Source organism: Doryrhamphus excisus, linkage group LG18 (genome assembly GCF_037039965.1).
Source record: "Doryrhamphus excisus strain RoL-2023G ecotype Guam linkage group LG18, RoL_Dexc_Guam_v1.1, whole genome shotgun sequence".
Classification (NCBI taxonomy): domain Eukaryota; kingdom Metazoa; phylum Chordata; class Actinopteri; order Syngnathiformes; family Syngnathidae; genus Doryrhamphus; species Doryrhamphus excisus.
The window spans coordinates 13,602,924-13,718,953 of NC_136374.1; the positions used below are offsets into that span (position 1 = coordinate 13,602,924).

The 116,030-nt window shown below is 41.9% G+C and overlaps 11 protein-coding genes and 1 long non-coding RNA gene across 30 annotated transcripts; 6 read left to right on the forward strand and 6 right to left on the reverse strand.

Annotated features, from left to right (window-relative positions):
* The first annotated feature begins 9,695 nt into the window (after positions 1 to 9,695).
* Positions 9,696 to 10,753, forward strand: LOC131105947 (olfactory receptor class A-like protein 1). Its single transcript, XM_058054514.2, has one exon. The coding sequence runs from the start codon at positions 9,717 to 9,719 to the stop codon at positions 10,659 to 10,661; it is 945 nt and encodes a 314-aa protein (XP_057910497.2). The 5' UTR covers positions 9,696 to 9,716; the 3' UTR covers positions 10,662 to 10,753.
* A 3,881-nt stretch (positions 10,754 to 14,634) lies between these two features.
* LOC131106082 (olfactory receptor class A-like protein 1) lies at positions 14,635 to 15,579 on the forward strand. The gene has a single exon (XM_058054821.2). It carries the CDS (start codon positions 14,635 to 14,637, stop codon positions 15,577 to 15,579), a length of 945 nt encoding a protein of 314 aa, XP_057910804.2.
* Positions 15,580 to 16,174: 595 nt separating this feature from the next.
* phtf1 (putative homeodomain transcription factor 1) lies at positions 16,175 to 22,686 on the forward strand. Of its 3 annotated transcripts, none has more exons than XM_058054978.2 (17): positions 16,175 to 16,480; positions 16,679 to 16,770; positions 16,919 to 16,975; positions 17,040 to 17,109; positions 17,179 to 17,337; positions 17,649 to 17,838; positions 17,916 to 18,036; positions 18,114 to 18,248; positions 18,896 to 19,138; positions 19,216 to 19,344; positions 19,993 to 20,262; positions 20,437 to 20,568; positions 20,647 to 20,733; positions 20,823 to 20,978; positions 21,573 to 21,668; positions 21,897 to 22,022; positions 22,272 to 22,686. In XM_058054978.2, exons 2-17 carry the CDS (start codon positions 16,741 to 16,743, stop codon positions 22,290 to 22,292), a joined length of 2,022 nt encoding a protein of 673 aa, XP_057910961.2. In that variant the 5' UTR covers positions 16,175 to 16,480; positions 16,679 to 16,740; the 3' UTR covers positions 22,293 to 22,686. The 3 variants fall into 3 exon arrangements, with proteins under 3 accessions (XP_057910961.2, XP_057910962.2, XP_057910963.2); XM_058054979.2 differs by having other exon boundaries at positions 18,899 to 19,138; XM_058054980.2 differs by lacking the exons at positions 16,175 to 16,480; positions 16,679 to 16,770 and having other exon boundaries at positions 17,286 to 17,337.
* Positions 22,687 to 23,089: 403 nt separating this feature from the next.
* LOC131106170 (6-phosphofructo-2-kinase/fructose-2,6-bisphosphatase 2-like) lies at positions 23,090 to 30,554 on the forward strand. Of its 5 annotated transcripts, XM_078798726.1 has the most exons (17): positions 23,090 to 23,339; positions 23,513 to 23,722; positions 23,958 to 24,061; positions 24,426 to 24,551; positions 25,357 to 25,453; positions 26,047 to 26,113; positions 26,234 to 26,308; positions 26,390 to 26,446; positions 26,585 to 26,709; positions 27,426 to 27,633; positions 27,693 to 27,839; positions 28,073 to 28,177; positions 28,616 to 28,745; positions 28,832 to 28,894; positions 28,970 to 29,034; positions 29,608 to 29,775; positions 30,387 to 30,554. In XM_078798726.1, exons 3-17 carry the CDS (start codon positions 23,980 to 23,982, stop codon positions 30,450 to 30,452), a joined length of 1,581 nt encoding a protein of 526 aa, XP_078654852.1. In that variant the 5' UTR covers positions 23,090 to 23,339; positions 23,513 to 23,722; positions 23,958 to 23,979; the 3' UTR covers positions 30,453 to 30,554. The 5 variants fall into 5 exon arrangements, with proteins under 5 accessions (XP_078654852.1, XP_057910965.2, XP_078654854.1 ...); XM_058054982.2 differs by having other exon boundaries at positions 23,090 to 23,722; XM_078798728.1 differs by having other exon boundaries at positions 23,090 to 23,722; positions 25,382 to 25,453.
* On the reverse strand, positions 23,400 to 32,592 carry LOC131106172 (uncharacterized). Its single transcript, XR_009120055.2, has 3 exons — positions 32,433 to 32,592; positions 28,622 to 28,729; positions 23,400 to 23,905 (listed from the first exon to the last, which is right to left on the reverse strand). It is a non-coding gene; the product is annotated as an uncharacterized LOC131106172 (long non-coding RNA).
* yod1 (YOD1 deubiquitinase) lies at positions 32,040 to 35,444 on the forward strand. 2 transcript variants are annotated; one of them, XM_058054984.2, is made up of 3 exons: positions 32,040 to 32,141; positions 33,342 to 33,554; positions 33,729 to 35,444. In XM_058054984.2, exons 1-3 carry the CDS (start codon positions 32,060 to 32,062, stop codon positions 34,424 to 34,426), a joined length of 993 nt encoding a protein of 330 aa, XP_057910967.2. In that variant the 5' UTR covers positions 32,040 to 32,059; the 3' UTR covers positions 34,427 to 35,444. The 2 variants fall into 2 exon arrangements, with proteins under 2 accessions (XP_057910967.2, XP_057910968.2); XM_058054985.2 differs by lacking the exon at positions 32,040 to 32,141 and adding an exon at positions 32,153 to 32,281.
* Positions 35,445 to 36,601: 1,157 nt separating this feature from the next.
* On the forward strand, positions 36,602 to 41,225 carry LOC131106414 (specifically androgen-regulated gene protein). 4 transcript variants are annotated; one of them, XM_058055460.2, is made up of 4 exons: positions 36,602 to 36,745; positions 38,501 to 38,635; positions 38,820 to 39,009; positions 39,344 to 41,225. In XM_058055460.2, exons 2-4 carry the CDS (start codon positions 38,540 to 38,542, stop codon positions 40,417 to 40,419), a joined length of 1,362 nt encoding a protein of 453 aa, XP_057911443.2. In that variant the 5' UTR covers positions 36,602 to 36,745; positions 38,501 to 38,539; the 3' UTR covers positions 40,420 to 41,225. The 4 variants fall into 4 exon arrangements, with proteins under 4 accessions (XP_057911443.2, XP_057911444.2, XP_057911446.2 ...); XM_058055461.2 differs by having other exon boundaries at positions 38,820 to 38,997; XM_058055463.2 differs by having other exon boundaries at positions 38,501 to 38,614.
* A 53-nt stretch (positions 41,226 to 41,278) lies between these two features.
* On the reverse strand, positions 41,279 to 45,502 carry kif17 (kinesin family member 17). Its single transcript, XM_078798720.1, has 14 exons — positions 45,263 to 45,502; positions 45,049 to 45,195; positions 44,594 to 44,695; positions 44,156 to 44,345; positions 43,614 to 44,066; positions 43,410 to 43,480; positions 43,162 to 43,327; positions 42,960 to 43,048; positions 42,729 to 42,847; positions 42,270 to 42,498; positions 41,907 to 42,165; positions 41,773 to 41,831; positions 41,585 to 41,705; positions 41,279 to 41,509 (listed from the first exon to the last, which is right to left on the reverse strand). The coding sequence occupies exons 1-14, from the start codon at positions 45,491 to 45,493 to the stop codon at positions 41,355 to 41,357; spliced, it is 2,391 nt and encodes a 796-aa protein (XP_078654846.1). The 5' UTR covers positions 45,494 to 45,502; the 3' UTR covers positions 41,279 to 41,354.
* Positions 45,503 to 46,607: 1,105 nt separating this feature from the next.
* On the reverse strand, positions 46,608 to 52,122 carry sh2d5 (SH2 domain containing 5). Of its 2 annotated transcripts, none has more exons than XM_058055465.2 (10): positions 51,923 to 52,122; positions 51,201 to 51,266; positions 51,057 to 51,137; positions 49,899 to 49,973; positions 49,674 to 49,820; positions 49,288 to 49,488; positions 49,007 to 49,190; positions 47,945 to 48,050; positions 47,259 to 47,418; positions 46,608 to 47,171 (listed from the first exon to the last, which is right to left on the reverse strand). In XM_058055465.2, the coding sequence occupies exons 2-10, from the start codon at positions 51,249 to 51,251 to the stop codon at positions 46,953 to 46,955; spliced, it is 1,224 nt and encodes a 407-aa protein (XP_057911448.2). In that variant the 5' UTR covers positions 51,252 to 51,266; positions 51,923 to 52,122; the 3' UTR covers positions 46,608 to 46,952. The 2 variants fall into 2 exon arrangements, with proteins under 2 accessions (XP_057911448.2, XP_057911449.2); XM_058055466.2 differs by lacking the exon at positions 51,923 to 52,122 and adding an exon at positions 51,710 to 51,798.
* A 296-nt stretch (positions 52,123 to 52,418) lies between these two features.
* Positions 52,419 to 61,362, reverse strand: hp1bp3 (heterochromatin protein 1, binding protein 3). 2 transcript variants are annotated; one of them, XM_058054611.2, is made up of 13 exons: positions 61,213 to 61,362; positions 60,699 to 60,779; positions 58,487 to 58,646; positions 58,018 to 58,113; positions 57,730 to 57,886; positions 56,542 to 56,685; positions 56,413 to 56,472; positions 56,198 to 56,337; positions 55,168 to 55,258; positions 54,824 to 54,983; positions 54,626 to 54,737; positions 54,247 to 54,402; positions 52,419 to 54,181 (listed from the first exon to the last, which is right to left on the reverse strand). In XM_058054611.2, the coding sequence occupies exons 2-13, from the start codon at positions 60,763 to 60,765 to the stop codon at positions 53,611 to 53,613; spliced, it is 1,914 nt and encodes a 637-aa protein (XP_057910594.2). In that variant the 5' UTR covers positions 60,766 to 60,779; positions 61,213 to 61,362; the 3' UTR covers positions 52,419 to 53,610. The 2 variants fall into 2 exon arrangements, with proteins under 2 accessions (XP_057910594.2, XP_057910597.2); XM_058054614.2 differs by lacking the exon at positions 58,018 to 58,113.
* Positions 61,363 to 62,592: 1,230 nt separating this feature from the next.
* Positions 62,593 to 97,849, reverse strand: LOC131105990 (eukaryotic translation initiation factor 4 gamma 3-like). Of its 7 annotated transcripts, none has more exons than XM_058054607.2 (35): positions 97,211 to 97,849; positions 86,965 to 87,037; positions 85,035 to 85,142; positions 83,879 to 83,971; positions 83,325 to 83,357; positions 81,530 to 81,550; positions 79,005 to 79,184; positions 78,030 to 78,141; positions 77,768 to 77,928; positions 77,448 to 77,582; positions 77,020 to 77,185; positions 76,071 to 76,823; positions 75,156 to 75,244; positions 74,447 to 74,720; positions 74,236 to 74,360; positions 72,275 to 72,394; positions 71,164 to 71,319; positions 70,666 to 70,863; positions 70,419 to 70,565; positions 70,104 to 70,340; positions 69,874 to 69,978; positions 69,504 to 69,639; positions 69,028 to 69,140; positions 67,951 to 68,038; positions 67,361 to 67,484; positions 66,972 to 67,207; positions 66,777 to 66,889; positions 66,509 to 66,681; positions 65,411 to 65,536; positions 65,202 to 65,283; positions 64,976 to 65,074; positions 64,751 to 64,897; positions 63,576 to 63,657; positions 63,344 to 63,490; positions 62,593 to 63,133 (listed from the first exon to the last, which is right to left on the reverse strand). In XM_058054607.2, the coding sequence occupies exons 1-35, from the start codon at positions 97,372 to 97,374 to the stop codon at positions 62,952 to 62,954; spliced, it is 5,298 nt and encodes a 1,765-aa protein (XP_057910590.2). In that variant the 5' UTR covers positions 97,375 to 97,849; the 3' UTR covers positions 62,593 to 62,951. The 7 variants fall into 7 exon arrangements, with proteins under 7 accessions (XP_057910590.2, XP_057910585.2, XP_078654801.1 ...); XM_058054602.2 differs by having other exon boundaries at positions 77,020 to 77,182; positions 84,975 to 85,142; XM_078798675.1 differs by having other exon boundaries at positions 70,666 to 70,860; positions 71,161 to 71,319; positions 97,211 to 97,848.
* Positions 97,850 to 98,285: 436 nt separating this feature from the next.
* Positions 98,286 to 111,820, reverse strand: ece1 (endothelin converting enzyme 1). Its single transcript, XM_058055160.2, has 18 exons — positions 111,490 to 111,820; positions 109,752 to 109,890; positions 107,484 to 107,696; positions 107,288 to 107,412; positions 105,646 to 105,792; positions 105,459 to 105,524; positions 104,507 to 104,695; positions 104,290 to 104,432; positions 104,070 to 104,184; positions 102,535 to 102,645; positions 102,352 to 102,450; positions 102,210 to 102,287; positions 102,025 to 102,128; positions 100,491 to 100,601; positions 100,091 to 100,158; positions 99,825 to 100,015; positions 99,481 to 99,576; positions 98,286 to 99,344 (listed from the first exon to the last, which is right to left on the reverse strand). The coding sequence occupies exons 1-18, from the start codon at positions 111,616 to 111,618 to the stop codon at positions 99,168 to 99,170; spliced, it is 2,301 nt and encodes a 766-aa protein (XP_057911143.2). The 5' UTR covers positions 111,619 to 111,820; the 3' UTR covers positions 98,286 to 99,167.
* Positions 111,821 to 116,030: the final 4,210 nt, after the last annotated feature.

Sequence of the window (116,030 nt, forward strand, 5' to 3'; positions counted from 1 at the left end):
GAACATGATGCAGCCTTTCTTTTATTATTCATATGAAAATGAATGGAATTACATTACAAGCTTAATCTTAGCGAAGAAAAAAAAACAACCTTTGTTTATACTTTCAGCATCTTGTTGCTGTATTATTCATGTACCGTGTGATATGAATTCATATGCTGTACATGCAGGAATGTTCTTGACATTCAGACTCCATTCCGGCTTCCTGCTCACACTTTTGATGCACTTGGCTCACCTGCGTGAAAAATGAAATATGCGAGGACGTTATGTCGGCACATGCCCGAGTTGTATAACATTTACAAGGTGTGTAGCTCTAAGGCATAGATGGCAATCTGCGGCCTTTTAATGGAGCTCTTGTAAATGACCCCCCCCCCCCTGCAGATCTGATATAAACGCTCATTCTTGTTTTTTGGGTTTTTTTTTTAGATGAACTCTTAGGTGGACAAACATGCTGAGTGAGGCTTTGTACACAAACCACCGGGCAACGAAGGGCACCGTAACTACACAAAAAAATACACTTTTGTGGCCTTTTGAGGGAGGGGTTGAAGGGCCGGCCGTGATGTATACACACTCAGCACCTCAGCTTAGTCTTCCTGCCACTCTCTGCAGACTTGCACTGTCTTGTCTGCATTCCACAGCAAACACAGGGAAGTGGCTAATGGAAAATTCCACTGGGAGATCATTGGAGAGCTACAGTATAAAGCAGAATTCCCAATGCATTTTTGCATTACTATCCGTTCCAATAAATCTGTCTTTAAATTGACTTGTAACAAAAATCATATTTGGGTATTTCCAAATTATTTACCTTATAAATTTTTAACATGGAAACTGTAGCCAGTAACATAACTTGCAGTTTCATTGTGGTACTCCTGAGAATCTGGCTACTGCATACAAACACACAATACTCATAACAAAAAAACACACATATATTCCCAAGTTCATATTGCTGTTGCAGCTGGTCTACCCGGCATGCCTTGCGGGCATTTGCAAATAACAGTTTTAAGTTATGTGTTGCGGTGTCCGAGTGGTTAGCGCACAGACCTCACAGCTAAGAGACCAGGGTTCGATTCCAACCTCTGTCATCTCTGTGTGGAGTTTGCATGTTCTCCCGTGGGTTTTTTCCGGGTATTCTGGTTTCCTCCCACATTCCAAAAACACGCTAGGTTAATTAGCGACTCCAAATTGTCCATAGGTATGAATGTGAGTGTGAATGGTTGTTTGTCTATATGTGCTGGGATAGGCTCCAGCACCCCTGCGACCCTCGGCAAGTCTTGTCATCAGCGCCTGACTCTGTTCAATGACGAATGAAAGGGATACATGAACAGTGAGGTTACTTTTACCTTCATGAAGACACCACCTTCTTGTTTTGCCATGAGTTATTTCTCAATTTCAATCATGTTTCTCATTCTTTCAACTTTCTTTGGGTTATTTTGATTTTATTTTTGATGATCAGAAGAAAAGCAGAGACTTGGGGTAATAAACACGAGTGAATTCAAGAAATAACTCATGGCAAAACACAAATGTGGTGTCCATGTTGATATCACTGTACTATTGTGTCTTTGTAAAGAATCATGTTTTCAATGACAGTCAAAGTCACCTTAAATGTTCATTTATCGCTTTCGTTCATCATTTGTATGCATCATATGCACTTTGAATTGTTTTCTACGTGTAAAACTAAAATTGTAAAACTATACAAACGTGTTTTGCATGAACATTTTTGGCTAATTGAATGGTTGTTTGTTTATATGTGCCCTGTGATTGGCTGGCGACCAGTCCAGGGTGTACCCCGCCTCTCGCCTGAAGACAGCTGGGATAGGCTCCAGCACCCCTCGCGACCCTCGTGAAGATAAGCGGTAGAAAATGAATGAATTAATGAATTTTATGGTGGCCCAATCGCAGAATTTTTTTTTTAGTCGGTCTGTCTATTCATGCCAGGTCTCCCAGTCCTTGCTGTGCAATGCGGGGCGGCGGTGTGATGTGACCTTAAAAGGAATATAAATCCATGTTCTATAATGCATCACTTTGTTTTTAGCTGTCTGAGTGCTTCAGTAAATTTATGTTGAAAAAGAAACGTGAATTCGAAAAAAGCCATTAGACGGTAATGTAGTTTTCCCTGGTATGTTAGCCTCCTGACGTGTTTGCTGCCCTACCATTTGTCAAGAGTTGTCAATCATGCATGGAGAGCAGCGGAGCAGCAGCTTCACTCGTAACCCTGAAGATAAAACAAACATCAACAACATCAACCACAAACGTTTAGAGTTGATTTTATGCATTTCAGTCAGAAGACAGCAGGAAATTGAACCTAGGGGGAACATTTTGGATTGAAAGGAAGGGAAGCTGTAGAACCTCCAGAGAACCTCCAGAGGTGCATCAAGTTCACCTCATGATGACGCTCCCACCTCAGTGCTGAAACATGATTCATAATCGCTTCTTTGACAGAACTCTCATGCCCGTTCATGCACTTTTTGTCTCCTTCCTTCCCCCCGCTACTGCTAGCTAGCCAGCTGTGGCCTCGGGGTCTTAAGCACCCCACTCCCACTTCTCCAGTGTGGTCTTCTGCATGATACGTGCCGCTGTTAAAAAAAAATCACACAGATAAAAGTGCAAAGTGTTGCATTTTAACGGCTTGTTTATTATCGGTTTGGTAGTTTTATCATGCAAATATCTCCAAATCATCTACATTCTCACTGGCGTTCAAATGTAAGTGAGGACCTTAAACTTCTCATTCAAATTTTGCACACAGGTGAGCTGTTTTGCTTCACAGAGCGATATTTAATTAGCTTTAATTGACGTAAACCTACATAAACGTCCACTTTGATGGAGTCTTCCTTCCACGTTAGCCACAGAACTCCGTGTTTTCATGTGGCACAGCATTCCGGGCGAGTCGCAACATGACTGCCTTGTCAACAGTCAAAGATGGAGAAAACAAGGAAATGGGTTAAAAAAAAAAGCATTCCTCGGTGAAGACTGCAAACATCGACTTTAGACGTGCGTCACCTTTTAAGATGTGTTTAATTTAAAAGCCAAAGCACTTCTGCAGTCTTTGGTTTCCTTTTAAACAATTAGTCGTGCACTTTAAGTGAGCTGATTTGCATAAACGTGCGGTCGCTTTTGTCGAGTAGCATCCATCGGTATTAAAAACAGAGATTTTATCAGGCGAGCTCACGGGAGAAGTTTATTATAATTAATTAATAAAGGTTCTGCAAGCATGGCTACTCACTTGTTACTCAGTATTGATACTACAACAGAGTATTAAACACCACTGAAGAGAAGTCTTCATTTATTTTTAAGTTTTAAGAATAAAGTTGTGATTTTATGCGGAAAAAAATGAAATATTACAAGAAAAACATCACAATTTTATGATAATAAAGGCATATTATGATGGGTACATTTTATTAGTTTATTAATACAATAAATTACCTTGTTAAAATCCATTTATTGTCATAAAAAACAACTTATTTACTATTAAACTGCATTTTTAGTCATGTGTTTGTTTGCTACGATGTGAAGGTATGGGAGTGGTGGTGGAGTAAAAAAAAAAGGGGGGGGGGTGTGTCAGTGTTGCATCCTGTGTAACACTTTGGGTGTGGACTGGCTTCCAGGCACGAGAGGGGTGGGGGGTGGGGCCAAGGGGGGGCAGGTTTGGGCCCTGTTGCTGCGACGCCATTGGTGGGAACGGGGGACAAAAAAGCTCGCACCTGGCACAGGTAAACAGACGGCTTCTGGGATTTACTGCAGCGTGGAGGCGTCCTTGAAGTGGCCACGGTGGGGCTGTTGTAACTGAAGACAAGAGTAATGTGTTACTTTTGGTAATTGGTACTTTTAGTAGTAGTAGTGTTGCATTTGTCAGGCAGGTGAGTTGAAGCCATCGTCTTTGTTTTTTTTTTTTTTTTTGCAGAATTATCTTATCGAAGAATTTTGGAGATAGAAGAGTCCGGAATGATGGAAAAGTAAAGTAGGTTTCACTTTTTTGCACAGAGGCACGCCCTTATCAAACCGCCGCTGGTGTTTTTTATTTTTTTTGATGGTTTCAACTGAACTGAGGCTTCCTCCCTGACAGGAAAACCAACCAATGAGGATCATTAGATGGAATGAGTGTTTTCATGCTGAAACCGTCCATGTATTCTATCCTTCATTCCACCGGAGTCTGTCAGTCTGTACTAATCAGATTTCAGTGGCTTGAAGAGTAAGATACATGGAACTTATCATCTGGATCGTGTTTATTTTTGGAAGGTTCTTGTACTGATTGTTTGAATATGTAATGTGTACAATAAAATATTGCATGTTGCAACCGTTCTGCACAAGCACAAACACCAAAATGTAATACACACATTTATCATATGTATGGATTTTTACCATTAGGATCCATGCATTACTGACTAATTCAAGAAAACTGAGGGGAAATGTCTTAATTTGTAATGTTTCCAGGCTGCACAGTGGTCAAGTGGTTAGTGCGCAGACCTCACAGCTTGGAGACCCAAGTTAAATCCCACCTTCAGCCATCTCTGTGTGGAGTTTGCATGTTCTCCCCGTGCATGCGTGGGTTTTCTCCGGGTACTCCGGTTTCCTCCCACATTCCAAAAACATGCTAGGTTAATTAGCGACTCCAAATTGTCCATAGGTATGAATGTGAGTGTGAATGGTTGTTTGTCTATATGTGCCCTGTGATTGGCCGGCGACCCGAAGACAGCTGGGATAGGCTCCAGCACCCCCCCCCCCCCTGTGAGGATATGCAGTAGAAAATGAATGAATGCAATGTTCCTTGTACCAAACATGCCCCCCCCCCCATATATAAATTGGTAGAACTCATTCTTGGAATTTTTACCAACTGTAATAATGTCCCTTTGCCACAAACACCATTTCTATTATTGCCGCATATTTTTTAGCAATGAATCCTAAATTGACATATGTATTACCCCAGATAGACTTCACCGCGTAAGTTCAGTTCAATTCTCTGACATTTTTGCATCTATTTTCCCACTAAACAACTATTGTCCCCCATCTTGTTTTCAACGTATCCTCTGCGGGACATTTAAATCGCTTCATTAGCACAGGATATTTCCCTGCAGCGCTTTAATTAGAGCCGAATCACTGCTAAAATATCACTACATCGTTATGGTGGCTGAGAAACATCAGTAAAATACTGCAGACATTCATTCAGTCTGTAAGCAAAACTGGTTTATTTCAGCTTATTTCATGCACAAAGGAATGAAATGCTGACAAAATACACATTAAAAGAAAGCACAGAGGACACAAATCCATATTGAACACATTTTCTTTATTAAATATGAGGGGAATAAAATATATCTTATTGATAGAACAGTCCTGGAAGCCATTAAAAACATAACCACACCCTCAAACTTACCCTGGCTAGTTTAAGCAAAACCAAAATCAAAACAGTTTTAAATGTGCAAACATTTAAAATGTATGTGCTGTTTTGCTTAGTGTAACCTTGTGCGTGGCAGCCAATCAGAAATTGTCATTCTAAATCAAATCAACTTTATTTGTAGAGCACTTTTCCTGCAAAGACATGCAACACAAAGTGCTTAACAGAATTAAAAATCAAGGAATCAAGGAAACGCCACCTTTGGGGGCATCCACACTGGGAGGAGCCGCAGGCCGTGCCAGCACCAGCACCCGGGCCCCCCCACCCCCCCCCCCACCCGACTCCGACAGACGGGCGGACCCCCACATTAAAGGGAGGAACCCCCCAGCTGGCCGGGTCGAAGGGACCCAAGGATGGCACCCCCTCAGCAGACCCAACACAGCCCCCAGTGTGGAGGACCCCCCCTGAGGAAACACTGGAGTTAAAAGCTAAAGACTAAGAGCATAAAATAGGACTAAAAACATAAAAACATAAGAAAAGTTAAAAAAAATATGAGTTAAAAGCCTGATTCTAGGTCCACTGGAGTGGAACACTTCCACAAAACTCATTTCCTGTGTTGTGGTACTGACGCCACAGTGCTCTCTAGTGGCAGTAAATAAAATATAATACAGTATACACAAAAGGTATCCTGTATTGTAGTCCTTTATTGTTGTATTCTTTAGTAGTTGACATGGAATATGTTCTAGATATTTATATGGATATTTTATATTTGATTATAATGACTTTGTAGTTGCAATATTATATTTTATGCCTGTATGTACCACTTGTTTTAATCATTAATTGAAGGATACATTTTTCATTTATCACAGCAGGTCTTCCAGGTCCTGAAGCAGCAACACAGCCCCAGACCATCACACTACCTCCACCTTATTTTACTGTTGGTGTAATGGGACACACACCTTCCAAAAAGTGCAACTTTTGTCTCGTCAGACCAAAGAGAATTTTTACAAAGGTCTTGGGGATCATCAAGAGGTTTTTTTTTTTTTAGCAAAATTGAGATGAGCTTGAATGTTTTTGTTTTGTTCAGCAGTGGTTTTGGTCTTGGAACTCGGCTATGCAGGTCATTTTTGCCCAGTGTCTTTCTTATGGTGGAGTCATGAACACAGACCTGAACTGAGCAAAGTGAGGCCTGCAGTTCTTTGCAGATGTTTGTTGTGGGGACTTTTGTGACCTCTTGGATGTGGATAATGGCTCTCACTGTGGTTTGCTGGAGTCCCACAGCTTTAGAAATGGCTTTATAACCTTTTTCAGACTGATAGATCTCGATTACTTTTGATTACTTGATTACTTTTGTAAAGTTGTGTTGTTATTGATTAATATTTAATATTAATATTTAATAATATTTAATTCTGTTTGATGTTTCATGATCTGAAACATGTGTGAACATGCAAAAAAAATCAAAAACGGGCATTTGAATAAAAAACTAAAATTATTTGTTTAAATTCCCATCAACTTAAGGTTCTTTGAAGTCTACCTGTATTCATTGCAAAAGATAAAGATAAAAAAAAAATTAGGATAATAAAATGGTATAATATGCCAATATACTAGATGATGCAATAATAAGACAAGCTTGTTTATTTATTTAGCAAGACTCATATTGCTTGATGTTACTAGCATCAGTTCATGTTTAAAACATTAATGATTGATTTGGAAAATATAATGTTTATATCAGTCAGAAAGTTTGGATTCTAAAAGTTAACATAGAGTACATGATGCAGTCCGCTGAGAAGGACATGCTTGAACTCGCCATTTTAATGAGCTCTTCGAACATGTAAACATGTAAAGCACATACACACATATGATAATAACACAAACCGACAAACATGCACTAACCTCATAATAAATAATTATTATTGGTGTGAAAAAAACAACTTGTTGTTGGTTTAATGTGATTGTGTGGCCAACCCTGAGATTTAAATGAACGCTAACAGCTTGTCCCGATCTCCCCAATTAGTTGAAACATGTGTAGCTATTGCACTAATTGTCTTGCTGCTCTGCGTTACTAAACATGCTCCCGGGACTTGGAAGGGGAAAAGTGTGCACGTGAAAAACACAGTAACCATACACTCGGAAGCCTCCTGATGGCTCATTCAACAACAAGCGTGTATGTTGCAGTAACTCTTCTGGGAAATGTCATTAGAATACAATTAGATCATTGACACACTCACATACACTCATGTTTTCTTGGGAATGGCACACAAGTTTAAGATACTCGTTCCGAGGGTTGCCACCAACATCCCAACAAAGTTTGAAGTTGAATTCCAAAAAGTCCGACTCTAACAACAAAATTTTTACCATAAGAAATACGTGTAAATCTTATTAACCCCTTCCAGAAAGCCAAAAATGTTCATGCAAAACATGTTTGTATAGTTTTACAATTTTAGTTTTACACGTAGAAAACAATTCAAAGTGCATATGATGTATAGAAATGATAAATGAAAGGGATACATGAACATTGACGGTGACTTTGACTTTCACTGAAAACACAATAGTACAGTGATATTAACACGGACACAACATTTGTGTTTTGCCATGAGTTATTTTTTTAATTCACTCGTGTTTCTGTCTCTGCTTTTTTTCTGTTCATCAAAAATATAATCAAAATAAACCAAAGAAAGTTAAGAGAGGGAGAAACATGATTGAAATTGAGAAATAACTCATGGCAAAACAAGAAGGTGGTGTCTTCATGAAGGTAAAAGTGACCTCACTGTTCATGTATCCCTTTCATTGGTCATTTAACAGAGTCAGGTGCTGATGACAAGACTTGCCGAGGGTCGCCGGGGTGCTGGAGCCTATCCCAGCACATATAGACAAACAACCATTCACACTCACATTCATACCTATGGACAATTTGGAGTCGCTAATTAACCTAGCATGTTTTTGGAATGTGGGAGGAAACCAGAGTACCCGGAAAAAAACACGAATGCACGTGGAGAACATACAAACTCCACACAGAGATGCCCGAGGGTGGAATCGAACTCGGGTCTCTTAGCTGTGAGGCCTGCACGCTAACCACTTGTTCACCGTGCAGCGGTCAGCCGTCATTGGTTTTAATATTTACAAATTGAAATATCACTCAGTGGTTTCCATATTTTTGGTTGTTTCTGTGTCCTATATAACAAGCTACTTCCTGGTTTATGGACATAACATAACTACTTATATTCCGGAAGTGCATTCACACTTATTTTTGGTCATTTTTGGTCGTTGAACCAGTGTTGGACAGATGGAGATATCACAGTCAGGGCATTGTTGACACTGTTACTAATCGATCGACTGGTATCACAGCATCAGAAGCAACTCAGGGTTCGGTATCTTACCCAAGGATACTTCCTAAAGGTCATGGGGGTACTGAGGATTGAACCAACAACCACCTGTTTATCAGTGATGCTTTTGTGGTTGACTTTTTTTGTGTTACATCCAACAATAACAAACAAAAAAACAGACTCATTAATTCATTCATTTTCTACCGCTTTTTCCTCACGAGGGTCGCGGGGAGTGCTGGAGCCTATCCCAGCTGTCTTCGGGCGAGAGGCGGGGTACACCCTGGACTGGTGGCCAGCCAATCACAGGGCACATATAGACAAACAACCATTCACACTCACATTCATACCTATGGACAATTTGGAGTCGCTAATTAACCTAGCATGTTTTTGGAATGTGGGAGGAAACCGGAGTACCCGGAGAAAACCCACGCATGCACGGGGAGAACATGCAAACTCCACACAGAGATGGCCGAGAGTGGAATTGAACCGTGGTCTCCTAGCTGTGAGGTCTGCGCGCTAACCACTATATTTAACAATATTTTGTATTTTCATTTTTAAATAAATGCACCTAAAATAGTCTGCACCAACGTCACCAAAACAAATTCCTAGTATGTGTTTGATCATAACCGGCAATAAACAATTTCTGATTCTGATTCTGAAAAAAATGGCTGCAGGTCGTCAGAAGTAAACACAATTATCCATCCATGAAAGACCGGAACTGTAACATCTGGATAATCCTCCGTCGATGCTTCATCTATTCCTGTTTGGTCTCATTCTGAAATGAGAAATGAGGAATAATTGGATGAAAAATGTGATGAAAAACAAGAGATCATCGATATTCCCTGAGCCACCTGCATCAACCTGCACTTTTCCCCCTGAGATGATTCCATTCCTTATGGGTTTTTTTGTATTTTGTTATTGTTTTGAATTTGAACAAACTCCAAGGAGACTGGAGACTATAAATTGAGTCTTGAGTCTTGGTGCCACTCGCTTAGGTGACTTAGGTGAGGTTCTTGTATCAGGTTTCTAACAGGTGTTCTTCTGTGTCTGCTGGTCTAGGCATCGGTGGTATGGACCTGTGTGTAACCATCAAAGGCGTCTCCTTCCTCTTGCAAACAGGTATGGGCATCTTGGGGAACGCCGTGGTTCTGCTGGCTTACGCCCACATCATCTTCACCGAGCCCAAGCTGCTTCCTGTGGACATGATCCTGTGCCACCTGGCCTTCGCTCACCTCATGCTGATGCTGACCCGCGGCGTTCCACAGACCTTGACGGTTTTCGGCTACACCGATTTGTTCAACGACGCGGGCTGCAAGGTGATCATTTTCAGCTATCGTATCAGTCGGGCGTTGTCAGTGTGCATCACATGCATGCTGAGTGTGTTCCAGGCGGTCACCGTCGCCCCCGCCGGGCCCCGCTTGTCCAAACTGAAGTCAGCACTTCCTTCTTTGGTTCTCCCCACCTTTGCTGGACTCTGGTTGCTCAACTCTGCCATATACTTTCAAACCTTTTTTCACGCTAAAGCTCCACGTAATGGCACCATCCCCGCTTTTACCATCAACGTCGGTTTTTGTCATGTGGACTTCAAAAACAGCCTGACTTACATCATAAAAGGGGTATTATCCTCCGGAAGGGATTTTTGCTTTGTGGCTCTAATGGTGGCCTCCAGCGTTTATATCCTACTTCTTCTCCATCACCACAGTCACCAGATGAAAGCGATCCGTCGCTCCCAAGGTGGCGGAGCGGAGACCAGAGCAGCCAAGTCTGTGGTGACTTTAGTGGTCCTGTATGTCTTATTCTTTGGTATCGATAACATAATCTGGATCTACATGCTGACTGAAACCAAGGTGTCCCCTGTGGTGGCTGACATGAGAGTGTTCTTCTCCTCCTGCTATGCTTCCCTCAGCCCGTACTTCATCATCTCCTCCAACAAGAAAATCAAGACCAAAATCCTGTGTGCGGTCGAGCAAGACCAACCAGCATCAATGGACACTCAGGAGTCACATGATAAATGATAGCTTTATTATATCATAGATAACAAATATCACGAGTATCTTTATTATGTGACTTTTGGTGGTACAAAGCTAGCAACTGTATTTTGCTGTCTGATGGTTTAATATGCAATAAAACATTTAAATGTAAGTTTTTTTTCAAGCAAGAAATGACTGACAATCGAGCAATGAAAGGAACTCCAGAAAATAAATATTGGTAATGGTAATGGTTTAATTTCATTTGAACATGCATCAGATTACAATTGAATGCATCACATAATCAGTTCACAGTTCCACATGTCCAAAAGGAGTAGGAAGAAGCAAAGCTTATTAAATCCTACCCCTCCATCTGGTACTTTTACAATCAGTAACTGTTACATTTGTTCACTTCCTGCTTTCTTTTTTTTTTTGGTTGTTTTAATTTTATTTTTGTCACATACCAAAGTACGAGGTGATATGACCATAATAATAAAATGGTTTAATTTTATTTGATCATGCATCAGATTACAATTGAATGCTTCACATAAACAATTCATATTCATATCCAAAAGGAGTAGTAAGAAGCAAAGCTTAGTATGGAGCTAGCGCATTTGTTGATGAAATGGATTTTATTGATGTGGAATGTCACAGAGAAATGATGTGTTGATTTGAATCTTATGGGATGTTCTAATTCCCATGCTTTATTTGAATAAATAATATTACAACTTGAAAAAAATATTGGAGGTGGTATTATTGCTTATCTGTAGGCAGTGCTTCTCAAATAATTGGGGGGTGGGGGTTAGTATCAGTGTTGTTCTGCTCCCGCTGACATTTGGTCTCTACCTGCTTGCTCAGCAAACAGATAACAGGTTCTCAATAAAGACCTTAGCTCAATTCCATTTCAGAACCTTTAGTGCAATAAAACTCAACATACATACTGTAAATAAATGTGACTTTATTTACAATGCACTCTTTAATCTTGTTATTTTATGGATAATAATGGACCTTAATAAAACCAAATTTCCTGTCCCTGTTCCAAAGAGCACCTAGTCCTCGGTTTTGGAGGTGCTGGTAGTGTTCTTCATTATTTTTCTTGATGATATTTTGTATTTTTCATTCTTTTTTAATAGATGTGTCTGCACCTACTATACCAAAACAAATTCCTAGTATGTGTTTGATCATACATGGCAATAAACCTTTTCTGATTCTGATTCTGATCTGATTCTGATTCTAATACATAAATAAAGCATGGGAATTACAACTTCCATAAGATTAAATCAACACATCATTTCTCTGTGACATTCCACATCAATTATATCCATTTATAGCTCCATAGTAATTTACAGTGGAACAGTGCGTACACGCTACTGTTAGCATTTAGGATTTACATGATGAGCTTGAACACCTCAGAATGTGACGGCTAATTAGACATTTACTGTAAATGTAAATAAAAGCTTATGTGGGGTTTCAGTTGGTTCTCTGTTTTCGTTTGTGAAATAACATTTGTGAGTGGTTAGCGTGCAGGCCTCACAGCTAGGAGACCTGAGTTCGATTCCACCTCGGCCATCTCTGTGTGGAGTTTGCATGTTCTGTGCTGGGAAAATAGGATCTTTGGTCATCCTAGTTTAATACATTTTTTTTGCATTTAAGGATTTTTCTTTTGCATGTGTTTTTAAGGTGTTTGCGTGTTTGGAGTGTTCGAACCTTACTGCGTGTTTATCATCAGCCACTGTCATTTTGATGCTATGCGGATACAAGTAGTACATGTCAATAAAAAGGACTACGCTAACTAAAAGATGGTAACACATTTCACTGTCCTCACAAAAGCCCATTGTAGTGTTAAAAGCGCTAAATGATTTTTGATAAATAAATCATATGAAGGATTTGTTATTTAAATAGATAAGTGATGCAAACATGTTATCTATGTATGGCGAGTCAACTTTGATAATGAAAGTCCACCGAGAGGGACATGCTTGAACTCGCCATTTTAATGAGCTCTCTTAACATGTAAACATGTGAAACACACACATACCATAATAACACAAATAATCCACTCCCTAGAGAAAAGATGCTTTATAAAAAAATAACTATTTCATCACTAAAGATCATTAAAGAAAGATTGGAAATAACTTCATAATTACTTCTAGAATAGCTTAAATAAATCACAATTTTAATTACTGGTTTAATGTGATTGTTTTGTTACAAGAAAGTCCGATTCAAATGAATAATTACAGCTTGTCCCTATCTCCCCAATTAGTTGAAACATGTGGTTATTGCGCTAATTGTCTCGCTGCTCTGCGTTACTAAATGTGCTCTTGGGACCTGAGGGGGAAGAGTATGGAAGCTAAAGCACAACAACTGCGGACCTTGAAGCCTCCTGATGCCTCATTCAACAACAAGCACACATGTTCCAGTTTAACACTTCCAGGAAATGATTTAAGTTTTGGCGTATTACATAATCACCTCCTAAATAAACAAGATTTAATAACAAAACTTAATAACTCAAAAACAAAAGCAGGACATTTATTTTTAACTACACAAAGCAGCACTAACCTACAACTAAAATAATCTAATCTAACTGCAATAATCATGATCTTTTCTATTGTGGAGTTGCATCATCACCTCTTTTTGATTCTCGTGCAAAAAAAAAAAAAAAAAAACAAAGTGTAACAATGTATAAATATGTCTTTGGAATTGGGCCTTTGGGTTAAAAAAATCATCTACATATATGTATCTTGGTAGCAAATGAGTTCATAAGAATGATAGTTGTGGGATAATTCAAACATTACATTATTGACACCCACTGGTGTAGAAAATGACATATTTATCTTTGAATTGATCTTCTGAAGGGATCATATATGTATTTTATTTCATTTTGCCATTTTTATGCTTAAAAATACTTCATTTAGACAAGAAATATGTAAAAAATATTCAACCACAAAACAGCACAATTTATGGTGAGGGAAGACTGTATTATTCATTCATTCATTCATTTTCTACCGCTTATCCTCCTGGACTGGTCGCCAGCCAATCACAGGGCACATATAGACAAACAACCATTCACACTCACATTCATACCTATGGACAATTTGGAGTCGCCAATTAACCTAGCATGTTTTTGGAATGTGGGAGGAAACCGGAGTACCCGGGAAAAAACCCCACGCATGCACGGGGAGAACATGCAAACTCCACACACAGAGATGGCAGAGGGTGGAATTGAACTCGGGTCCCCTAGCTGTGTGGCCTGCGTGCTAACCACTCGACCAATGTGCAGCCTGACTGTATTATTAGACAAGAAATCTTGAAATAAAGTTGAAATGTTAATTCAAACAGCACTAATTATACATGAAGGCTGTTTTTTCCTTTGAATATATACATATATATATATATATATAACTTGTCAGCATACTGTACCTACATGTTAGGTTTGAGCTTGTTTACAAAATAAAATAAAAATGGCCTCCGCATTTGTTGATCTTTCAAAGTATAAGTCAGGAATGTCAAATTAGCTCAATATTGGTTAATAAACATGAAAAAGGAAAAACATTTTTGCAGAGGCAAGTCAACAACCATTTGTCTCATGATTATAAAAATATATTTAATATATTTTTTTCTGGATTAATGTTGTCTGCAAAAGAAAATATTAAAAACAGGCAGCACTTTAACCATAATTGGGATTAACAAACAATATCATGATTATTCCCTGAGCCACCTTTGTCATACCCCATGAGACAACTGAAATAATTAGTTTTAATTAGCTTTAATTTGCTGAATTAATTTCAATAAAGGCACAGCATAAAGGTCTCCAAGGAGATGGGAGACTATAAGTGGCATCAAGTGGACTACTAAAGAGTTTAGCAGCAACACAACCAGCGGACCATCCGCTTCCTCGGGTGAGGTGATATTAACTTTGGTGCTTTTGTTTTATTTGAATATGATTAATAATTGAATGTGTTTTTTAGTGGAGTGTGTTTCTAACAGGTGTTCTTCTGTGTCTACTGGTCTAGGCATCGGTGGTATGGACCTGTGTGTAACCATCAAAGGCGTCTCCTTCCTCTTGCAAACAGGTATGGGCATCTTGGGGAACGCCGTGGTTCTGCTGGCTTACGCCCACATCATCTTCACCGAGCCCAAGCTGCTTCCTGTGGACATGATCCTGTGCCACCTGGCCTTCGCCAACCTCATGCTCTTGCTGACCCGCTGCGTGCCCCAGACCATGACCGTGTTTGGCCTCACAAACCTGCTCAACGACGCGGGCTGCAAGGTGGTCATTTACGGCTATCGCATCGGTCGGGCGTTGTCAGTGTGCATCACATGCATGCTTAGTGTGTTCCAGGCGGTGACCATCGCCCCCGCCGGGCCACGCTTGTCCAGACTGAAGCCAGCGCTTCCTTCTTTGGTTCTCCCCACCTTTGCGGGACTCTGGTTGCTCAACATGGCCATATGCATCGCAGCACCTTTCTTCTCCATGGCTCCAAGGAATGGCACCATCCCCGCCTTCACGCTTAACTTGGGCTTTTGTCATGTGGACTTCAGGGACAACTTGTCCTATGTCATCAATGGGGTCGCTGTCTCCGGAAGGGATTTTGCATTTGTGGCTCTAATGGTAGCCTCAAGTGGTTACATACTACTTCTTCTCCATCACCACAGTCACCAAGTGAGAGCAATCCGTCGCTCCCAAGGTGGCGGAGTGGAGACCAGAGCAGCCAAGACTGTGGTTACTTTAGTGGTCCTGTATGTCTTATTCTTTGGCATCGATAACATAATCTGGATCTACATGCTGACTGAAGCCAAGGTGTCCCCTGTGGTGGCTGACATGAGAGTGTTCTTCTCCTCCTGCTATGCTTCCCTCAGCCCGTACTTCATCATCTCCTCCAACAAGAAGGTCAAGGCCAAAATCCTGTGTGCGGTCGAGCAAGACCAACCAGCATCAATGGACACGCAGGAGTCACATGATAAATGACTTTTTTTCTCTTAATAGATATTATTACCTATCATCTCTTCTTTTGGTCCATTTGTCTTTTTGAACTTCACTAGACATGGAACCTGGCAAGTGCTTCAGACAATATATGTAGTAACAGGGTCCACTTTGTTACTGGAGGTGAAAACGTGGTTTTGTGGTACAAAACAAGCATCACTGATGCATCATAGTATAAAATAAACAGGAATGCACAAAAAGGAACAATAGTTGTAATATCGCGACATCATTCTGAGAATTGACAACGAAAAGGTCTGATTGAAATTAAAATATTGAAAAAAATTTAAAATAAACAGCAGACTACTGATGGGTTACTCGTGTTTGTCTTATCCATACCTCTGATTGGCTAAAAAAAAGTATCCAATGTAACCCCTTATTATGGAGCTCTTTTTTGTCTGACAGGCGATCAATCTCTCCCTTTTTGTCCTATATATTAATTAAAACACATTTACGACACTTAAATTTATTATCACTTTGTTAAATGTATTCATAATTGTTATTTATTATCGTGCAACAACCGTAACTTTTAATCGGGCGAGCGAAAAACTCGCCTGAAAAGCATAAACCAGGGAAAACTAATTTAACCATTTTCCACAACAAACCCGGAAAAGGAGTGCGGAAGATTAGTGTATTGCAAAAACTCCACTTCGATATGAATCCCTTTAAATAAACACAATTATGCTTACTTCGTTACATGTATGGGACTTTTAACTCTTTCGGTCAACTTTCACGTCGAGGAAGTGAAGGGTGAAGCCTGAAAAGACAACACCGGAACACTGGAACGATAACAAATGTATGCGGTATTTAAACATGAACGAACGGCAGTGCCTTCTCTTATGAATGCCTTGCACCTCCCAAAATGTGGCAGCTTTGCGATTTATATCAGGTAAGTTTGGATATTTGCATGTTACTGTAGTTAATAAGTAAATGGCTACGGGTTACTTGTTGCACAGCTATTCTGTATATAACTTTACAACTAAATATCCTCTTAAATCGCTTAGGAACATGCTGTTCTTTCTATTAAGTTCAACGAGTTTTTTCCCATCAATTGTATTGTTTGGTGATGTTTTTATTCTGTCCTCAGCTCTTCTGTGTTCTATGTGAATTGAGCTGACTCTGGATCAGTGGTTCGAGCACCAAAACACAATGGCCAGAATATCCTGGTATCAAGAGAAGGTATGATCACGTGGGCAGGTGCATGTTTTGTATAAAGTGGCCGTTAAAGGCCCAGGGGAGCACAAATTCAATGATAGCTACTTGAATGGAATAAAAATGCATCAGTGATTTGTCATTTGCATAAAGTACAATGTTTTTACTGCCGCAGATAGGAGCCTACGATCAACAAGTTTGGGAGAAATCGCTGGAGCAGACAGACTTAAATGTAAGACAACAAGAAATGTTGCTTTTGTGTTTGTGTATCTGAGTAACCTTTACCTTTCAATTAGGGTTTGGACAGCAAACCGAGGAAAACCGGTCACATCAAGTCAGACCTCATCGATGTCGACTTAGTAAGAGGTGAGAGTCCACTATGCATCACATAACAAACAAGGAGCCATCACTGGTGTTCAAACTCTCACCTTGTAGGGTCCACATTCAGCAAAGCCAAGCCAGCACGTCCATGGACAGCTTTGACTCGCAAGGGTCTGGTCAGAGTGTTACTGTTTCCTTTCTTTTTCCCGTGGTGGATCCAGGTCACGTCCAAATCCATCTCCGTTTGTATTCTGGTGCTGTACTTCATGCAAGGTTAGTTGCCTCCAAGGAAGAGCTGAAATGTATGAGGTTATAAACACAAAAACAATAATGTGATATTATTTTTTATTTAAATTTCAGTACAGTGCAGAGTTTATCTTTGTTTACTTCTTGTTTACTTATTTTTGCAATTTCAAACAATTCTAAAAGCTTCAGATATTTCAATTATCTTGTTAAAAAAACATGTATTATTATTATTGTCAACATAATTTCAATGAAATTTTAACATAATTATTTTTATAAAAGCTGACGACCTGATAGTGTATTTACTCAGAGACCGCCTATCATTGTTGTTCGCCCCCTAGTGGCCGCAGTGCTCCTCTACATGGAAGTCCCCAGTGCCAGTGCCAGTGAGGTGTTTGGTCCTATGTGTCTGATGCTGTTGCTGGGTACCGTGCACTGCCAGATTGTGTCCACCGAGTGTAGCCGGTGGCCCTTGAGCGGTCTATCTGCCGGCAATAGCAATAGTGGCACCAGCCCGGCCCGTAGGAGGAGGTGAGTTACTCAGCATTTTCTTTCTAATTATCCATTTGTTTGCATATTCCCACCTCCTCTCTTGCTGTCTCCGTCAGGCCTAGGAAAGGCAGAGGCCAGAAGAAATCTGACGAGAAGAATGAGAGCGAGGACATGGAGCAGCGAGGCTCGTCACAGTTAGACGAAATCCAGCAATTGAACAGAAAAGATGAGAGAAGAGTAAGCACGTAGAAATTGGTTTGGTGTGATTTTTTTTTTTCTCTGTAAATTATTTTGAACTTTTTTTGATGTTCCAGAGCAAAAGAAAATCAGGTTTCGGAGCGTCTGACGAGCTCTCTAGTGAGGAAGAGGATGGAGTGCAATCAGTGGAAGTGCCACCCGCAGTGCCGAGGTTGAGGAAGCCCAACCCAAAAGCTGCAACAAGGCCTCAGGTTAACCTTAATAGCAATACTCTCCCCATTCAGTCCTGCAGGTGGCAGTCAAACATACTGTATTACTTAGTGGGTCTTGAATATCACATACACTCCTAATTCAAATATTAAGCACTAATTTACATTTTGCACTGTTGGATCTCAAGTAGGTTCTAAATAGAGCTTCAAAATGCAAAAACAACAAGAAATAGACATCAGTTCCAGACAGTCGACACCCTCCAGGAAGCCATCTTCACCATCTGGTGCAACATTAGCATGAGCATCCTGGTAACACTGGCATCAAGCATGTCCAAACCAATTTTTGGAGTGATTAACAAGAATGGGTCAGCTACTCATTACTGAGTCCTTTTTTGGAACATTTTATTTTTATTTTAGAGGGGGTTTTATGGGGGGGGGGGTTAAGCTATGTTTTTTTGCAGTTAATTGCTTCCTCAAATTTTTTTGAAGATCTACTTAGAACCTCCTTAAGATCCAACTGTTCAAAATGGAAATTCTTGCAAATTAAAAATTCTGAATGACAAGCTCTATTAATCCTTGCACTTTTATCCATATCTGCAGCACATACATTTGCTTACTTATGTTTGTTATTGTGGTTTGCATTGGCGTAGAGCGACATGGCATCATATTGAATGCTGTATGTATCACAGCAGGAGGGTGGCGGGGCCTTGAGGATGAAGCCACGTGAGGTGGAGCGCCTCAGACCGAGCGTGGGCAGCCGTTTGGCCTCGGACACTGACGACACCATGTGGGAGGAGCTTCTCCAGGGCTCAGACTCTGTCTCGACGGGAAGCAGTGACAGCGATGATAACGGGAAGTTCGCTGCCAGTTTGGCGCTCCAGCAGACCACCACGTTGAGTAGCGATGACGAGAGCCTGCAAGGCATCACTGGAGTACGATTCCCCTCAAACTTTGAAGGATGTTTGCGAGTTTATGATTATGTTCATTAATCATGTGTATCGTGTGGCAGCACCAACTGTCCTGGTTCCAGGCGTGCCATCCTTCCAAGGACCGCGTCAGTGCCATCATATGGGAGCAGGGCGAGTGTAAGAAAGCAGACATGTCCGTGTTGGAGATCAGCGGGATCATCCTCACTCGGGTACAGTAGTCGGCACCTTTTCAACCTGTCACATGACAATGTTATGCACTACAAAAACATGCTGATGTTGTTAATGGAAGAAATAAACATCCATACATCCATTTTCTATACCGCTTATCATCACTGTGGGTATGCTGGAGCCTACCCCAGCTGTTTTCGGGCGAGGGGTGGGGTACACCCTGGACTGGTGGCCAGCCAATCACAGGGCACATATAGACAAACAACCATTCACACTCACATTCATACCTATGGACAATTTGGAGTCGCCAATTAACCTAGCATGTTTTTGGAATGTGGGAGGAAACCGGAGTACCCGGAGAAAACCCACACATGCACGGGGAGAACATGCGAACTCCACACAGAGATGAACGAGGGTGGAATTGAACCCTGGTCTCCTAGCTGTGAGGTCTGCGCGCTAACCACTCGTCCACCGTGCCGCCTAGTCTAATGTTGATGTACTTATGTTTATTCATTAATGGTATTAAATAAACAAGGTATTATTATGCATTATTACATGGCTTGTGAATATCTTTTTTTTTTAAGGAAGAGAAATATAATTGTGGAGATCAGACAGATTACATAAAAGCTGATTCTCACTACAAATATTTTGACACATGCTAACAAAATGTCTCGTTCTATCGCTAACAGGTGAAACTAGCAGAGCAAGGCGTGGGCTACCTGGTGTTTGGTGGACTGGTGACCGCCACGCTGGCGCTGCTGCCCTTTGCCTTCCGCTTGGCCCAGCGTCTAGACGTGTCCAGCCTCTGCTCGCTGTCGGCGTACGATCTGGTGGAGATAGTGTTCAGTCCGGCCAGTTTTCACGCTTACGCCTTTTTCTTCATCACAACGGTGCTGAGAGTGTGTCTCACAGGGTTGTTCTTCTTCATGATGTGTGTGGCTGAGAGGACATACAAGCAGGCCAGTATATCTTACCTCCACCAAGGAAATTTTTATATCACAAAATGGTTTTTGTTATAGATTTTGTTCACTCATTTTTAAAAAAACAGACACATGCAGGAAAAATTATGATATTTTAGTCTTAGTGAAGTGCATTTTTTTAACATCCACAACTGTACATTGTCTCCTCAACAGAGGCTTTTATTCGCCAAACACTTCAGCCACCTCACGTCAGCCCGCAAAGCCAAAAAGTCCGAGATCCCTCACTTCCGTCTGAAGAAGGTGCAGAACATCAAGATGTGGCTGTCGCTGCGCTCCTTCCTCAGGGTGTGTATCTTTCCAAGATCACCAGGCTGGCTTTGCCGCATGTTTTCCCACAGCCCTTTGCTTGCTCACTAATTGCAGAGGCGTGGCCCGCAGCGCTCCGTCGACGTCATTGTGTCCACCATCTTCCTGCTGGCCCTCTCCACCTCATTCATCATCTGTGCACAGGTAATACATTGGCATGCAGTTCATGATGACTAATGCATCGTGCAGCCATGACGATTGAACGAGTTCACCCATATTTTTTTTCTTCTAAGCTTTTACAAAGCCACAAAACCTTCCTGGAGTCACTGACCAACTGGGAGCTGATGTTGTGGACCTCGTCGCTTGTTCTTTTCTTGCTACGACTCGCCACACTGGGATCAGAGACTAACTGCAAATATAGCAACTCCTCGGTGCTGCTCACTGAGCAGGTCAAAACCAGTTGCAGAACTTGACTCCACTTGTTTGACTTGCATAACGCATTCTTAAACATTACATACTATACAATGAGATCATCATCATCTGGAAGATGATTGAAAAATATTTGCATTACATAGAGTAATTATGCGGGCTGCACGGCAGTTAGCGCGCAGACCTCACAGCTAGGAGACCCGAGTTCAATCCCACCCTCGGCCAATACTGTGTGGAATTTGCATGTTCTCCCCGTGCATGTGTGGGTTTTCTCCGGGTACTCCGGTTTCCTCCCACATTCCAAAAACATGCTAGGTTAATTAGTGACTCCAAATTGTCCATAGGTATGAATGTGAGTGTGAATGGTTGTTTGTCTATATGTGCCCTGTGATTGGCTGGCCACCAGTCCGGGGTGTACCCCGCCTCTCGGCTGAAGACAGCTGGGATAGGCTCCAGCAACCCCGCGATCCTCGTGAGGATAAGCGGTAGAAAATGATTGAATGAATGAATAAGTAATTACGCCTTAAACAAACAAAACCAGCACTATTCTAATTGTACCTAATATTGTGGACAGTGAGTGCCACTGTCTCATTTACGCCGCCTATGTCTTTCAGATCAACTTGTATCTCAAGATGGAGAAAAAGCCCAACAAGAAAGAAGAGCTCAGTATAGTGAACAATGTCTTAAAGCTCGCTACTAAACTGATGAAGGTGAGAGGTGGTGGTGGCTTGTTAACGCATCATATCATATCATTGCAATAAACAGAGACTTTGTAGGACCTCGGTAGTGCCAACCTCTAGTCCAACCTCGTGGCTGGTCTCTAAACAAAGTCCTCATACTGTAGGCTATAGCCACTATCTCCCAAAATGCAGTAGATGGCTGTTTTATCACTGAAGTACCAGTTTTGGTTCCCTTTTGACCTGTGACCTATTCATCAGGAGCTGGACACTCCTTTCCGCCTTCTCGGTCTGACCGTCAACCCACTCATCTACAACATCACCAGAGTGGTCATCTTGTCCGCCGTTTCTGCCGTGGTCAGTGACCTGCTGGGCTTCAACATTAGAGTGAGTCTCCACTTGGTGCAATTTAAATGTACATTTGTTTCCATTCACACAAATCTCTGTGTTCCCATTTGTTGGGATTACTGACAAAACCTTAACCGAGACAGTGTATGGAAAAAATACATCTTTTTGGTAAAAAACAGTTCACATGAAAACCGATGTTCTCTCGATGGATGAATGATTGTAAATCAATGGTTGCATTATTATGTGTAATGTGACTTAACAGTTAAACATGTTCTGCTTCTTTTGCAGTTGTGGAAAATCAAACCTTAATGTGAACACGTCAAAAAGCACTTAACATACCCAGAAGGTCAGACAGACGCCGGCGGCCACCTCTTGCCTTCACTACTCGTGCAAACCTACTGACCACATGTCATCACACACTTAACACCTTTGACCCTTGAATGTGGCTAAAAATAACCATGACAGAGTGAAACTTGAGAGTAAACCAGACAATGTAATGAAGTATTAACCATATTATGCTACGCCATGCTAGCAAATAAGCACGGGTGGTCAGCTTAAGGAAACGGTGGGATTTACATGTATTTATTTTTAGCACTTTTGTGTTCTCTTACCACTATCTGCCTTCCCTATTGAGGACCACTGGTGAATAGAACTATGCAATGAATTCATGAAATGTTTGATAGAATAAAACGTTTTTACTCCATTTACTAAGGAGCATTCACATATTATTGTGTACCAAAAGTCTTTATTATGGCTGCACGGTGGACGAGTGGTTAGTGTGCAGACCTCACAGCTAGGAGACCCGAGCTCAATCCTGGCCATCTCTGTGTGGAGTTTCCATGTTCTCCCTGTGCATGCGTGGGTTTTCTCCGGGTACTCCGGTTTCCTCCCACATTCCAAAAACATGCTAGGTTAATTGGCGACTCCAAATTGTCCATAGGTATGAATGTGAGTGTGAATGGTTGTTTGTCTATATGTGCCCTGTGATTGGCTGGCGACCAGTCCAGGGTGTACCCCACCTGAAGACAGCTGGTATAGGCTCCAGCACCCCCCGCGACCCTTGTGAGGATAAGCGGTAGAAAATGAATGATTAACAGTTTTTTTGTCTCTCAATTCCCACTTTTGTCCACAGCAATCACTTCTTTATTCCAAGAATTCCAGTTAGAATTCCCCCGAAATTACACATTTTCCAAACACGAAATTCCAACTGAAATGAATGGAGTCCTTTTACTTCTTCCATCTTTCCCAACCGAATCACAGCATTCTAATGTTAACATTCAGGGCATACAGTATGTGCTTGTCACTTTCTTATTCCACAGCAAACCATTCCATTGTCAAAACATTCAGGACATTAAGGTGAGCAATTTCTCACATTCTGGAAATTCATACATTTTCCATAATTCCGTATTTTCTGTGACAAAATGTGTAGAATTGTTAATGAAGTACTTCCCTATGTCCTAATGGATTCAAACAATTCAAATTGTTCAGCTCATTTCAGATGAAGGCCCACTTTTTTTACACAATTTCAGCACAGTGTCAACTGTAAATATGCTTGCGCGTCTATTACCAACATTACGGTAAGACACTGTGACGTAGCGGCACGCCTCCGCTTTGGAATGACGCCAGCCAGCCGGACCGAGAGAAACTAAGGACGGCTTGACAGAACCGGCATCTGCCCTACAGAGAGCCATTCACCTTAACGGCGGCCATTCCGGTCCTGCAGCCATTAACTTACCAAGGTAAGAAACAATGGTCGTCATGTAAAGTGAAAATGTAAATATGAATACGAATATATGACGTTACCTGGTTCGTGTTGCCGTATCTCCATAGACGGTGGACCGATGATGTGGCAGAACCGGTTGTCATGTTCTGACCCGTTCTCTGGGGTCCACGTTGCCAGGGAAACAGCGCCCACATCTGTCCTGTACATAGAAATTAATTTTTATTTTTACATTTTTATTGGTTTCTGTTCAGACCCCGATCCGGTGTCTTCCTGATGTCGAACCACCAACGAGATAACGGTTACGTGGGCTCACTCGATTCCAAGAAAGACGTGAGGGTGAATGAGAAGAAATGCTGTAAGTAGACGTCATAAAAACAGCTCACCGGTCACTTCATTAGGTACACCTACCTGCACCAATCCATTAGGATCAAATCTCATCTACCTTGAGGGCAAAATTGAGGGCAAAAAATTCCCACTACTTTAATAGTGTATACCTCAGAGATAAGAAAATAGCTTTTTCCCTCCCAGGATATTCCGACTTGTCATGTCTGTGATCCCACTCCAGGCCAAAAATGACCCAGAAATCATTCTTTCATGCTTTCTTATGCATGCTGTTAGACATTGGAATTGCATTTCCATGGTATTACTATGTATTGATATATTCTATACTCATATATCTATATTATATTCACATTATATTCTTGTATTGTATTGTGCAGCATGGGCGTCTTACATGACAAATTCCCCCACCGTGATCGTCATGATTGGCCTGCCTGCCAGAGGGAAGACATACATGTCCAAAAAGCTCACGCGGTACCTCAACTGGATCGGCGTTCCCACCAAAGGTAGAAGACAATCCTTCTAGTCAGTGGAATATTCAGAAACATCCAGATGTTATTTTACATTTTATACAATAAAGATATTTTGTAGTGCAATTGTATGCACAATGACTAGTCAAGTGAGTATTTAGATGATTTTTGTACATATTTTATGACCAATTTTTAATTTTAAACTAATTTTATGACTAATAATCTCTACAAAGCGAAGGACATATTTTCTTCAGGTGATAAAGAATACATACCTGACTCTAAGAAATAAAATATGTAGAGCACTCTTGAAATTGATACAATATTGGCAACTGATCACAGAACCATCCAATAGGGTGGCAAGAATTTGTAACATCTCGAAAGCCTTAAAACAAATGACTTCCTTATTTTACTATTGAGAACTTCTTACAGAGTTTCTTTATGATGAAGGAACATTGATGGTCCTCTTTTCGTCCCAAATGAGGACAAAAGTGACGGACTCCATGAATGAATGATTTATGTTTATGCTTGAAAAAGGCAAGTGAGATGATGAGCTGCATAATAAAACATTAATATTGATAGTTGTCCAATAATTGGGCTCTGTTTACAAATTCTCCTAAGAAAGCTAAAAGCTTACTTTTATTTTCTATTCTAGAGCATTACACTTGTTGAATGACGTTGAAAGTGTTAGCCCACAGCACCCTAGCTGCTCCATGTTACCATGCAATATCCCTTTAAAAATAGCAGTTTAATTGTGAGGCTAGTAAATTTAGCATCAGCAGGCACCAGGACAGCTTGTCAATGTCATTATTATTATTATTATTATTGTGTCTTCTGGTCACAGTGTTTAACCTGGGCGTGTACCGCAGGGAGGCCGTCAGAGCCTATAAGTCCTACGACTTCTTCCGCCACGACAACGAGGAGGCCATGAAGATCAGGAAGTACGTTTTGGGGGTTTGAAAAGGAGCTCTTGAGTTGTGTGCTGCCTTGCTGTTATGAAATCATGTCATGTCCCTTCGACAGCTTTCCCCGTGCTGAATTGTGACCCAAATGTTAAACATGCTGCAGCTGTCACTCTACATGGCCGCCATAGTGGGTCACATATAAATATTGAAATGCAGTCATAGAGGTCATATAGTCATTATTATGGTCGGCTGCATCATACTTGATCTTAAAATTGATTAAGTGAAAAACTCAAACAATGCACAACGATGAGCCAATTCAAGAAACAATACAAGCAGTTGATGTATATTAGGAAAGCAGGAAGTGAACAAATGTAACAGTTACTGATTGTAAAAGTACCAGATGGAGGGGTAGGATTTAATAAGCTTTGCTTCTTCCTACTCCTTTTGGACATGTGGAACTGTGAACTGATTATGTGATGCATTCAATTGTAATCTGATGCATGTTCAAATGAAATTAAACCATTACCATAAAAAAATATGGGGAGTTGCTGCTACTAAGTAGTAAGGATAGCATCTAACAATGTTGAATGTTAATTTTTAAAACTTGTGCCCTGCTCTGTGTCTTGCAGGCAGTGCGCTCTTGTGGCCCTGCAGGATGTTAAGGTGTACCTTACAGACGAGGGAGGCCAGATTGCTGTGAGTCCTCTATCCTACCCCCCAACCCACATCAGAAGCACATCTGGCTTAGTGCTAATCCTCATTTGACCCATAAAGAGTTTCATCGCAGGGGAACTCAACTTTTTTTCATGTCGGCAGGTTTTTGACGCGACCAACACAACAAGAGATCGCCGAGACCTCATTCAAGCTTTTGTAAAGGAGAATGCATTTAAGGTGGGGAGATATCCCTTTAACACAACCATGCTGGCCATGGTCTGGCCGTCGCCAACAGAGACGCGCTTCTCTTCCTGACAGGTGTTCTTTGTGGAGTCCGTGTGTGACGACCCTGAGGTCATTGCTGCTAATATCATGGTAGGATCTTATTTAAGCGTCTGCCTTCGTTGTCTGGCTCTGTTCAAAGCGTGTTAATCCAATAATATTCACACACTCAAAGCAGAGTTATATAAGAGCCACTTTGTGTGCTCTCGTGTGTTCGATATCTCCATACAGGAAGTCAAGGTGTCCAGTCCGGACTACCCCGAGAGGCACCGGGAGAGGGTCATGGATGACTTCCTGAAACGCATAGAGTGCTACAAGGTGACTTACCAGCCACTGGACCCTGATGATTATGACAAGTAAGACTCTGATGTATTTCCTGACAGAACCTCAGTTTGAAATTGGTTTAGTATCAATAATAATACCATTATGTAATCAATTTTAAATATGGATTTAATTTTAAAATTTAATTTTATTTTTTTATTATTACTTTGACCTTTCTTGGAAAATGTATTTACATTGTCTTAATTTTAAAAGAACATAATTAGTAGTAGTGGTGTATTCCATGTTCTTTTCACTGAAGTACCAGTAAATACTTTTAAGCTCATATTAAGATACTATCATTTTAATTTTTATAATAATTATAATTTAAATTTTATTTCAAAAGAAAAAGTAGTAGTGTATTCCATGTTCTTTTAATTCAAGTACCGGTAAATACTTTTAAGCTCATATTTAGATACTATCATTTTAATTTTTATAATTATAATTTGAATTAATTTAATTTTAAAAGAAGCTTTTAAGTTCATATTTAGATACTATATTTAAATAATTGTATATTTTTAACCCATAAAATAATTGTGGTGTATTTTAATGTTTTAAATATTTTTGAAATATTTATATTGTTTCATTATAATGTTTCATTTTTGTTATTATTAATAGCGTCCTTCTGTCATTGGCTGAGAGAAATCACATGGTTCTGCTACTTTATAGTGATGGACCCTTGTAGTGCAGAAATTCGATTTTGCAATTCAGCTTAAAGACACTAGAGGGTGACAGTGAGCCTTCTCCACTGCAGGGACCTGTCTTTCATCAAGGTGATGAACGTCGGCCGGCGGTTCTTGGTAAACCGGGTGCAAGACTACATCCAGAGTAAGATCGTCTACTACCTCATGAACATCCACGTGCACTCGCACTCCATCTATCTGTGTCGTCACGGCGAGAGCAACCACAACATCGAGGGGCGCATCGGGGGAGATGCCGAACTTTCTCCTCGTGGCAAACAGGTAAGAACCACAATGGAAAACATTTTCGCTCTCATCGCATTAAACCTTTTCTATGCTAGTTTGCCTGTGCCCTTCGTGACTTCATCGAGGACCACGAGCTGTCAGACCTGAAGGTGTGGACGAGCCAGCTGAGACGCACCATACAGACGGCAGAGGAGCTAGCTGTCCCGTACGAGCAGTGGAAAATTCTCAATGAGATTGACGCGGTCAGTCGTAGTGGACGTCCCTATCACATCTGTACAATTTAATCAGCTCCAATACAATCAGCTTAGTAAGATCATTTTAAAGCGCATACCGAGATAGATAATCAAGCTGAGGACCTGGCGATCATTTCCCTTTACAGCCCAGCAAATAAGTGAAAGTGTTAATTGGAGCATTTGTGGTGTATTTGTATGTGAAACACTACACAAACAAATGTTTGTTTGTGTTCTTTGTGCAGGGTGTGTGCGAGGAAATGACTTATGAGATGATTCAGAGGTCGTTTCCGGAGGAGTTTGCTTTGAGGGACCAAGACAAATATCACTATCGCTATCCTGGGGGGGAGGTGACTGCACACAGGGACTACTTTTTTTTTTTTACACTTGTATGGCAGTTAATGGTAAAATATTAGCTCATAAATGTTGAATGATGGCCACAGTTTTACCCTGGAACAGATTAATTCACTTTATATTATACATATCACTATATTGACAGTTACTATGGTACCCATTATGTCATTGTATGGTCATATCACCTCGTACTTTGGTACGTGACAAAAAAAAACAAAAAAAAAAAACTTAAACCATATTAGAAAGCAGGAAGTGAACAAATGTAACAGTTACTGGTTGTAAAAGTACCAGATGGAGGGGTAGGATTTAATAAGCTGATTATGTGATGCATTCAATTGTAATCTGATGCATGTTCAAATGAAATGAAACCATTACCATTACATTGGACCCTTTACCATTTTTAGCCATTAACACAAAGTTGTATGTTTGTGTAGTCGTACCAGGATCTGGTCCAACGTCTGGAGCCGGCCATCATGGAACTGGAGAGGCAAGGCAATGTTCTGGTCGTCTGCCACCAGGCGGTCATGCGCTGTCTTCTGGCCTACTTCCTGGATAAAAGTGCAGGTGGGTACACAATCACATGCTGTTCTTGTGGCTTGTCCCCCCCCCCCCCCAGCAGGATCAATGTACTCTTGTGCTTCATCCAACAGAGGATCTGCCCTACATGAAATGTCCGCTTCACACCGTCCTCAAACTCACCCCTGTGGCGTATGGTAGATGACTTTCAAATTAAGAGACTTGAATGGACAGTTCTTTTGATCAGCTAAAATATATTTTTGCTTCTTTAGGCTGTAAAGTGGAAATGTTTTATCTCAACGTGGAGGCGGTCAACACGCATCGGGATCGACCTCTTGTAAGTCAATTTAAAACAATAAATAGGAATTATTAAGAATGGGCAAAATATCCAAAAAGTTCCAACTATCTTTTTTTTATTTTTTTTAATTATTGTTTTTTTAAGCTCCAACTCTCTAATAAAAACAGATGCATTTTATGATTTTTTTATTTTATCCCTTAAAAGCCTTTTTTTTTAAAGTCAGCCCAGCTAGAATCAGAGCAGTTTCAAATGCATCAGTTATGATTACATGAGCCCGAATCACCAGTACCCCCTGCTGGTAGCTAACAGTACTGCAAATCATTTTAAGTTGTAGCAGATTACTTTTTGATAAATGTTTAGATGTATTTATGTATACTTTGTACTTCATTTCAAGAACATTATTTGACATTATTGTCTCGTATTACTATTATATTATGACTTATTTGTCATGGAGCTTTTTTCGAGAGCTGCTGGTGCCGATCATGCTTGGCTAAATCAATCCTTGATTCTTCCTCCTGAGCTATTTGCAATGTTTACGAAGACTGGTCGTATCCAAACCCACACTTGTCGTATCACTGCCCCGTCCTCCTCCTCCTCCTCATCTCCTACCAGGCTAAAATGACAAAGGAATCTGCACTTTTACTGCGGAGGAATAGTTACACACCCTTGTCCAGTCACGACCAGGTCAAGCGTCCCAGGCTGTACAGCGCTGGCAACCAGCCATGGCTACCACTTGCCCCGACCCCGTCGGCTCTGATGCCCGATGGACGGCCGAGCCAAGTCAGTGCCGCCACCTGAGTGGGCTATGTTGTTAATAAGTCATCACACATCACGTCTAGATGTTTTTCCCCGTGTGTCACTGGCCATTTTTTGTGTCGTGTGCTGTCAAAATATTTGTCTTGCATGACTTTGGACAACCAAGCATGTTTGACGCTTCAGTGAATCCACGCGGGACGGTACGACAGTGCTAGCACGAGATAACTCAAATAGCAACTAGTTAAACGCTGGTGGACTGTTCACAAAAGTTAGCAATTCCGTGGAATGATACATGACTAAAATAGGGAACCGGAAACAAGATGCTAACGTAAATAGCATGTAGCTGGCTAATGATCTTAGCCAGCTACATGCTATTTACGTTAGCATCTGCATAATAAATGACATTTGTGTACATACAGTTGATGTGTACTGAGCAGACCGTTTTCCCATGTCGCAGTTAGTTGCATTTCTGGTTCTATGGTTATCAGCACACTTGTGTTGGTTTTGCTGTGTGGTTTGAGACCTTCACCTCCTCAAGTCTTCCCATTTTGCCACTCAGCATGTCACTTATGTTTGAGTGCCTTTTGTGTATTAACTATTGGACTAATAGATTGTTTGCTCAATGTGTCTTGCAGGACTCCCTGTGTGAAGGGATCCACTTTGACAGCCCTGATGAAACGAGCGGCTGCATCCGTTTTTGAGTGAAGATGAATTATGAATATCTCAATAGAAGAGCAAATGCAGCCACTGGCCACAACATTAGCTACACCTGCACACATCTCAAATGAGTTAAGTGCACAGATTTATTTGTGGGTTTGTTTTCGGAAAACAATCTATTCCAGTCAAACTCCAAATTGGTTATATATATTATATATTAATATACTAATAATAATATTTCCTATGATAGAAAATGAACATTTGGAAACTACCAAGTTTTAAGTAACTATCATTCAAGTGTAAAAGGAGAACGTGTACACTTCAGGGGGCGTTAGATTTTTAATCAATCTGCTACGACTGTTGAAACTGTAATAAACTAAATTAATCAATAGGAGGCACAACCGGACTTTTGACTGTACTGTCATCAATGTACATGATAAACCGGCATTATTTTTTGCTATGCATCTCACAGAAAATGCAGGTGGGGCTGGGTTTATAATGTTTTGTGGTTATGAAATTTTGGAAGAATATGCACTGTGCATGGCTGCAGAATGCAACATGTGATTCAGACGCGGTGGAAGGGTAGCGTGTGTACCTACGCTTGCGCTTCATTGTGTTCCTAAATGGCAGCGCACCAAAGAAAAGGAAAAAAAACTACAACCATCCTTAAGAATAAAGATTACTGATTACTAGAGGGGTCATGGATTCCATGCACTGTTACAAACTATAGAAGAAGAGGTTATCCTTCCTAACTAGCCTGAATGTTACCATAAAAATATCCGTGCTACCATTTTCCATGTATATTAATAGTCTAGGAATGGAAGTGGTTCCTAAACTGAGAACCACCTGCTTGTGTGCCTATTGAATGAAATGGTCAGTGAATGTATCATGGTCATGTGAAATGAAGGAACCAGTCAAGGAACAGAGGCTGAAATGTTCATATATTTGACTCTGAATGCTTATTCTTACAAAAGTATGACTTATCAGTATTATAAACCTGCCATTCAAGAAACAAATGGAGAGTGTACAGCATTTAAGAGCTTCAGTCACATGGAGACTTAAAGAAAATATTTTTCTTCATTTTAAGGGAATTGGGAAGGGTTGGAAAAATACTCTAAAATACTCTTGTAGATCCTGTGGTTGTGTGTATATTCAGTATAATTGGTACATGTATTTTGTTGGGACTTCTCTACAAAAAGCATGACGAATGTGTGAATTCTTTATGTACATTTTAGACAGTTTTATCCTCTTATAATTGAAATGGAAGATTAATCATGGAAGCCAGAAATCATTCATTAGGATGGGTAAGGTAAATTGATACCTGGTTTGTTCAGATTGCCACTGCGAGGGAAGCCTACTTGTGCCTTTCTAGCTAATAAAAGGGAATTTTTACTGGATTTTGTACAATAAAATGAACAGTTGACTTATTTTGCAACATCCATAATGTTTGTGGTTTCATGGCCGTGTTTCAAAAATACTATTAAAGACTATAATTTCACACTCTGACTGCTTGTGTTTGAATACTTAAATAATAAATATTTGAGGACACTTGACGAATACCTGACGAAATCTGTGAGCGTTTTACTTTAAAATGCGCGTGTGCTAAAATTGTGGAAAGCTGTATTAGAGGACTTACGGTAGTCTCGGCGTCATGATGTCACGTGCGTGTTTACGTTTCCAACCCCTCGTAGTGGCTGTTTATTGTTTGAGGCGAGGTAGCAAGTCATCGACAGGTAAGAGTAAATTGGTAGTGACGTCACGGATGTGTCCTTAACATCTTTAATGGAGTGACGATCTTGTCTTTTTGTGGCTAACAAGGCGAAGCTGAGTCGCTTGGCGGCAACTGTCCGCTCAACGCTCAGTTTATGACCAGGTTAGCATGCTAGCCCAGGTTAGCTTCAGCTCAGCACACATTTAGCTCGGCTAATAAGTTAATTTCACACACATTAACGCTTAAGCGACGTTAAAGAGTTAACAAGATGGTTGATAGATGGATTGTAAACTTGTAAGAGTTGTTTACGTACCGTGTTAAAGCTGCGGCGTTAGGAGCCTTGGAACAAAAGAGTGAAAGAAAACAATGTTGCTGTCAGGTGTTATTTTGTTAGTATGCATTGTCCTCACTAGATGGTTGTGATGCACGGACATTAGAACTGCGTCGATGCAAAAATACACCGGAAATATTAGGTCATCACGTGACAGTGGAGATGCTGAAAAAAGTAAATAATTTTAAGTGTAACAAACAGATTCACTAATAAAAGGTTAGTAATAAATAACCAACTTTTGCCGCTAAATGATCGCTTTAACTCCTTAACAATCAATCCAAAGTATAATAACATGTCAGCTTTATGTCGCTTCTTTATATGATAACATTTTGTGACATCTCATATGGATTAACCATACATTTAACACTTTGTCATATTCTTCTTCTGTGGGCTGATAAAATCAGCTGCTGGCCGCCAATGGCCCCCACGCCAGACTTTGGACACCACTGGTTACACATCAAAGTAGTAAACACACAATGAGTGAGTGGATATCCGTGTAAAGGGACTCGACCCTGTTTGCAGGCCGCATTCTCAGATACCTTGTATCATCCTTTTGACCAGAGGTGTCCAAAGTGCGGCCCCCTTGCCATTTATGGACCATGTTTTTTTTTTTACATGACATTAAAAATAAAAAAAAACCACACAAAATATAGGAAAAATAGAACTCTTTCAGTATGCAGCCCTTGGTGGAAAGGGTTTGGACTTTGGACCCCCCCATACTTTAGACATTACTAGCTGGCGTTGGGAAGGAACGGGGGAGTAATTACAGTATGATTTTAATAATCATTAAATATGATGATTTATGGGCTGAAACGCTAACATTTAGTGTAACACATGTTTGTGTTACACTAAACATTGGCTCTATTGAAGTGGATTTTTGTGGTTCCTCAGGCAGGATGTTGCGTCTTCGCTGTAAGACCAAAAACGGGAGCCATGTCATGCAGGGTTTGACTCACCAGTCGTGTGTCCAAGAGCTCAAGAAGAAAGTGGAAGAGCTGACGGGAATCCCCTGCGATGTGCAGAAGATCATGGTGGGCTACCCGCCCTCCAGCCTGGACCTCCAGAACGGGGACGCTCACCTCAAGGACTACCCCATCAAGTCTGGTAGGTTATGTCAATGTTCGTTTCGTTTGCCTGTATTTTAGTGTGGCGTAGTTTTACTTGTATTTAGTAGTATAAATCGTGTAACATTAGTATTAGTCTTTAGGTATTTGTTGCTACCCATCCACCAGTATTGTAAAACTATAAGACGTCGCTGTGTATTGTCGCCCCCTTCAGGTGACACGCTCATTGTGGAGGAGGACAAAAACAAGCCAAAGCCAATCGATCTTCCTTCTGTGACTAAAACCCCCCGCCTGGAGACCTCGCCGGTCCTGGCGCGGCGCGTGGTCCCAGCGGACAACTCGTGCCTCTTCACTAGCGTTAACTATGTGGTAGAAGGTGGTGTTTACGACCCGGCGTGCGCCCCCGAGATGCGGGGCCTCATCGCCCAGATAGTGTCCAGCAACCCGGCAGCGTACTCCGAAGCGGTGCTGGGCAAAACCAACGAGGACTACTGCGCTTGGATTCGCCGCGACGACACGTGGGGTGGAGCCATCGAGGTGTCCATCCTGTCCAAGTTCTACCAGTGTGAGATCTGCGTGGTGGACACTCAAACGGTGCGAGTGGACCGATTCGGCGAGGACGCCGGCTATCGTAAGCGCGTGCTGCTCATCTACGACGGCATCCACTACGACCCATTGGAGAAAGAGGTACCGGGCTCCGGAGCCCCGCCTCAAACCATCTTCTCCACCTTTGACGACGTCATTCTGGCTCAGGCTCTAGAGCTGGCGGACGAGGCTCGCCGCAAGCGCCAGTTCACGGACGTAAACCGCTTTGCGTTGCGCTGCATGGTGTGTCAGACGGGCCTGGTGGGACAGAAGGAGGCGCGGGAGCACGCCAAGGAGACGGGCCACACCAACTTTGGTGAAGTGTGAAACCCCCCCCCCCTCCCCGCCGCCACCCCCATCTCGCAAATACAGCCAACAGTTGTCCACCTTTCACGTGATCGTCTACCTCACGTCGTCCACTTGACATTCATGTCGACGCACCTCTTCAGTGTTCCGCTTTCTACTAATGACTAACACCATTTCAGTCCATTGTTGGACCTGCCTGGACCGGTCTAGGTTTATCATGACATCACATAAAAGAATCACCACATTGTCAGCACTTTTTATGTGATGATACACTTCACCACTGGGGGCAGCACTGTTGGACTGTTACTCATTATTATCATCACCTCCCCCAAACATGGATGTCCCCCAGTCAAACTTGGCAAGAATCCACACCCGATGACACACGGTTAGATAGCGAGAGATGTGATGAAAGAACGCTATATCGAAGCATTGATTTAGCAATCTCTCCAGGTGGTATTACATGATTTGGTTTTAGCTATTAAGATCCGAAATTGTAGCCGCTGACTCAGCGATAATGGTTTGCGAGTGAGACTTTTCTGCAGGTTTTTTTTTGAGATTTTGAACAATAGACTGAAACTGTTTTTAGTGTTGAGGATGATTTTAAAGCGAAGGCAAGCAATGGTGCTGTAAACTTGGGCAAAACTGGCTTGTTGAAAGTTGCTGATGGTGACTTCAAGCACAAAGTGTCAAAACGCTGCTTTTGAGGTCGATCATTTTAAACCTCAAACACTGAATGCATCTAAATCATTGTGGCCTGTCCAACATCAGTACCAAGTTGTTGCCAAAAACAATAATGGGGCTTTTTTTTTTCCTCGTGGCTGCATATTATTATTATTATGAGTCTTGTCACTTTTGGTTTTCATGTGAAATACTTGACTTGTCATTTTATCCTTTAGATGTGCAGACACTACCGTATTTGAATTTCATTTACAAGTTCTCATGACTCTTCAATGAATGTCACACACAAAACTACACAATAACTGGATTTACTTGAGTTTTTTTTTCCTTTGGTGTCGACTCACAATTAAAAACTATGGCAAGAAAGCATTGTGCAGGACTATTTTCTTCGCACTAAGTCAAAATTAATTTCAAAATTATACTACTTTCCTTGCACTCCGTGCAGCAGGATTACACTAGCGGTAGTCCCCATGTTATTTTAATCAATATTTACGCTTTAATAGGACCAGAAATTTGTTTACTTGCTTTTGTAATGACCACTTTGACGGACACGGTAATAATCATAACTATATACAACCATTATTAGCCATTTTAAACATCTAAGTGCCAGTTGATTTTGGCAATTATTTATTTTGGTCACAACTCCTGAAAAACATCTATGTAATAATTATTCATTCATTCATTCATTTTCTACCGCTTATCCTCACGAGGGTCGCGGAGGGTGCTGGAGCCTATCCCAGCTGTCTTCGCCAGGTACACCCTGGACTGGTGGCCAGCCAATCACAGGGCACATATAGACAAACAACCATTCACACTCACATTCATACCTATGGACAATTTGGAGGCGCCAATTAACATAGCATGTTTTAGGAATGTGGGAGGAAACCGGAGTACCCGGAGAAAACCCACGCATGCACGGGGAGAACATGCAAACTCCACACAGAGATGGCCGAGGGTGGAATTGAACCCTTGTCTCCTAGCTGTGAGGTCTGCGCGCTAACCACTCGATCGCCGTGCCGCATGTAATAATTAATGATTTTTAAAATGTAGGTGAACATATCAGCCTTTACTGTTTTTTTTCCCCGTTTTTTTTCACTTTTCAGAACTACTTTTACAAAATTTTACCGAACACAAACAAAATCCTGGTATCCACAACTCATATTTCGTATTTCATAATGTATTTCTTTCTAGTGTTCTCACATTATTAACTGAAAACGTGAATGAAAAGGGGCGCCGCCTGTGGTTACTTCAATGTAATACATTACAGTGTACAAAATATTCTATTTTGTAAGTATATATATATGTGTGTGTGTGTGTGTGTGTGTGTGTGTGTGTGTGTGTGTGTGTGTGTGTGTAGTCAGATTACAATCCCCCAAAATAGTAAAGACGTGCATTTAAAAATCAATCTAGACTTTGTTCTACTAAAACAAACCAGAAAATGAAATGTCGAAAAAACAAAACAAAACAAAAACATAGTTTTTGTGTAGCGTCATATGGGCGGAGACAAGAAGCAGCGGTCGATGATTAGCAGCTTATCGCCATGGCAACGCGTCTTAAAACGACCGTTGCGATCTGATTGGCTGTCGGCTTTAGAGACTCACGTAGGTAACAATGACTTCCCACGATAAGATCCACACAACAGGGACCACAAACCATATAAAGGTAAGCACTTTTCTCTTAAAAAAAACAGTACTAAGTAGTGAGAAATTAGCTTATATTAGTATCGATTAGATGGTTTGCTGCCTTATTTCCTCGTTAGTGTTTAATCCGTTTTGTGGACAGACAACACTAGCTACACACTACACACAAAAGGGCTACTGTCTTTACAAAGACAATGCTGACTTTTCAAGGATATTAGCTCAACAATACTGAATATTGTACTGCATGAAGATGATCTATATATTATATGTTGACACCTGTCAACATATGAAAACCAGGATTTAAAAAAATATGTTCATTTCCACAGTGTGGGTTAAAAGTTTACATTATATTTGTAACTGCATCCATTAAGTTTGCAGATTGGTTGCCAGCAGAGAATTGTTGGTCTTTCCTACTAGTTTACTAGATGTGCTACGTTAACGCTGCCAAATACTGTCATATTCATCTATCTTGAGGAGGCCACTCGGATCATTTGCATGCTCTCCGAGTAGACTGTGACGGTAACCGTTATCTGGCATTGACATCCTGACTGCTAAGGTCACTCGCTGTGAACAAAGAACTCCAATGTGCTTGAAAAAAAAAACAATTGTTCCCTTGTCCTAAATGTCCAGCTCGAAGACCTGTTCAATCCTGTTCACCAGAAATATAATATACAGCCCGTCAGGGTGCCTCCCACCCCATCTGAAAGTGATCCTGGAAGATTAGGCGCGCCATTCGTGCTGTAATTGGACTCACATGAAGTTAGTTAGCTTGCCATGCATCTCCTTTCAAACAACGCCATGTTGTTATGAGGTCAAGTAGGTAGGCAACATGCTACAATATGGCATACTATAAACGTGCAGAACAATACAGGTAGGGTTCGTTAGTGTTAGGTTTAGGGGCAAGGTTTGGGCTAGAGTTACGGGCTGGGGTGGGTTTTGGGTTAAGGGTAGGATTTCAGTTTGTGCTGCCATTGCACTCGGTTTCGATTAGGAATGAGGTGAGGGTATGGTAAGTCATTTTAAACTTCTTCAAAGATCCTGTGGTAGACCATAGACCCATAAAAAATGATCCAATTGGCTGTCCAACAAAACCTAGTCCAGTCCTCGGCCCAAATGAAGGTTGGTACTGGTGCCTAGTGAGATCTTCTACGAAAGAAGGTTTTTAAGAACAAATATCATCTTCAAGGTCACAAAATTTCCCATTTGGAATTTCCGTGGGAGCGTCAAAAATGGGACAAAAAGTGGAAGAAAGTTTTATTCCGTGATGAGGAACAAATGTCTGATGGCTTCCAATGTTACTAGCATGACTAGCAAGGAGATCCCACCTGAGATGTTTTCCACACGGCACAGTGGAGAGGGTACCAAGGTACTAACATGATCTGGACTGTTTTCTTCCTTCAGTTTGTGCAGGGGTGTCAAACGGCTGTTGACTTCTTCTTTTTGAAACTCAACTTAGCATCTCCTTGAGATCCAACAGTGCAAAATGTAAATTTTCTTTAAAAAATGTAACCAGTAAATATGAAATTAAATGAAACTGAGGACCCCTGGTTTAGGTTTTTGGTTCAGATTGGGGTTTGTGTACTAAACCTAATTGTAGTCCCAGCGGGAGCTCATAATCTCATAATCATAAACCCAAGTGATCAACCTTTGCTTTAGAACAATCCTGAAATAAAAATCAGTTCAAATGATTTGAACCATGACTGAACAAGCAAAAACATGGCATGTAAAATATTTACATATTGTCTTTTTGTGATGCAAATATCCCCCACTATCACAGAGTGACACAGACATTTTGGGCCACTGACTTTTGATAAAAATGCCCAAAAGCGACACCTGGCCGGGTGGGACCGGACTGGAGACAATGGACAGTGCCAGCAGTTGGGACAGCGTTGTGAGTGGCCATTCTGCTTTTGTAAGTCATGGTGTCAAAACTTTTTAAGCTGTAATGATGATTCGTTCGGTAAAACATCCCAGAAAAATAACTCTGACCGACTCTACAAGGTCCAATGGTATATTTCGGGTTGTTGGTTAAATCATTCCTGGTACGTGAATGGAATATGTCACTCTAGTGATGATGTCATATGGTGTCGTTGCAGAGTGATGACAGTCTACAGCACTTGTCTGCCGAGGAGAAAGCCTGTCTTATGTTTTTGGAGGAAACCATCGAGTCTTTGGACACGGAGGACGACAGTGGATTGTCCAATGACGAAGTGGACCTCCTACCAGACAACCTTGCTTCCAGACTGGCGGACATGTCAGCCTCCATGAGCAAAGGCAAGTTCAATGGTGAGCTAATCTTCCCAGTGACAGGCGTAGGCTTAGCTGTGAAGCTGTCAATCTATCGGTCCAAAGTTAACAAGCTGACATTCTGGGTTTTATGACAACATTGGTCATGTATGGTTGCGATGCGTTTTTTTTGTTGTGATTTTAGCAAAATCACAAGTCTTCTCATCACAGTTGAATGTGATGCTTGTTGACAAGGACACTCTTAAGCTGCTTGAGGCAAAAGGCCTTAAAAGCCTCTCACCTGTTGACCTATTAGTTTATTCCCATTTTCACCTTGGTAGGCTGTCCTGAAATTTTTTTTTACATCTTTTTAAAAATCGTCTTTGTCTTGTAGGTTTGCAAAAGCACAACTCTCTGGAAACCATCAAGGAAAAGGTTGAGTCCAAACCCATTCAGAGCTACCTGGTTCCAACACCTTTTGTTTTGGCAAGCAATTCCAATTGCTGTGACCTCAACGCCAAAGCTGGTGTCCAAATGAAAAAGAAGAAGAAGACGCTTTCATTCAGCGAAAACTGTTTTGAGAAGCCTACTGGATCTCAAGTACCCTTGGAGATGAATGTCGTGATTCCTCCTGCAACCAAACCCAAGGACTCAGTAAGGACAGCTGAAGGTCCTTTGCCGAGAGGACCTTTATCCTATGATGCTCTTGTTTATCTGCGGAGGAGCGCTTCCACAAAGAAAACACCTTTATGTCCCACGGTTGATCACACTATAGACTTAGTCAAGCGTCCTACGGTCACCTCAGAATGTCCAAACCATCGAAACAAGGTAAAGTCAGACAGATCTGTCTCAGAGACAGGCAAGTTTAAGATGGATCCTCCACCTGTTGCACCCAAACCAAAAATAATTCCTTCCAATGTCTCACTGAAGACACAAAATGAAGTAACCGCAGGATCAAACCCGTCGTATAGTATCAAGAATGCAACAGATCCCAAAGTGGTGAGACTGGAAGCTTTGCAGAAGCTAGGCCTCCTCAAAGACCACCAGCCAGAAAATGTGTCAACGGCCCGACTGGAGCTGCCAAAATGTCAATCCTCTGTTGATCCAATGGGCAACAGATTTTCAAAAAGTTCTGTGAACATTAGTCCATCAAGATGTCCTTCTTTTTGTCACTCTCAAGTGGTCCCAGGGCCCAGGAACAAGGGGCTGCAAAGTAGTGCTAGCTTCCACCATTACTCATATTCTCATCCCAGCCAACAGTGTCCCACTACAAAAGTCAACCTCCAAAATGATCCTGAACCACAACACAAAACAGCACCTCAGACAGAAAAATCATCTTTCGGGGTTCGTCAAACTTCCCAAAAAGCCTCAAATGCTGTCGCGTACACGGTGATGATGGTGCCTGGAATGGGAGCGGACAGAAAAGAGGCCCTCAGGAAGCTGGGACTGCTCAAGTACGAACAAATGTAATGTCTTCCCGAGTGGAATAGCACCATCAGCTCAAGGGAGTTAGGGCATTAAGACGTTACTTGGCACTCATCAAGCAAAGGAGCGGATGAAGAACTTAAAGGGGCAGCTCTTTCCTTTCTAGATACAACAACATGTAACCCAACACCTCAAACTGTATCCCCAAATTGGTTTACATTAGTCTTATTTGATATTTTAACGTATTATAGTTGATTGATGCTGGAAACAAGTGTACCGCATTTAGCGCTTCTTCAATGTACAAATGACTTCAACATTGCTTGAGAAATTCAGGTTTCACAACTGTGCCTAAAATCAATACAGGAAGTAAAGATTGCAACTGGTGATCTTTGTCATTTTATAAATGCAGTAGATATGTTAAGGACTCCAAAATATTTGGTTTGGTTTGGTTACAGAGCAACATCAGGGCCTCTTCTGCGGTCGTCGTTATCGCTTGTTGATTGAAAGGGCTCCACTAATGGGGTCCTATCTGTCTTATATTTCTACACGCAGCAAAACAGGGTGTCAAATTCTGAAACTGACACTCTGCGGGCCAACTAATTTTCAACAATGGAGGACAAACTCGGAAGACGAAAACCCATACGCTTGGCAAAAATACAGCTGCACAACATCAATGTAGCCCAGGGGTCCCAGACCACCTTAATTTGACTCAGTTTCTCAACACAGAGATAACATCACCAATATTTAATGCAGGTATCAACACTTACATATTATATTGTTAAAATACACTTCCTGCTAAATGATAATGTTGGAGTATGAATGGTTAAACACTAGTTTTTAGTTTCAAACAAATGAGGTTGGTTACAGTTTTAAGTAAAGGTATGATACATAACAGCAGAAATCATATTATTTTACACACTGGTGAGGTCCAAAGGTCAAATACAAACAAGAGGCCTATTATGTTCTTTCACTGACTTCTGTTATTGATGAGATTTGTTTTTTTTACGCTTGGCCTTACCAGTGTATGTTGGGACATTCAAAGACTCCAGACGAAAGGGGCGGGGCGTGACAGACTCCATGTTGGGTGTCACGCTGAGGTGAGGCGGTCCATTCAGGAAGGAGGGTGTTTGTGTGACTGTGGGGAAGAGGGGTCCTGATTGATTACTTCTGGTGTGATTCAGATTTATTAAAATTTAGAAGACAATCTGACCGTGTCCCTTGGTGGTTTCGCCGCTGAGTAGCTGGCTCGCTCTCTTTGATTTAAAGTAAGTGTTGGCGATGTTCTCGCTGTCACTGCAGTCTAGCATCTGCTTGTACTTGTCATCATCCACCTGTTCAGGACAGACGTGAGACTCGGGAAAGCATGCAGGATGGAGACCTAGAGGACCTGTAACTCACCACCGATGGTTCTGAGTCAGCAGCCAGGCTTCTAGGAGGTGAGAGCTTGGGAGCCACTGCTGCGGAGGGATGAGGGAGACACCAGGGATATGTTTCGTTTGTTGGGATTTCTTTGTTGTCTTCATGCATCCCACCTGTGGGCAGTGTCGTTTTCTGGACCATCACATCTGGAAGTCTCCAGGCGGCGCTGTCCTCGTCCCAGACCGCCTCCTTCTTCAGACGGTCAAGGCTGCTGTAATTGCAGTCGCGGCGAACCAGAGGAGTCATCCTCTCCAGCAGCCCGTGCAGGAGCTGCCCCTCACGTTCCAGGCGGCGAATGGTTGCCAGGTAGTCATTCCTCTCCTCCTCAAACTCGGCCTGCAGGTCACGGATCTCCAGTTTGGCCCCTTTGAGCTAACACACAAGGTATGGAAAAAAAGGTCATGTTCATTGGATTGTGTAGGTGTCTCTACTGAAGTGGTCGCTAAGTAAATCTTCTGGTGTAGCAAGAGGCCGACCTTTCCCTGGACCTTGAGCAGCATCTGCCCTTTGGCGTGGACCTCCTCCTGGATGGAGTCGTAGACACTAAAGAGCACGTTGTCGCTATCCTCGCTGTTGTCTGACAAAGCTTTGATGAGCTGAGCTTTCCTCTGATCAGCCACCTTCCTCCTCTGTCGCTGTCTTTGCTGGAATTCTTTGTTCTGGGCCTGTTCCCCGCCGACCATCTCTTGCTCCAACCTCTGTAGCCTGAATGAAGGACGGCAGAGTCGATACATGAACATTTACCTCCACCAAAAAGATTATTTTGTTTGTTAGTTTGCAGGAGTGGAGCTTAATGTCAGCCAACTGATGTCATATAAATCTACACAGTGACGTTCATGACGTGGGTGACACATGTGTTTGACGTAATGGGCACCCCTGCTCTTACGTGTGTTTTGGTCAGCATTCAGGTAATGTTGCTAAGACAGGCCACAAACCTCTCCAGGGCTTCTTTCTGCTCTACATCCCCTGCTCTGGTGACACCAAGTGACTCTGTGACTCCATTTGGACTTTGGATCTCAGCAGCAGCATCGCAGGTCACCGTAGACTGGCTGAGCTGCACGGCAACAGGAAACCCAAGTACGAGTTAATGGAAGAATTGCATTATATACTCATGTCATTTAAGACATATTTATTGAATGAAATAATTCCCACAATGTGCTTTGTACCCCATTCGAGGTGTCTTCCTTTGTGCTGCTGGGTAATGTCTTGGTGTTGAGTGGGGAACGCTCCTCTTCTGTCACACTCCTGGAGCTCACTTAGGAGACAAAACAAAGTGGCAGCAGCATGCACGGGGCTGCAGGCCAATACAGCATTCCTGAAGCTCATTTTAAACTCAATGTTGTCAGGGGAAAGAACATTCCATCTTACCGTTGTCAGGGGCAGGGCCCCCCCTGCTGGATCTCACCTTCTCCAGGTGAGATAGTTTGGTCTCGTAGGAGGAACGCAGCACTGCAATGTCCTTCTGCAGCTTGGCCTTGGACTCCTGCTCTGCGGTGAAGTCGGCCTGCAGCCTGGCCAGCCTCTCCTCGTAGTTCTGAGCAGTAAATTACTTGAGTGGACAACGTTGGTGGTAAAGTGGTAAGTGATATGTAGCTATGGGAATGTTCACCCGCTACCTTTTTTATCTCCTTCTCGCCTTCAGTGTTGCTGGGGTGATGTGTATCTGCTTGATGCTCAGGCGCCACAGCTAAAACATAAAGAAAAGAGAGAAAGAACTACCTAACCTTTAGGTTACCTGTGATAATCTAACCTGCAATCTCTAGTAGTCCACGTTCCCCAGGTAGAACATTCCTGTGATCTAATTCTGCAAGATGACTTACCCGGAATGTTAGTAGAGCCCATCTGGCCGGAGATGAGGGCCCGCAATTTCTTGATCTCCTCCTGATACTCTCGCAACAAAGCATCCTTCGGGTCCTCGTTAATACGCGGCCGGTTCTGGATGCTTTTGGCACGGTTGGCGTAACGCAACGTGCTCAGGCTCTCCTCGTAGTTGTTGTCTGCCGGGGAGAGACAGGCGATCATCAAAGTCCGGGTGTTCCCGCCCAGGGAGTCCTGTAGCAGCCTAGTCAACTTAGAGTCCCGGTAGGGGATGTATTTGGAGCGCCCGTCCACCAGGGCTGAGATGACATTTCCCAGAGCTGAGAGCGACAAGTTGATCTTGGTGGCCTCACGGAGGCGATCGCCAGTTGCCCCCGTTTTGGACTGACGCTCGCTTCCTGCCAGATCCACCAGGTTAAGTTTCCCGGCTCTGAGATGATCCTGGCCTGCTGCATCTGCATGAGTGGACAGTTGATATAGCTGATATCTTCTTTTTTTCAGACCCCAATATCGGTATTGCCTCTAATTACAAGTGTGCGCTCACCAGTGTGGCACATTTCCAGATGGATGCAAAAGATGGAGTGCGAACGGGATGAGTCTTTGTTCATCAGTGTGTACCCCACAGCTCGATTCCTCCAGCCCTGCTGCATGATAGTCTCGCACTGGGCCACACTGTGCACCGTGTGCATGGAAAGGTCTCGTGCATACACACCACGCTCTGGGTGCTCTTTTAACTGGACACACAAACACACAGGGTCAAAATATGTCACCTTGTTAAGACACTTTGACCTTGATTGGCCTTTCTAGTCACCACAGCAACATGTGCATGAAAGATACAAGTCATAGTAGTAGGAAAACAACTCGTGTATTGGATCTCATTCAATTCTGCAGGTGTCCCGAATATTGTGCTCACAGAGTACACATAATCACTGCATGTTACACAATACGCTGTAATGTTGTTGAAAGCAGACACAAACAAAACCTCTAATCTCTGCTTGGTCTCATTCCCAAGTAGGTCTCGGATTTCCTCGTTGTAGATCTCTAGGTAGGAGGCCCTCACCAGGAATTTGGTATTTTCTGCACACTGGCACAAACACATTGAATATATAAAATGAAAAACAAAATTAGTCATACATTTTGGGTAACAGGCTCAACTGTATTCACACAAAAACACAATGGAACCCCCAAAAGTGGTATAATTTGGAGTTCAAAGTAAGTCTTGTTCAAACTGGGTTATTTCTTACACTTGTTTGACACTTAAAGATGGTTAAAAAATTACTTAAAACATTTCTTGTACAGATAATAAATATTTGACCATGGCAACAGTTTAAGCCTGGACCAGATCAAATAATTTTACATAATTTCCTATTAGAAATTAGTATTCAGGGGTTCCACTGTGTACATACAGAATGTTTAAATGAATGCTGCCAAAGTTACCTGAATGCTCTCAAAAATGTGCTCAAAGGCTCGTGGGATGACACCCTTCTGGGCTGCGGGCTCGGACACCCCTTGCATGGTAAAGGACTTGCCGCTTCCTGTTTGACCATAAGCAAATATGGTGCCATTGTAGCCCTCGGTGACTCCCTGTTGGATAAGACCTGATGAGAAGGCCAGTCATCTTTCATTTCGCCATTTACAGTCCAGACCTCACCTCCACCAAAGGATAGGCACTCTCGTTGTACATCTCCTCGGTGGTTTGATCAGTGAAGTAAGTCCCATCAAAGGTGAACTGTTTGGGGGGGTCATCTGTAGACATAGACTTCTTTATGAAACACTGGCATCGCTGCAGGTCCATAGTCACAACCATCTTTGAACCCAGAGCCTTCTCTCTGTCGTTTAGAGGCCTGCACCTGACCACCACCTTCACGGACTCAGACCCCATCTCACCAACCTGGAATGATACAAAAACACAAATTGATTACATGTACCAGCCAGCCACTACTCTGAACTTTAGCATTATAGCTGCGTCGTACAGGTTGCATCCGCTGCAGTCGGACAGTAAAACAACTTAAGCCCAAGTATCGATCTTTCTACATTGGTATCGATCAATATTGATACCAACGTTATTGATATTTGGATCGATCCACCTCCCACTAACATGTATAGTATAAAAACGGACGGCACGTGCACGCCGTCAAGATTTTTTTTCATCGCTAACAATGCAGTTTCATTCGTAATTGTGAAAAATATACATTTTGAACACGTTATTCTGTTAAACTATTGTTGGTAACAGTGTTTTATATATTTTTTTGTTTAAAATGTTTTAATTTGAAACAGCTGCATACATTCCCGTCAGTAAACACTCACCTGAAAGCACTCGGTTAGCAACTTCGTCAGCTCCTGTCACTGACGACCAGCAGTTATCGTACAAGTCTCAAGTTGAGAGAAAACAACAAAATTCTAAGAAAATAATCGTGGAAAAGCAAATGCTGAAAAGGTTCAGTGATTTTCATGTTGACGCTTCTCATCCGCCTCTTTCTGGTGCCATTGCTGTCCTCGCGCTGTTTGACGTTGCCTAGCAACGTCCAACCACCAGGCTCGAACCGGGTGGCGGTCTTGCTGAGGAAGAAGTGAGGTCAGCTTTAGTTAAGGTAACTCATTAGTAGGAATTATTGGTTGTATTGTGGGGTTGTTTGGGTTTAAAATGGTTTCTGACAACCATTACCAACCACAACTTGTGTTTTAAGCGGTCCATTTCCAGTCAAAACCAGACTTATGGTACACTAAGTTTTTTTTTTTTGGTAGGTGCAATAATGGCAGGACACCCATTATAACACAGTGAATTCAGTCCACAGAAACACACTGTTGGAGGTGATAATCCACATCCACAGCCACCCAGAGGTTGACTGACTGACCACCACCAAACATTCATTCACATTTATACAACAGTGGGGGCAGCAGTGGCTGGGATGGACGACCTGTTCAACCTCCCACTGCCACCCCATATCATTATCTTCATCATCACAAAAAATAATGCACAATATCACAAAAAACTATTCAATTTAAACAAATATATTTGCTACATCCTGACATTGCAGGGAAAAACAGCTTTGCCATGGGTGTAACGACATTTAGCGAACACTATGAAGGCTCATGCCTTAAAAACACTGGAGTAAAAATACACATATATAAAAACATAAAAGCAGCAAGTACAGAACATAAGAGCTTTGACAAAGTGACCTGCATGGTATAGTACGTATTTGAAGTGCCAACACAGTAAAAAGGTGCATTGTGTTAGAAACTCTTAGAAACTTCCCACCACACCAAAAAGTAAATATTAATATACGTGCAAAGGGGGGAAAAACAGTGTAGTCCCATTAACTGTTGGCAGTTGATAAGTTCTAGTATCTGGTCTTTTGCCCTGCTCCTTTCATTGTCCTCCGCAATCTGCTTTTGTTCAGGTTCTTGTGCGGCTCCGCAGCCTGCTGACCAACAGCGTCTTCCTCCCACTCGTAACAGTGGTTGACCCGTGCGCAGCTCAGCTGGCATGGCAGCTCATCCTGCTTCTCGGTGTAATGTTCAATCAGTTCTGCAACGGAACTGTGTTCGGCTTTGCACTTCTAGCACATGCAGAAGACAAAAGGGGAATAGGTGACCGCTAGCATAATGTGTAGCTGGGTAACTGCGTCCTCATTGCCGACATTTACCTCCAGCAGGAATTTCCCTTTACGGTTGTTTTCGATGAGGTGGGTGATGAGGCCAGATGGGAAGCGGATGATGAGGGAGCCGGCTTTGGGTTTCTTGGGATGTGGACACAGCAGGTATGATCCGAGGACATCATCGGCCAGGAGGGAGTAGCTGTTGTCACTACAACACAAAAGATGGCCCGTAAAGCCTAGCGTCTGCTCCACTTCAGTTCAATAGCAGTAAATAGTCAGTGCTCATTTCTGTTGACAAAAGCTGATCCACTATTACTAGTGTGTATTGACTGTATTGAATGAATGTGACATTTAAAAAATAATAACGATAATAATGATAATGATGTGCTGAGGGGCTGCACGGCGGTCGAGTGGTTAGTGCGCAGACCTCACAGCTAGGAGACATGGTTCAATTCCACCCTCAGCCAACTCTGTGTGGAGTTTGCATGTTCTCCCCGTGCATGCGTGGGTTTTCTCCGGGTACTCCGGTTTCCTCCCACATTCCAAAAACATGCTAGGTTAATTGGCGACTCTAAACAAGTCTATATGTGCCCTGTGATTGGCTGGCCACCAGACCAGGGTGTACACCGCCTCTCGCCCGAAGATAAACATGAATGAATGAATGAATGAATGAATGATGTGCTGAACCAAACTGGGGTGAAACATGGTTGAAGTGATGAGCTGGAGCCACTTACGTTGCGATACCAGCCCAGCACCACACAGCCTGAGCCAGTGCTTCCTCCGTTTCGGCTAAGCTTGGCGCTCGGGATCTTCTTGCTGGTGTATTGTCTTGATCCTTTTCTGCTCCAAGGACGAGAGAAGACATTGTTAGGAACATTACCAGATTGGCACACATTGTTTGTGTATATTCCCAAGAAGTAAAGACAATACGAAAAAAACATGGTAGCTTGCTAAAAGGTCCCCAAAAGTGACTTTTTGTTCTTAGAGCCTGTTTAAGGGCACCAAACAAAAAACAATATGATGATCTGCCTCACTTATTTGCTCCATACCATATTTATTTCATTCATTCATTTTCTACCGCTAATGCACACGAGGGTCGCAGGGAGTGCTGGAGCCTATCCCAGCTGTCTTCGGGCGAGAGGCGGGGTACACCCTGGACTGGTGGCCAGCCAATCACAGGGCACATATAGACAAACAACCATTCACACTCACATTCATACCTATGGACAATTTGGAGTCGCCAATTAACCTACCATGTTTTTGGAATGTGGGAGGAAACCGGAGTACCCGGAGAAAACCCACGCATGCAAACTCCACACAGAGATGGCCGAGGGTGGGATTGAACTCGAGTCTCCTAGCTGTGTGGCCTGCGCAGTAACCACACTAACCACACTAACCACGCTAACCACACTCGGTGAGTGTGAAATTTAATTTCAGAGGCACTAAACGCTGGCTTTTGAAGCTTTTTGCAACTTCAGGAAAAACCTCCTTCCTCATGGACAGGAGCCTCTGACCCGCCCCTCCCCAAGAAAGATGACCCCACCCTGTCTATATGCCAAGACACTTCCAATACACTATTGTGAGATGTCTAATACTTACTTAAAGTTGCTGTATAATAATATTATATAGGACCTTTGAATAAGAGTATTAACCAAGAAAAGGATGAACACCCGTGGGAGCTTCGCTAACCTTCTGAAGACACCATAATGTGAGAGCCCATCTATCAATCAAGGAGCAAGGGCGTTACCTAATCAGGTCTCTGACTCTCGAGAGCGCTCTGTGAACACTGGGCCCACCTTGTGACGCGCTCAGACGCTCCTGGACGGTGCGTTGTTTGAGCGGCGTGAATGTGAATGAGCGATACGCCCCCGAACGCAGTCCTTTGTTGCGTATGGCTTTCTTGCGCACCAGCGAGGGGGACGAGGTTGGGAAGACCTCATCTTGGCTGCTGTGATGCTGCTCGCCAGAGGCCTTGTGTTTCTGTGTTTCACATGAGGGAATAAAATGTCAATCACAATCACGATATTTCATCTGTGCTGAAAACAAGAACACTTCAAAGTCATAACAGTATGATGACCTTTGAGCCGAACATCAATCCCCGAAAGGGGGCTCTTCTGAAAGACACCAGGGCGCTGACACTGAGTGGGAAGCCGTGGTTGAGAAGTGATGGCGTGCGTCGGGGAATGGAGCCAGAAGAGACTTCCTGGGCCTCCTCAGGGTGCTTCTCTAAATAGGCTAGCTGGAAGCAGCGGCACAGCAGCAGGTTCAGGAACTGAGCCTAAACAGAAGAATATGGTTGGAGGGATCTAGTGCCAAGGTGCATGCTCTGCTTCACAATGTTAAATGTTAGAATTCCTCTTCATCCCTCAATGAATCACATTTTTCCAGTGCTGATTGAATTCTTACTCACAAAAACAAAAACAACCAAGCAGGGTAAAGGCAACGTTTGAGGTTGTTTCTTACAGCTCTGGCATGTCTGGCTCTAAAAACGTGGCAGTACAGCTGGGCATCGGCACTGCCTGGGTTGTGTGACACGAAAGCAAACTGGGCATCGCTGGGCCGGGCGGTGGACAGCGACACTCTCCGCAGAGCGTGGGCCATAAGGAGGGTCTGCAGGACAGATGACAGCTTAGACAAAACAAAATGTACACAATATTTAAAAATTAAGACCAAATTAAACTTTTGTACCGTTTCGTCCTCGTCATACATCTTTACGCCTTTGATGGAAAACTTCAGGGATACAGGTCTGCTTCTTTTGCATGCCTGATGGGAGGAAGTACAGCAGAATCTTTAATATAAACAACATGCTGGAAAGCTGCTGGGACTTACATTAGTTTGTATTCAAATGTCTTAAATGGCTTATTTTCTCTGTTTATTATCTACTATATTTGGTAATATGTGTGTAAAGGTGACTATAGGGCTGTTATTATATGTCTGGAGAGCTCTAATAGAAAAAAACATGTATAATGTTGTTTTTTTATGCTATTTCTATTTTCAATATAACTATTGAAAATATTTGATGAATAAAAAAATCCTACTTCACTGAAATTCATCTATCTTAGTCGGATAAGGAATCAATTAACAGTGATAAACGAGGGATAACTATACAGTATTTGAGGCAAATCTAATAACAGCAGATATTAATTAACTGGTTTTCAGACCCCTCCGGACCAACTTTATTACAGTTAAACTGCACATTGGAGTGGAGTGGCCTTTTATTGTGGCCAACCGAAGGCATAACTTTACAATAATCATGCTGCCTCATCATCATCTTGATAGGCCACACCCGTGAGGTGGATAGGTTATGAATTATGAATGCTCACTAACACAGATTTGGGAACAATAATTTTGTTTTTTTGTATATAGAAAATGTTTTAGATGGGAGTTCAGCTCATCAAAAATGGGAGCAAATACATAAGTGTTTATAGTATTTATATTTTTGTCGAGAGTATTTCAGTGAACATGAATAACTTCTTTTATCACTATAGTAACTATTGGCAACCACTTTTTCCCATAGTTCCTTTTTCAGTTCATGGTCATCATCACATTTTCCCTTTTTGGCTTCTGCGGTCCCCAAAGTGGTACAGTTTGAAGCTTAACCAACAAATTTCTGGAAATATAGGCATCAGAAGTATCTAAATTCAAATTAATTCACTTTATATGTGAATTAATTACCTATAGTGTAATATTTTCCCATTACAATAACACTGAACTCGCCTCTTGTGTAACAGGATGTATGGCAGCCTCTGAATACAAACTGTACCCCCTTACCCCCCCACAAAAAAGAGCTTTTATTCTGAAAGGTTCCATCACATTACACGTAGATGTCAACATGACATCACTCACCTTTAGGGCATTCAGGTGCCTGTTTAGTTGCTCCATCTGCTCATCTAGACAGCGGTCATCCACAGGAAATGAGCCTACATACTTTTAAGCAAACATTACATGTGTAACAAATGCAGACAGGAAGTAGTAATTCTGAACCGTTACCTCGGCTGATCTTATCACAGTGCCGTCATCACTGACTGGTGCCTCACCCATGATGCCTGGAGAGCTCTGCAATGGCAGCACAATCGGAATACAATGATATTGGTGTAACAGCTCGTACTGTTATATACCATTTGGGAGGTATTTGTATAACGTTTGGGACTGTAAAAGGTGTAAAACAGCTACAGTATCCTAAGGCGGAGGGGGACATTTTTTGGCCTCTAGAACTAAATAACTAAATATTACAATAGCACAAAATAAGACATTGGAACCTCATGTGGCGTTCATAAGCATCCAAACTAGGATTTTCTAGCTTCCAAGTTCTCAATTGGAATGGTTGTACTAACAGAATAAACAGTCAATGACAACACTTGCGAACGCACTCCAATACTAGTCACCAATGGCCCACGGGCCACACTTTGGACACCCATGCCTTACATTTTAACCATTTAAGAAGTACATGCTAACATTCACCAACAATTAACGGTAATATCTTTACGTTCCATACTTACTCATAAGATGAAAGCAGACAGGTTATTAATTAGAGAAGACAGTTCAGTGAGATTTTAACTGCTTTGAGGATTCCTCTCCAAAATAACTTACACATTGTGACGCCTCAAACAAGAGTTGCCAAGCGACAAACACGTCTTGACATGAACTCATGGCTGCCTAGCTAGCTTTTCTCCCGCCGAGTCTCTTGGTGGTCCCCCCCGGTCCCCCCTCACCTGCCTCCGCCAGTAGAAGAACCGTTGGTGCTTCGGACCAGGTGTGCTGCTCAGGCCCAGGCGGGACTGAGGGTTCCTGGAAGACTACAACAAGCCGGTAGAAACGGAGTCCCTCCACAGCGTCGACTCCTCCGTGTAAGACCAGACGTAGTCTCCCCTACGCATTCCTGTTCATTGCGCAATTCGTGACGTCACACGCCGAAGTGGACGAAGTACACCTACAACTGCCCCGCCCCTTAACTTCTGTTTTGATATTTTTTTTTGCAAATACAGGCTAGTGTACTCTGCCTTTAGCCCAGTTAGCTGGGGTATATTGTATTAAAAAATTAAATTAATTAAATTTCACACTTAAATTTGTATACTTATTTAATATTACATCCAATTCCTCCAGCACTGAAGATTGTTCAGCTTTTAAAATTCATGACACTGTCAAAGCATTTGAGGAAAAATGTTTTTAGAGGTAAAATATCTTTACTTATTACAAAAATAACACAAAATTAAAGGCAAAAACATACAAAATGTGCTGTTATGTAAACACCATTATGTAAACACTATTATGAACTAGTGTCTTCTGCTTGTTTTAGAAATACTTTAGGATTTTTATATTTCTCTATATTTTACATGCATGTTTTCATCTGTGGTAGTTTGTGCTTTATAAAGTTAGAATGATGTGGTAAAAGAGGGCAAAAGAGTAGAATTTTGATCAAATCAATAGCAGAGATCATCTCTGACAATATGCTGATAATCAGTTCAAAATCGATCCATTCATTCATTTTCCACATTTGGGGTCATGGGTGAGGTGGGGCCTAACCCAGGTGACCAGGATACTGGTCACCAGTCATCCCAGGACCCATACAACGATCACTCTCATCCATGGAGAATCCAGGTGATGCATGCATGGTTTATGGGAAGGAAGCTAAACCCACACAAGCACAGGGAAACACGAAAACTCCATAAAAGTTATTCCAACAATGAATATAAAAAGTATAACAAACTAAAACATGAAGACCAAGTATCAGTCCCTGTATCATACTGTATTTGTAAATTGCATGAAAAAATAAGTTGTGTACAAACAGCCATTTTTATTAATGCTTTGGGAAGGAAAAAAAGCAGACCAACACAAGGAGTACATGCATGCAGGGGATGGAGTCGCTACCGCTAGCTGCTTGTTTCCTTTTATTCACAACACTGAGCTACGCACTGAATTACAGCTGCGAAGCATGAAAACCAGGTTTCGATTACGCTCGTTTACACACATATCAAAAAAAGATTGGGATCGGATTGTGGATGATTATTGTGTCGAGTCCGCTCTCCATGCTGAAAACGCAGACAGACGCCTGAAACGTTTTGCGGCAAAGCGGAAAGACCCAACAACAACCTTAAAGGAGGATGAGCTTTGTAAACCACATTAGAGGTGAAGGGGCCTGAATGAACGTGAAGAATAAAGGTAGTTACAGTACAGTGGACGTGATCTTGGTGCAGCAACACTAGTGAGCTTCTCTACTCTCTGATTAAAAAGGAAATTAATTTACAGGAAACTGGTGGTAATGACTTTCTTCTACCGTGGAAGTAAAAAAACAAAAAACTACTGCCCCGTTAAAAAAGGGGAGCACAATAAAAAGGGTGCGAGAGCACTGACGGAAGCGGAGAATTGAGGGCGGCCCGCTCTGACGGAGACGGTCCCGGTCTCAGTTCTTGCCTCTCTTTGACTTGCGAGTGGACTTCTTGTTGCTCGGTGCCGCCTTCTTGGCGGCTGGCTCGTCGCTCTTGTCGGCCTTGGAGTGCCTGCCTTTGCTCGGCTGTTTCTTCTCTACCGGCTCCTCCGGGGTCGCAGCCTGCAGCTTTGATCGCTTGGCCCCGCCCCTCTTTGTATTTTTGGCGGCGGCGGGCCGCTTGGCCGAAGACTCCTCAGGCTTCGACCGTTTGGCGCCGACCTTCGACTTCTCCGCTGGAGGCTCCTCTTCTGGCTCGGACTCATCGGGGGACTCCTGTGGGGTGGCGGGTCGTTTGGCCGCTCGCTTGGCCATCTTTTTGACCGCTGGCGTCTTTGGCCTCTTGGCGGGTGCTCGCCTCTTCACGGGGGTGGCTTTAGCGGGAGCTTCTTTCTTGGAGGCTGACGGTTTGGCCGCCACCCTCTTGGTTGCCACTTTCTTGGCGGGAGACTTTTTACTCAGGGGGCGTCCTCTCCCTCTCGTGGTGCCAGACTTCTTCGCCGGGGGTGGTTGTCTAACCTTGGGCGGGGGCCTCTTCGCGGGCGTCCTGCCAAGTCAGAAAATTTTGACACAGACCGTCCTAAATCACAACAGGTCACATTGTGAACCCACCTCTTCCGAACCGGAGCTTCATCTTCAGATTCCTCTTCCTCCTCCTCCTCGGATTCTTCCTCGTCTGAAGAAGCAGCTCTCCGCCTGGACCTGGAGGCGGGCTGATTGGCCTTCATGGACTGCTTGTTGAATTTGTCTGGGTACAGAGTGGTCGGGCTGCACACAAACATTCAAACAGAGTCCCTTTAATGGTAACAAATTGGGTGTAAATCGAACACGCACTGTGTATAAACCTCTGCTTTTTCCAGGCATATCATCTAAATGACACGCCCTTGCATGGTGAGTTGAGGGACAACGTGGAGGGAAAGTTCATGTAAGTGTCACGGTAGTATAAGGTGTTACGTTACCATCCCTCTTACGCTGATAATGATGAACATACCTTGGGTAAAAGGGGAACAAGAGCCGGTATGTTCCTGTGAAGCCGTGACCGGTGATCTGCTCCAACCAGCCGAGGACTTTACACTTCGTCAGAGTCCTCCTCAGGTTGGCCACTTAAAACAAAAAAAGGATGACAAAAGACGGTTTGACATGGAGGAAGACTTTTGGACAAACCAGGAGGGGAAGGGTGTTGTCTTACCCAACTGGTATTCCTTGATGTCCTTGTTGGCATCCAGCAGGTACTTGCGCAGTGTGGTGAAGCTGCACGTTTTGGGCTCGTTCATGGCCGTGATGGCTGCCAAGATGGCGTCCTCCAGAGCGCCGCCCTTCAGCGGCACCTGGTTGCCAGTGCGCTTGAGCTGCAAGATCAATTTCAAAAAGGCAACTGTAAGCATCTATTTTCTATTTTGTTTTATTTGTTAACTCTTATTAGTCATGTTGCGTTGGTTTTGTATAGCGTCAGAAAAAAAAATCAAACTCTTCAGCACAAATCTATGATTTAACATTTATTTATTAAATATTCAGAAATAGGCAACAAGCTACCTGGAACGTTCCGGAGGCTCCTTTCCCAGTGATCTGCTCCAGTTGTCGCCGCTCCACGGCCTTTACCAGGGCAGACTTCAGGACTTCCGGCCTGATGAGGAAAAACACGGTAAGTCCTCAACATTTCCATTCCTTATAATGCATCACATAGGGATACCATTCACATTTTTAAGAAATGTTAGTTTTTGTGTTACTACCCCAACCTTCCATAAGTGGGTCAAAAATGACCCGGTCAGGTTGTTTTCTTGAAATATCTTCATAATGAACATTTTTCATCATTTCATATTCCAGGTATTCCTAAAAAAAACATGTTTTTGCTATCATATCACATTTTTAACTTACCTTTTATACACTTTAAGAAATTTTTGTTTTTGCGTTACTACTCCAACCTTCCATAAGAAAATAAAACAATAAAAAAAAATGACCAACATGCATTTTCTATGGAATCAAATAGGAACCTTTGATTCTTATCAACTTTGGCTGTCAGGAAGAAATTAACTGGAGACCACACAGACTATATCAGAAGTGTCCTAATTATAATACTAAATATCATACAAGCGATTATTCCTAACCAAAATGCCAAAATTGGCATAAAAACGCATTGATTCTAGTATGGGTCATTTCTGACCCACTGATGGAAGAGTGTGGGGTCCAGTCACTCGTGCATCTAAGGGTTAAAGAAGATGGAGTCACCCATGCAATTCCAATATATGCATATGTAGATATTATCCACTCTTGTTTACACTGTTAGACGGCAAACGGTGGTTTTATTTTGAAGGCTGGTTGTATGTCCTCAAACACATTTGTTTGCGGTTTGCTGCCCGTACGCCGCAGTGTGAAGAACCAACAGAGGGGACACTACACTACAGGCTGTGTGCCATAAGTGATAGGGACATACTTTTCTACAGAAATCATCCGATATGGATCTATTATGGTTAAATAAGTACGCTTAAAGGACAAAGCTGTTCAATAACCTGCGGGAAAGAGACTGCACCGCACACCGACATTACGTGAAGTCCTCTACAAGTACCTGTTCTCGATGTCGAGGCTGGGGAAGTGTTGCTCCAGGTACTTTTTGATGAGATAGTAGGACGCCTCCTTGGGCTCACACAGACGTGTGATGATGAGCGGCAGAGCGTCTCCCAGAGATTCCTGCTTGGTACCGGCCTTCTGGAGCCAAACACGTTAGCATGCCGTCAATACCAACACATTCGCTTGTGACATCACTTCCAATGAACTCCTTACCTTTGATGTGGACGGCTGCTTCCCAAGGGTAAAGGTTCCTGAGAGGCCTTTGCCTTTTAGCTGCCACAGAGATCATTTTTTTTTAATTAACTTTAGAGTTGTTTTTATTTTGTATTTTATTCAAGTCACCTGCTTGATGGTGCCCTTCTCCAGCTGCTTCTTCATCACTTTCTTGATGTGAAACTTCTTCTTGTCCAGCTCCATGTCAGGGTACTTTTTGACAATGTACTTCATGACCGACTGGTAGGACACTCCAGACCTGTGGTTGAAAGACTGGACAGGGAAAAGTGTGTTAGAAAAAGACCTCCACCAAGCATTTGTTGCCATCCAGGACAGGAGTCGGCAACCTTGATTATAATAATCATAGTTTTTGAAGCTGCATAACATAAAACTATGTTAATTGCTTTTTTAAATGTTTTTTTTAAGAATTTCTTGTTGGCTCAGAAGACAAAGGAATCTGTTCATGCAGTTTCCATATTCCGAACACTAATCTGTCTCTATAATGGTAATCTTGTCTATTAGCCTTAGCTCCTTAGCAACATCAAGAACACCGATTGAGCACACGCTTCAGTGAAATGTATTTCCTCGGATTTCATACAAATGAGTGCAGCTGCAAACTGTCATAATTGATGAGATGTGCTATTACCTGAACATAGCTATGGTTGCTCACTGCTGTCCAGTGGTTTCCTGTCAGTGCAACTAACGTAGCTTTGGCCAGCTAGTCTAACTTCATTTGCATATAGTTCATGGCTTCTCGTGACGACAGTCACCCATGAAGATGTTCAATATAATAGGTCACCTGTATGAGGTCCTGAAGCCCCTGGTCTTGTACTATGTTGATGGGTTTGAAGTCTATGCCAACCCATTGAGCAATTGCATGCATTATTTAACCTAGTTGTTGATAGGGCCGAGCCTGGTGAATTCTGCCATAGTGGCTTGACCGCTATGTCCTAATCCCATCTTGTTAGCATCCTTGGTAACGATAGACAATTCATCACCCCAATATGTACACAAAGTTTGGTTTTATCCAGACTTCCATTCGTTTTTTGTTGTTTTTTTTTCATTGCAATCTACGGTGAAGCAGACCTGGATGTTTCTCCTCATTCATTGCTGGTGGCTATATTTGCCCCATCTTCACCTGTTAACTCGAGGAGCATAAACATCCTCGCACGAGGACTATTGGGTGACACGGGGGTCAAGCTTAGTGTTATTAATGCGTAAGGTGACAATGCTAACAGTCCTAATGATTTCAGACTGACTTAGCAATTCTTTTTTGTGGCGCCATCACAGAAGGCTAGTTTAGAATTGTATACACACAGTGATGGCTTCGATGAGGAGGTGGTCCAGTCTGTTTTGAGTGCCAGCGTAGTTGGAGACGGGGCGCTTTTTGTTGCCGGCGACACTCGCCCACACCGGGATGGTCCTCTTCACCTTCTTGACTTTGGCTTTCTTGTACTTGTAGCCGTCCTTCAGCCTGTTGACAGAAGAGGACAGGTGGGGAGGGGGGAGCGTGGGGCAAAGTGGTGATGAGTCGCGTGGTTCGTGGAGGCCAGGAGCGATATTTCACTGTGATGGTCCCCACCCTTATCTCTAGCACATCCTCACCTTTGTAGGGGAACATAGCAGTGTGTTGCGCACTGGCCAGCCACGCAGTCCTTGCATTTCTCACTTTGTCCGTTTGTCACCGACAGGGAAGACAAACTGAAAATTTGAGAACATCTGACTTAATAAACGGATGAGTGGTTTGACTGCTTAGCGCTGACCAAGAAGAGGAGGGGTTACCACAGTCTGATGAAATAATTCTTCCCTAATGCGCTAAGAATATCACTGGATAAAGCTAGCTCGTCAGTTCACTCTGCAAACATCCGCTCCTCCTGTTTAGGAGCAGCAAGTGGCTGTGATATGTCTGTCACTCCGGTTGGAAAACGCAACGCCGCATACCACAAAAAAATGGTGGCGGCCTGCTTGTTATCCAGCCGACGCAAGGATCATGTGAGCAGATAAAAGTGATATCAAAGTGAAATATCGCAGCGTTCCCCCGTGTGGCGGCTGGGCGCGCGCTCATGATACTCACCCTTTTTTCTCTGTCCCTGCCTTGTTGGCGGCCGCGTCATCCACCTTCTCGCCGTTCTCTGCTGGCTCGCCATCGCTCGCCTTGGCCTCTGCAGTCTCGGTGGAAGGTGCCGGCTGCTCGCCATCAGTTGATGCCGACTTGTCTGGCGTGTCTGCAGGCTCTGGTGGTCACCAAAGTGCAGATCATGACTTCCATGACTTACTCATTACTACTACTAATTCTTATTAGCGGTGTCACAAGAGACAATGCAGCTGTATTTTGTAGCACAAATTATGATATAAACATTACATTATTTTGACACCACAGTTCAATTCCACCCTCGGCCATCTCTGTGTGGAGTTTGCATGTTCTCTCCGTGCATGTGTGGGTTTCCGCCCACATTCCAAAAACATGCTAGGTTAATTGACTCCAAATTGTCCATAGGTATGAATGTGAGTGTGAATGGTTGTTTGTCTATATGTGCCCTATATGTGAGGATAAGTGGTAGAAAATGAATGAATGTTCCAGTGTTTACATGTGTGAAGACGTGATTCATGCGCTGTGAAAGCGAGGTCTGATTTTTGATGCGGGAATGATATTCGACTGTATATTGACAAAATTATCCACTTTATTATACACTATGTTTTCATTTATCATGTAATGCGACCCCTTTTTAATGGCTCGGCCAGCATCAGGACATTACAAAGGATTAGGGTCACACAAAAAATAAAAATGTATGCCATTTAGGCTTTTTAAAAAAAACATTCTCAAATAAAAAAATACATAAAAAAAACAAGCACAAGATGAGATATTGACATTTTTTATGCAGTTACCCTTGTCTTTGCAAAAAACAATTCAAAGCAGGGACTTGTGCTGCGTAGAAAAGTATTGGACACCCATTTTCGGTCATATTTTAGTCTCAAAATATGACAAATTTATATGTTTCTATCAGGTGCCAGTCATGTATTGTAATTGTCTTATTCTAGAACATGTGTCAATGGAGGACCAAAACACTGCAGGGTTTCTCTCCAACAGGTGATTTAAATTTAAAATGAGCATTTCTTTCCCTGAAATTGAATGTGGAGTTGATTATTAAAATCACCTGCTTTAGTGACCGGCTGGAAAGAAAACATGAGTTCTAGAATGTCCTGCTGCTTGTTAACCAGGTACTTTTAATTCCAGCCATGCACTAAAAGTAAACTTATTTCCGCAGTTGTGGCATAAATTGGTCTGTTGTGTAAACATGCCCCCCCCCCCCCCCCCCGGCCCCACTTTGTCGCCGTCTTCTGTGAATTTGACCTTGCACCATACACCGAGAGCCTGCTCCAATGATGGAAGTACGGTGACCGACTGGAGCAAATGTGCAGCAATGTCCAAACGCTCCAAATAGAGAACTGATCCCAAACAAAAATACAAATCACATAAACGCTGCAGCAAAGATCAAAAGGATAAATGCTGCAAATACCAAAACCACATACAAATCCATAAACAACTGCTTTAGACAAATACTGCAAGTTCAAATAACAAAAACAAAGTTTTTCAGGCTACCAAAGGAACCAGACCCAAAGGATGTACATCTTTAAAAGACACAGGATACACAGGAGAGGCAAAAGTAGATTTTACTTTGTCTCTGTCAAGCACTTGGCTATAATATACATTAAAGTATTATATAGATCAACAGATTTACCTGGTAAACCTTCGTTTTGTTACATAACTTGCAGCATTTCCCCCAGGCAGTTGTTTGTTTATGTGATCTCAGTTTTTATTTAAATATTTGACCATTACTTTAATTTTATAGTATTTGGAGTTTTGGACAATTATCATTTACACCTTGTTGTGCATTTTCCTGACTACCAAATAGCTAATATCCTGCACGTTTAAATACAACTCTCAGATTAAGTTGTTCATATATTTTTACAAAGATGGGCCCAGCAATCAATATGATCCTTAAGGTTGTCAGTGCACCCAGTACAAAAATATAATACACCGTTTTGAATTCAAAATAATCAGTAGGTTTGGTCTAACTTCCAGAGTATTAGCATTTACGTGAAGTTGTCTAATTTTTAACTGGATTTTTCAAGTTAAAAAGACAGATTGCATCCAAACAGCACACCGGGCTTTGTTAGCTGATGCAAACTTCAAACAGTGAAGGCAGCCATGTTTAAGCCGAGGGGATGATGGTGCGTTCACGGGCCCTTGGTTCATATTGATGGCCGTCCTCGCCTGGCCTCACCTGTCTCTGCTGCGGCCGAGGGGAGCTTCTCCTGGGTTGGAGTCGCTGCTGCTCGGCGAATCGGCATCACAGGGGGTTGACCTGGAAGGTGAAGATAAAAAAAAAACAACAAATGAGAACGCTAGAAAAGAAGGCTGTTTTCGGGGCCCTCTGCCCAAACAGACAAACCCACTTTCATTCAGTAAGGCCACGCGTCGTTTAATGGAGGAAAAATGCTGAACCAAGGTGGACTAAAATGAAGGAAACTCCTGAGTGGACGTTGCTAGTCGGAACGGTTGGTCTTGTGTACTCTTGACCGTTGTGGTTCAACTCAGAAAATTTCGCCATTTTGTCCGCTGCTTTGCGTGCCACACACATATACACATACATACATACGCGCACACACAGAGCGATGATGATGGCGGCGTCGAGCAAGAGAGGAAAAATGCATTTAAATATCCTGTCCGTGTGCAAATATCCCCCCCCGAGCCGAACGACGGCGCACTCGGCTCACCTTGATGCAACGCAAACTTACCGTGGACTTTATGGGCGAGAAGTGAGATATTCAACCAGTTTAAATTTCTGCACGATCCTTTATTTCGATTCCTCTGTTTACGAGCCCCGCCCCGTTAGAGCGGTTAGTGATGTCACGGTGTCTCGCGCTAGCACGTCCGCGGACTGTCATGGCGGCCTTGAGGTCCTTCTTTGTTGTTTTAATTGAATCCAACATGTAGCACGCGTGGTTAACTAGGTCCGGGGAGCATAAAAACGTACAAAACATCGAGAGAGGACTTCTATTAAATAGTTAATTTCGAATGAATGAAAATAAAATGGCTTTATGCTAGTCTATCGCACTTACACTATTTACCACAACTCAAATTGACCTTAAAGGACTACAAACATGGCGATGTCTTTCGTGAGACTCGGCGTGTAAGGCTCATGGAAGTTGTGGTCTGGTAGTTAAACTAAGCTAAAGGTTCTGCTTAACATGAAATATAGCAACTAAACACAGGACTGTGTCGGTGTAAAAAGCTCTGGCTATAAATATAAACAAAATATATATATATATTTGTTCATTTTATATATCTATATATATAATGTTATATTAATTAAACAATAAAAATATTAATAAAAAATCAAATATTAATTTTATATATATATAAAATGAACATGTCAATACTAAAGGTGGATGGTTAATTGACTTTTTCCTCCCAAACAATATCCCTGCATTGTCATTAAATGAACCAATACATCTGTAGCCATTTTCTGAACAAAGATAAATGCTTGCGTTAGCAGCCCCAAACTAGATAACTTCAAAATATGGGAAAAATAAATAACTCTGATTATTAATTGCTCTGATTAAGGTGTGAGAGCACTCACACCCATCGTCAGTGCAGCTGCATGTATGCATATACGGTCAAGACACAACAAAACAACCAAGGTCACTGTTGTGGCGAAAACCTGCAAAAGAAACCTGTTGCATGCTGTGCACCATCAACAGTATTTACTCCACATTTGTCACCGTGTCTCCTCAGCACCATTTAGTTCTTAACATGCAGGCACACTCCAAACACACAGAATCACGTGCCGTCAAAAGATCAATTCATTTTGAATACTTTTCCCCCATCTTTAATGTATTTACAAGCATTTAATGGGCTCTGTAGGGCTGAAGTATTACAAGCATTTTGTCATAAGCAACCCCTCATGGTAATTTCCATAGCATCTGCATTTGGCCGCTCATTACGTGACTGTGTCCACTTTGTCAGTTTCATCACTTCATGAATGCAACACGCAGACACGCGGCTACCGAGGGATGCAAGACACTTTTGGATGATGACTTTTGTCACAAGACTGCGCTTCCCTTTCATCACCTAAAATTTTTGTTGTACCCTGTTTTAAATCAAACAGTGTAGAATCCAGGGAGGCCATTTATTTCACAATTATTTTGTTATTATAATTAATTATATTGTTATTTCTATTGTCAGGTTCTCACATCCATATTTGCAGTCCTTAAAAAAATAATAAATTAAAGAGTCCAGAACCTATGCTTCTTTTAAGTCTCTTCTTAAAAAGTAACAAAAAAAAGTAAGTTAAAATTTAAAACAAAAATATTTTCTATGTATAATACATGTATTTAGTGCTTCCGCTGTTGGAATCCAAACTGAAAATGTCGGCATGTTTCCGAACTGTACCGCAGAAAAAGAATTCCAGCCGTAAACAAGTTGTTCCGCCCATTTGTTCTGCTGCAGAGTCAAGTTCAGCGATTGCCCCCCTTTAGTTGTCCTCCGACTCCTCCTCGGCCTCCCGTAGCCAAGTGAAGAAGGCCGTCACGGACTTGAGGGCGACGTCTTTGCCTTCCTGCTCTGCGGGGTCTTTGCTCGATTCCCACATGTAGAACGCATCCTCCGAGATGACGTCCTCGTCGTAGAGGCAGTCAAAGAACATCCGCAGTAGGTCTGGTGCGCACGGAGAGGGAGAGAGTCACATGAAACTGATTTATTTTTTTGTTTTTGGTGTCTGAATACAAACATAAATGTGCACTTTTCCTGGAAATCCTAAAAAAATGTGCAAAAATGTCGCTAAAATAAGATGACAAAGATAATATTAAGTGATATAAGACTGTAGTTAAGTAACCTAGCAATACAAAGTAAATAAGGAGCACTTACTAGCAGGCTGATCCAAGGCGACTATCAGCGCCTGAAGTGCATAAAGTGCTTGCAGCTGTCGCTCAGTGTCTGAGTTAAGGTACTTGAGTAATACAGGCAACCTCCTCTGGATGATGGCTGTGTCCACTCGACAGTTGGTGCTAACGTCTGTGTGTGTGTGGGGGGGGAAGAAGAAGAAGAAGAAGGAAGTGATGAGAGTCCCGCTCATCCCACTGAAGAAGGTCGGGCTTACCTTTCACTGCCGCCTTGCACACGGCTGTCATCAGCGATCTCAGGAAGGGAGATGAGCTCATTTGAGGTTCATCCAGGTTTGCCTGCACACGTGAAATCAGTCTCTTAAAGTCCACTGAAGCTTAGACATACAAAGGTTTAAAGACACGGGTAGATTGAAGAGGCAAGCAGAAGACAATGAAACACAAGGAAAACAAAAAGTAAAAATAATAATTTACTTGTTTGTTAATTTATTATTGCATGATTAAATGACTTGTGGTGTCATTGGCTTAAGTTTTTATTGTGTTACCTTGACTTTGGCTGTTATTTGTTTTTATTGTACAGTATCTACAGTAACGGTTGCTAAACTCGATGTTAGCTAGTAGTATAACATGCACTCTGTATAATGGCTGTTACGTCATCTGGTTGAAACGCTACTGAATCAATGAACAGAAATATGAATGAATCATAAAACGATCTTTATGGCCATAGTGAGCCAAAGTGGCAATTACGCAAACCTTGTTTACTTGTTTACAAACTTTTTGACAATATTAAATATTGATGCATGTTTTCTGGCTTTTACATATCTTTTTTTTTCCCCACGCAACTTGGTTCTGTACCCAAGTGAGTATTATTTTGAGATGTGAATGTGTTTGTGTTAAATCTACACAACAGTTCATCGTGGAGCTGAATATTAAAGTGATTCGTCAAATGTTCGATATACCGCTTACTTTGACCAACAAAAAGAACCTTTATATGGTGGTCGACTAAATGAGCACCTCTTTTTTGCAATCTGCAAATTCCTATTGGGTTGCCGTCTCCATCATTCGCACATACTTCCTGCATCTGTACTCTACTGCAATCTGCAATCTATTTTACATGTGTCTTTGCATAACTACACATCAGCATAAGTAGTAGTAGTAGTAGTAGTAGTAGTAGTAGCTGTGATCCGAATGCATTGTGCCATCCCTACTATTTAGTATAGACCACACATAACTGAATGTATGGCAAACATTGAAATTCAGGAATGTTATTTCCAAAATATACATATATATTACGTGTAGCTTTTATTGTGACGGGTAAAAAACAGGGGCTGTTGTGTGTTTCATGGAGTTGCGCAACTGTGGTGTAGAAAAACGCAAGAGACGATACACTGATATGGTCACATGAGCTCAGCTACCAAAGTTTGTCAAATACCTCCACCCAGTCAAAGATCTGCTCGTCGCTGGCCATGTCTTCCAACAGGAGCCTCTCCAGCTGCTGGCTCAGCTCCTCTGGAGACAACGTCTTTTTGGACAGACCGGCTTCAGGGCCAGGGACATCCAACACGATGGACTCCAGCTTCTGTGTGTGAGATGGGCAACAAGAGGTTTCAATTGAGTGGATCCCCAATAGCAGGTCAAGAGAACTCAAGCAAGCAACCTGTTGTGAGATAAAGGCCTGGATGTCTTCTCCTTCTGGCAGGAAGTCAGTCCAGCTGAGGCCAGATTCCCTCCACAGAGAACCCACAGCTCTATGGCTCTGGAGGTGACAATGAGTGTTAATGTGCATTAAAAACCAGATCCTCTTGAAAACACAAACATCACTTGACGAACATTGAAATGCTCCTCAGTACAACGCATGCTTTCTCCTCAACAAGTATGCTTACCATGTGTTTGCATAGTATGTGCAGTATTTCAGATATGAGGATTCCTGCTCTTCCCACAGCAAGCAAGGGTTTGCTTAGTTCACTGTGGACACACAAACACAGACACGGGGCACTGTAGTGCAAGTCTGCACACGTCTGCATAGTTCCGCAACAAAGTCAAGATACAAGAGTTAATGTTTTCACGAGGAAACAGTTTATTATAGGAGTACCTGAAGAGCTCTCTCATAGAGATGCCCCCCTCCCTCAACACAGGGCTGAGCAGCTGGGCCAGGTACAGCCAGATGTGAGGAATGTCAATGGCCATGTCATCTGCCTGCTCCAAGATGTCAGAAAACCTAGACACAAAAGATTGAAAAGGCAAGCAGAAGACAAGGAAAACAAAAATTAAAAAAAAAATTAATTGGTAATGGTTTAATTTCATTTGAACATGCATCAGATTACAATTGAATGCATCACATAATCAGTTCACAGTTCCACATGTCCAAAAGGAGTAGGAAGAAGCAAAGCTTATTAAATCCTACCCCTCCATCTGGTACTTTTACAATCAGTAACTGTTACATTTGTTCACTTCCTGCTTTCCATAATACAGTTTACTTTTACAATCAGTAACTGTTTCATTTGTTCACTTCCTCCTTTCCATAATACAGTTTAACGTTGTTTTTATTAATTTACTTTAAATTAATTTACTTGATGATGTCAGAAAACCTAGACACAAAAAGTGTCAGAGTGAGGGCACTTTATTTCTAGCTTCAAAACGTATGCTGTAAATCAGGGGTCCCCAACCGGTATTAGTTCATGGGCCAAACCTGGCTGTGCAAAACTTGCAAAAAAAAAAAACCAAACATACTTTTTTCAATTTTTGTAAATAACTTAATCAAATTGGGCTGCACGGTGGGAGAGTGGTTGGTGCGCAGACCTCACAGCTAGGAGAGCAGGGTTCAATTCCACCCTCGGCTATCTCATCTCTGTGTGGAGTTTGCATGTTCTCCCCGTGCATGCATGGGTTTTCTCCGGGTACTCCGGTTTCCTCCCACATTCCAAAAACATGCTAGGTTAATTGGCGACTCCAAATTGTCCATAGGTATGAATGTGAGTGTGAATGGTTGTTTGTCTATATGTGCCCTGTGATTGGCTGGCCACCAGTCCAGGGTGTACCCTGCCTCTTGCCCGAAAAGCGATAGAAAATGAATGAATGGATGAACTTAATCAAATGAAAGTTAAAATACAGTCGTTATCCCAATATAAATGGTGATTATTGTTCTAGGTTGTACAGTGTGTATGAGTGTGAGGAAATTAAGTGAACGGACCCTTTGTAGAACTGGTCTTTTGTCAGGATTCCCTGCTGCACCAGCTCAAAGAAAAGCTGGCCCATGTGGTCCCGTGTGATCTCCCTGCGCTCCAGGGTCGACTCCACCCCAACACGCACAAACAAATGCAGCTGGGGTCCCGAAACCAGCTCATCCACGCACTGAACAGCCTCCTGCAGAGGAGATGAGATGACAATGATCACAGCCAGTCTAATTTTCAAGTTGTAAAAAGTAACATTGTTTGGAGGAAGTGACTGAATCTCAGCACCTTGTAATCATTTATGTGGAGGAACTCATCAACGATGGACTTGGACTTCCTCGCCATCTCCTCCTCAGACAGGACCGGCCCCTCTGCAGCCAGTGCCACCAGCTCAGGTTTAACTGTCACAGTAACGCAACACCAGAGTAAGTCTATTGTATATTGTGTAATTAACATGTATCGAAGTTGGCAGACCTCCCTCACCGGTTTCTTGGATACCGCAATGCTCCGACTCGGGCTTGTCCTCCGTGACACTCGGTCTCCGGGGCTCGGTTGCCTCATATTCCTGCTCTTTCTGCACCTCCTCCGGGGTGTGGCCATCTCGCAGGTCTTTGGAACTGTCGCCCCTGCTAAACGATGCAGGCTTTGACGTTGATAATGGCGGCGTTGCAGGGATCTGTGGTTTCTCGCTACGCTCTCTCACTGTGCTACTACGACTGCTGGAAAGAGCACAAATAAATAGACATTCAGTATATTGAACAGAGAATTTCAAATAGTACACAAGTCCTTAATAGGAAGACTCAAGACCTATGATTTGCTTATTTTGAACAATGCTTATATTTATTTTTACTGCACACTGAGTCTTTCCTCACCTTCCCAGAGTCCTCCTGGAGTCAAAGTCAGAGTTCTGTGGAGTAGTTGACGAGGCAGGCTGAGTCGAGAGTGTCGACTGCAGCGCTGAGTAGCGGTTAAGGCTGCTGCTGCCCCGCGATAGTTCTAAAATGAAAGGAAAGAATGTCCCAAAATGAATACAAGATAACAATAACATGTTTTAAAGGGTTTTGAGTATTGAGTTGTGGACTCCTATGGAGCAGCTACACAGGATAACAAGCACAGAAAGTGTTCTAGTTCTTCCAGAATCTGCACCTATTCAGCTGTATCTCTTTGGATTTTGTGACTCCCGTGACAACGGAACTCCAAACACTTGTGCCTGATGGTGGCGCCTTGAGGAATTGTAAACAAATGTTGCTTTCCCTTTCAAGGCATTGCTAGCAAGTAAACAGCAGTAAACAACTGAAATGTTGGCATACAACATTCTAACTACATGAACAGGTCAGAAAAGGGGAAAAAGCATGATAGGTATCTGTTAAGATAATTAAAGTTTGCTAAAATGTAACACAGTTGTTTAGGACGCGAATGTAGGCAGCTGACAGTATTGGGATGCAATGCCTAAGGATCAAACCTGAATCGCTGGCTTTAGCTCCGCCACTGCTGCCCTTTACCCATGTGCCGGGGCGAGGACCGAGCTGGATCTTCTCATCCGTTGGAGGCTGCAAAGTCAAGGTAGGAAGAACTTTTAGCCTTTGAAGTGCCAAAGTCAGAAAATTGTGATGGCTGGTTGTGCTTGAGAGATGAGGAAGAGTATCACAAGTGGATCAGACAGTTTGATGAGGTGGTATCGTGGGGACAGGGATCTGACAAATTATGAGCTTGGTAATGTCATAAATATGCACATTAGATGAATAAATTTCCTTCCATTACAAACTTTGCGTCAGACTGATGATTTTATCAATTGTTTTTCTGTATTGTATTCTTAATATTAGGTTGCAGAGATGTGAACTACAGAGTGTAATTGCTGATTTCCAAAGCGTTCCGGTATCCAGGAAGCTTGGAAAACCAACTGACCTAAGTCACAAGCAGCAATAGCCAGAGCCTCCTGCAGGGAGCACTATATTCTTCTAGGTATCAAACAAGGAAGGGGGTTGATGAGGCACCACAGACATCAGGCTTTGGGCTTTAGTGTCAAAATAGGTATGTCACCACCACATGCATTGTTAGCTACCTCATAATAACTTGTTTTCTCTCTTTATAATGCACAGAAAAGAGAAATAAATATATGTTCATGTTTCACATAATGATTGTGAATGATGGGCAAAATTCTCAAAAAGGTGCAGTTTTCCTTTAGGAAAAATGCTTTCAATAAAACAACAGATTACAAAGGAGGAATAAATACATTCAATATGGATACGTTTGTACCTTTTTATAAAAGTCAACAATAATATATTTCCATCTGTACTGGAATTAAAATAAATTTAAAAAATTCTCCTGAAAGTGAAAGTTTTCTCAGCCAAATCATTGTGTTTCTTTCTATTTAACATTTCACCACGGCAAACTAAAAAACTACAATACAAGTTCCAACATACAGCAATGACAGTATGTTTCCATACTTACTTCATGATGGCTTGGTACATAGAAAACATTCTAACTTGTGATGTGTTCATGTAGTGACATTGCAGTGGTGGACATCACCATGGCTCACCTTGGAAAACTTTGGGATCTTACTGGGGTCGATGGTCCTGCTGTTCTTGGTCATAGGCACAGTATTCCAGGTCTCTTCTCTTGGCATGCGCTGGTCTCGTTGATCTCGAAGATCTATGGAACAAAGGAGACACACCCACAAACAAAACACAGTTAAGATCAAATGATGCTGAAGTTTACAGTCAAGCTAGCAGCCAAGAGATGTTAGAACTCTTGCATGCATCCTGAGTCGGGATGAAAGTGAGATATGGATTCATATCGCTATTGGCTTTTCTGCCGATGGGTCAGCTCGTCTTCCATGGATATCAGCGAGTGATGCAGTGTCCCGGTCTGGAATTACTTTCAAGTTTTGCCTTAGGGTTGTAAATACTATGTACTATGGTGTGCTGGACAATATCAGTATATCAGTGAAAAGCCAATATCGAACATTTCTAATCCAAGTCATTGCAGTCATGCTGATGTGACGGCGGGGCTGACCTCGTCTCTTGTTTTCCTTGGAGAGCAGCTGCTGGTGCACTTTTCTCTGCTCCTCCTGCTCTTCAATTTTGGCTTCCTTATGTATCTGCTCAATAGTTTTGGGCCCTTGATCAGCTCTTCTGGACACCCAGTTGTGCTGCAGAGACAGAACAACCATACAACTTGAGCTCAGGGGCGATCGTGTCCGATTCGGTGCATTAAAATCTAGCATTTAATGCATCTCACAGTGGCCCAATATTCTGACAAGTGATTGATATTACTGATTGCTATTATGACAACATTAACATTGGACAGATGGTAGCAGTGACAATGATTCCAAAAGGGTATGTTAGGCAAAGAGGGAACACTTCCATGTCAGGCATTCACTGACCAATCTCAGGTCGATGACATCCTGCAACATAAAGCGTATCCGAGACGACGTCTTCCTCTCCTTCACTATTTTTTCCATCTGATTGAAATACTGGTCCATTCGAGGCTGAGGAGAGAGCGACGAGTGATTATTACAAAATAGGGAAGAGGTGATCTCTCTGGCTCAAGTCAATCAACTAAAAAGGGACCTGAAGATTTCATCTGAGTTCGAAATGACATCATCAGGCTCACCTTGGCCTTCTCAAAGTCGAGGTCCTTGCCGATGGTGGTGAGCAGCCTGCACAGGCACTCTAAAGATTCTTCATCGTGGTTCTTCAGCAGCTTGATCACGCAGTCGTGCATGATGACCTCCGTCAGCATCTTCAACTTGAAAAGTTCCCCGATGAATTTGATGTTGCCGATGGATCGCCTCCGAGCCTTGTCCTTGGCCTCCTCCAGCTCTTCCTGCAGCCGCTCGCGCTCTGCGGACTGGGCGGAAACATCGCAAAACGAAGTGAAGTGCTGATGTGACGCAAGCGTTGCTGGCTAAATGTGTGTGTCACGCACCGAGTCGGCAGAGTCTAGCTCTTTCTGCTTCTTCTCAAACACCACGTCATCGACTTTGTCCTTCTCAAACTCCTTCTGGCAGCGATGTAGAAGCAGTTTGCGGAAGTTGACTGTGTTGTTCGGTTTATCTGCTATTTGCACTCTGAGCTGTATAACAAACACAACAAAAACATAATCAATATCAATACACATCATGTTATGTTGATATATTCTGAAAGCCATAGCGCACTTTACAATGTGGTTTTACCTCGGCAAGGCAGCGACACATGTTTCCGTAGGCAACAGAGAAGCTCGGCTCATCGATGGCCTTTTCAAAGACCAGGTCAATGACTCCTTTGAGTCGCTCCTCTGTGTCGATGGTCAGGTCCGTCACTTGCTTCATTAGTTGGCTGAACTTCTGAGGCGTGAGCTTGTTTAAGATGCTTCTCACCTTTTTGAAGAGCTCCTGAGAGGCAGACATACATCATGCATAGATCATGAGAATTAAAATTGTATGCAGTTTTTTCTTATTTTTCGCTTCTTTATTACATGGGAAAGATGTACTTCTGCAACCTTGTGGACGTTTTTATGGCTTAAAAACATTATCATGATCTCTTCTGCTGCACAGTTGTGTCATCACCTCATATAAATATGTCTTTGGGATCGGGCGTTCAGATTGGGAAAAAAAATTATTAAAACGTCTTTGGTAGCAAATGATTATAATAATAATAATTGTGTTTATTTGTCGCCTGTGTGATTTTACTACCTGTGTCTTCAGTGTCTCGGGGTCCTCAACAACACACTCCCGCTTTGCGCCCGGCTTCCAGGCATTCTCTGATCTTTTCAGCTGAATCTCGTCGTTCACCGACATGTTCATGATAATCTTCCTGGGGGGAGGCCGCCGCGTGCCCATGCTCATTAGCTGCATGTGCGACAACAAAAACAGGGTGTTAATAATACAATACAGTAAGTAGAAACACTCCAAACTAACACACACTGTAAAGTTTTAATTTAAACATGCGTCAAGTTATAATGGAATACATAATATTATTCAATTCGCAGTTCCACATGTAGAAAAGGATTATTATATTTATTCACTTCCTTCCTTTGGACAGTCTCTACTTCCAGATCAGATTCGGAATCCAACACATATGGTTGTATGTTAAAAGCCAATATTTTAAGATACATCACTCTTTTTGTGCACTCGACAGTGTAACCAACCACAGCGGAGTGGGCGTGCCTGTAGGTGGGCCGTGGGTGGAATAAATTAAAACAGTTTTCACGGGAACCACAAGATCCAAAGAAGTACAGCTGAATAGGTGCAGATTCTGGAAGAACTATAAAGCTTTCTGTGCCGTTTATCGTGTGGAGCTGCTCTACAGGAGTCCACATCTTAATACAAAGGGCTGAAAATGAGCACAATAGGTCCCCTTTAATAGTGTAAATTAGTGTCAAAATAAAAATATAGTATAATTAACGTGCTCTCTCTTCCACTCTCTATAAAGAGCAAACGACTGGGCAACAAGGTAGACACATAAAACATAATTGAAATTAACTGGAGGGGCAGATAACATATATAATATATATCTAATATAATAGTATAACACTGAAGAGGTGTTAACATTAATTTTTTTCTTTACTCGATTACAACAGCAGTTGTGTTTAATGATTGTCCGTTTGTATGGAATTTGTATGGAAAATCAGAAACCCGTCAGAATAAAAGGTCAGGAGTAACCTCTGTCATAGACAGATATTAAATGATCCATTAAGTGTAATATTGCAGACACAATTAAAGTTAGACTTAGAAACATTTCTTACACATCAGTCATTGATTGACATCCCGAGTATAAATAAACGCAAGTACGTGTGCAACTCACCATCGCGCCTCGAGCGCTGCTCATCTGTCTGCCAAAGTCGGCAAAGGCGGGTGTGAAATCGGGTCCCCTGGAAATCACCCTGGGATCCACCACTCGAGAAGGCAGCTTGTTTTGGTTCATCTGTGCCACAATGACATGAGAGAATGAATTCTCACCAGCAGGGGGAGCAGTGCTTTTCTCTGTGCTGCAATGTGTCTCCTCTGTGTGCAATGTGTATGCTATTATTCATTATTTTCTCATTCTTCTTAGACTACTTTCATTTCATTTTTTTGGTTGAGTCATTTTTATTCTCTGATCTATTTATATGTAAATGTTACACTTTTTACTGCAACCATAGAATTTCCACACTGTGGGATAAATAAATAGTTGATCTTATCTTATACGGCTAAAATGTCACAAAGTGCTGGCCTAAAGGTTACTGTTGGTAAATGACAGCCATGCTATATTAATGCTTGGTGTGTTTTTACAAAAAAAAAAAGCTGTAGATTATGTGATTCCTGCACAGCAGGCTTTCCAGCGAGAGAAGTCCGAACCAGATGTGTATGGAAAAAAAGCCCAAGAGTGAGAAAAATGTTTGTGGGGGGAGGAGATGCAAAAAAATTGTTTCAAAAAGTCAGCTCTCCTTTAGTCTTTCTGTAAGATCTGAAACTACAGATTTGACATCAGTCAGTTTAGAGGCTCCTTTGGCAGGGGTGGGGCATCTATGTTAATGCTGCCAAGTGTGACATAATGGGAGTGTGATTTTAATCAAAACGGGATTTCAGCAGACCCCACAATCCAGCCGTGAGTTGCAAGCGTTAAACATAAAGCCATGCCGAAACTACACAGACCGACTTGTTGGCACGTTAAACATTCAAGCAGATAAAGCAGTGTCTCATTAGAAGGATAGAAACCAAGTAATGCGATAGTGTGTTTAGTTCTTCATCTCAAATCTAATCTTATGATACAGAAGCAGACTGACCCCAATATTATAATTGAAGGTGCTACGCTGCTGCTCTCTACAACCGGTTCATGGGATTTTTTTTTATTATCATAGCAACGCAAGCCTCCAGGCATAGAGAAGGTCAGGAAATACACACAGAGCTGTTCTGTTTAAAAATCAGTAATAAACATGCATCCACTTATAAACAGCACTGCTATCCTGCAAAAAAAAAAAAAAAAAAGACAAAACTCAGCTCCAAATGCTGAAAACTAGCAGGAAGTAAGACGCTGCGGCCAGTGAAAGAACTTCACATTAAAACAATCCACAATTTTTACCCTTGCAACTCACGTCTAGCCAAATTCATGGACGGGGTCTCGTCACAATGCTCATTTTGCAAAATAGAAGAGGAATCAATAAGGCACTTATTCAACGAATGTCCCATTTCTCAAGCATTTTGGACCAAAGTTTCTAGTTTACTTTTTATGTCTTAATACGCTCATTGACATCAAAATGGAAATGGTCTTGTTTCTACAATGTAACCTTCATAAAGACTTGCAGAATTGCTGTGAAATTTCTTTGTTTATTAGGAAAATTCCATATTCACAAATCCAGAGTGATGTTATGTAAGCCAAATATTCACCAGTTTTCTTCTGAACTGAAATTATTATATGAATCACTGAAGCTGATAATCAAAAACAGAAAAGCAGTGAAAACCTTTCATACATTGGAGAACGTTCTAAAAACAATTCATATGTAGAACAAGCTTATGTGACATTTTTTATATTGTTTTTAATTTTTGTTCTTATTTTCAAGCAATATCCCTCGCACATTCCTTTCTTTGTTATTTACTTTTTTCTTATTTATGGTATTGTTCTGTAGAATTGCACTTTTATGTTCCTGTAATTCTGCTTATACTGTTTTGTAATTGAAGTTTGCAATAAAATATATATTTAAAAAAATAAAAAAAGATGCTGCGGCTATGTCTATCAGTAGAGTATACCATCATTGTGGTCATCGTGTACACAAATCATTTGCTCACCTTGTCGAGCACCACATCACTGATTGGCGGGAGACCCTCTGGCTTCTGTACACAAGCAGGCATGTACTGGAAGTTCAATAGCATATCTCTGTCATACTGCCGCTTCCTGCAGGGCTCTGCCAGGTCTGGACCAGGTGATAAAAGAGAAATACATTGTATACAATGATATTAAGAAATGAGTCGTAGTAGTAGAAGTAGGCCTCTCTCTAACCTTCTAAGTCCTGTGAGGCCCCGGTGGAGTTATCTTTGTCCCCGGGTGAGACTCCGCTGTCACTGCTCTCAGTCTCCGAGATGTGGCCTGCCCCGTTCCTTAAAGGCTCCGGTTCAATCTCACCGTTCTCCTCTGGGACAGCCAGCTTCCTGTCAGCATCAGAGCCACTGGCAGGATCTGGAGTAGTGGTGGAGGTGAAGACTGATGGTGGGGTTGCTGGGTCGCCCAGCAGCGCCAGATCCACGACGACCGGATCTACGGGTCGGTGCTCGTCCTGTAGCAAGATTTAGTTTTCTGATAGATTACCCTTCCATCTCCAATGTCTGTACTTCTCTGTGCCTTATTAATCCAAGATAAAGCATTTGGACCAAAAGTTGAAGGATCATTACTTGTGTGCGGTTCAACAAGCTGTGAAGTGTGAGATACTTGCAACAGCTCGACAATGAAGACCAGAGACAGAGTTGAATTTACAAACAGTGTGCTGAATGAGCAGCGTGGATGATGGATAACACCTTGCGCCACTAAAAAGTCACATTAAGTGCTTTCCTCTGCCACATATGGAAGCATTTTCTGCATGATTTATTGTGCCTTTCCACTCCTTCCTCAATCCCTCTGTCCTGCTCCTTAGACATGCTGACATTCTCAGGAGTTTGATTTGAAAAAAACGTAAGAGAAACTATGTGAAAAATGTCCCGCTATCTTGTCCTACCTCATTCTCCTTCAGAGCTGTGTCTCTGGTGTGGATCACTTCATTTGGTTTCCTCCAGGTCTTTGGTATAACAGAAGAGGTTTGATTTACTGCAAATAAAAGTCAAAACATTATAAAAATGTGTCCTTTTAGTGTCATATTTTTCAACACATTTCAAACTCGGGATAGAATGCTTTGAAGACATTTACAACCTGTTTCATAGAAATTATAGCAATTATAGTAATTCTATAGTCAAGTGAGTCTAATTTTCAACGAACAAACCTCAAAGCACACTAACAAGACTGGAACAGTCCGAGTGAACCCACTTTGATTTAAAACCAGTTTTAAGTGTACTTACTTGTTTCAACTTTAACTTTTCGGCATTAAAATTTAAAATGATCAGAAAAGTGAACATTGTAATAGTATTAATTCATTGAATCATTTGCAAACACCTGAAGACAGACACTTAAAAAATCTAACCCCCTAACATATCATATTTCTATGTTTAGCTAGTTTGGACTGCAACACTGCGGGACTTAAACATTTGCCCATTGTGCAATTTAGACCAAATGCAGGATTTGTGCACATAGTGTGTCCCGAGCAAAGTGAGCGTTTCACTTGGTGCTTCACATTAATGAGTTTTATATTCATTAACCATAATGTAATCGAAAGTTTTGGCTCAGAATATTTTCTAGCCTAGTGGTTCCGATTTATAGTTATGCAGTTTGTAATGATATGCCATAACTTATTAAATGTATTTAAAAACACGTTTTGGAGCCTGGAGGTTCCTGGACCCCAGTTTAAGAATCCCTGCTTTAAAGAATGGCCGCTTAATGGTCAATAAAGCAATAATGTGCTTGTGCTAACAGTAGTTAAGCATTTTATTTAAGATTCGGATTCCCTAAATATATATTCTACTGTATATATTTTATGTACCTGTAGTGGGGCTCTTCCTGGTGAGTGAATTATGCTGTGACGCCGCTTCAGTCACGTTGCTATGCACCTCAGCTCCCACACTGGAGACCAGGTCCTTACTGTCTAGGGCCTTCTTCGACTCATCGGCCTCTGCTGTGGCCTGCACCAAAGGCGGAAGGCCGGGTGGGGGCATAACCTGCAAAGCTGGAGCGGGACTTGAAGTCAGAGCGACCGGCACCACGGCCAAAGACGCCATGGGAGCAAGCTCGGCTGCAATGGGCACCTCCGGCCGGACATCAGAGGGCAACATTTCTGAAGAGGAATTCTCCTGGAAAGCAGGAGAAGAAGCGAGAGGACGTGCTGCAGCGGGGGAGGAGAGAGGTGGTGGCTCGTGAGCTGGGGAGTCCACTTCGGCCTCTGTGTCCGCAAGACCGTTCACAGCCTTGGGAGCCAGCGGTGGCGAGACAGTCAGAGTCCGCAGGGCCACATCTGGGAGAGGCTTGTCTGTTTTGGGAATTAGAGGTGATGCCAAAGAATGGTTGTGGTCCCCGCCGGAGGGAGAGGGGGAGGATGATGAGGAGGTCGAGGAGGGACGGTCAACGGCATTGACCGCTGTGGGCGGGACTAACGCAGGGAAGGCAAGCTCTGGTTCAACAGTGGAAGAGGTTTCTGATACAGGAGCGCTGGCCTCCAGCGTCTCTGAAGGAGCTTCTGGATGCAGGGTCCTGGGTGAGGAAGACTTTTGGTCAAATGGCTCCAAATTTGGGGTTGCATCTGGTAGAAGAAAAGTACTAAAGTTAAACCTCAGCTGAACCACTGTCATATATAATGTTTGGATTTGGTTTTGTCAATAAAGTTTTGACTTTGGAACTATTTTTTTAACTTTCAATGGGAAAAGCAGTTTCCAAAGCCAAACAACATTTGTCTGACTTTTGAGATTCCACATTATTTGGAGCAAGGAGAGGCCCACCTGGCCCTGATTTGGCACCTGGAGCCCCAGTTGTCACTACTTGCTGCGGGTGCTGCTGCTGGGGCAAAGGGGGGTCCAATGCAAAGCCTCCAGAAGCGGCATGCTGCGGCTGAGGAGGCTGCGAGGGCGGCTGTAGTTCAGGAGTTTGCCTACTGCTCAGCTGCTGCTGTGATTTGAGGTAGAAAATAATAATAAAATGAAATAATGATAATAAATAATGAAATAATAAATGAGAAGAATGAGGGTGCGGCCATAACAACTAAACAAAAAGACACACAGACGCAGGCCAACATAGACACACTAAGTAAAGCAGCCCAGGTACCGAGATAAGCAGCCCAACAGGGTGTACTTTATATTAGAAGACGGATTAAAGAGGAGCAAAAGGAAGAGGTTGAAGTTTCAAACGTTCAGCAGCACTGGAGCCCTACCTGAGGGGGTGTAGGAGTAGAGGAAGGAGGACCGATAGGGGGCGTCGAGTTCCTGCTCCCTGAGCCCCCTGCCATGATCTCCTCAGTGATGTCCCTTCCACCCTGATTGGGGTCACGGATACGAATCTGGGAGGACAATGTCACAAAAAAAACATACCTCACTAAAGCACACAGGTCTAAGAACCTTGCCTTGTGTATTTAATAGATAAGGGGAGCTAATGCTACAGTAGTGTCTTTTAAAAATTGTAACTACTGGATACATTTTTTAATCACCATATTTATGGCTGTCTTGTGAAGAAGAAAACTACTAAGATACTCACTGTTTTCTTCTCACGCTTGGCTGGTGGAGGTTGCTGTGGTGTAGGCACTATGATGGGTGATGAGGCAGGGTACACAGTCTGCCCTGGGTAGTATGGTGGGCCAGCTGTGGGGACGGGGGCGGCGACAGACGGTGATACGGGTGGGTGATACCTGAGGGGATCTGTGCAGAGTCACAGTCAAAGAAAAAAAACCCAATTTATTATTTTGAGGAAATGGTGGCAAGGGGTGTTCTGCTCATTAGTGTTGAGTTGCAAAACTCACGATAGGGGGCAGGGTACTCCCCTGGTCCTGGACCTGGATAGAAGGTGCCAGACCCCGGGGGCTGGACAGAATACTGCTGAGGAGGCGCCACGTAGGGCGTGCTGTGTCGATACTGCAGGGAGACAAAGACATTACTAAGGACAAGAGTGGCAGAGTAACCTTCAAGTGTGGAAGCAGTGCTCTTCTCCTGAGGCACATTCAGATTGGTTTGCTTCACAGGCAGACAAAACAAAATCTGATATTGTTAAATCCACCCGACCTTCTCATTCGTCACAAAAGGAAAAAAACTGACACTGTGTGAAAAATACACTCAAAACCTTGTCGACCGATAACATTCATTGCAGAGACAATTTAGTGAAAATCTGCAGTTGGAAATCTACTCACACATTTTTACCGTGGTGGAATAAGAGCATTCAAGTCATGGCTCGCTGGCTTGTCTCATCACTTTTATACTCCTGTTTTACTGCAATTTCTCCAATTTTGTGGTTTATTTTCAGCCAAATTTGGACACACTTGTATTATTTCTACTGTGGATTGTGATTGCATTAATAAAATGACGTGTTTTGACAAGGTAGGTAAGTGTGTAGCGGGTGGATTTGACTTTAGATTCATTGATTGCATTTTATTTGTATTATGAATTGTGTTGATTATCAATAAGGACCTGCAAGGAGCAATTGCTATGACACAGCCATGGAATCGTGCCATGCCTGAGACTACCTCTTCCAGGGGGAAGCATACTACGAGTGTGCTCACACAAGCCAAATGCTTTCGGTATGAATTGGACCCAGGCACAGTACGGTTGGAGTACACTCCAAGATTCAGTCCAACTGGTATGAATTACACTTGTATTACTGAAAGGTAAACAATGATTCTTGTGTGTTTTTCTTTCTGCGTCTTTTTCCATGAAAAACGTTGAGAAGTTTGAAGAGAACCAGTCGTAATGTGTTTACATCCAGTTCAACGGCTGTGCCTCACCTGTGAGATGTAGTACTGTGCAGCCTGTGGGGAAGGAAACGGCATGGGCGCCATGGTCATCATGATTGCTTGATTAGTGGGGTAGACGGCCGCCGTGGGAGCCTGCGAACCGGGCCGTATGGTGGGCGTGTTTGTGGGGATGGTGGGCCTCGCTGTCTGCATCTGAGCCCTCTGGAAAAACTGGAGTGAAAAAATGAGAGGAGAAACACTGGGTAAGGGAGGCATAGTCTGCATTTGTCATACAAATTCCATCTATTTTCTATAGTCTTATCATATTCAGTCACCATTTTTAATATAGCAGCTCTTCCATAATAAAGTAATGGACAAAGAACTAAAATGGCACTGACTCGTTTGATGTTCCAGGCAAAACTGTTCTACTCCAGTCCTGTAGGTGGCAATAATATTCATCCCGACCACCTGATATCTCACTGCTCCACATGGTCACAATTCAACTAAACCCATTTCTTAATATTCACCAAAACAGTCCAACTGTACTGTCTAACGCTGATCAACCAACATACAAACACCACCCATACCTCTCTCTCATCTGTCACTTTCAAGCTTGTCAGAGGTAAAAATGTACAGGATCCCTTTAGCTGTGTATTGTTGAGCATATAATTATGCACCAAACACTCCAAAGGCCAAAAAGCCCCATAGCATCTTCAATTACATATAAACACTGTACACCAAGGAACAGTGATTTTACGGTTAAATGCAGTAGTTAACGCATTACTATAATACAGGGAGTGTACATCGCACAGAAAAAGGGTCCTTTTGTGACATCACAGAAGCTCTGTGCTTTGAATAACAACTTTGAATCTCTTTTTAGGCGAATATCTGTACCAGCTCATTAAGTAGACAGTCAAGCAAAAGGTAAATTGCTTCTTCTTAAATACAAGTTACCAATAATTGAGTGGTTGGTGTTACACAATGGAAACATGTCTCAAATAAAAACTACCCAAGACATTCACCGAAAAGGAACACACTTTGTACTCAATACTCCAGTATTGCCGTGAGAATTAACACTAGCCTGTAAAACCTCAATGGCTTTTGTTGCATCACTGGGGGCAGCTAGCTAGACGGCTATCTGCCTAGCTTCTCTTCTTCGGACTCCAAATGTGACTTTTTACCACAGTGACATTTTGTTTTTAAAACGAGCAATGTGGTTAGTTCAGAGCCCGGTTTTGTCCCACGAGGAAATGGATATCACATTCATGGGGTACGTACTCACTTTTTCAAGTGTCACTGAATTTTCCTCTTTAATTGTCATACTATTTATGACTAATCATCAAAACATTATTTGTATATATTTGTTTAATGAACATTAACACAATGTCAAGCCTTATTATGGTGATACTATCACAAGGGTTAGCTTAGCTCTAGCTCACTAGGTAATTTTGAATAGGGGTCAAATAGTATTTGCTTCAACTATCCGTTTTTTTTATTACAACTGTTGAATTCAGACTTAATGCCTTCATACAATGATAAATTGCCGCACATCTACTTGTAAATAAAGTAGTGTACAGTTTAAATGCTGCCAGCCATAAACAAAATACAAATAGTTGACAACTTCCCATGTATTCGTATTACTATTACTCCAAAACAACCAAAACAAATTAAACAGGTTTATGTCAAATAGTTCAGAAATCCTTTCACAAAATGTAAAGGCAAAAAGTTAATAAAAGTTAATTTAAGGGGCCGTTGGAATTTTGTAACGGCAGCCCTAGCCAATGGCACTCATCATAAATAAATTGAAATATGTACAGTTAATCCATATGATCAGTATCAGTCGTATCATAAATTAAACCATTATCAAAATAGTTTGATGATCTGAATCATATAGTAAGTGTGACAAACAACCCCCAAAAAATAAAAAACAAACAAATCAGGAAGGGGGGGCCAACACATTTTCACATTCCTGTATATGTGCTTCCACCAACAAAGATCAGAATCAACCATGTATTAAAAATATGTGGTGAAACACCCAACAAGGAAATGGCAATAACAATAAATCAGGCTGAACGTCATTTGTTGAAATCAGCTCAGTGGAAATTGGGGAAGTGACCTGGGAAATGATGATAATCGGGAAGAGAAAAATAACTCAGAAAAGCTGGTCACGCATGCGGGTATCAATCGTCAGAAAAAAACAGATTGTCTTGCAAGAAGGGCTTTGAAATAAATCACTGGAACGCCTCTAGACCTGCATCCAGGCAACAGGCAAGAGGCTGCTAACAGAAAAAAAATGAAATGTAAACTAAAAACTCGACAACTATAACATATGCATCTCTTTCATTCAGCATGCTTTTTGTGAATATGTGCAAGCTTGTTAAGACATGAGCCATACATGAGGAACACAAAAATAGCCATGAATAGAAAAAGTGTTCCTCTACAGAGACAATGAAGAAGATGGAAAGGGGTCCATCACGTAAAACGCAGGGAGAGGGATGGCACGGCTTGGGGATGAACCCTCATCACCATCATCATGCCATGCAGGTCTGCCGGGGCAGAAGAGGCAAATGTGTTACCTGGATGGGCCTGAATCCTCCCTTGAGAGCAGGAAAAGAGAAAAAGCCAATTGCACCAGTGAGACTGCAGCCACACACACACACACACACACACACACTTCCATCTACCTGTCATAGACCACTTGGGACAAAAATATGAGCAGCGCTGAGTGGGAGGTGGAGTGGAAAAAGCTTAGCAGGAACAATCAAAAGTTATCGGCTTGTCGACACAAAAGTACGTACCCCATCACAGATAGACATTTTGAAGGGGTATCCCTCACTCTCTCATTCCTAAGGTGGCATATTGGAGTCCTAATGAAACTACATGGCTGTTAACTGCTACAGCAAGTATCCGAATATGGGCGATCGGAGCGATGTTGTTCTTATTTTCAGCACTCCCTTCTCCCATCAAAGTGCTTTCGCTCTTTGTTCAGGCTGCATTTGTAAATAAGAATGTGTTCTTAAATTGCTTGCCTGGGTAAATAAAGGTAAAATAAAGTAAAAATAATAAAAATAAATGTTGCACACTTCTAATTGAGGCACTACTTTGAGTCATGTCCCCATCCTACACCGCACTGACACTAATAATAATAATAATAATAGGCTATTCCCTTGTTGTGGCTCATAGATGAAAAATGACAACACAGTAGGGTTGCGCGATATGGACTTTAGCATATATGGCCGGGCTGACAGGTAATGGAGGGCTGTGTTTGGTTGCCTGTCGCTGCTGGGTCACGTGAAGGTAAATCAAACACGGGAGAGGGAGGAAAACCAACTGAATATTGATACCAAGATATTTGGATTGATCTGCCCACTACTAGTGTGGCTAATGTATTTACAGTCAGAGGTTCTAGTACACAAAATGGGGTGTTGAGCTTCAAAAGAAAAAAAATGGGAATCCAACTCCAAATTCGTATCTGAAAATGACATTTTCCACCAGCTTCGCCCTTTTGGGAGCACATCCAAACGCACTCACACCCATGCCATTGAAGTTCAAAAGATGTTATTCACACCAAATACATGACGCAAAACTCATGCTTGCTTCAGGACCCACTCTTGACCAAGCCAATGGATTTTCTCACTGCTGCACATGGAGTGTCTTACAAGGACACAATGGACGTTTCTACCATTGGAATAAAAAGGCCACTGTTTGGCTTCATCTGCTTTCCAACTCTACTTCCGTGGCAGTGCAACAGAGCATAGCGACAGTGACAGCCAGTGCATGCACTGTGTGTGTATGTGTGTGTATTTTAACACTAACGGCAGCACAACGCCCAACACTCTTTGACCTCATACGAGATACAGTCAGAAACAGCACAGAGACGGACGTCTGGATGACAGAGAGTGTGGAAGGCATGACTCAGCAGACACAATGTGTGCCATCAGCAGTCGGACATGTTAGCGTCCGCAAGGTGAAAACACACTGATTTTACACAGCCAAGCATGACCTCCTTATCATGGCCTTCCTTCATAATCTAGTAACACGAATGTCTAACTTGAAGGAGAGAGTGTTTTTCCTAATCAATCTTATTTCCCCCTTGAAAAACACAATAAATGTTTTATAAGGCATATGGTCTTTTTTTCCCTTGAATTCAGTGTAATGGTAATGGTATGGCTTAAGACCATACCATTTATTTTAATAATCAAGATACATAGTAGCATTTCCACTGATTACATACAAACATGACTTTCATGTTGGCACAAAATGAACGTTAATTATCATGCATCGCATCATCAAGCCTGGCGATCGATAGACACCCACCATTAAATACCCTACATGATGTTGTTAAATTACCATTTTAAGGCCAGTATGTACCTGATGGTGGGTCGGTCGCGGGCCCGTAGCAAACTGGTTGGAGTGTAGAAGAGGTCCAGTCAGGAGTGTGAAGCAGTGGCCGCACAAGGGACACAGAGATGAAAAATGTGAAAAACTGAGCGACACAAATGCAAAAAGGCATCACCATATTTCGCAATCAAGAAAATGCAGGAAGATGAATAAAGCAGAGATCTGCACCATTTTCAAGTACAAATTTAAAAGCATTTAAGACATTTTCAAGACATGTATGGAAATATTAAGACTGTACCCAGCACAAAAAAAGAAGATAAACATCATTATTTAATTTGCCATGATGCATGCCAGGTGCATGTACATCATTGATTTTACTTTACAATTAAATTGCACAGAGTGGACTTTATATAGTCCCCAGTATAGCAAACCCTCAGAATGTTAGAGAAATGCATCTGGACTCTATGGTACTGGTCAACCTCATTCATGAGTCAAGTCGTCTTTACTGTCTGTGTAGGGCAGTGAATTATACAAAAAAAAAAATCATACTTTTACTGGTGGTGGGATATTGGGGCAACACTCACCGGGCGACTCTGTGGCTGTGCATTCATTGGCTGTGTCTGAGGAGAATACACTAGGGGAGCTGAACCAGCATTCTGCCCATGGTTATATGGAGACTGTAAAGAGTGGGAATACATAAGGACGACAGGTCAGGTGATGTGTTACAATGAAAAAGACACTTCTTCAGTCACAATGTTATGAACAACAGCACATATGGCATCAATTGTATTTTGATGCTGCTGCAAGAAATGCATTTAAATTGGGGTTGATTTCCTTTGCAAAGCGGTACCCTGAAGCTCTGCAAGTACTGCACTGGTTTTATTACTCATCTCATGCTCAGTGGAGCCAGGTGCTGGCGGGTTTATCTTCTTTTCTCCAAGCGACTGTCGGTGTGGTTGTGCCCATTTAAGAGTGTGCTGGCTGACGTGCTATTTATAAAACGTTAAGACCAGAGCTGCTCCAAAGCCACAAAGTGGGCTAGAACTATGAGGCCCTCACAAGTTTCCAGGGAAGTCGAGCGATAGCAGCGACGCAACGCTGATGGTGCTTCATTTGTGGTTTGACTGTTGTCTTTGTGTGTTTGTTTGGTGTTAGCCGAGTGTGCAATCCCATTCCATTCTATTTACATGAAATATGATGCATCACAAACATTGCAACATGCACATTTTGTTACATAAAAAGGGCAAATATATATGTTGTGTCTGATAAAAAAAATATGATGATATATTTATTTCCTGTTATAGGCAAAATTTAACAGCAGAATTGTCATTAATATATGTATACAATTATGTATATGTATTTCAAAGACTTATGTGGCAGTTAGGCATACATGCATTTTTGATAATCGTGGTGGCTTCAATACAAGCCATTAGTCTCACAATTAGGTTCCTTTCAGTTTGTAAAGTTATCGTTAAGATAGATAGCAAGGCCAGACACCGCTCACAAAACCATCAAAACGCGTCCTTAAAAAGTGGCATTGGAAAATTGAGAGCAGCAACACTTGAATTGCATTTTCTTCATATCAATGGTGTTTTTAATTCAGAAAGACTTTACATGACAGTGCAACGTGCAAAGATGAACGTGCAGAGAGGATGACGGCGCACACGGTTGCACACTCACCCCTCCGCCTGTCTCCCAGCCCTTGGGGTAGCGATATGGGGGAGCTGTGGGTACTGATACCTGAGAGAGCGCCGGGGAATGGGCATGACCGGGCGGAGTGCCCGCCAAGTTTGGGTGTCCCTTTGTGATGTCGTGAGCGTTGTAAGGGGGACCAGCATGTCTGGGAAGCTGAAGCACATGAAGCAGTGAAGTGGTTACATACAATCGCTGCTGCTAATGAAAAGCATACAGTGATATGACTTTGGCAGTTCTCTAAAATTATTGCCAAGTTTATAGCAGCAAGAATACAGAATACATGTATCAAGAAGCTAACACTTGATACAACAACCTGTAGCGGCACTTGATTAAAAAACATGTGGATATTTTTGTGAAATTGACCACTCTGATGTGTTGAAAACAATTCAAACCAGCTGCATGAAAGCCGACACAGTTAAGGCAATATTTTTTTTACTGGGTTCTGTGTAAAAAAACAAAGGTGATTAAATGCCAGATCTTTTGTTAAAGCTCTGATGGATGAACTTTACAGGATTGTCCTGTATTAAAAACTTGTCTAGAGAATTCACTACTGGGGTGTTTACATTACAGTACATGTCTAGTTTCTGTTGGAGTATGCCAGGGCTAGGCAAACCGTGGCTCTTATGCATGTTCATACTAAGTGGGATAGGATAAGCGGCATAGAAAATATATGGATGGATAGTTCAAAGTTATGTTGGACTTAAAGGTGAAATGTAAAAATTGAATGCAAAAAAAAAAAGCTTTCAGAATTTGCCAATTCAAATATATATACATATAAATATATATATACACACACACACACACACACACACACACACACACACATATGTATATATATATATATATATATATATATATATATATATACATATACAGTACGTATACTAAAGAAGTATTCATAGTTCATTGTTAAGTGTACTTCGAAGTAGGCCTACACATGCATTTCTATATGTTCTATTCTACTGTAAATGTAAAAGTTAATAAGCTTTGTTTTGCGGCTCCGATGGAAAAGGGGGCAAAATGGCTCTTTTAATAGTAAGGTTCCCGATCCCTGGACCAAGCCAATCTCTCAATACTCTCTAATGGTCCACGCTTTCCAAGGATGATACTGGCCTCAGCTTTCGGGATGGCAGCGTGGTAGGAAGGATCTTGGCTGAGGCAGCTGTGAGCTGGCACTGTTCTGGAGGGCCTGACACATCACAGAATGAGAACACACACCGCAGAAAGAACGTAGCAGGGAGGGGGGGGGGGTGCAAAAAGCATGAAAATGTAACAACACAACTCTTCTTCAAATGGGCCTTTTATTCCAATCTTCCAACAACACTGACATTCAAGTTAAAGAGAAGCGTTGCAATGCGGCTATGGATCAGAGGCTCCGGGGAGCAGCAGCCATGCCTTTCTGCATGTCTCCAGCTTCTTTGTTTGGCCCATTTCCCTCACATGACCTGGGATAAAGCAACTAATCTAGCTGCTGTTGCTAGGGGAGGAGCCTGCTTTGCTTTGCTTTGCTTTGCTTTGGGCGACTGACTGATTCTGAGAACATATGGAGTGATGGGGTGGGGGAGGGCCAGTTGTATAGAATCCGTAACATGAGGGGAAAAGCAAACCCCTCGTCCTCCTTGCACGGCACTTGCACAACACTTTACACCACGGGCGCCACTTTCATTGTAAAATCTTAGTGATTATCCACCATACCCTCAAACTCATCAGGTCCCTGCAGCTGAATGCACATTTGGTTTGAATAAACAGGAATCCAGATTGCTCAACTTTAATTGCAGCACAGAGTGAACAATACCCATCTGCAAAATGAGCCATGCGGCGATGCATAGTTATACTCAAAAATACACAATCATGATCAGTAGAATAGAATATATGTTACTGATAAAGTACCCGTGCTCTGTTTAATTTTAGTGTGAAATGTGGCATCAAACACAGCTGAATACATACAGGTGTGTGTGTGTTTGTGGAGACTCACGCTATAGACGGCAGCCACGCCAGGCTGTGTGGAGAAGATTCTGTCATCCAGTGATTGCGGAACCCGGGGAATTCTGGAAAAGTGCATTTTAAGGAAAACTGGGTGTTGTGATACATGCAACTGTTTGGGTCTTTCATTCATGAGGCTTTCAAACAAGCGTGAGTCTTTAATTGTTACAAACAGCAAAGATGAAGCCCCGTGAGGAGATTCGGTACTCTGAGTGGGGAAGTTGTAAGTCTGCAGAAATGACACACATTCAATATATTGTCCATGATAGCGTAGACTTTTATACCCAAAAGGGATTTCCTCTGAGCTGAACAGCTTGCAGACTTTCATTTCAAGGATTCCCCAAATGCCCCGCCCCACGAAACAAGCATCCCTCTCTGAGAGTACACCATGTACCTTTTACTGTAAGTGTTAAAGGGAATATGTGAAATGGATTTCAGGACAAGCTGGGGTAAAGGTGCAAAAACTGGATAAACTATTGTGCCTGTGGCGGACACACTATAATTAACCAGTAAAATGTCCTGTTATGACTTGTTCAAATCTAGGATGAATTTGAACAGATGCCAAGCACCGCTTTGAATGGGCAGATAGGAGAGGTTAGTCCTCGAAGTCACATGACTTTGAGGAAACCAAAGTTCTGGCTGTCCTTCCTTCTGGCCCGAGTCATGCCTCGTTGTTCTCCCAGGCCTTCGTCCCCACATAACCACCTGTCTATGAACAAGGCGGACTCAAAGTAAGGACAGCCACAAATAATAATATAAAAATATCCAAATTTGTCCATTTGTTGGTATTAGATTTTAGTGTAAATCAATCCATGTACAGAGTCTAGTCTAGCCTGAAAATGTTGTCTCAGGTGATAACATCTACAGTATTTTAAAAATCTGGGTTCACTCTGTTTTGTGCAAGAATTTTCCCTATATCATCTCTGTAAATATGCTGTGTGTGTGTAAAGGTGGCATCTTATTTGGGCACACTTCTGGGAACTGACTGTGATGTCTTGGCCGGTGAAGCACACATTTCCCAGCCTCCAATTTGCTTGTGATTCACATGGTCGTGTTTTTTTAGCAGCAAATAAACCCTTTTTTGGGGGGTGAGGGGTACATTTTTTAACTGCCCGACTGGCAAATAGGAATCCTTTATACTATTTTTTTCTTTTTGTGTAGAGCCTTAACACAACAGGGCCATCCCAAATGGGCATGCCCACGACAAAGCATCCCATTTCTGATACAATTTGTCACAGAGCTGATACAATGATTTGGACAAGATTTTAAGACCAGTTTTGCACTGTTGAATTTTAAGGAGGTTAAGTAGAGATTTAAAATGCAAAAAAAAAGAAATGGGAGTGAGGCAATTTTTTTTTTAGTTAGTTATTTATTGCAAGCAAGTATTTCAGTTTATCAAACGTTTGAGACCACAACCTTTAAAAGCCAAAGAAATGGCAAAAACGTGGATTCTATGTCATTTTCTGTCAGGCATTGACACTGTCGTGATCTCTTGATGGCAAAGGCAAAAATGCTTTCTCTCTGTTAATGCACTGATTTCTGCTGAGGTTGGACACATTTTAAACTTAAAAAGATTCTGACCCCGGACTCACACCTCCGGTCCTGATCCAGTCCAGCTTGCCGCAAAGTACCACCAACATTGACTCTGGTAGATACAGCAGCACGAGAGAGACATTGAAAAGGTGAAAAAAAAGTTTTATTCTTTGATGAGAATAAGTGTAACCTTGATGGTAGTGATGTGTGATACCGATTTTGTTTACGATCTGAGTAAAATTAAGGCTGGTATCTACAACATCGCACATTCACTTTGCCAGGTAAATTTTACAGAGTGTATTTCATATTATAGCATAAAAAGATATATGCCAATTAATTAAATAGCTATTTAAATACCATTAATTTAAAGAAAATAGTAAATTAACAGTTAAGTTACAGAGGAACTGTACTTTTTGGGGGGGGATATATTTCTTGTGCATTCTAGTGCAAGAAAACGAGTTAATATAAGCTAGCCAACAATGGACGTCATGGGAAGTACCTTTTTTTACATAACTGACTTCTATATTAGCCAAGCTACTGCGATATTGTAATCGTAGCAGCTATATTTATCTGGCGGACTAACATGATGCCTCGCGAGCCACTAGTATCAGCATCACTCACAGATGGATGCTGTCAGGATTTTTTCTTTCCTGTTGCTGTATCTATGCTGCCGTTATAGCGTAAGCTATATGGGCAATGTGAAATCAAAGCGCCTAAGAAAAACATGTCCGAACCATCTCAGTCTGGCCTCTCCGACATTATCTCCAAGGCCTAACATGTAATGTACCTCTGATGTACTCGTTCCTGATCCTATCCATCCTGGTCACTCCCAATGTGAACCTCAGCATCCTCATTTCTGCTAGCTCCAGTTCTGCTTCCTGTCTTTTCCTCAGTGGCACCGTCTCTAGGCCAAACAACATGGCTGGTCTCACCAGTTTTGTATACCTTTCCTTTCATTTTAGCAGAAACTCTTCTATCACACCTGACACTTTTCTCCACTCGTTCCATCCTGCCTGCACACGCTTCTTCACCTCCTTTTCACAATCTCCATTGTTCTGAACTGTTAACCCCAATTATCCACCTTTTGTATCTCTTGTCCCTGTCACCTCACTCTTCCACTTGGGTTCCTGTCATTCACACACATAATCTTCATTCCTCTCCTTCCTAGTGCAACCCTCCACTCTTCTAGCATCTCCTCTACCTTTTTCCTACTCTCACTACAAATCACTATGTCATCTGCAAACATCATAGTCCATGGAGATTCTTGTCTAACCTCATCTGTCAGCCTGTCCATCACCACAGCAAATAAGAAGGGACTCAGAGTTGATCCCTGATGCCGTCCCACGTCCACCTTGAACTCTTCTGTCACACCACTGTCTTACAGTCCTTATACATGTTGTTCCATGATATTCCAGTTCATAATATCCGCCTGGCAAAAGACTTCTTCCAGAAACATCACTTTTTTGGACCATCCTGCGCGTTACTCCAATTTAAATCCAACTGAGAAAATTTGGGGATGGATGGCAGGGGAAATTTACAAAAATGGACATCAGTTCCCAACAATGGATGCCCTCTGTGAAGTCAACTTCACCACTCGAGCAACAGTCCCTCCAGCCCCCCAAAAAACTGGCAAGAAGCATGCTGAAACCAATTTTTTAGGTGATTAACAACAATGGCGCAGCTTTTCATTACTGTAATTTTTTCAATTTTTTTCCTTTTCATCAGCTTTTCATCAGCTGATTAACAGCATCTTTCACTCATTACAATGTTTGTTTGCAATAAATTTCTTCTTTTTGCATTTCAAAGCTACTTAGAACCTCCTCAAAATCCAGCAGTGCAAAATGCAAGAATTTACATTTTGCACTGCTGGATTATCACCTCTGTGATAAATTGCTTTACTTACAACCTGCTTAAGATCCAACAGTGCAAAACGGAAATTTTTGATGTTTTTTCCCAACTTTTTGCCACCATTTAACACCGATTAGATATCGATATTGCAGCCTTGCATATCGTTCTGATACAGATTGCAATCAGATATCAGCACTAATCGTGCATGCTTTTATTTTGTAGTGTGAAATGATTAAGTGATATTACTCATAGAACAATAATCAAGCAACAGTAAGTATGAGAAAAATGGACACATTCACTTCTTTATGTATCTGGGGTGTAGTGTAGACAGCGTTGCAGCTAAAGAGGGGTAGCACCTTAAGAAAAACAAATTAGTGTTGTGAAGCTACGACCATAATCAATCAAATAATCACACACACACACAAAAAGAAAGCTATCCATGCAACTAGCATAGGAGACCATGCCAGTATGACGCAGGCTACCTGGAACTCTCCAAAGCAGAGAAAACACAAAACGAGGCACAGGAAGTGAGCGGAGATGTCCCAGATGGTGCAAACACAAACGCTCTCTCTTCGTGCTGGCCCACTCGCCTATCGCTCATTCTTCCCCAAACACACATGGAGACACACACACACACACACACACACAAAGTGGTGCTAACAAAGCTTTCACTGCCTGCTTCGGCAGCACACACACAATGGGTGCTACCTTGGTGAACTCAACTCTCACATTTAATTTGTGAAAACATGGCAAACTTTCAGAATGATAAGGGAGTCGGTTGCGTCTGGGCTTTCATTCAGGTTTTCAATTTATAATGTGAGAAGACGAGAAATGAATGTACTGTGAAATAAAAAATGAGAGTTGCGAATATTGCATTTTGTTAATGTTCTGGTAAAAGAAGCATATTGGCTTTGCTTGAAATAAGGTTTGAAAATAAATGTTACAAAAATGAGGAGCTCTCACAATAAAAAACATGGTGATGCCTAATATAGCCAGTACTACATTTAAACATTTACACTGCATGTATGTGATCAGTATTGGTATTGGCCAATTTCACTCATTGATTATCGGTATCATTAGCATAAAATCCTGATCGGAACATCCCTAGTTAAAACTATAGAAATCAAAGACTGAAAAACAGCTTTAGCTCGTGCCACCGAAAGATCACCAAAAGTGATGAGAATGCACCCCCGGTAGTTACAATCTGCCCGTGTCCATAATTTCACATCTTTCCTGCCAATAACTGATGAAGCCTTGAAAATTGTCCATGTCTCAGTCAGTAGCACCTGAGGCATCATCAAAGTCAGGGAAGGGAGCCCAAATATAGTCGTGATAAATAGCATCTCAAACATGTTTAAACTTACAACAGTTCCCGCTTATTCGTGCAGGTCTGCAAGAGCGTACATAACATAGAACATATTGTTCCGATTTAGCACGTTTCCTGCAGAATGGCAATCACTAAAAGAAAAAAAAACATGTATTATACATCGGCCAGACTGGGTAATGTCAACAAAAAGCACATCATCATCTGCTTCAGATTTCCAGGTAGGAAATTAAAAGGTTGAAAACAGCAGCCAGGAAAATGTTAAACATCTTATTTCTAAAAGTAACCTTGCCAATAATATCCAGAACATTAATAACGAACACAGACTCCACCAGGTCTTGTTTTTGTTTTCCAACACATCCCATAATTATCATAAAAAAGAAGACCTCAGGAATGCGAACAAGGCGACAGCCAAGTCAACAATGACTAGCGTGACTTTTATTTGCATTGAGCTCAGTGCAGTTTCTGTTCGATGAGTGTGCAGGAAGTCGCCTCTCTCTGGAAAGAACTGTCCTGTATGCTGGCTCATAACAGCTCAGCAGTTTATTTATAACTTCCCCTCAGTGAGTATGCGTGAGAATATTTTCACAAACACACCTGCCTTTAAGTACACTAGTGCAGCTTGTATATATATGTACATCACTTGGCCTCATACTTGAACATGACAGCACGTCTGACTTGCTCGCATGATGAAAATTAGCAATGGTAACTACTGTGTTGGCTGGATTTCCACTACACGGCACAAGTGACACAATTCTGATATTTTATTCCCTCTTATGGTGTTTATTTCGGATCTGTGTCATGGCAGTATAAGCAGCGGGTAAAAAATCAGCCCTCAGAGTCATAAGATCTCATGTCACAAGATCTCGCGAGATTAAAACTTCACTTTTCTCTTTCAGAAAAGACACACAAACACCACGCGGCGGCGCCATTATTACAGACCTAAAGTTTGACTCCAAAAGTCTGATTTTGTTGAAATTTCTCACAGCTCAACATGTAATTTAAGTCCGTTCAGACGAATTACCACTAATCTTGGTACACACCTTTAGGGAACTAACAAGCAGATGTCACGATAGTCAATAGATTTATTAAACGCTGGGTTACAGTATGTTTCGGTTAACCACAATGAGCGCCAGAGGGCTCCCTTTGGTAGACATGCAACGCTTCATACCTTTCAAATTGCTTTTATTTTAAATCCGTCTGGCAATATCACACCATCTGACACATGTGCGTCTATTTTTGCTGTGTAGACCAGGCTTTATGTAAGCAGCGCTTATTGATGGGGGACGAACGATTATCTTATACGACCCAAAACACCAGTTTTAAAAGGACTACATAAGAAAAGGCATGGTGCTCAATATCACCTACTTTCAATTTCGACGATGAGTTAATTACACATAATCACGTGTCCTTTTGTTTCGCTAGCACAAGTACCCAATGCTATGTCTATCTTGTTTTTCAAAAATATTCCAAAAATGAGCAAAGGCGCAATAGAGCTTCACTGACGCCTCTAATGTGAACTGAGCTTTTGAAATCTATGAGCGTAAAACGCTACAAGATCGTTATGCGTTCCCTTGTAGCCTGTCAATGATTTGGCACAGTATTTAAACAATTAGCAGTAGTTCTTAAGTATAAATTAGCCCCACAGCTGTATTAGTTTCAGACAAAAGTAGTGGATAATACACCGGAAATCACTGAACAGAAAAAATGATTAGGTTAGAGGATTTTTCCGTCTGTTTTGAATCTTCTGGAACGGATTAATGACAATAACCAAGGTTCCACTGTAAATGGAAGTCATGTTACTCAGGTTAAAGAACTATTATTCTAAGATAAGGGCTAGGTGGCCTGGGAAAAGGCGACGGTTTCTCAACTGGGCCTGCAGCAAACTGAGGTGAGTTGGAATGAAATAAGGAGAAGGGAGGGGGCTTTGGCAAGGCTGGCTGACCTGGGCCTTTGTTGGTAGATTGTGGGAAGCGCCACCTTGGCCTCTTGTACTGAATGCTAAGCAGTGCCACCATTGTCTGGCTAGCACGGCAGCAGACGCATGCGCTGGGTGTTCCTCCAGCAACCAAGAACAGTAACAGACCAAAGACACACACAGTCAGGCACCGCACTGTCGTGTCACTCCACATCCTGCAAGTGGGAATGGACACAGCGTAACACGCTTTCACGTGCCTGACCTTTTAGGAGTAAAGAGGTCACTTTAGAAGGTGACATTTAAGATGCTTAAATGTGAACATTTAATGCAGTGGTGCATGGAGAAGTTAGTCCATCACAACACAAAGTTAAACTACATACTAAAGACATTTACCGGTAATCTGTGCTAACACTAATGCCGCTAACCCGGCTGCAGAGTGCAGCATGATTGCTATTTTATTCTCCGGGTACTCCGGTTTCCTCCCACATTCCAAAAACATGCTAGGTTAATTGGTAACTCCAAATTGTCCATAGGTATGAATGCGAGTGTGAATGGTTGTTTGTCTATATGTGCCCTGTGATTGGCTGGCAACCAGTCCAGGGTGTACCCCGCCTCTCGTCCCAAAGACAGCTGGGATAGGCTCCAGCAACCCTGTGACCGTTGTAAGGATAAGCGGTAGAAAATGAATGAATATATGAATATCCTATTTTATTTCAGTGGCTCATTTTCTATAAGATTGTTTACATTTTAATAAAACTTTGCACACATATGTATTTGGCTTTGACTTTTGTCTAAATTCAGTGTATGGAAAAAATATCGAGATATATATTGTATATCAATATTCTACCTATAAATATATCAAGATATGAGTTTTTGTCCACATCGCCCAGCCCTAATCAGTGGGTCTCAACTCCTGTAAAGTTAGGTTCGGTAGCTATCGGAAGTCCCACTGAGCACTCGGGAGTGTGACCAACCACAGCGGAGTGGGTGTGCCTGGAGGCGGGCCATAGGTGGAATGAATTAAAACAAGACTGTTTTCAAGGGAAGCGCAACATTCAAAGAAATTCTGGAAGCTCTAGAAAGCTTTCTGTGCTGGTTATCATGTGTAGCTGCTCTATAGGAGTCAACAACTCTTACAAAGCGCCCAAAAATGAGCATAATAGGTCTTCTTTAAGTGCGGTGCACTTCCCTGAACCTAGGAGAGTTGGAAGAGGTAGGCCTGGGCCTATGGTCAGTACTCGTGCACGAGCACCAATCCTGGATGTCTGTTGGTTATTAATGATAACAACCTTGCATAACAAAAATAAACAAACACGGTATAACAATCCACAAGTCCAAGCTCAAGGTTCCCTTTTTGCAGCAACAGACATCATGTACACACACACACTTTAGCACAGGTCCAAAAACTGATATGGATCCTGAATTGTGAATATTGATACATGGATCATTGAGTTAGGCTTTGGGTTATAACCAAACCTAAGATGTGTTACAAAAAAAGAAAGTGGTTAAAGGGGAACTACCTAACTCGTATTAACTTGTTTGTTTTTCACTCTAGAATGCACAAAAAAGGGAAAGAAATGTGGATTGAGAATGATGGGCAAAATTCCAAAAAAACTGCTGTTTCTGACGCATTCAAATTGTTATATGCAGTATTCTACACTGGTCTCAAGGTGTCAGTTGCTGAAACATAAAAGCAGCCTTGATTGCCGCAGCAACAGGCTTTTATTGCAGGTTGGAATTATCTCACAACAGGCATAGCAATAACCTATCATCCATTTTCCTCCACTTATCCAGGCTCGGGTCACGGGGGCAACAGTTTCAGTAGGGAATTCCAGACATCCCCATCCCTGGCCACATCTTCCAATTCCACAGGGACAACAAGGCATTCCTGGGCCAGTACAAGTACTCCAACCATAATGCTAGCTTTGTTTACATAACATTACGCACCGCTTATCCGCAGGCTACAGGACCTATGAAGTGACATAAAAAGACGGTCGCCGCATTAAAATGTAGCAACCTACCAAGTTAACTAGTTATGCTGTAATGTATTTATTCTAGACTTAAGAATAGGTCAGTGTGGGGAAGAATATTATAATATATATTTTTTTAAAACTTAAAATAGGCCAAAGTCAACTAGGACACTGCTTTTTCGTTATTTCCTCAGCCGTGATAGCACTAGGGAGCGTTTTTCAAACCGTGATGTAGCGAGGGACGGTTGTATATGTAAAAAGCGGATAAAATGTACAATGGGCTTCTTAGACAGGCGTCGATAAACAACTGCTTAGCATTAAAGCTGGAGACACACAAAACAAAGTAATCGTGGGGGTTCCCAGTAGGACTATTAATAGCCATTTTTTTTTAAAAATGGTAGATTTTCACAGACACTGCCAATACACCTTTGTGATGTATCGATGCAAAATGGTAAAATATGGAAGGATAAGTTTATACCACAAAATCCCAGCAAAAACAGGAAGTATCATATACAAAATAAAAGCACCCTCATACATAATGACATGCAAAAACCCACGCTGTAATATGCATGACAAGACCCAGTAATAAAGAACAAGGTAGCGGTCTCAGGTTTCCCCAAGCACTGCTCACACATCACTTTAACAGCACGTCTTTGGTTGACTCCGATGCAGTTCAGTTTGCTATATCTAAAATTTCCCACGATTTTTGTGAAAAATGTGCCAGATCCAAATCCATTAAAAACCTACATTCCCTGACTGCCAGAAGAACCAATCAACATCATGACTTGTTCCACTATCTGTCTTAGTGCCACCTTGCTGTAATTATAAGAATATACGACAAAAGTGCAGTCATTGACCAAATGTAGGTTAGTCTGTCTCGTTGTAAACACCTTCCCAGGTAAACAGGCCAACGTGTTAAGACACTTAGCACAATACTGCGTGTTAATGGGTGACAAAACACGGTCACGGCAGTGTGACATAACTAAACGGCAATTAAGAGAGAAAGAAAAAACATTTCATAGCCATGTCAGACCAAACAACGTGTTATAATGTGCACTTGTAATTGCGACTTGTCACTTACTGGTTTATCCGCCTGACAGCTAACAGGCCCCGTCAAGGTGCGTTCTAGTGGATAATGTTCAATGGGAGGGGAAGTGCAATCCCCCAAAAGCTGGGCCTTATTTAGTCCAAAATATTAAACATTCACGGAGATGCAGTTAGGTGTGTTGCGAAGTTGAATTGGCACATTTACGCGGCTAATGCACCTTGCTAGCTGCCAGCCATTAACAGCGAACAAAGCCGGCGCCGGTAGCCGGTGTCAGAAATGACGAAAGCCCGCTTCAACCAACAATGTCAACTGCTTTGACACACGTCCACACATTATCAGGCACCCCACGAAGACTTAAGCGGCTACGGGTGTAACAAGGCCTGGCGTTTTCGGGTAAACTCTCCCGAAACAACATTTAGAAACCGGCTTGCGACGCTAGCGTTAGCATACCTAGCAGGCTAGCTATTCGCACCCCCTCCCCATCTCAGCAACACCATCAGCATCCAGCCACCACTATCACACTTAAATAAGCATGTCTGATGCTGTCAACAGACATATTAATAAAGCAGTTCGTGTTACCGTGCAGCAAAAGGATACTGTGTCGGCTGTACAGCGCCGGGCTGGGGGGCTGCCGGGGCTCCCGGCGGCAGAGACACGGAGGTCAGGGTAGCCCGCAGTTGACTCGACGGAGAGGGGCCGCTTCCAGGTCCGCTAGCAGCGACAGCGGCGGGTTTGGGGACTACTTTGGGTGGCAAACTCATCGTAAAAAAACAACCATCAACACATAAAAACAATTGCCTAATAATAAGAAATAGAAAAAGCAAGCGTCGCTTAGCTTGCACACATTGGAGCAAGCCTAGTGGATTGTTGAAGGAGGCAGGCCCCAAACCCCTCAACGAAGCGGGATAACGAAGCTCAAATAGTAACACAAATCTTTCCCTTTTTCATGGAAAGTCGCTGCTCGGATCAGCGGTGCTGTTCATGGGGACGGTGGGAGGTTTTTAGCCTCCCTCGCCCGTCCGGAGCCTCTCTGCGGATCCCGGCCGGGCTCACTCCTTTTCCCCAAAAGAGAGAAAAAACGAAAATAGTAACAGCCACGGTCTTCAACCTCCCGCGGAGATCTACCTCTTCTTCTCGTCGGGAGTATTTTTTATCATTTTTGTCCTCACAATCATCAGAGACTTGGCCAACATGGCGCAGCTTCCAGCAGTCCGGGTAGGACAGATGATTCGGCAATTCTCGGCCAATTACGGATTCGCTCGGCTAATCAACCGAGCGATGGTCTGTGCTCGTTTCCATACTGCACATATGATCTATTTCTGTACTATGACACACATTTGAACCTGAAATATTGTTGAATTTCATCATCTGGTAACAAACCCACCACATTATTAGTTCATTAAACAATATTAACTCTCCATAAGCAAAAAATAATCACAATGAAACATTCTCCATTGTTTGTTTTTATCCAATTATACATTCGATGTTCGGTCTTAACTGTATAAAGATGTTTTACAGTCAAACTATTTGACAAGAATCCATATTCTGCAACAGGACCGCAGCAGCGCCATCTACTGTCCTTACTCGCTTTTTGCATCCCTGTGTTAGCCAAATGACTTGCAATTCTGCACTAAAAGTAGAGGGAATATAAAACCAAAAATAAATGGAACAATTAGTTTTATGGTTGTTTTATTATACAAAATAATTTGACACACAAACTACAAGTGATACATGTCATAGTGGTCTATTTTGGTTGTGACTGCAAAACAATTCAAAACAATCTCAGCAGCTTTTTTAAAAAAAATGCTTTTTACATTCTTTCTGTATGTTTTCAACCAGTCCAAAAGTGGCTTTGTCGTTAAATATTTAGGGCAGCAAAGTTCTCCCACTAAAAATAAAACCGCTAGACCATGTTGTACACAAATCCAAAAACAGTGCATCTTTCCCCCGCGTAATACTTGCAATAGAATCCATCATTCTATACATTCTGGTTATATATGGCTTTTAAATGCTCTTTAAGTGGACATTCGTATTTCAGCGGGCTAAAAAACACATTGGTCCCCTGTTCAGTGTTACATATGTGACATAAATAAAACAAGAGTACAAGTAAAAATTGAGCAGGAGAGCACAAAATGGGATGTAGGCCAATGACAAGTACACTTTAAGAACACCGTTTCTTGTTGTAAATGTCATTAGTTGTATTTCATTGACATGCTGCATGTGTCCTGAAAAAGGCCTGGGAAACCAGAAGGTGCCAGATAAAATAAACATCAGTGGGGGGAGTTACTTTATGTGACCTAATCCAGGCAGTTTAGAAAGTGTGAGTTTCCCCTCATCCTTAAATGTCTATTTCCAGTGTTTAAAAAAAACATTTATGGGAAACATTCAACCTCAGCAGGCCTTTAGGGAAGCTAGAGATGCAATCATCATCCAAAGGCACAGCAGGCGTGTTAAGTCCTGGCAAGAAGGCCTCTAAGGCAGGCAGGCAGGCTTGTTAGTGGTTCTTGGCGTACCCCTTTACGGTCGGCTTCCCCACGATCCCTTTTTGGAGGCACTACCAAAGCTCACATTTGTGTTTGGGGTTCATGGGTGCGTTTGCTTTGCAGCCAAAGTGCTTTGAGAATTCGTGTGAATTGGAGATGGTCCCAATGACTCTGAATCGGGATGGACTGTGTGGATCGGTGATGACGCCCTCGTGTGAGCTCTCGGGTGTCCGAACAGAGCACCACACCTGCAAGAAGAAGAAGGAAGAAGGTGTAGATTTATTTCTCTTAAGGTCAAGTTTGGGCAATACCTGCAAAGCAATGGGACTACACATGATTTAGACCTATTCTAACAATTGCAATTGTACAATGACTGACACAAACCTGTGCAAATCCCACAAAAAACAGCTGATGGTTGGTCATTCCCAAGGCAGGCAACGTAGCCTCCTCTCCGTTCTTCTCGATCCAGTTCACATAAGCCTTCAAGGGACCAAGCCATCAGATTACACACACATTTATGCTGCATATTGTTCAGTGTACCACAAAAAGATTTAGCAAATAGCTGTCCATACGTTATTAACTATTTGTCTACAGATAAGAAATATTTGATCTGTATTACAAAGCTTTTGGAACACAACCCCTTTGGGGAACCATTAATATAATTAACAGTCATAGTAAATTCCATTAATTCAGAAGCGTACAATTTTTTTAACCTGTTTTATGTTTACCTTGTAGGCAGACTTGAGGCCACCATTGTCTGCGATGTTCTCTCCCAGTGTGTGTTTTCCATTCAGAGGCTCCTGGTTGATGCTGTAATTGCCGTACTGCTCCACCATGCACTGAGTCTGCTTCTTGAAGGCTTCCACAGACGAGTTCTTCCACCAGGAGCGCAGGTTGCCATCCTTGTCATATTCCCTCCCTTGACACGGAATTAGGAAACCATTACTTTTTTAACTAGATGGTCACTTGTTGATGAAGAAAAGTGATTTCTCACCTTGGTCATCAAAAGCATGGGTCAGTTCGTGTCCCATGACGACCCCGATGCCACCAAAGTTCAGAGCTCTGCAACAAATGAAATGCAGTTAGCATCTTTTTATCAACATTTTGTGTTATTCCTAAACAAAGTCTCCAAAAACAAGTGTATGTATCTATTTATTTTTATTAGGGCTCTAAAAGTGCGACTAAAAGTGCAACAATGGGGTTTTGTGGCTTTCACAAAGGGAGGGATGCCTGACTATTTATTGGAGTGGCGACTTCCTCCCGTCCTGCTGTCACAAAGGAGGTTGCCGGGTAACCAGGCCGGCCAAAATGCCCACATAAACCCTGTCACCATCCCCAACAACACCCTCACCCAATGCAAGTCAACCAACCCAAAACGAGTGCAATGCACTTACTTGGGCCAGGATCGGCTGTAGAACGGAGTTTGAAGAATTCCCGCCGGTAGTACCATTTCATTCTTGGTGGGGTTGTAATATGCATTCACTGTTGGGGGGGTCATGCTCCACCTGCAAAATGAAATGGAGATCTTTTAGTGATAGGACATAAATGGATTCTGCAGGGATTCTACAGGGATGGCTGCATAGGAGTACAGAAATTAGCCTAAAATCGGCCCTAACTGCTTAACTAATTAAAACATGATACATTCTGTACATTGTAGATGCATTGTAGGTCAGAATATGCTAAGCTATATGGAAAAACATCCACATTTCAGCTTTGTTATAGGTGACAACGTAAATTTGTGTAATATCTAATAATATAATGCTGTACATTAATATATGTATTAATAAATTCTTATTTTTATAATACAGTGGTCCCTCGTTCTTCGAATTTCACTCTATTCTATCAAGTCTTTTCAAAAATATATAATTTTTTTTAATACGACCTCCATCCATCCATTTTCAATGCTGTTTTCTATGCAGTTTCACAGGAGTATGCTGGAGCCTATCCCAGCTATCTTTAGATGAGATGCGGCCAGGAAACCGGAGTACCTGGAGAAGACCCACACACGCAGAGAAGATGCCCAAGATGCCCAAGCGGAGATTCTAACCAATCAAGGTAATGTTCCCAATGTCCACCATGTGGCCGTTATTTTATCTTTGACATATAATAATATATTATTCATTATATAATCATATTATATATGATATTGACATATTATTATACAGTGGTATGAAAAAGTATCTGAACCTTTTGGAATTGCTCACATTTCTGCATAAAATCACACAGATGAAAAAACAGTGTCTGTTTCCATATTTTAATGAGGATTTCCACACTTAAAATGTGAAAACCTATAAATGTTTGGGTGGTTTTAGTTAAAGCAGACACTGTTTTTTCATCTGTGTGATTTTGACAAAGATCAGATCACATTTGATGGTGATTTTATGCAGAAATGTGAGCAATTCCAAAAGGTTCAGATACTTTTTCATCCCACTGTATCTACTATACAGGGTAATACGAGTTTAAAGGTGCCTGTAGGGGTGTTATTTAATGTCTAGAGAGCTCTAATAGTGTTGAAAAACCATATTTAGATCATAAATTGGTTTACTCCAAATTGTCCATAGGTATGAATGTGAGTGTGAATGGTTGTTTGTCTATATGTGCTCTGTGATTGGCTGGCCACCAGTCCAAGGTGTACCCTGCCTCTCGCCCGAAGACAGCTGGGATAGGCTCCAGCACCCCCGCGACCAGGAAAATGAATGAATGAATGAATAAATTGGTTTTCTATGCTCAAACTATAAACATATAGTATTTTTAAATAAGGAATCCTACTTGGGGAAAATTCACTCACATAACAGTAGTGTAACAAAGTATGAGTGTATGTCAAGGGCCACAAAAAAACAACAAAAAAAAACCCCAACTTTCTCAGTGAAGGCACCGTTAGAGGTCAGAAAAATGATTCTCTTACGTGGTGGACTCTATAACACTCACTGATTTCTATTTGGAGTTTTTCTCAGCTGGTCTGCTGTCACCCTGGCTGAGAAGTTGTAGTACTGCATGACGTTTTGGAAGTAAAGATCTGACACCACCTCAAACTACAACAAAGAAAGAAGATATGGTCTTGTTTAGTTTCCATGAGGTGACATTGATTTGTTATACGTGCCTCATTTACCTACATCATTGAACACTTTGTCCAGCTTTGTGGTGTTCATGATGAACTCCGGATATCCAACCATATTGTAAATAGCATCTGCCTGTACAGAAAGAAAAGCACAGTAGTAGATACATTTCCACACCAAATGTGTAATGCTCTGCTACCTTCTCTTTTGCTGCCTTTTTTGTGTCAGCGTCCATCCAGCTTACATACTTCAGGCTGTCCTCAAACGCCCTTTTGATTTCTCCCACCATGTCCTCGGCCTGCAAGGGGAGACAAGGATGGGGTTGTTGGTGAGAAAATACAGTACGTCATCTCACTTGTAAGGCTGACAGTGACGTGCTCACTATGGCCTTGCTGTCTTCGGCGAAGGTGTCTTTGACGAACATGGCGCCTAGAGCAAAGCCCAGGCCGCTGTCTGTGTCGCTGACGCACAGCTTCCAGCGAGGAGTGCAGCTCTGCAATGTCAAGTCAATACAAGGTTACATGTGGTAAAGAACCAACAATCTTACTGGTTTTTGACAAGAGACAAAAAACAAAACCCGGAGGTTTTTGTTCTGTGCAGCCTTGACATAAAAGAATTAGGGCTGTAAAATGATTCAAAATTTTAATCACATCCAAAGTGTGTTCATTTTTTGACTGTATTGAGTTGTGACTCATATAGAGCAGATACACACAATAACCTGCACAGAAAACATTTTAGATCTTCCAGAATCTGCACCTATTCCAGCTGTACTTCCTTTCATTTGTGCTTCCTGCCAAAATGGTCGGTTTTAATTTATTCCACCCACGGCCCGCCTCCGGGCATGGCCACTACGCTGTGATTGGTCATACGTCCAAAGTGCTTCCTAACTATTCATTCATTCATTTTCTACCGCTTATCCTCACAAGGGTCACAGGGGGTGCTGGAGCCTATCCCAGCAGTCTTCGGATGAGAGGCAGGGTACACCCTGGACTGGTCGATGGCCAGCCAATCACAGGGCACATATAGACAAACAACCATTCACACTCACATTCATACCTATGGACAATTTGGAGTCGCCAATTAACCTAGCATGTTTTTGGAATGTGGGAGGAAACCGGAGTACCCGGAGAAAACCCACGCATGCACGGGGAGAACATGCAAACTCCACACAGAGATGGTCGAGGGTGGTGCTTCCTAACTATATAAAAAAACATATAAAAAAGTAATCTCTTTGTGACATCACAAAGGGGCAGTTTTACCACACCTTTTGAAACAGAGCTTTTTGAGACATCCCAAACTTCTTTCAGGGCTCACTTCCAAATGTGCAAACCTCATTACCTGAAACTTTGGCCTCGTTTAACATAATAATACAACATTCTAACTATATTTATAGGTCAGAAAAGTGAAAAAAGCATAATAGGTCCCTTTTAAGTGAGTAATGAAAACATCCACTTCATGTTTTCTTTATCTTCCTCTTTCCTTACACACATGCACACATGTGTTTTTGTGATGTTCTGAGTGTTCCTGAATGCATCTCATGTTTTTGTAATAACAATAAGGAAGCGTCACTCCCCACATGAAATTGGCAACACCTGCTTGATCTGACATCTAAAGGAAAGATGCGAACAAAAACAATCAGCATGCATATACAGCATACATAAAGACAAGCAGCCAGGGGTCAAAGGTCAGAGACATTGCTTGTAATGAACAACCGGTTGTAACACAAGGCTCAGCTGCACTGTCACATAAAACTGAAACAGCTTGTCTTTGTTATTACAGCTTGCTCCAACAGGATCTTGCTGAGGGAGTCACTCACATATATTCCAGTGAATATTTTCTCTTCTCTTGCATACGCTTTAAATTCAGCTAGCATAAAGCATTAATTAGGGTGTTAATGGTATATTTGCATTTCATTACCTTTTTAGTCCCATACATGACCTCTAGGAAGCGCTGCTCTGCATCCTGAAACCTCTGGTCCAAGATGGACACCATCTTCCTCACCACCTTCATGATCATGTAGTTGTTGAGAAGGCTGGAAAAACATGACTGTCAATAGATTTTTATGCATTACCTTTAATTTGTTATCATTACGCGGTCAATTGGAGTGTGCAAGTTTATTGCGCCTGTGGAATCAAACCTTTTATTTGTGTTTTTGATGAGGTCAGATACTTTCTGGAGGTATTCTTTGGCGTAGACAACCACTGGCTCTGACTCAGTGAGTGGCACCGGAGCAAATACTTTGTTGAGGTAGGGCATCCAGTCCACTGCAGGAGCCAAAGTCTGCAGCCAAACACACAAATCAGCACATGGAACTGATGTAGTTCTCTTTTTTTTTTTTTTACAAAGACTCTCACCTTCAAGTCTTTGGCCTCCATCTTGTGGTAGATGAGCTCCTCGTCCCGCCGCTCTTCCTGGGGGACTGTGATGTTGGCCAGGGTCGTTTCAAAGTCCACAATCTGCCCCATAAGAAGCCGAGACGTCTCCTCTGAGCCCCCCAGAAGGACGCCTAACTCCACCAGGAAGTTCAGGTATGCCGTTAGATACTGCAAAGAGAGCAAAGCGATGAGCTGTGTGTGTGTGTGTGCGTGTGTGTGTGTGTGTGTGTGTGTGTGGTAAAAACCAATTAGCAAGGTAATCCAAAACTATACAAACACAATCCCCAATGGATTTCCCCCTTTTAAGTGAAATGTTTGTCTTTTTTCCCCACTGAGCCATCTATCATCAAAAGGTATTGGAAATGTATCATTGTATTATTTATCATTAGTTAATTAATTCATTAATCATTCATTCATTCATTTTCTACCGCTTTTCCTCACAAGGGTCGTGGAGCCTATCCCAGCTGTCTTTGGACGAGAGGCAGGGCCGCCAGCCAATCACAGGGCACATATAGACAAACAACCATTCACACTCACATTCATACCTATGGACAATTTGGAGTCGCCAATTAACCTAGCATGTTTTTGGAATGTGGGAAGAAACCGGAGTACCCGGAGAAAACGCAAACTCGACACAGAGATGGCCGAGGGTGGAATTGAACCCTGGTCTCCTAGCTGTGAGGTCTGCATGCTAACCACTCGACCACCGTGCCGCCTATTATTTATTTGTATTGAAAATATACTGTATTAATACAGTATATTATAAGACAGTTTATTATATTTATAATAGTTTATTTATTATAAGACAGTTTTTCATAATTTGGTTAACTTACTGATCATCATTAAATACAATGCTACAATGTTACCTTTCTTTCTTAGAATTATACTGTAAATATTGACTCATTCATTGTTATGTGTAGTACTGCAGTACCTTTTCATTGGCTGTTTTGTTGAGGTAGTAATCCCGTGACGGGAGACCCAGACTGGACTGATCCACCTGTGGGGGGCAAAAGAAATTAAGACTTTTTGCATTTGATTTTCTGACCTTTTGACTTGCAAACCAAAGAACAAGACAATGTGAGCAACGTTGTCATCATGGCTGAGATGAATGATCTCACCTGGATGATGTTACTGGAGGAGTTCTTGGAGTCGGTGCTGACGAATACAGTGAAGAAAGGCGAGGTGCGATAGTTTGCCGACACCGTACAGAGAACTTCCTGGAAGTTGTCTTTATCCCAGGATCCGGTCAGGGCCCATCCTCCGATCTGGAAGAGGTTTAATTAGGTTGAAGTAGATAGAAGGAAGGAACTTGAACACTGATTCTATTCAGGGCTCATAATTTCTTAGCAGTGCATAACAATCCAACAGTGACTGAAAAGTACTACTTCAACAACATTATCAATTATGAAGTCGTCATGTTAAAGTGACATCTCATATCCATCACAAACCCCTACATTTACGTCATGGCTGATCAGTACGAGAGTCCTATGGATTAATCAATATTTTAAAATTATTAAAAATTATTTAAAAAAAAATATTTTGTAAATTTCCAATATATTTCCAATAGATCTGTGGTGTTGTTAGTATGTTTTCATTCATTTACATTTAATACTAAGACATAAAATGAAAAGCAGTACAAGATCAAATCTATTGGTTTAATCTTTTAAGCATTTCTTTAGAACAGGGGTAGGCAAACTGTGACCCGTGGGTCATATCAGGCCCGTCAAGCATTTCCAAATTCCTTTTTTTAAACCATTACCATTGAAACTGTAGTTAGCAACGTGATTTCCATTCAGATGCAATCTGTAGCTTGTGGAAAAAAGCAATCCAAACAACACAACACATCAACACACACAAAGTAATACCCATGCCTTTATATTCCCGCCACTATGCATGCTGGGTAGCTTGTGGTACAGCTTCTCCCGACTTCTTTTCGGGTGTTTCCCGCACTTTTGATTGATTGCAGGGGGGGTTAAACATACTCTTGATATCCAATGTTCTATTGTTCTATTGTTCATAGTTCATATTGTTGTTGCAGCTGGACTCCCCTGCATGCTTTGCAGGCATTTGGAAGCAGTTTTAAGTTACGTGTTACGTTTAGCGCTTAGTTGTTAAGTTATGTGATGCGTTGAACTTGCCGTGGATGTTTTTTTATTTCGTTTCATTGCACCGTGAGCAAGTATGTCGTTATGGTTGATTCCACATTTATATAAAAAGGCCCCTCTGCCACATTTGTGGGTGACAAAGTTGTAGAATAACTTAATAAGGCTGAGGGTATGCAAATAGTGAGTATTCTGCATGGTATAGCATATTCATTGTGTTTATGGAACATCTCATTTGACAAACAATTGGATTCGAGAATGATATCGATCTGGGCAACTAGATTATAAATGATACATAAACATTAGAGTATGGATGCAAAGTACAATAACATTAACCAATATTTGAGTCACTTCAGAATACAGGAAGTGAAACAAACTCTGCTTCTTCCGACTCCTTTTCGGATTTGTGGAATTCATTCATTCATTCATTTATTCATTTTCTACCGCCACATCATACACTTGTAAGACTGTTGAAATGTTAATGAAAGCATTTCCTGTATCGCTAAAGGTTTTAGGACTATTTGGAATATTTCTACTTCTTTGAAGAATTGGCTCTGTCTAAGAACGTGAAAATCATAGAAATACCAAATAGATCTTTTGTGTTCCGAACAGCGAGCAAGATAAAGACGGCGTTTGATGTCACAAGGAACATGCATACCTGCGTGATAAGTTCCTGTAGTGGTTTTGCTCCTAACTCCTCGATCTTGGTCTCGTTCATGCAGGCCTGATAATATCGCTGGGCTTTTTCCTCAGCTTGACTCAGCCCTTTCATTGTTGTGTTCTCTGCTCAAAGCAGAACAAGGAAATAAAATCCATCCAGCTGCTTTGACAAACTCCTGTTAAATTCACCTCACCTAACAAATGCTTCATGACAAGCATGTTGTGCTCCCACAGGTTGCTGAAAGGCCCCCAGCGGGACTTGCCTTCAGGTAGGGGGTTGTGCTTCATCCAGCCCCCACAGGCAAAATTGTAGAAATCATGGCAGGGGTCCACAGAGCGATCCAGGGCAGACGTGACTGCACTGGCCACTGTGATGCACGACTCCGTCAGACACATACCTGGGTGAGCTGCAAAATGAAAAGAGTTGTGTTGTAAAAGCACATTTCACTCTACAATGCAGTCCAATGGCTTGATGAAATATTTTCGAACAATACTCTGAATAGTGGGAAGCTATTCCAAAGCTGGACAACAGACCATCTGGAATGCATTATTTATGAAGAGGCTCAAGCCAACAACACACACATCCTGGAGGGAAGATTTTTTCTCATAAAAATCATTTTGTAGTAATTAGCTACAAGCTAAGGCTGGATTAGGGTAACCATATTTTAATGACAGAAAACCAGAGCACTCGGCCCGGCAATTCATACTTGAAGTTTTTATTAAATCAAATCACATCAAAGCTGATTTGAAATGTATTGTAAACCATACCAGGGCTTTAAAAATAAAATAAAATATATACAAAAAATTGTTTCTATAACCAAAGACTCATACTCTGAAGGAAGAATGTAAAAAAAAACATGAAATAATTCCAACAGGGGGCTGCACAACGACTGAGTGGTTAGCGTGCAAGCCTCACAGCTACGAAACCCGAGTTCAATTCCACCCTCGGCCATCTCTGTGTGGAGTTTGTATGTTCTCCCCGTGCATGCGTGGGTTTTCTCCGGGTACTCTGGTTTCCTCCCACATTCCAAAAACATGCTAGGTTAATTAGCGACTCCAAATTGTCCATAGGTATGAATGTGAGTGTGAATGGTTGTTTGTCTATATGTGCCCTGTGATTGGCTGGCCACCAGTTCAGGGTGTACCCCGCCTCTTACCCGAAGACCGCTGGGATAGGCTCCAGCACCCACCGCGACCCTCGTGAGGATAAGCGGTAGAAATATATATATATATATATAAATATATATATATATATATATATAATAAATAATATCCAGGATAGTTTTGACAATGTTGCCTTAACTTTACATCCATCCATTTTCTGTACCGCTTATCCTCACATGCTGGAGCCTATCCCAGCTGTCTACGGACAAGAGGCGGGTTACACCCTGGACTGGTGGCCAGCCAATCACAGGGCACATATAGACAAACAACCATTCACACTCACATTCATACCTATGGACAATTTGGAGTCGCTAATTAATGTTTTTGGAATATGGGAGAAAACCGGAGTATCCGAAGAAACATTGCGGAGAATATGCAAACTCCACACAGAGAGTTCCTTATCTAAATAATCACAATTAAAGAACACAATTAAATTAACCTTTAGACTACCGAGGGTTTTCTGCAGAGTGCACAAAAGGCATCCTCATAGTCTGGGCCCATCGTAAGACACAAGTGGAGACAAAGTTCCCCGCAGCCAAGAGGTTAGCACCCCGAGGAGGATTCATCCCTGTTCCTTCCCTTATGCCAGCATGTGATGTGACACACGGCAGTGAATAGCAGGAAGTGGCACCGAGCTTCCCTTGGCAACTCAGAGGAAACCAACAACTCGGTTCATCGACTCATCCACCAGTTTTATCTCGGAATGTTGGAGCTCAGTGGAGAGGTTGACGTGTGTTTTCAGGAAGCAGAGCTGAAGCTGTGGCTGTGGTGTTTCCGCACAGTTTAAAATGTGGCATCTATCTTCTACCAAAGTATCATTTAGAGCTTCTATTGCATACATGTTAAGGTCATTTTGCTTTATGCAGCATATTCCCTGAAGGAACACAATTACATTTATTCAAATAGTAATATTGAGTGGGTACGTCATACAGATTGGGTTTTTGGGCCTTTTTTCAGGGCTGATACTGATTTTTAGCAGCCAAGGAGGCTGATAACTGACAATTGGAGCCAATATTCATTTGCAGTACAAGTGAAAATATTGATTATTGGTCAATGACTAGTTATAATTCTATAACTATACAATTCAAAAACTGTTTTGTTTGCCATGGAAGGTTCCATTGATGGCAAAGTGACTCAAAACAGCAACACAAATTCCTATTCTGACCAAACAGCTATGGGTTCTTTTATGGTTATATAGAAACCAGCAAACAAGTGCTGATCAAAACGATACCGCTTGTCCTTCTCCTTACGTGTTTGCCCTGAGTTTAACATCAAGCTCAAGTTACTCAAGTACTCACTCTGCCTGTAGAAGACAGCGGTTGTGATGAGGGATACGAAAAGGCCCACAGACAGAACACACACTAGAAACAGAAGCCTCCTCTCCTGCGACGTTCTGTCTGGCCAACAAGAAAAGCCGCGCCCCTGCAGAAGAGTCACCTGCACACACAAAATGAATGCAAAAAAATATTACTAAAATATAATATATATGTGTCACACACAATTGCCACTCCTAGTGTAAAAAAAACTACACACACAGCAACACAATAGGACAACAGACAATACACTACCAACGTATAATGCAGAATATTAACTACTATGTGAGCTCTACCATTATATGTGGAAGTCAAATAGAAATCAGTATGAATTTCGAGCATTCAGGATTCAAATTAGCCTGTAAAAAGTTGTGTCAATTTGTACTCTCTGACCAGGATGCATCCTCTGTAAGGGACAAACATGGCACAGTCATGCTGCAGAAGCCGATTCCCGCGTTTATGCATGAAACTATTCAGCTTGGTTGCAATTAAATAAGATAAGCCCAAGTTAATGTGGCTGAGTCAAGTGCCAAAAGCTTAATCACATCGCTTTGTTTGGGCCCAAACTGCATCTATACTGAGTGAAAGCCACAGACGAGCCAGTGTTTCCTATAGTTTCATTTATTGGCCCCTCCGCTCCAGCTCTCACTCTGCCAGCTGTATCCGTCTGTCTCGCTTAGGAGACAAAACGCGAAAAAAATGCAATTTTTTACACCATGGAGAGCGTTTTAAAGTGAGGTAAAATAAAATCAAGTCAAGATAATATGGCGATATAGATAGTACAAGAATTGACCTTCATGTACAGTATATATTCTGTGTATATGCTCTTTTGATGTACAGTATATTAGCCATATATTCATAAGCATCGGCCCCAAAAATCACATATCAGTCAAGTTCTAGCAAGGACCATACCATATTTTATTATGTGTGGGAGAAAAAGTTCCATCATGACCCAATACATTACTCGTTGGGAAAAAAATATTCTCTTTTATTATTTTTTTAATTATCACACAGGGTTCTTGTGGTTCTTGAAGAATGACTGGATCGTACCAATTCATTTTGGAATGGAGGAGGAGCAATTTCTTCATGACTCAAACAGGGAAAAGACAGACTACACGAAGATTTAATGGACTCTTCCTTAACATGTGCCACCCATCTACTAACATTTGCCAGATTGGCTATAATATATATGATCACAGTAATAATATAATGCAATATTGGCCATTAAAGTCAAGATTGAAAATAAAGTTCAATTAATGTTACCCATATAGAAAAATGCCTGTGGGTATATAATGTGCAGTCATTAAGATAACGAGGCTTTTACACCAGAAAGGAACTGTTTGGTTTCATCTCACCACACATACGATCATCCTTTTTATTTCCTCACCCGTCAAGCTGGGGTCATATCATTATAGTAACGGTAAAACAATAAACTTAACACCACAAAACCACCAGTTTCCTATAAAAGCCTGACATACAGTATCAACATGGAGCATGTGTTTAGCAGCTTGGCTTCAGGCATGGATTCTTTTTAAACACTTTGGCAAAGACGCTGATGATTTGCTGCTTTTCAGTCTCAGTTGGGGTTAAACTGCGAGGTGGTCCTATTCTTATTATCAATGTTATGGTCAACTGGGAGAAGAAACATGAAGCCATGTTTAAGCCTTAAACTGAGTGCGGGTTAGAATGGACTACTTTACTGGTGCATGTTTATTTGTCTTACCTGCATAGGTGTCGACTGGTACACATCGTCCCCGCTGGAGTCCACCAGGTCCTCCTCATCCAGGGTGGCTCTCTTGTATGTCGACATCTGAAAAGTCAAATGCAGAAAAGAGTGTCTGAATGCCTCCATGCTTTTTCTGCATCTGATTGGCGTCTACTCTTCTTCGGCAGAGCTCGGGGGTTCGGGTTTCTCCCTGACGCCCATCAGGAGTGATCCGGTCGGTCAGGTCGGCTTAGCTGACAGTGAGTGCCGGTGAGTCTGCTTTCAAAGGCACACCCCCCATCGGCCCCCATGGCCACTGACACACACGGCACGTCACAACACTAATATAAAAAAAAACACCTCCTCAAAATCCTTGAGAGTGCTGCTTGCTTGTTCCGTCTGGCATGTGGGAAGACGGAACCAGAAAAACAGGAAGGAGCAGTGATTGTTATTTATGTGTGTGTATGTGTGTGTGTGTGTGTGCACATTCCCCAAAACCTTTAGACCACGCCCCTTCTCTTTTCTATAGAATGTGAAACTTTAAAAAGGTGGAGATCGTGAAGTGTGTTCCCTGTCCACTACATGCTTGTGTGTGTTGCTGTGGTAACCGACACCTGATAGTACCCTCTTCTCTTTAACCCGTCATCACTGGCCCTCTGACGCACACCTTTTTGGACACTTTATTTTTGTTCTAGTTCAGAAGCCGACATACGCTGTATGTTCTAAAAGATAATGCAGGACAGGTTTAGGGAGAAATGTAGTTATACAAAAAGTGTGAAGTGGTTTCAATTCTTCTTGCTAATATGTGGTTTCTGGTGTCCCCAGTGGCGTTACTAGGCCTATTTTAGGGGGTTACTTAAGATTTGTCACATCAAAACGTATGTATGTGGGCCTGTTAGAATAACAACAACATTTTGCTGGTCGATAATGTGCTATTAATGCTATTGAATGCAATGTTCAATAATTTTGACCCTTTAAAAAAAAATTATCATTCAAAGATAATTGTGTCATCACACATTTGAGCCACGACATGTAAAAATAAAAATAAAAATAAAAATAAAAATAAAAATAAAAATAAAAATAAAAATAAAAATAAAAATAAAAATAAAATAAAAATAAAAATAAAAATAAAAATAAAAATAAAAATAAAAATAAAAATAAAAATAAAAATAAAAATATCATATTAGCAACAAATCGCAGAGCGTCACCACGTCACACACAATTCCCACTCCTACACACACAGCAACACAATAGGAGTTCCAAAACAGACAATACACCACCAATGTATAATGCAGAATATTAACTACAATGTGAGCTCTAACCATATGCTTCCCATCCATTTACGAAACCTGCACAGCAAAGCACTCTGGGAAACAGGAAATACTGCCACAATCTATATAGTCTCTGTTAAGACAAACAATGCTAATAATACAACCTACACATATACACAAAGTTATATAGTGCATTGATAGTTTAAAAATATTTGAGCTGTGTAAAATAATGTTTGACAAAAATCAGTATGCGGATCAAAAATATCTGCTGTGGCGAAAAAAACGAAAGAAACAAACAAACTGCACGACTTGTGTGAATTTAGATGGTAGCCATCCTTTGACATTGTAACGTGTGCTTGAATACAACACTGTGTATCACAAGCTGTGTCTAACCAACTCAAATATGAAGATTCTACTGTTAGTCACAGCGGATGTAGAAAAGGCAGCAGTTAGCTGTTCACACTTCACACTGTTTTTATCAGTACCATCTCATCTGGACCCCATCTCCCTCAGCTAGTCAAGGAGAGCCAAACCAGGACCCCAATATTGTTTACATGACCCTGACAGCTACCTGTAAACCAAAAAGGCGAAGCGGCCACGTAGCGCTGATTTGTTGTCCTACCCTTTCATTTCGTTTAAACACAAGGAAGAGGTGGAATCGTGCCACCTAATTCCAGGCAAAGAAATAAAGAGCCTTCCAATGTGTCATTTGGCTTTCCTCACAATGACAAAAACATTTCTTGGGAAAATATGCCAGTAAACAATTCAGCTTATTACATTTATACAACAATATAAAAAAAGTCCTTCTGACAATGACGACATCTGGAAATACAAAAGCAAATTAGGGTTCAGTTGAAGCCAAACCTGATTGCCAAAGAAAAGAAGAAAAGGACAGAAAACACTCAATTCCTAGAAACAATGTCAGATACTGAAACTCAACCTAGTCTAAACGTACTTACTAAACTACAGTAGCGTTTTGGCCTTTGGTTCACATGCAAATGTAGGTTTATGTCCTTAAAAGTGGCTACTAGAAAACTGTAGCCAGTATGAAGACCTTCGAAAACCTTTTTGGTTTGTTGCCCACAGATGACGTAACATTTATGTGCCACCATTTTACAGTTTCAATACCATTTGTCTAAAACTATTGTTTACGTTTAAAAAAAAAATCCTCATCGGCGGCACGGTTGTCGAGTGGTTAGCGCGTAGACCTCACAGCTAAGAGACTGGGGTTCAATTCCACCCTCGGCCATCTCTGTGTGGAGTTTGCATGTTCTCCCCGTGCGTGCGTGGGTTTTCTCCGGGTACTCCGGTTTCCTCCCACACTCCAAATTGTCCATAGGTATGAATGTGAGTGTGAATGGTTGTTTGTCTATATGTGCCCTGTGATTGACTGGCGACCAGTCCAGGGTGTACCCCGCCTCTCGCCCAAAGACAGCTGGGATAGGCTCCAGCATCCCCCGCGACCCTCATGAGGAAAAAGCGGTAGAAAATGAATGAATGAATGAAAAATCCTCATGACTTTTCTCTGTCAGTTGAGCGGTGTTGAACTGCAATGAAGAACAATCAGCGCCTCCTATAGGATGAGATGCATCCTGCAGGCATAATTTAAGCATTCTTCGGGAACGTCAAACACAGGTGAAACATAGACACACCAAAAACAACAACTTCCTCCAGGAAATAATGCTGACATAATCATTTAAGTAGCAGCATGATGTCAAATGTAAACTCTTAAATCTGATTATTTCAAAGGTCTCACACACACACTCACACACACACACATTCCAAGTTAAGTTAACGCACTTTCACTCGCACGTGAGGTTGCGACCCCAGTAGGCACTAAAGCTCACGGTTTGTTTGCTACCCTGCAAAATGGAATGAAATAAACTGCAGCCGATGACTCAACACATAAACACTCCCGCACGTTATCTCACGCACTCAGTCGCTTGTGTTGCAGGCTTGAGGTCAGCAGATAGCAGCTGAGTCGTCTGGGGGATTTAGCGCCTGACCTCTGACGTCAAGGCGGTGCTGGAAAAGGTCATTCTTTCCCAGAGCTGAGACGTTTCCTTTTGGAAAGAAAAAAAAAAAAAAAAAAAGCACCCTGATAATAATGGCAGTGCGGTCAGCAAAATAAAGCTAGTTAAGCCGCTTTCCTGAAACTCCTGAGAACTTCCCATGAATTGTTAAAACAAGATTTCTCAAAAATGATCTTGGTTTATTTTTAGCAGCACTGAAAAAAACAGCTTATATTTACCGCAACATGGTTATTAATATGTAAGCTACAGCTATGGAATTCTTTGGATTCTTAGACGCACACGTCAGGTGCTCTGGTATGTGTACTTTACAATGATCAAATATCAGACCTGTTTCATTCATACAACGCTTTTCTTGCCTTGAACACACCTCGGGGAAATTTCAGGTAGCTGGCTATATGTACACTCAATGTTAATCGTGTCACTGATTGTTCAGAACATTATCAAAACAACGCAGTGCATTTTGCACCTGGGCAGTGACCTAATCAACCTATTAATACCAACACCACAATCACATCACAATTATATAAACCATCAACAATTTACAAAAACGTGTGGCAATACAGAATTGGGGTTGAATACCATTATTACCATTAAGGAAGAAACCCAGTAAACAACTCCAAACTCCTAGACTATATCATCTGAAACAGTTCCAAATCAATATTTATCTAATAACATAAACATAAAAATGGCTGCAAAGCGGTCAAGTGGTTAGACCTCACAGCAAGGAGACCCGAGTTCAATCCTCTCTGTGTGGAGTTTGTGTGGGTTTTCTCCTGGTACTCCGGTTTCCTCCCACATTCCAAAAACATGCTAGGTTAATTGGCGACTCCAAATTGTCCATAGGTATGAATGTGAGTGTGAATGGTTGTTTGTCTATATGTGCCCTGTGATTGGCTGGCCACCAGTCCAGGGTGTACCCCACCTCTTTGCCCGAAGACAACTGGGATAGGCTCCAGCACCCCCCGCGGCCCTTGTAAGGATAAGCGGTAGAAAATGAATGAATGAATGAATAAACATAAAAATGCATCACCAGTGCAAATGAGAAAATACTGACATATTTATAAAATGTCTATATTTAAACTCACTTATTTGTTCATACAACACAGAACAAAGAACAACTCCATGTCTGTCTCCTTTCATCATGTCAGAACAGTACCAATTATGTGCTGTGATGTAGTGATCCACTGGTAACTTGGAGTTTTAGCCATAATCTATTAATAAGAAGACTGAATGATGATATCACTTTGGGCCAGCT

Excerpts from the sequence above, each read along its gene's own strand:
- hp1bp3 (XM_058054611.2), bottom strand. The coding sequence starts at position 60,765 with ATGCCGATTCGCCGAGCAGCAGCGACTCCAACCCAGGAGAAGCTCCCC. Across the intron at positions 58,647-60,698 it reads CTCGGCCGCAGCAGAGACAG|AGCCTGCAGACACGCCAGAC; the intron begins GTGAGGCCAGGC and ends GGTGACCACCAG. Across the intron at positions 58,114-58,486 it reads GCAGGGACAGAGAAAAAAGG|TTTGTCTTCCCTGTCGGTGA; the intron begins GTGAGTATCATG and ends TCAAATTTTCAG.
- LOC131105990 (XM_078798676.1), bottom strand. The coding sequence starts at position 97,374 with ATGAGTTTGCCACCCAAAGTAGTCCCCAAACCCGCCGCTGTCGCTGCT. Across the intron at positions 85,143-86,964 it reads GCGTGGCTGCCGTCTATAGC|CTTCCCAGACATGCTGGTCC; the intron begins GTGAGTCTCCAC and ends CATGTGCTTCAG. Across the intron at positions 69,640-69,873 it reads ATGTCATCGACCTGAGATTG|CACAACTGGGTGTCCAGAAG; the intron begins GTCAGTGAATGC and ends CTGTCTCTGCAG.
- LOC131106170 (XM_058054982.2), top strand. The coding sequence starts at position 23,980 with ATGTCGAACCACCAACGAGATAACGGTTACGTGGGCTCACTCGATTCC. Across the intron at positions 24,552-25,356 it reads GATCGGCGTTCCCACCAAAG|TGTTTAACCTGGGCGTGTAC; the intron begins GTAGAAGACAAT and ends TTCTGGTCACAG. Across the intron at positions 29,776-30,386 it reads CCGATGGACGGCCGAGCCAA|GACTCCCTGTGTGAAGGGAT; the intron begins GTCAGTGCCGCC and ends TGTGTCTTGCAG.
- LOC131106082 (XM_058054821.2), top strand. The coding sequence starts at position 14,635 with ATGGACCTGTGTGTAACCATCAAAGGCGTCTCCTTCCTCTTGCAAACA.
- sh2d5 (XM_058055465.2), bottom strand. The coding sequence starts at position 51,251 with ATGGGTGAGGCACCAGTCAGTGATGACGGCACTGTGATAAGATCAGCC. Across the intron at positions 49,974-51,056 it reads GGCACCTGAATGCCCTAAAG|GCATGCAAAAGAAGCAGACC; the intron begins GTGAGTGATGTC and ends TCCTCCCATCAG. Across the intron at positions 49,821-49,898 it reads TGTATGACGAGGACGAAACG|ACCCTCCTTATGGCCCACGC; the intron begins GTACAAAAGTTT and ends TCTGTCCTGCAG.
- ece1 (XM_058055160.2), bottom strand. The coding sequence starts at position 111,618 with ATGGAGGCATTCAGACACTCTTTTCTGCATTTGACTTTTCAGATGTCG. Across the intron at positions 104,696-105,458 it reads ACAAAACAGCCAATGAAAAG|TATCTAACGGCATACCTGAA; the intron begins GTACTGCAGTAC and ends CTCTCTTTGCAG. Across the intron at positions 104,433-104,506 it reads TGGAGGCCAAAGACTTGAAG|ACTTTGGCTCCTGCAGTGGA; the intron begins GTGAGAGTCTTT and ends GTTTGGCTGCAG.
- LOC131106414 (XM_058055460.2), top strand. The coding sequence starts at position 38,540 with ATGCCCAAAAGCGACACCTGGCCGGGTGGGACCGGACTGGAGACAATG. Across the intron at positions 38,636-38,819 it reads TGAGTGGCCATTCTGCTTTT|AGTGATGACAGTCTACAGCA; the intron begins GTAAGTCATGGT and ends GTGTCGTTGCAG. Across the intron at positions 39,010-39,343 it reads GAGCAAAGGCAAGTTCAATG|GTTTGCAAAAGCACAACTCT; the intron begins GTGAGCTAATCT and ends TTTGTCTTGTAG.
- LOC131105947 (XM_058054514.2), top strand. The coding sequence starts at position 9,717 with ATGGACCTGTGTGTAACCATCAAAGGCGTCTCCTTCCTCTTGCAAACA.
- yod1 (XM_058054984.2), top strand. The coding sequence starts at position 32,060 with ATGATGTCACGTGCGTGTTTACGTTTCCAACCCCTCGTAGTGGCTGTT. Across the intron at positions 32,142-33,341 it reads AGGTAGCAAGTCATCGACAG|GCAGGATGTTGCGTCTTCGC; the intron begins GTAAGAGTAAAT and ends GTGGTTCCTCAG. Across the intron at positions 33,555-33,728 it reads GGACTACCCCATCAAGTCTG|GTGACACGCTCATTGTGGAG; the intron begins GTAGGTTATGTC and ends CGCCCCCTTCAG.
- phtf1 (XM_058054978.2), top strand. The coding sequence starts at position 16,741 with ATGGCCAGAATATCCTGGTATCAAGAGAAG. Across the intron at positions 19,139-19,215 it reads GCCTGCAAGGCATCACTGGA|CACCAACTGTCCTGGTTCCA; the intron begins GTACGATTCCCC and ends ATCGTGTGGCAG. Across the intron at positions 19,345-19,992 it reads GCGGGATCATCCTCACTCGG|GTGAAACTAGCAGAGCAAGG; the intron begins GTACAGTAGTCG and ends TATCGCTAACAG.
- kif17 (XM_078798720.1), bottom strand. The coding sequence starts at position 45,493 with ATGGGGTCTGAGTCCGTGAAGGTGGTGGTCAGGTGCAGGCCTCTAAAC. Across the intron at positions 44,346-44,593 it reads AGACCAAGCAGAGATTAGAG|TTAAAAGAGCACCCAGAGCG; the intron begins GTTTTGTTTGTG and ends TTGTGTGTCCAG. Across the intron at positions 42,499-42,728 it reads CAGAAAGAAGCCCTGGAGAG|GCTACAGAGGTTGGAGCAAG; the intron begins GTTTGTGGCCTG and ends TCCTTCATTCAG.